We start from the raw sequence: 132,645 nt of genomic DNA, 5'->3' as shown, positions 1-132,645 counted from the left end.
ACATTTTCCTCCATTGTGGTTAAAAAAAGTGTGGCCTGAGCTGAGTGCACAGGGATCTTTGGGTGCAGGAAGATGGGTGCCTTGTCCTTAGGTGATGATGACTCCAGAGGGTGCCCCACAGCATCTATTCCACAGGTGACTTGGGTGTTACGGAGGTTAAGAATCATCATGCAGTTTTTAGAGTAGTAATATAGGGAAAATTGCAGAGATCATTTGCCCACTGTCACAGGAGGGATTCAGGATACTTCAGTGTTATTTAGTATTTGGGATTGCAAATGAAGAAAGTTTCAGATCCACTGTGAAAGATACAAAAGAGAATTTGGAATGTTTTCCTGGTAGATGTTGGGTTTGTTACCGAACCAAACTTGGGTCCCCTCGCTTGCGTGCAGTGAAGCCAATCTATTGACACCAGGTTGTGGTGAAGGAAAGTGCAGCATTTATTGTAGGCTGCCAAGCAAGGAGTCCAGGTAGCTTGTGCTTAAAGGGCCTGAACTCCCTGAAGGCTTTCTGGGAACTTTTTTTTTTTTAAGCCCTGAGGCGGGGCTGTGCCCTTTTATTTATTTATTTATTTATTTATTGTTTAATTTATTAAATTTATTTTATTTTTTGCTGTGTTGGGTCTTTGTTGCTGTGTGCGGGCTTTTCTCTGGTTGCGGCGAGCAGTGGCTACTCTTCATTGTGGCACGTGGGCTTCTCATTGCAGTGACTTCTCTTGTTGCAGAGCACGGGCTCTAGGTGCACAGGCGTCAGTAATTGTGGCTCCTGGGCTCAGTAGTTGTGGTTCACAGGCTCTAGAGCACAGGCTCAGTAGTTGTGGTGCACGGGCTTAGTTGCTCTGCAGCATGTGGGATCTTCCCGGACCAGGGCTCAAACCTGTGTCCCCTGTATTGGCAGGCAGATTCTTTTTTTTTTGTTAAATATTTATTTATTTATTTATTTGGTTGTGCTGGGTCTTTTATTGCAGCATGAGGGATCTAGTTCCCTGACCAGGGATTGAACCTGGATCCCCTGCATTGGGAGCACAGAGTCTTAACCTCTGGACCACCAGGGAAGTCCGAGGCAGGAGGATTCTTGACCACTGCGCCACCAGGGAAGCCCCAAAGACTTTTAAAGACAGGATGAGGGAGGGGCATTGTGGGGTGCGTGATCAGCTTGTGGACATTCTTCTGATGGCTTGGTGAGGTAACTGGGAGTCAACATCATCAAACTTCTGGTTCCAACCAGTCTGGGGTCTACGTCCTTATGGGCAGCAGACAGTTAACTTTCTTCACCTGGTGGGGGTTTCAGTATCTGCAAAACAGCTCAAAGGACAGGTCTCAGAATGTTACCTATAGTCCTTGAGGAGAAACTAAAGGTCCTTGATGTTGTTTAATGGCTAAAGTATTCTTATTTTGTCTTGTTTGACTGTTTTCCTTTCTTTCTGCATTTTCTCACTTCTATGATTAAATTTTTTCTTTGACTAAAGTTTTCTACAGACAAAAGGCAGGGAGAGAGAGCATCGAGGGGGGCTCTGTTCTGGGAAGTCCCCATAGGGTCCTTCTTGGTTACAGGTTCTCACGGGGGCATGTGCACCACTGGAAGCACCTTTCTTTTATATATAGCTTTATGAGATCCGTGTTTGGTCTGTGGCCACTGTGAATAAAAATGTGGTGTTTTGTGTCTGGTGGTTCCTTGGGTGTCTCATATGTATTTTGCCATCAGGCATGATTTATTAGAGTTTGGAATGTTTTCTGGTATTTTATAGCAGAATGAGTGAATATGGGTCATATGGAGACTGTGTTGGATTTATGAGATTTTGTAAGTTTACTTGAGCCCAGAAGGGAAATTATGAGTAGTAAGCTTCAAATGGCAGAACATGTTCATTAGAGAGATTCTGGTAGGTATGTATCTGTGGGCACGACTTGAGAAGGGCCATTAAGTTCTTTGATGTAGGAAAGATTGTTCCAAGAATCAGAGTACCAGCAACACCACAGTGATCTGCACTCCAGAGGCACGTCCTTGGGAAAATGTAGCTGCTACTTTCTTGCTCCCAGGCCAGTATTGGTTCTTCTACTGTCCTCTCCCTACCTGTCTCAACAAAACACACGCACGCACACACGGTATAGAGAACAGGGAGCCCTTATGCTTTGTTGGTGGGAATGTAATTGGTTCAGCTCTTAGTGAAAGCGATATGGAGTTTCCTATAAATTAAACAAAGAACAGGCACACAATTTGTGAAACCCACCTGTGACTAGATATCCAAAGGAAACAAAATCATTCCAGTGAAGGAAATATTTGCACTCCAATGAGCATTATTGCATTATTCCCAACAGTCTAGATGTAGAAAGAACCAAAATGTCTGTTGACAAATGAGTGTATATAGAAATTTATATCAGCCATAAATTATTATTATGACATTCTGGCATTACTGTTATTATTTCTGACATAATTTCGGTTGAAGAAGACACACATTTTTTATGGAAACTAGAAATGTCAAACTCATAGAACCATAGAGTATAAAGGTTGTTATGAGGACTTGGGTGGTAGGGCAGTTGGGGAGATGTTGGCCAAAGGTTACAAATAGTTCAGTTGTGAAGTGAATAAGTAAAGCATGGACATGTAATGTACAGTATGCTGACTGTAGTTAATACTGTGTTACTATATAGTTGGAATTTGCTGAGAGAGTAAAACTTAAATGTTCTCACCACGCAGACACACATGGGTAATTGTGAGTTGATGGAAGGGTAAATTACTTTATTGTGATAATTATTACACAGTGTATACATCTGTAAGATAATCACATTGTGTGCCTTACATGTACAGCACTGTTATTTATCACCTATACCTCAGTAAAGCTGCAAAAGAAAACTAAAGTGCTAGGTGTGCTGGGCTTGCCTGTTCTGAGTGGTGCTCAACCCAGGCTTCCCATTAGATCGCTGAGGCATTTTGTATATACATGTTTTGTACCCTCTGACCAGAGATTTCCCTTCATATAGTTGGTATGTGGTCCAACCTCAGTAGTATTTAAAGTGTCCGAGGTGATTCCATTCTGTATCCATCACTGAGCATCGTGACTCTGAGTCCCCCCGTTCCTGAGGGCTGAGATCTGGGCTGAGGGTGAGGGCTCTGCTCTGCGTGGGGCTGGATCAGGGCTGGTCTGTGACCTGCGGGGGATCGTCGGGTCCAGCTGAGGTGCCCGCTGCTGCTGGGTACGTGAGGGCCTCACCAGGAGGGGAGCGAGATCTGAAGAAAGTGTGGGGAAACTCCTGTGTTGGTCTCTGTGTGGGAGTTTACTGTCCTGAGCCCCTCCTGGGACAGTGGGCAGCGGACTGTCTGTTCCACATGGAGAGATCTTCCTTGTGTTTATGGTTGTGGTACAGGAATGGGGTCTTTTGATTCTAAGCATGTTTTCATCTTTCAAGATTGTCCTCTGAAGACTCATGTTGCCTGAGGAAGAAGCCCGGAAGAGGAGGGAGAGGAAAGAAAAGGAGTCAGGAATGGCTGTTTCTCAGGTAAAGTCATATTTTCATTTGATTCTCAGTCTGTTCTTTCTGAAATGCACTTCTTTGGACTCGCTAATCTTGTCTGACTCTGAAGTATCCTGGTTGACACTTGTACTTTCACAGTCATCAAGAGCCTTCCCGCAGTCCCTGTCAGCTCCACTTAGATTTCATTTCCCTATGACAGAGTGATCTGGACGAGGAGAGCCAATGCTTTCCACTGGGCATAGTCCTGATAGTCCTGGGCAGGATTGGAGATGTGGTGTCAGAGCTGTTGGGCAGCAGGAATTGTTCTGGGGTCCCATGTGGATGCAGTGTCCGCTCTCTATAAACCAGGATAAAGAAGCTGCATGTAGGAGGCTGGGAGGGAACCACAAGAGGGAGGAGATATGGGGATATATGTATATGTATAGCTGATTCACTTTGTTATAGAGCAGAAAGTAACACACCATTGTAAAGCAATTATGCTCCAATAAAGATGTTAGAAAAAAAAGCTGCACGTACAAGTCAGGTCTTAAAACGCACAATACGTGGTAAAATCTGGATATCAGACCAATTAGGAGAAATTTGTTCTGGCTTTTTCTAAGGCAATTGAAACTAAATGTAGCTGACTTCAAATTCTTAATAATAGGGAATGGAAACGGTCAGTTCAGAGACAGACGTCAGTGGTAGAATGTGTTTTAGTCCATCATCGAATTTAAACTGAAATCAGCCTAAATCTCTGACAGTTGGAAATTCTTTAAATCACTTTCACACCTCCATTCCTCAGAAATTGTCTTTTCATTCTTTGGATTGCATCCTTTGACACACAGTTTCTACCTTTGATGCAGGCAGTGTTCCAGCTTGATTCTTTTGTTAGTAGATATCTAGTTTCTTAGCACCATTTGTTATTGAGACTCTCCTTTCCCTGTTGTACAGTCTTGGCATCCATGTCAATACATTTTGCATATATACCAAGGAGTATTTCTGGTATTCTGATCTCCTCCATTGTTTTATGTATCTGCGTTTCTGACAGTACAGCATCATCTTGATTACTTTGTAATATGTTTTGGTTTTTTTTTTGCGGTACGCGGGCCGCTCACTATTGTGGCCTCTTCCGCTGCAGAGCACAGGCTCCGGATGCGCAGGCCCAGTGGCCATGGCTCACGGGCCCAGCTGCTCCGCGGCACGTGGGATCCTCCCAGACCGGGTCACGAACCCGTGTCCCCTGCATCGGCAGGCGGATTCCCAACCACTGCGCCACCAGGGAAGCCCTGTAATATGTTTTGAACTCTAAAAATGATGGCCTCCATCTTCTTTTCCAAGAGTATTTTGGCTCTTGGGGTCCCTTGAGATTCCCTATAAATTTTAGCATTGTTTTTTCTATGACTGCAAAAATTGCCATTGAAATTTTAATAGGGATTCTATTGCATTTATAGAACACTTTGGGTAATACTGTCATTTTAAGATTCATAAGTCTTCCAGTCCATGAGTACAGGGCACCTTTTATTTGTATCTCCATGGATCTCTTTTAGCAACGTTTAGCAGTGTTCAGTGTACGAGTCTTTTACCTCCTTAGCTAAATATTCTGTCCCTTTTGATGCTATAGTAAATAGCATTGTTTTCTAATAGTTTTTGATATTGTTCATTGGGCATAGAAATGCAACTGAATTTTCTGTGCTGATGTGTTTGTTTGTTTGTTATTTGTTTTTTTTGCCGTACGCGGGCCTCTCACCATTGTGGCCTCTCCCATTGTGGAGCACGGGCTCCAGACGCACAGGCTCAGCGGCGATGGCTGACGGGCCCAGCCGCTCCGCGGCATGTGGAATCCTCCTGGACCGGGGCACGAACCCGTGTCCCCTGCATCGGCAGGTGGACTCTCAACCACTGCGCCACGAGGGAAGCCCTGTGCTGATGTTTTTGTGCTGCAACTTCTGTAAAGTTTTCTTTTGAAGTAGTCATTTTTTTGTGGAATCTTTTTGTTTTGTATATATAAAACCTTGTCACCTGCAAAAAAACAATTTTAACTTCTTTTTCAATTTTCATATCTTTGATTTCTTTGTCTTGTCTGATGGCTCTAGCTAGGACGTTCAGTACTTTCTTGAACAGCAGTGTAGACATCTTTTCCCTTTGTAAAAATATTTTATTTTATTTTATTTTTTTGGCCATGCTGTGTGCCATACAGGATCTTAGTTCCCCTTCCAGAGATCGAACTCATGCCCCCTGCAGTGGAAGCATGGAGTATTAACCACTGGACCGCCAGGGAGGTCCTGCTTTTCCCTCTTTCGTTGTAAGCATTTAACATTGTAGACCTTTTATTTTAGGCCGTGCCATGCAGCACGTGGGATCTTAGTTCCCTGTCAAGGGATCGAACCCACACCCCCTACAATGGAAGCACAGTCTTAACCACCAAAGTGCCAGGGAAGTCCTTGACTTCTGTTTTAATACAGCTTTGACTGCATGTTATAAATTTTAGTATGTTGCGTTTTTATTCTCATTCAAATATTTTTAAAATTTCCTTGTGATTTCTTCTTTGACCCGTTGCTTCTTTAAGAATGGGCTGTTTAATTTCCTCATTTGGGGGATTTTCCTGTTTTCCTTCTGCTCTTTATTTCTAGTGTCTTTTCATTGTGGTTGGAGAAGATACTTTTTATGATCTCAACCTTCTTAAATTTGTTAAGATTTGTTTTGTGGCCTAAGGTGTGGTCTTTCCTGGAAAATGTTTCATGTGTGCTCTAGAAGGATGTGTTTTCTACTGTCATTGGGTGGAGTGTTCTGTACATGTCTTAGGTACAGTTCCTATATTGTTGTTTAAGGCCTCTGTTTCCTTACTGATCTTCTTTTTGTTTCTATCTGTAGGTAAAACTAGGGTGTTGAAGTCTCATACTGATACTGTGCTGCTGTCTACTTCTCTCTTTATTTCTATTAACGTTTACTTCATTTTGGGGGGAGCTCTAATGTTATACGTATTTATAATTTTTATATCTTCTTGGTGATTTGTACCTTATATCATTATATAATAGCTTTTGTTTCATGTCAGTTTTTGTCTTTATTTTGTATGGTATAATATAGTCACCTGTGCTCTCTTTAGGATGGATTATCTTTCTCCATCCTTTAACTTTTTGCCTGTCCATCTCCTCAGATTTGTGAACGTTAACTGTTCCAACTCTCTGACACATTTTCTCTGTTTTTCTCACTCTTGTTCTCTGTTTTTCCTGTTATTTCTTCTAGTTGCCTCTACTCAGGCACATCGTACCGTGGCAAAAGGCAGGAGACCTAGTCAGCCCCCTTCAGGGTAGTTACAGAGAAACGCATCAAGTGTTTTCTTTTGATTCTGGTGTATGGTGAAATGTTCTAGTTAACTCTGTTTTATATTTATTAATACCTTCATATGTCAATTTTAGTGGATAAAATTGTATTTATATTTTTGAATATAGGTATCTATTGAGATCAGAGTTCAAGTATCCTATGTTTTCATGTTAGTACCATTTACTATAGCTGATACATTTTCATTGTCCCAAAGATGCTGAAATTCACTCGAATAAAATTGATGATGAAAAAAATGATGCAAAAGTATGTCCAGAGACAACTCTCATTTCAGTTAGTTGTGTGTTTACATATTTATGCAAGAGTTTATGAATGTTCAAGTGCATGGTTTGATAAAGGACATCATGATTTTATTACTGCGTAAAATATCTTTTTCAGTTGAAATGATATCTTAAATATATTCCATGGCCTTGAATTTTTTCTGCACTCTCCTGTTGATGTTTTTTGTTTTCTCTTTCAATTTTTAAATGTTTTTTGGCCACACTGCTCGGCTTGCAGGGTATTAGTTCCATGATCAGGGATTGAACTTGGGTGCTCGGTAATTAAAGTGCAGAGTCCTAACCACTGGACTGCCAAGGAATTCCCTTAATGGTTTAAATAGTAATAATATTACTAACATTTTATGTACATTTTTGTGTGTGCCCACATCTGTAGTGACCTTTCAAGGTTTCTCCAGGAATTCTCTGTCAGTGTACTTTCACTGGTCTTTCTGTTACTAAATTTTCTGCTTCTTTAGCTTCAATTCCAGAGCCCAGCCACCTTAGTTCATATGCTTGCTCTGTCATTTCTTAGCTTCTTAACCCCAGTTGAGCTGCTCAGACTGTCGCTGACAGTTTTCTCCTCTGTAAGATGGGAACAGATCTTACTGTAAAGAGCTGTTAGGTTGATAACAAGCTCACATCTATAAAGCCTTTAGAGTAGTTTTTTGCATATAGGAAGTATTCAACCACTGTTAGTCATTGCTGTTGTCGTCGTCGTCATAATTTAAGATTTTGACCTTTTTTAAAGCCACTGTGGACTTAAGACATCACTCATTCTATAGCTCATCTAGATATTGAATATCACTCAGTATGTAAAACATAATATGTTATACTTCCGCATAGACAATCCATTCTTGAATTTTATTTGTATGTATTTCATATATTTTCCACAAAAATGAAAACTCCACATTAATTGGAAGACATCATAATCTCATGAAAAAGCATAAGAAATTAAAATTGGAGACTGATAATTTGCTCCAAATACCTTTACGTGGATTTGTCAGAAAACGTACTTCAACTGAATTCATCCTTACCCCTCTCTTCTTGTCATTTTGTGTGCAAGTAAGAACTCTCCTCAGGACCCCTTGGTGAAATGTATTTTCATTTCAGGAACAGTTGACATTCAAGGATATTGACATAGAATTCTCTCAGGAGGAGTGGGAATGCCTGGAACCCGCTCAGCAAGCCTTGTACAGGGACGTGATGTTGGAGACCTACAGGAACCTGCTCTCCCTAGGTGAGGATAACTTCCCTCTAGAAGTAGGGATCTTCCCTTGGCATCTTTGCATTTCCTTTGTGTGCCTCATTTGAGCTGGTTTTCCTTGACTGATACGAAATCCCTGTTGACTCCGATGTGAAACGCTTCATGACGTGGCATCAGGAGTATAAACCTACCTTTTGTTACGATGATCTGCGCACTTCATGATGCATCAGGGGTTGTTCCAGAGCTCATGTAGTTACGGCAAGCTTTTGATATACCCGCTTTCCTATTTTCTACCCATGGGCTTTTGATTATGGAGTTCTAGGAAAAGAACTCTGTTTCTGCATATTATACTGTTCCCTGTGTATTCAGAAGGAGGCAAGTAGTGGATGAATTTTTGAAATATTTTTCTAGACCCATTGATAATGTCCTCCATCCTCTGGTGAACAAAGAAGCAAGTTTCCGGAGAATCCACAGCTAATCATGTTTCTTTGTTCTTAACTGGAGGAATTTCTGTTTCTCATCTGAATATTTTACCCACTTTGTAGCAAGAGAAAGAGCCCTAGGCTGTAGATAGTGAGGTGAGTGCCTTTGGGGTTGTATCAAAGTTTGAATATAGGTCAGATCTCAGAAGGGCTGAGGGGAAGCCTCATTATTACAATAGTGTTTGAGAAACTCTGAACACTCCTGTTGGAGAGTTCTATGAGAATACCAATGTTTGTTTATTGTTATGAACTCTCAGAGGGAAGTTTTTCTTCTCCATAACCTATCACTCTTTCAACATGTAAAATGCATTCTTTCACCCTGCAGTGGTGCTGCAGCTCCTACAGAGACAAAGGCAAAGTCTTTATCATGATCTACAGCACTCTGTATCTGGCTCCCGTGAACTGGTTGTTGCTGGACTTTGAGGAGTGTGAGGCGGGCTGTTTTTCGTTTCTCTTTTAAATAGTACCACATTTTATTAGTGTCATTTATCGATGTCTGTGTGTTGTGTTGGCAGCAGGGGGAAAAACGGTCAGCTTTCTCATGCGTTGAATATGACGGTAAAATTTCCTCAGTGTGCTCCTGCTGGCTAAGGGTGGCCTGTGGTGAAAGTTGAAAGCCAGTTCCCATTCCTGGAACATGCCCAGCATGGGCTAGGAGGTGCTTTGTGGAGGGAGGAATCCATCCCCTCCCTGGCACTCGTATCTTGCCTAGGGATGTTCAGCAGAAGAGGTTGCCAGTCCGGGCTGGCAGCGGCCCTGAGCAGAGAAATGCCCACCAGGAGGGTCGAGACCAGGCCGTGAGTCTGGCAGGCTGGCAGTGAGTCCCTGCTGCCCAGTGATCCCAAAGCCTCCCGCTCAATTGAGTGCCAGTTGTCCGAAGCGAGCTGTTTTGTTGGGGCTTCTGGCCCCCTCATCTCTCCCTCAGGGCATGATTTTATTGGAAGCTCAGTTCTCAGTCCATGTAGATAAGAGCTGATGCCTCCAGACTCAATACCTGAACCTTTCCCAGTTCCGTCCACATTTGATGTTTTCAGGATACATAATCAGAAGATGGGAGACACTGGCTGCTCTCTTATTCCATCTGGCACCTCAGAACCTGCATGGAGCTGTCTCAGGCCCTGTCTGCTTAGTTAGATCCCTCAGCCATTTCTTGTGTTCTGCTTTTGCCACAAACTGCAGGATGTGTGCAACAGCCAGTTTGAATGGATCGTATGGAACTTTTACTTAGGAAAACTGTAAAGATAATGGACAGAGAGATCCTTTTTTTAATCCCTAATCTTTCATGAGGTGAATATGTGAATATTTCAGGGTTTTACTTTGGCATCTGTGGGTAAAGCTCATGGTTCCGTCTGAAGGTCCTATAGAATCTGACACACATATCTTGCATTTTTTCCACTCGTGTACTGCGCTACCTAGTTGGGAAATGTATACTCTTCCTGATTTTGTACTCCTCTAAGTTTGTACGATTGTGCCTCTATAGCTCTGTTTTAGAAATACATAGTCCAAGGCTCTGAAATTTTTCTAGTTTGTTTGCTGTGATAATCCACCCTTAGTTAATGGACAACTTCAGGTGGACTCTATGGAGTGGGTTTACTGGGTAACAGAAAATTCTTACAGAGAATGCTTTTCCTCATATCTTGTAACATTTTCCTGCTACACACAGAATCACCACTTCAGGCTATTTAGTGGGGAGTTCAGCATGTTCCAGGTTACCATCAGAGCCTGGCCGATTAGCCTTTCCACATTCTTTTTTCTGCTTTTGTGGAGTGACACGAAGGCATGTCTCAAGGGCACTGTGACAGTGTTTCGTATATGCTAATGACCATTCCCTTTCAGCCTCAGTTAAATGGTATAGGAATTTCTCCTAAGAAAAGTGTCCAAGTTCACGTCCCCATATTTGTGACACTGTTGAGTAATTGTTGTTGATGCCATATTTTTCGTTACCTGTGTGTGCACCATCGTTCATTCTGCGTCTACACCTAATTTTGAAGCATCTTAATGAGAGAGCTTATGAGGTGGAGCGACACCTCCAGTGATGAACCAGAAACCGTTTCCAGGAGGGATGCCTGAACAACATTTTTAATTACACAGCTCACGTCTTCTTGCATCTGCCTTGAAGTTTTCTTTTTAAACTCTTGGAATTTTCTGTGATATTTTGTAATTTATACTGCTTGTCTGGGTAGTCATGCTTAAGTGATGTTGTCTTAGTCTGTAGGTCTAGGTTCAAATCGTGTTTCTCTCACTACTTTCTGTGTCAGTCGGGATCATGTACAGAAAACTGTGAGTCTTCTGTCCTAATTTGAAAGATTGTGGTAAGTTTCTTCAAGCCATTTAAGGGAAATTATTACTGTTAGATGCCTTAGAAGAGTGCACGTTTTTAGTAAAGACTCAAAAGGTAATTTTGTATATCAAGATATATTAATAGTGTGTCATGTTTATTAACGTCCCTTTGCATTTGATATCGTATGCTTCTTTTGTTTTGCAGTTTGTCTCAGCGATGTCGTTTCTGACCGTAGTTAATAAATTTACTACTTGCTCGCTCTTTATTATGTATATTGTGGACCAATGAGCTGGATGTTTAAGGGCACTTCATAGGTTGGGAATTGCTCCATTAATTGGTTGTAAATATAAATGGAGAATATTTTATTCATAAATATCTAATTTTGATTTACGGATGATTGGCTTTTAGATGTTTTATGCTTTTTCATGGATACATAGTTTTATAGGAGGTACCGAGAAAAATATTTTGTTTTTTAAAAGGTTGTTTTATCAAATTCTTCATTTTCTCTATGCTATATTTGTTTCCCAATTCTATCTGCAACTCATTTAGATTATTCATTAATATGCTAGTTTTCTTTTTTCCTTTTATTTTGGCCATGCTGCACAGCTTGTGGGATCTTAGTTCCCTGACCAGGGATTGAACCTGGGCCCTCTGTAGTGAAAGTGCCGCGTCCTAACCACAGGTCCGCCAGGGAATTCCTGCTAGTTTTCTATTACTGACTGTTACAACATATTGTCTGCTATTTAGCACTTATTTATGAATAATAGGTATGCAGAATATACGCATAGTGTAATGTATTTTTCTCTTCAGCTATGACACAGCAGTATGTTTACTGTGAATTGGTGTGTGCTTATACATCATGGTGGAAATATATACTTTCTTTGATAGCTAACAGAAGTTATTCCTATGTGAGTATTTTTGGCATACGTTGTTTGAATGTACAGTACCCTAAAATTAATCACTTTTTCTTTAGTCACTTTCTTTTGTGTTCCTAAAAACTTGAAGATCTTTGTTGGAAAGTTAATAACTTTGGTATAAGTGTTAGTTTTGGTGTAAGATCAGGTATTTAACATGAAGCATTTATTTATGAATTAAAATGAATAGGCTACTTATGGTTCTTTTATCTTCTAGACATCTCTCCGACACACGTGATCAAGAAATTACAACTGAAATTAAACACTGGTAGAGGAGAGGTATTACAAACAGTGATGTTGGGAAGACATGAAAGGAATAAAGTGAAATGTTTTAACCTCAGGGAAATTCAGGAAAATATATCTGACTTTGAGTCTCAGCAGAGAGATGAGGTAAGAAATTACAAAGGAACTCCTATGTCCCATAATGAAAATCCTACTGATAAGAGAGATGGACTTGGTAGGAGTGTTGTAGGAATTAAGCCTATTGAAAATAGGCTTGCATCAAGCTTTCGGGATGAATTGCATATATTTAAAAGTGAACAAAAAATTGGTGAATTTAATCAAGCTGACAAGAATATCAACAGTAGTGCCTCATTTTCACCACCTCAGACAGTTTCTCCTGTTGTCCAAACAAACATTTCTGATACAAATGGGGATGATTTTGTGCATCCTTCAGTACTGACACAAGACCAGAGGGCACACAGGGAACAACCTTACAAATGTATTGAGTCTGGCAAAACCTTTCATCAGGTCTCAAACCGCACTCGACATCAGATCATCCATACAGAAGAAAAATTACATAATTGTGATGTATGTGGCAAAGATTTTAGTCGAAATTCAGACCTTGCAGTTCATCAGAGAAATCATACTGGAGAGAAATCTTACAAACATAACGTGTGTGGCAAAACCCTTGATCATGGCTCACACATCACTGGACATCAGGTAATCCATACAGAAGAGAGGTTTTATAAATGTGACATATGTGAAAAAGTCTTTAGTCAAAAATCATACCTTGCAGTTCATCAGAGAATTCATACTGTAGAGAAACCTTACAAATGTAATGTGTGTGATAAAGTGTTTAATCACAACTCGAATCGTAGAAGACATCAGTTAATCCATACAGGAGCAAAACCATATAAATGTGATGTATGTGGCAGAGTCTTTAATCGAAATTCAATCCTTGCACTTCATCAGAGAATTCATACTGGAGAGAAACCTTACAAATGTAACGAGTGTGGGAAGGTCTTTAGTCGAAAAGGAACCCTTGCAAGTCATCGGAGAATTCACACTGGAGAGAAACCTTACAAATGTAATGAGTGTGGTAAAACCTTTTATCACAGCTCAATCCTCACTCGACATCAGATAATCCATAAAGGAGTGAAATTATATAAATGTGATGTATGTGGCAAAGTTTATAGTCGAAATTCAAATCTTGCAGTTCATCAGAGAACTCATACTGGAGAGAAGCCTTACAGATGTAATGAGTGTGGCCAGGTCTTTAGTCAGAAAGCAGCACTTGCATGTCATCAGGCAATTCATACTGGAGAGGACCCTTACAAATGTAATGTGTGTGGCAAAATCTTTCATCATAGCTCGAACCTCAGGAAACATCAGGTAATTCATAAAGGAGGAAAATTATATAAATGTGATGTGTGTGGCAGAGTCTTTAGTGTAAGTTCGTACCTTGCAAAACATCATAAAATTCATTCTGGAGACAAGCCTTGCAAATGTAATGACTGTGGTAAGGTCTTTCGTAAAAAAGCAGTCCTTGCAGTTCATCAGAGAATTCATACTGGAGAGGAACCTTACAAATGTGATGAGTGTGGCAAAGTCTTTAGTAAAAAATCATCCCTTGCTAGCCATCAAGTAATTCATACCGGAGAGAAATGTTACAAATGTAATGAGTGTGGCAAAACCTTTCATCAGAGCTCAACCCTCACTCGACATCAGATGATCCATACAGGAGAGAAATTATATAAATGTGATGTATGTGGCAAAGTTTATAGTCGAAATTCAGACCTTGCAATTCATCAGAGAGATCATATTGGAGAGAAACCTTACATATGTAATGAGTGTGGCAAGACCTTTAATTACAGATCGAAACTCAGTAGACATCAGTTAATCCACACAGAAGAGAAGTTATATAAGTGTGATGTATGTGGCAGAGTCTTTAGTCAAAATTCATATCTTGCAAGACATCAGAGGATTCATACTGGAGAGAAACCTTACAAATGTAATGAGTGTGGCAAAAGCTTTAACGATAAGTCAGCCCTCAGGCGACATCATGTGATCCATACCGGAGCAAAACCATATAAATGTGATTTTTGTGGCAAAGGCTTTTGTCGTAATTCACACCTTGTAGGTCATAAGAGAATTCATACTCGAGAGAGACCTTATAAATGTAATGTCTGTGGCAGGATGTTTACTCAAAATTCACACCTCAGGATTCATCACAGGATTCATACTGGAGAGAAACCTTACAAATGTAATGAGTGTGGCAAAGTATTTAGTCAAAATCCAACCCTTGCAAAGCATCAGAGAATACATACTGGAAAAACAACCTTATAAATGTAATTAATGTGGTAAGGTCTTTTTTCAAAATTCACTGCTTGCAACTCATTGTAGAATACATGCTGTAGAGAAACCTTTCAAAAATATTGAGTGCTGAAAAGCCTTTACTGAGATTTCAACCCTCACTACACATTAGGTAATAAATACAGAGGGGAAACCATATTAATGTAATATAGGTGGGAAGGACTTCCTTGAAAATTGACACTTTAAGTTGTTGGGAGATTCATAGTGGTAGAAATCATGCAAATGTGTTCAGTGTGGCAAAGGCTTACCTATGATTGGATAATCCATGCTAGACAGAAACCATAGAAATGTAATGAATGTCTCAAAGTCTTTAGTCAGAATTCATACCTTAATATCCACCGAAGAATTTATACTGGAGAGAAATCTTTCAAATATAATGTGTGGCATATCCTTCAGTTTACTTTCAGTCCTACCTTACCATCAGGTAATCCATACTGGTGAGAGACTTTAAGTGAGGGTTTTAGCAGGTGTCCACATGTTGCGCTTCATTGGAAAAATCACGCTGGAAAGAATCAGATAAACATATTTAGTATGACCAGGCCTGTCGAGAAGAAATTCATTCACCAAAGAATTCATTCTGGAGACTACCTCACAAATGCCATGAATGGGAAAAACCTTTACTCAGGGCTCATGTCTCACCAGTCATCAGATAATCTATACTGGACAGGACATTCCAGATGTAATGAATGTGTCAAAGCTTTTGTGTTGTGCCTTAAACTGAGTGTTCACCAAATACTTCATACTTGAACATTCAGTGAGTATTGCAAGGTTTCAAGTTACTGCTCATTCATCACTAGATATCAAAATACTTATCCTGGAAGGAAACCACACAAATGTAATGTGTGTGGCAAGAAATGTAAAGGTTTTCATCAAGTATCAACACCTTTGGTGTAATGATATGGAAACTTTTTGAGCCCTTCTGACAACAGACTGTATCAGAGAATCCATACCAGAAACAAATGTCTTTAGTTCTTTGAGAGTAATCTGAGATATTGCATACAACAGAAGAATTACAAGTCACGTGTGGTAAAACGTATGACATGATGTGTATGACAAGAAAAAGGACATGTGTGGAAATGGCGCGTTATCTTCAGTGTATAAATATTTATTTATCTTTTCTTGAAAAGGCTATGTTGCTCTTAATGCCTTTGAACCTGAAGTTTGAAGTCTGTTCATTTTATGCCTTAACTACAGGACTTTCAGAATGGTCTCTGGGAAAGAGTCAATAAGATGAGGGGGCTGACTTCATTAACTATAGTTCATCCACATCCATGTCCCCTGGTAAGTGGGACCCGTTATTATCAAATTCAATAGCGTGTGAATTAGCATTAGTTGGGGGGTGGCAGTGAATAGTGTAAAACTGACATGACTAATCATGCTTGCTATGTTCAGGCCCTTCTGTAGGTAGGCCATTACAGGTTACAGCACAGAGTGGTCTGCCAGCTGGCCGTGAACAGAGCAGAAGGGACATTAAGGAACTGGGCTTTTCCCGGGAGGAGAGTGACAGGTTCCTAGGGGCTGATTATGTGGTAGAAACAGTACAAAGGAAAAGCTGATCACTTTTTGCAATGAATGGGAATAACTTGTATATATGTATGTTTAATGAAAAATTAGTTTTCTTCTTGGAACTTGAAAGAGAGCAGTTAGTGTGAGAGAAAAACAGTATGTGCACGTGTATGATTTACATTTGACTGTTGCCATTACATTTTGCTTTGGTTTAATTCTGAATCAATTAAAATAGGTGTTTTTTAATTAATAAAATCAATCGTTTTTCATAACCCTGGATGAATCATGTTTTTTCCACCAACACAGTTTTATTCCACCTTAATACTTTATAACAGAAGCTAGCATTGCATCCTTAGGCTCTCAGGGTTGAAAGAATCTGTAAAAATTTCTTTCCCTGATGGAATCAAACAACATACAATTTATGGATTATATATTCATAATTTGTATCTGATTTATTCTCTGCAAACTCTGCTCCAGAATATTTATGCGGCTATAGTGAAAATACCGTAGGAGTGCATTTCAGACTGTGCCTTCTATTAAAGAACAAAAATTGAACCAAGTAAATTGAAAGAACTAACTGGCTTTCATGAGTGATTTGTGAATCAGTGTGCATCCCATCTAGTATCAATAAATAAAGAGGGGCTCAAAGCGGCTGTACAAAATGCAAATCATTTGTAAATAGAAACCAGGCAGGATAAGAAAGATATTTCCAAAAGAAAAAAGTTTTTTTGGCAAGGTTACCTTTTGCTGGGGAAGGGATTGCAGAGGTCTTATCCTGTAGGTTACATCTGTAGTGTTCAGGAAATTCCAGAGTGATTGATTTAAGGTCACATTCCTGGGAGGGGTGAAACTGCAAGGAAGTCTTGGTTTGCTGTCCTGGGGGCAAGCGACTCCACACTGGGGCTGTTGTTTTTGAACATTCCCTAAAACCTGCTCCACATCCATGAGTATGCATTACATGAACGTAGTACTTCATATTCTTTCTTGTGTCCAAGGTAGACCTAAGGCATGCACCTTGAGTGACATGACGGGAAAATAACAAATATAGTACGCATATGCAAAATATTAGAAAACTTAAAAATCATAAATCTCTCTTTTGTGCTTGAATCACTCAGTGAAATAATTTGAAAATATCGATGTTCATGAGTTTTCTCTTAAAAATGAACAATGTACAACGGGAATTTTTTTGTTTGATAGATTAACTTGAAATTTCATACATTCACTCCCCAAGTATTTTTTGTTGTTGCTAATTGTAGTTGTAGCCATTCAGTGGAAAAAGGTGGGACCCCACTAAAGGTCATTTAGATTGATATTAACGTTGAAGTGTTACGAGAATGTGTGTTACATTATTCAGGTTTCTAGGGGGACAGGGGAGACTTCTAAGTTGTTCAAAAAATGATTTGAGACAACAGGGAACGGTCACTGGCTTGGTTTGTTAACGTGATCGCTGTTTGAGGCTTGTTGGAGGCTATGCATATGGATTGAACTACCAGTTTGCATCACAGGAGGGATCCATCAGGCCTCCTTATCGGCTTGCCCAGAGAAGCAGAATAGGAAGAGGTTGTGAGACTTAGAGCGTGTCAGTGATCAAGCATCAAAAACTGGAGTCAGACGCTTTAATGAAACACTGAATGTTTACTCCCGAAACTCCTGACTTCTTGGTTAGGATACACCATAGTTTTCTTTTCCTTTTTAAAAAAATGTATTTATTTGGCTGCGTTGGTCTTAGTTGCGGAGTGCGGGTTCTTCGTTGCTGCATGCGGGCTCAAGAGCCCGCAGGCTTATTTGCCCCACGGCATGTGGGATATTAGTTACCCAACAGGGATCGAACTCACATCCCCTGCATTGGAAGATGGATTCTTAAGCACTGGACCACCAGGAAAGTTCACCATACTTTTCTTCATGCTAATAATTCATTACAGTTTTCCCCCTGCAGCAGACGTATGTTCTGTTGTTCAATAGGGTTGTTGAAAAAGTTTGTAAAATAGTATTTAATAAATTGCCTGAGATATTTTTACCCTCGATTAATAAAAGTTAATGCGTGGAACTGTTGTTTAGATAATCTCAGCAATTTACCAGAAGAGCAGTTATCCAAAGGCTATGAAGATTTTGGTTATAATCATTGTATTAAGCAGTAGGTTACATGGTTTCTTTTCTTTTGGTTTTTTTGTTTGTTTTTGTTTTGTTTTTTTGGCAGCACCGCATGGCTTGTGGGATCTTAGTTCCCCGACCAGGGAATGAACCCAGGCGGTGGCAGTGGAAGCCCTGAGTCCTAACCACTGGACTGCCAGGGAATACCCTACATGGTTTATTTTCTACTGTAATATATATATTTTTTAAATACCCCTTTTCTTTAGCATTATTTTTTCCTTCCAGACATATTCCCCTTTTACACCAAGGGATGTATAAATCTGTGGGTTGTTTGGGGACTCTTGTGACATGAATATGCTCATAACGCAATGACATGTACAAAGTAGGAAACTATAAACATGATAGAAGTGTGTTCTTTTAGGGGCTCAGTTAAATGGAAGAACTGGAATGGTCAAATGGTGAAGCGAAAACTTTTACCTTGTGAGTTGGCTATGGTCAGGTGTTTGAAAATCAAGTTTGTGGAGTTGAATAAACAGTGAACTTGTTACCGAGTCCAAGCTTGCTCTGTTAGCCACACAACAGGCCAGTAAATCGGGAGACGAGGAAGGAGTTGAGTCAAGGAACAGCAGCTCTTTCGGAGAGATGGCAGACTAGTGTCTCAAGAAAACCTATCTTATCGGGGTTTGGATGCCAGTTTCTTTTATAGAAAAGAGAGGCAGAGGAGGTGGGGAAGTAAAGTAAAAAGGCCATAAGTCTTGCGAATATCTCCTGGAATGGCCAGCCTTGGGCAGGGCATGTGTTAATTTCTTCTTTCTTGCAGCCATTCACAGGTGGACAGGGTCAGGGTGCTTCCCTGAACAAAGGCACTTTGGTTTAACCTTCAGGCAGATGGGTAGGGTTCCCTGAGGTAGGCCGTTGTGTATAGACAGTATCCTTTTAGTGAGCAAAGGCAACAGGAAGCAAAGGTGAAACAGATCCAATATGGAGTCAGGATTGACTCTTCCCTGTTACAAACTGAATGAAATTTTAAGGGTGAATAACAAAGATCACAAGATTCCAGCTATAGTTTTTGACAAGGAGATAATCTCCATTGCCAGATATCTAGAAGCCATTGTGACACTTCTCAGTGATTGTTATTCACCTTCAGAGTCAGTGAATTCTGCAGAGAAAATAAGATTTGTGCTACTCACACCATGACAACTGACACCAGATATCTTCCAGGTAGAATTTTTTTTTTTTTTGCGGTACGTGGGACTCTCACAGCTGCGGCCTCTCCCGTTGCGGAGCACGATGCCTAGGCCCAGTGGCCATGGCCCACGGGTGCAGCCGCTCCGCGGCACGTGGGATCCTCCCGGACCAGGGCACGAACCCTTGTCCCCTGCATCGGCAGGCGGACTCCCAACCACTGCGCCACCAGGGAAGCCCTTCCAGGTAGAATTTGATCCTGACCAAAAATAAAATGTTTTCCTTGGATAAGTGATCTTAATTTTGATTTGTATTATCTTTTCTCTCACAGTTCAAGTAAGAGTCACTGTAATTAAGGCTTTATGCCCAAAAACTTACTGAATTTTCATGTCTGAAAAAAGCACTGACGTTTACTTTCTTTTCACAAATGAAGGATTTTAGGGCAAAGGCAGATTTAGACCCATTCAGTTCCATCCCAGCAAGTGACTGAATCAGGAATTGAATCCGTGTTGTCCAGCTTTAGAAACAAATCTTTTAACCAAGATGCTACACTAACAAGGCTAATTATTTCTATCCTTCAACTATTCAACATCTGTATTTAATTTTGCATCTCTTGCCTTTTTTTTTTTTTTTTTTGTGGTACGCAGGCCTCTCACTGTTGTGGCCTCTCCCGTCACAGAGCACAGGCTCCAGATGCACAGGCTCAGTGGCCATGGCACACGGGCCTAGCCGCTCCGCGGCATGTGGGATCCTCCCGGACCGGGGCACGAACCCGTGTCCCCTGCATCGGCAGGTGGACTCTCACCCACTGCACCACGAGGGAAGCCCTGTGCTGATGTTTTTATGCTCCAACTTCTGTAAAGTTTTCTTTTGAAGTAGTCGTTTTTTTGTGGAATCTTTTTGTTTTGTATATATAAAACCTTGTCACCTGCAAAAAAACAATTTTAACTTCTTTTTCAATTTTCATATCTTTGATTTCTTTGTCTCGTCTGATGGCTCTAGGTAGGACGTTCAGTACTTTCTTGAATAGCAGTGTAGACATCTTTTCCCTTTGTAAAAATATTTTATTTTATTTTATTTTTTTGGCCATGCTGTGTGCCATACAGGATCTTAGTTCCCCTTCCAGAGATCAAACTCATGCCCCCTGCAGTGGAAGCATGGAGTATTAACCACTGGACCGCCAGGGAGGTCCTGCTTTTCCCTCTTTCGTTGTAAGCATTTAACATTGTAGACCTTTTATTTTAGGCCGTGCCATGCAGCACGTGGGATCTTAGTTCCCTGTCAAGGGATCGAACCCACACCCCCTACAATGGAAGCACAGTCTTAACCACCAAAGTGCCAGGGAAGTCCTTGACTTCTGTTTTAATACAGCTTTGACTGCATGTTATAAATTTTAGTATGTTGCGTTTTTATTCTCATTCAAATATTTTTAAAATTTCCTTGTGATTTCTTCTTTGACCCGTTGCTTCTTTAAGAAAGGGCTGTTTAATTTCCTCATTTGGGGGATTTTCCTGTTTTCCTTCTGCTCTTTATTTCTAGTATCTTTTCATTGTGGTTGGAGAAGATACCTTTTATGATCTCAACCTTCTTAAATTTGTTAAGATTTGTGGCCTAAGGTGTGGTCTTTCCTGGAAAATGTTTCATGTGTGCTCTAGAAGGATGTGTTTTCTACTGTCATTGGGTGGAGTGTTCTGTACATGTCTTAGGTACAGTTCCTATATTGTTGTTTAAGGCCTCTGTTTCCTTACTGATCTTCTTTTTGTTTCTATCTGTAGGTAAAACTAGGGTGTTGAAGTCTCATACTGATACTGTGCTGCTGTCTACTTCTCTCTTTATTTCTATTAACGTTTACTTCATTTTGGGGGGAGCTCTAATGTTACATGTATTTATAATTTTTATATCTTCTTGGTGATTTGTACCTTATATCATTATATAATAGCTTTTGTTTCATGTCAGTTTTTGTCTTTATTTTGTATGGTATAATATAGTCACCTGTGCTCTCTTTAGGATGGATTATCTTTCTCCATCCTTTAACTTTTTGCCTGTCCATCTCCTCAGATTTGTGAACGTTAACTGTTCCAACTCTCTGACACATTTTCTCTGTTTTTCTCACTCTTGTTCTCTGTTTTTCCTGTTATTTCTTCTAGTTGCCTCTACTCAGGCACATCGTACCGTGGCAAAAGGCAGGAGACCTAGTCAGCCCCCTTCAGGGTAGTTACAGAGAAACGCATCAAGTGTTTTCTTTTGATTCTGGTGTATGGTGAAATGTTCTAGTTAACTCTGTTTTATATTTATTAATACCTTCATATGTCAATTTTAGTGGATAAAATTGTATTTATATTTTTGAGTATAGGTATCTATTGAGATCAGAGTTCAAGTATCCTATGTTTTCATGTTAGTACCATTTACTATAGCTGATACATTTTCATTGTCCCAAAGATGCTGAAATTCACTCGAATAAAATTGATGATGAAAAAAATGATGCAAAAATATGTCCAGAGACAACTCTCATTTCAGTTAGTTGTGTGTTTACATATTTATGCAAGAGTTTATGAATGTTCAAGTGCATGGTTTGATAAAGGACATCATGATTTTATTACTGCGTAAAATATCTTTTTCAGTTGAAATGATATCTTAAATATATTCCATGGCCTTGAATTTTTTCTGCACTCTCCTGTTAATGTTTTTTGTTTTCTCTTTCAATTTTTAAATGTTTTTTGGCCACACTGCTCAGCTTGCAGGGTATTAGTTCCATGACCAGGGATTGAAATTGGGTGCTCGGTAATTGAAGTGCAGAGTCCTAACCACTGGACTGCCAAGGAATTCCCTTAATGGTTTAAATAGTAATAATATTACTAACATTTTATGTACATTTTTGTGTGTGCCCACATCTGTAGTGACCTTTCAAGGTTTCTCCAGGAATTCTCTGTCAGTGTACTTTCACTGGTCTTTCTGTTACTAAATTTTCTGCTTCTTTAGCTTCAATTCCAGAGCCCAGCCACCTTAGTTCATATGCTTGCTCTGTCATTTCTTAGCTTCTTAACCCCAGTTGAGCTGCTCAGACTGTCGCTGACAGTTTTCTCCTCTGTAAGATGGGAACAGATCTTACTGTAAAGAGCTGTTAGGTTGATAACAAGCTCACATCTATAAAGCCTTTAGAGTAGTTTTTTGCATATAGGAAGTATTCAACCACTGTTAGTCATTGCCGTTGTCGTCGTCGTCATAATTTAAGATTTTGACTTTTTTTAAAGCCACTGTGGACTTAAGACATCACTCATTCTATAGCTCATCTAGATATTGAGTATCACTCAGTATGTAAAACATAATATGTTATACTTCCGCATAGACAATCCATTCTTGAATTTTATTTGTATGTATTTCATATATTTTCCACAAAAATGAAAACTCCACATTAATTGGAAGACATCATAATCTCATGAAAAAGCATAAGAAATTAAAATTGGAGACTGATAATTTGCTCCAAATACCTTTACGTGGATTTGTCAGAAAACGTACTTCAACTGAATTCATCCTTACCCCTCTCTTCTTGTCATTTTGTGTGCAAGTAAGAACTCTCCTCAGGACCCCTTGGTGAAATGTATTTTCATTTCAGGAACAGTTGACATTCAAGGATATTGACATAGAATTCTCTCAGGAGGAGTGGGAATGCCTGGAACCCGCTCAGCAAGCCTTGTACAGGGACGTGATGTTGGAGACCTACAGGAACCTGCTCTCCCTAGGTGAGGATAACTTCCCTCTAGAAGTAGGGATCTTCCCTTGGTATCTTTGCATTTCCTTTGTGTGCCTCATTTGAGCTGGTTTTCCTTGACTGATACGAAATCCCTGTTGACTCCGATGTGAAACGCTTCATGACGTGGCATCAGGAGTATAAACCTACCTTTTGTTACGATGATCTGCGCACTTCATGATGCATCAGGGGTTGTTCCAGAGCTCATGTAGTTACGGCAAGCTTTTGATATACCCGCTTTCCTATTTTCTACCCATGGGCTTTTGATTATGGAGTTCTAGGAAAAGAACTCTGTTTCTGCATATTATACTGTTCCCTGTGTATTCAGAAGGAGGCAAGTAGTGGATGAATTTTTGAAATAGTTTTCTAGACCCATTGGTAATGTCCTCCATCCTCTGGTGAACAAAGAAGCAAGTTTCCGGAGAATCCACAGCTAATCATGTTTCTTTGTTCTTAACTGGAGGAATTTCTGTTTCTCATCTGAATATTTTACCCACTTTGTAGCAAGAGAAAGAGCCCTAGGCTGTAGATAGTGAGGTGAGTGCCTTTGGGGTTGTATCAAAGTTTGAATATAGGTCAGATCTCAGAAGGGCTGAGGGGAAGCCTCATTATTACAATAGTGTTTGAGAAACTCTGAACACTCCTGTTGGAGAGTTCTATGAGAATACCAATGTTTGTTTATTATTATGAACTCTCAGAGGGAAGTTTTTCTTCTCCATAACTTATCACTCTTTCAACATGTAAAATGCATTCTTTCACCCTGCAGTGGTGCTGTAGCTCCTACAGAGACAAAGGCAAAGTCTTTATCATGATCTACAGCACTCTGTATCTGGCTCCCGTGAACTGGTTGTTGCTGGACTTTGAGGAGTGTGAGGCGGGCTGTTTTTCGTTTCTCTTTTAAATAGTACCACATTTTATTAGTGTCATTTATCGATGTCTGTGTGTTGTGCTGGCAGCAGGGGGAAAAACGGTCAGCTTTCTCATGCGTTGAATATGACGGTAAAATTTCCTCAGTGTGCTCCTGCTGGCTAAGGGTGGCCTGTGGTGAAAGTTGAAAGCCAGTTCCCATTCCTGGAACATGCCCAGCATGGGCTAGGAGGTGCTTTGTGGAGGGAGGAATCCATCCCCTCCCTGGCACTCGTATCTTGCCTAGGGATGTTCAGCAGAAGAGGTTGCCAGTCCGGGCTGGCAGCGGCCCTGAGCAGAGAAATGCCCACCAGGAGGGTCGAGACCAGGCCGTGAGTCTGGCAGGCTGGCAGTGAGTCCCTGTTGCCCAGTGATCCCAAAGCCTCCCGCTCAATTGAGTGCCAGTTGTCCGAAGCGAGCTGTTTTGTTGGGGTTTCTGGCCCCCTCATCTCTCCCTCAGGGCATGATTTTATTGGAAGCTCAGTTCTCAGTCCATGTAGATAAGAGCTGATGCCTCCAGACTCAATACCTGAACCTTTCCCAGTTCCGTCCACATTTGATGTTTTCAGGATACATAATCAGAAGATGGGAGACACTGGCTGCTCTCTTATTCCATCTGGCACCTCAGAACCTGCATGGAGCTGTCTCAGGCCCTGTCTGCTTATTTAGATCCCTCAGCCATTTCTTGTGTTCTGCTTTTGCCACAAACTGCAGGATGTGTGCAACAGCCAGTTTGAATGGATAGTATGGAACTTTTACTTAGGAAAACTGTAAAGATAATGGACAGAGAGATCCTTTTTTTAATCCCTAATCTTTCGTGAGGTGAATATGTGAATATTTCAGGGTTTTACTTTGGCATCTGTGGGTAAAGCTCATGGTTCCGTCTGAAGGTCCTATAGAATCTGACACACATATCTTGCATTTTTTCCACTCGTGTACTGCGCTACCTAGTTGGGAAATGTATACTCTTCCTGATTTTGTACTCCTCTAAGTTTGTACGATTGTGCCTCTATAGCTCTTTTTTTTTTTTTTTTTTTTTATGCGTTACGCGGGCCTCTCACTGTTGTGGCCTCTCCCGCTGCGGAGGACAGGCTCCGGACGCGCAGGCTCAGCGGCCATGGCTCACGGGCCCAGCCGCTCCGCGGCACGTGGGATCCTCCCAGACCGGGGCACGAACCCGTGTCCCCTGCATCGGCAGGCGGACTCTCAACCACTGCGCCACCAGGGAAGCCCTATAGCTCTGTTTTTGAAATACATAGTCCAAGGCTCTGAAATTTTTCTAGTTTGTTTGCTGTGATAATCCACCCTTAGTTAATGGACAACTTCTGGTGGACTCTATGGAGCGGGTTTACTGGGTAACAGAAAATTCTTACAGAGAATGCTTTTCCTCATATCTTGTAACATTTTCCTGCTACACACAGAATCACCACTTCAGGCTATTTAGTGGGGAGTTCAGCATGTTCCAGGTTACCATCAGAGCCTGGCCGATTAGCCTTTCCACATTCTTTTTTCTGCTTTTGTGGAGTGACACGAAGGCATGTCTCAAGGGCACTGTGACAGTGTTTCGTATATGCTAATGACCATTCCCTTTCAGCCTCAGTTAAATGGTATAGGAATTTCTCCTAAGAAAAGTGTCCAAGTTCACGTCCCCATATTTGTGACACTGTTGAGTAATTGTTGTTGATGCCATATTTTTCGTTACCTGTGTGTGCACCATCGTTCATTCTGCGTCTACACCTAATTTTGAAGCATCTTAATGAGAGAGCTTATGAGGTGGAGCGACACCTCCAGTGATGAACCAGAAACCGTTTCCAGGAGGGATGCCTGAACAACATTTTTAATTACACAGCTCACGTCTTCTTGCATCTGCCTTGAAGTTTTCTTTTTAAACTCTTGGAATTTTCTGTGATATTTTGTAATTTATACTGCTTGTCTGGGTAGTCATGCTTAAGTGATGTTGTCTTAGTCTGTAGGTCTAGGTTCAAATCGTGTTTCTCTCACTACTTTCTGTGTCAGTCGGGATCATGTACAGAAAACTGTGAGTCTTCTGTCCTAATTTGAAAGATTGTGGTAAGTTTCTTCAAGCCATTTAAGGGAAATTATTACTGTTAGATGCCTTAGAAGAGTGCACGTTTTTAGTAAAGACTCAAAAGGTAATTTTGTACATCAAGATATATTAATAGTGTGTCATGTTTATTAACGTCCCTTTGCATTTGATATCGTATGCTTCTTTTGTTTGTTTTGCAGTTTGTCTCAGTGATGTCGTTTCTGACCATAGTTAATAAATTTACTACTTGCTCACTCTGTATTATGTATATTGTGGGCCAATGAGCTGGATGTTTAAGGGCACTTCACAGGTTGGGAATTGCTCCATTAATTGGTTGTAAATATAAATGGAGAATATTTTATTCATAAATATCTAATTTTGATTTACGGATGATTGGTTTTTAGATGTTTTATGCTTTTTCATGGATACATAGTTTTATAGGAGGTACCGAGAAAAATATTTTGTTTTTTAAAAGGTTGTTTTATCAAATTCCTCATTTTCTCTATGCTATATTTGTTTCCCAATTCTATCTGCAACTCATTTAGATTATTCATTAATATGCTAGTTTTCTTTTTTCCTTTTATTTTGGCCATGCTGCACAGCTTGTGGGATTTTAGTTCCCTGACCAGGGATTGGACCTGGGCCCTCTGTAGTGAAAGTGTGGCATCCTAACCACAGGTCCGCCAGGGAATTTCTGCTAGTTTTGTGTTACTGACTGTTACAACATATTGTCTGCTATTTAGCACTTATTTATGAATAATAGGTATGCAGAATATACGCATAGTGTAATGTATTTTTCTCTTCAGCTATGAGACAGGAGTATGTTTACTGTGAATTGGTGTGTGCTTATACATCGTGGTGGAAATATACACTTTCTTTGATAGCTAACAGAAGTTATTCCTATGTGAGTATTTTTGGCATACGTTGTTTGAATGTACAGTACCCTAAAATTAATCACTTTTTCTTTAGTCACTTTCTTTTGTGTTCCTAAAAACTTGAAGATCTTTGTTGGAAAGTTAATAACTTTGGTATAAGTGTTAGTTTTGGTGTAAGATCAGGTATTTAACATGAAGCATTTATTTATGAATTAAAATGAATAGGCTACTTATGGTTCTTTTATCTTCTAGACATCTCTCCGACACACGTGATCAAGAAATTACAACTGAAATTAAACACTGGTAGAGGAGAGGTATTACAAACAGTGATGTTGGGAAGACATGAAAGGAATAAAGTGAAATGTTTTAACCTCAGGGAAATTCAGGAAAATATATCTGACTTTGAGTCTCAGCAGAGAGATGAGGTAAGAAATTACAAAGGAACTCCTATGTCCCATAATGAAAATCCTACTGATAAGAGAGATGGACTTGGTAGGAGTGTTGTAGGAATTAAGCCTATTGAAAATAGGCTTGCATCAAGCTTTCGGGATGAATTGCATATATTTAAAAGTGAACAAAAAATTGGTGAATTTAATCAAGCTGACAAGAATATCAACAGTAGTGCCTCATTTTCACCACCTCAGACAGTTACTCCTGTTGTCCAGACTAGCATTTCTGATACAAATGGGAATGATTTTGTGCATCCTTCAGTACTGACAGAAGACCAGAGGGCACACAGGGAACAACCTTACCAATGTATTGAGTCTGGCAAAACCTTTCATCAGGTCTCAAACCGCACTCGACATGAGATCATCCATACAGAAGAAAAATTACATAATTGTGATGTATGTGGCAAAGTTTTTAGTCAAAATTCAGACCTTGCCGTTCATCAGAGAATTCATATTGGAGAGAAGTCTTACAAACATAACGTGTGTGGCAAAACCCTTGATCATGGCTCACACATCACTGGACGTCAGATAATCCATACAGAAGAGAATTTTTATAAATGTGACATATGTGAAAAAGTCTTTAGTCACAAATCAAACCTTGCAGTTCATCAGAGAATTCATACTGCAGAGAAACCTTACAAATGTAATGTGTGTGATAAAGTGTTTAATCACAACTCGAATCGTAGAAGACATCAGTTAATCCATACAGGAGCAAAACCATATAAATGTGATGTATGTGGCAGAGCCTTTAATCGAAATTCAATCCTTGCACTTCATCAGAGAATTCATACTGGAGAGAAACGTTACAAATGTAACGAGTGTGGGAAGGTCTTTAGTCGAAAAGGAACCCTTGCAAGTCATCGGAGAATTCACACTGGAGAGAAACCTTACAAATGTAATGAGTGTGGTAAAACCTTTTATCACAGCTCAATCCTCACTCGACATCAGATAATCCATAAAGGAGTGAAATTATATAAATGTGATGTATGTGGCAAAGTTTATAGTCGAAATTCAAATCTTGCAGTTCATCAGAGAACTCATACTGGAGAGAAGCCGTACAGATGTAATGAGTGTGGCCAGGTCTTTAGTCAGAAAGCAGCGCTTGCATGTCATCAGGCAATTCATACTGGAGAGGACCCTTACAAATGTAATGTGTGTGGCAAAATCTTTCATCATAGCTCGAACCTCAGGAAACATCAGGTAATTCATAAAGGAGGAAAATTATATAAATGTGATGTGTGTGGCAGAGTCTTTAGTGTAAGTTCATACCTTACAAAACATCATAAAATTCATTCTGGAGATAAACCTTACAAATGTAATGACTGTGGTAAAGTCTTTATTAAAAAAGCAATCCTTGCAATTCATCAGAGAATTCATACTGGAGAGGAACCTTACAGATGTGATGAGTGTGGCAAAGTCTGTAGTCTAAAAGCATCCCTTGCAAAGCATCAGGTAATTCATACTCGAGAGAAACGTTACAAATGTAATGAGTGTGGCAAAACCTTTCATCGGAGCTCAACCCTCACTCGACATCAGATAATCCATAAAGGAGTGAAAGTATATAAATGTGATGTATGTGACAAAGTTTATAGTCGAAAATCAGTCCTTGCAATTCATCAGAGAGATCATATTGGAGAGAAACCTTACATATGTAATGAGTGTGGCAAGACCTTTAATTACAGATCGAAACTCAGTAGACATCAGTTAATCCATACAGAAGAGAAATTATATAAGTGTGATGTATGTGGCAGAGTCTTTAGTCAAAATTCATATCTTGCAAGACATCAGAGGATTCATACTGGAGAGAAACCTTACAAATGTAATGAGTGTGGCAAGGCATTTAGTCAAATTCCAACCCTTGGAAAGCATCAGAGAATACATACTGGAAAAAAAACCTTAGAAATGTAATTAGTGTGGTAAGGTCTTTAGTCAAAATTCACTGCTTGCAACTCATTGTAGAATACATGCTGTAGAGAAACCTTTCAAAAAAGTGCTGAGAAGCCTTTACTCAGATTTCAACCCTCACTACACATTAGGTAATAAATACAGAGGGGAAACCATATAAATGTAATATAGATGGGAAGGACTTCCTTGAAAATTGACACTTTAAGTTGTTGGGAGATTCATAGTGGTAGAAATCATGCAAATGTGTTCAGTGTGGCAAAGGCTTACCTATGATTGGATAATCCATGCTAGACAGAAACCATAGAAATGTAATGAATGTCTCAAAGTCTTTAGTCAGAATTCATACCTTAATATCCACCGAAGAATTTATACTGGAGAGAAATCTTTCAAATATAATGTGTGGCATATCCTTCAGTTTACTTTCAGTCCTACCTTACCATCAGGTAATCCATACTGGTGAGAGACTTTAAGTGAGGGTTTTAGCAGGTGTCCACATGTTACGCTTCATTGGAAAATCACGCTGGAAAGAATCAGATAAACGTTATTTAGTATGACCAGGCCTTTCGAGAAGAAATTCATTCACCAAAGAATTCATTCTGGAGACTACCTCACAAATGCCATGAATGGGAAAAACCTTTATTCAGGGCTCACGTCTCACCAGTCATCAGATAATCTATACTGGACAGGACATTCCAGATGTAATGAATGTGTCAAAGCTTTTGTGTTGTGCCTTAAACTGAGTGTTCACCAAATACTTCATACTTGAACATTCAGTGAGTATTGCAAGGTTTCAAGTTATTGCTCATTCATCACTAGATATCAAAATACTTATCCTGGAAGGAAACCACACAAATGTAATGTGTGTGGCAAGAAATGTAAAGGTTTTCATCAAGTATCAACACCTTTGGTGTAATGATATGGAAACATTTTGAGCCCTTCTGGCAACAGACTGTATTAGAGAATCCATACTAGAAACAAATGTCTTTAGTTCTTTGAGAGTAATCTGAGATATTGCATACAACAGAAGAATTACAAGTCACATATGGTAAAACGTATGACATGATGTGTATGACAGGAAGAAGGACATGTGTGGAAATGGCGCGTTATCTTCAGTGTATAAATATTTGTCTTTTCTTGAAAAGGCTATGTTGCTCTTAACGCCTTTGAACCTGAAGTTTGAAGTCTGTTCATTTTATGCCTTAAGTACAGGACTTTCAGAATGGTCTCTGGGAAAGAGTCAATAAGATGAGGGGGCTGACTTCATTAACTATAGTTCATCCACATCCATGTCCCCTGGTAAAAGTGGGACCCGTTATTATCAAATTCAGTAGCGTGTGAATTAGCATTAGTTGGGGGGTGGCAGTGAATAGTGTAAAACTGACATGACTAATCATGCTTGCTATGTTCAGGCCCTTCTGTAGGGAGGCCATTACAGGTTACAGCACAGAGTGGTCTGCCAGCTGGCCGTGAACAGAGCAGAAGGGACATTAAGGACTGGGCTTTTCCCGGGAGGAGAGTGACAGGTTCCTAGGGGCTGATTATGTGGTAGAAACAGTACAAAGGAAAAGCTGATCACTTTTTGCAATGAATGGGAATAACTGTTGTATATATGTATGTTTAATGAAAAATTAGTTTTCTTCTTGGAACTTGAAAGAGAGCAGTTAGCGTGAGAGAAAAACAGTATGTGCATGTGTATGATTTACATTTGACTGTTGCCGTTACATTTTGCTTTGGTTTAATTCTGAATCAATTAAAATAGGTGTTCTTTAATTAATAAAATCAATCGTTTTTCATAACCCTGGATGAATCATGTTTTGTCCACCAACACAGTTTTATTCCACCATAATACTTTATAACAGAAGCTAGCATTGCATCCTTAGGCTCTCAGGGTTGAAAGAATCTGTAAAAATTTCTTTCCCTGATGGAATCAAACAACATACAATTTATGGATTATATATTCATAATTTGTATCTGATTTATTCTCTGCAAACTCTGCTCCAGAATATTTATGCGGCTATAGTGAAAATACCGTAGGAGTGCATTTTAGACTGTGCCTTCTATTAACAAAAATTGAACCAAGTAAATTGAAAGAACTAACTGGCTTTCATGAGTGATTTGTGAATCAGTGTGCATCCCATCTAGTATCAATAAATAAAGAGGGGAAATAAATAAATAAATAAATAAATAAAGAGGGGCTCAAAGCGGCTGTACAAAATGCAAATCATTTGTAAATAGAAACCAGGCAGGATAAGAAAGATATTTCCAAAAGAAAAAAGTTTTTTTGGCAAGGTTACCTTTTGCTGGGGGAGGGATTGCAGAGGTCTTATCCTGTAGGTTACATCTGTAGTGTTCAGGAAATTCCAGAGTGATTGATTTAAGGTCACATTCCTGGGAGGGGTGAAACTGCAAGGAAGTCTTGTTTTGCTGTCCTGGGGGCAAGCGACTCCACACTGGGGCTGTTTTTTTTGAACATTCCCTAAAACCTGCTCCACATCCATGAGTATGCATTACATGAACGTAGTGCTTCATATTCTTTCTTGTGTCCAAGGTAGATGTAGGGCATGCACCTTGAGTGACATGACGGGAAAATAACAAATATAGTACGCATATGCAAAATATTAGAAAACTTAAAAATCATAAATCTCTCTTTTGTGCTTGAATCACTCAGTGAAATAATTTGAAAATATCGATGTTCATGAGTTTTCTCTTAAAAATGAACAATGTACAACGGGAATTTTTTTGTTTGGTAGATTAACTTGAAATTTCATACATTCACTCCCCAAATATTTTTTGTTGTTGCTAATTGTAGTTGTAGCCATTCAGTGGAAAAAGGTGGGACCCCACTAAAGGTCATTTAGATTGATATTAACGTTGAAGTGTTACGAGAATGTGTGTTACATTATTCAGGTTTCTAGGGGGACAGGGGAGACTTCTAAGTTGTTCAAAAAATGATTTGAGACAACAGGGAACGGTCACTGGCTTGGTTTGTTAACGTGATCGCTGTTTGAGGCTTGTTGGAGGCTATGCATATGGATTGAACTACCAGTTTGCATCACAGGAGGGATCCATCAGGCCTCCTTATCGGCTTGCCCAGAGAAGCAGAATAGGAAGAGGTTGTGAGACTTAGAGCGTGTCAGTGATCAAGCATCAAAAACTGGAGTCAGACGCTTTAATGAAACACTGAATGTTTACTCCCGAAACTCCTGACTTCTTGGTTAGGATACACCATAGTTTTCTTTTCCTTTTTAAAAAAATGTATTTATTTGGCTGCGTTGGTCTTAGTTGCGGAGTGCGGGTTCTTCGTTGCTGCATGCGGGCTCAAGAGCCCGCAGGCTTATTTGCCCCACGGCATGTGGGATATTAGTTACCCAACAGGGATCGAACTCACATCCCCTGCATTGGAAGATGGATTCTTAAGCACTGGACCACCAGGAAAGTTCACCATACTTTTCTTCATGCTAATAATTCATTACAGTTTTCCCCCTGCAGCAGATGTATGTTCTGTTGTTCAATAGCGTTGTTGAAAAAGTTTGTAAAATAGTATTTAATAAATTGCCTGAGATATTTTTACCCTCGATTAATAAAAGTTAATGCGTGGAACTGTTGTTTAGATAATCTCAGCAATTTACCAAAGAGCAGTTATCCAAAGGCTATGAAGATTTTGGTTATAATCATTGTATTAAGCAGTAGGTTACATGGTTTCTTTTCTTTTGGTTTTTTTGTTTGTTTTTGTTTTGTTTTTTTGGCAGCACCGCATGGCTTGTGGGATCTTAGTTCCCCGACCAGGGAATGAACCCAGGCGGTGGCAGTGGAAGCCCTGAGTCCTAACCACTGGACTGCCAGGGAATACCCTACATGGTTTATTTTCTACTGTAATATATATATTTTTTAAATACCCCTTTTCTTTAGCATTATTTTTTCCTTCCAGACATATTCCCCTTTTACACCAAGGGATGTATAAATCTGTGGGTTGTTTGGGGACTCTTGTGACATGAATATGCTCATAACGCAATGACATGTACAAAGTAGGAAACTATAAACATGATAGAAGTGTGTTCTTTTAGGGGCTCAGTTAAATGGAAGAACTGGAATGGCCAAATGGTGAAGTGAAATCTTTTACCTTGTGAGTTGGCTATGGTCAGGTGTTTGAAAATCAAGTTTGTGGAGTTGAATAAACAGTGAACTTGTTACCGAGTCCAAGCTTGCTCTGTTAGCCACACAACAGGCCAGTAAATCGGGAGACGAGGAAGGTGTTGAGTCAAGGAACAGCAACTCTTTCGGAGAGATGGCAGACTAGTGTCTCAAGAAAACCCATCTTATCGGGGTTTGGATGCCAGTTTCTTTTATAGAAAAGAGAGGCAGAGGAGGTGGGGAAGTAAAGTAAAAAGGCCATAAGTCTTGCGAATATCTCCTGGAATGGCCAGCCTTGGGCAGGGCATGTGTTAATTTCTTCTTTCTTGCAGCCATTCACAGGTGGACAGGGTCAGGGTGCTTCCCTGAACAAAGGCACTTTAGTTTAACCTTCAGGCAGATGGGTAGGGTTCCCTGAGGTAGGCCGTTGTGTATAGACAGTATCCTTTCAGTGAACAAAGGCAACAGGAAGCAAAGGTGAAACAGATCCAATATGGAGTCAGGATTGACTCTTCTCTGTTACAAACTGAATGAAATTTTAAGGGTGAATAAGAAAGATCACAAGATTCCAGCTATAGTTTTTGACAAGGAGACAATCTCCATTGCCAGATATCTAGAAGCCATTGTGACACTTCTCAGTGATTGTTATTCACCTTCAGAGTCAGTGAATTCTGCAGAGAAAATAAGATTTGTGCTACTCATACCATGACAACTGACACCAGATATCCTCCAGGTAGAATTTGATCCTGACCAAAAATAAAATGTTTTCCTTGGATAAGTGATCTTAATTTTGATTTGTATTATCTTTTCTCTCACAGTTCAAGTAAGAGTCACTGTAATTAAGGCTTTATGCCCAAAAACTTACTGAATTTTCATGTCTGAAAAAAGCACTGACGTTTACTTTCTTTTCACAAATGAAGGATTTTAGGGCAAAGGCAGATTTAGACCCATTCAGTTCCATCCCAGCAAGTGACTGAATCAGGAATTGAATCCGTGTTGTCCAGCTTTAGAAACAAATCTTTTAACCAAGATGCTACACTAACAAGGCTAATTATTTCTATCCTTCAACTATTCAACATCTGTATTTAATTTTGCATCTCTTGCCTTTTTTTTTTTTTTTTTTTTTGTGGTACGCGGGCCTCTCACTGTTGTGGCGTCTCCCGTCGCGGAGCACAGGCTCCGGACGCGCAGGCTCGGCGGCCATGGCACACGGGCCAAGCCGCTGTGCAGCATGTGGGATCTTCCCGGACCGGGGCACGAACCTGTGTCTCCTGCGTCGGCAGGCGGACTCTCAACCACTGCACCACCAGGGAAGGCCTGCCATTTTTAAATGACTTAACTTCATATGTAATTGTGGTTATGGTAACTTCCTATTATGTCATTACTTTTTTTTTTTTTTTTCCCCTCCTAAACTGAAGGTTTGTGGCAATCCTGTGTGGAGCAAGTCTTTGGCACCATATTTCCAACAACATTTGGTCACTTCGTGTGTGTCTGTCACATGTGGATAATTCTCAATGTTTCACACTTATATTTGTTATGTTGTCTGTGACTAGTAATCTTTTTTTTTTTTTTTTTTTTTTTTTTTTTGCGGTACACGGGCCTCTCACTGTTGTGGCCTCTCCCGTTGCGGAGCACAGGCTCCGGACGCGCAGGCTCAGCGGCCATGGCTCATGGGCCCAGCCGCTCCGCCGCATGTGTGATCTTCCCGGACTGGGGCACGAACCCGTGTCCCCTGCATCGGCAGGCGGACTCTCAACCACTGCGCCACCAGGGAAGCCCTGTGACTAGTAATCTTAATAATACTAAATTGTGGAATGAAATGCCTGCTGCTTGGGAAGGAGGCCGCCCCACTGGCAAAGGAGGAGCCAGCCTGTGGACGGGTCTTATTTGATCTCTTTCTTGGGACAGGTTGCTGGCGTCGCCACAGTTGTTCATGGTGCAGTTGACAGGGATGCAGGGAAGAATAACACGAGGGGCAGGTCCTCGTCTCAGTTGTATTTCTGGGCGAGCTGCTGAGTGAAGGCTCCATGAAGCCACCCCTCAGGTAAAGCAGCAAGTGCAGGGTGGACTCTGGATATCGTATTCTGAGAGAGTACGACCCTCCGCCAGCTCTTTGCCCACAAAAATCCAAGGCTGCTGGCCAGGTGGAACGCCCTCAGGGTCTTCACAGAGATGTGTATGTCTGCATCCACTTGGCTGCCTCTTTAAAGAGATTGCAGCAATAATGTATCTTTTATTTAACATTTTGTACTGCCATTGCACAATCTATAGTCTAAAGTAAAGTATAAACATGAATTCATAAGCACTGTGAATGTACAGAATTCATGTGACCGATTTAATTGCAGTATTTTCTTTATTGGGGTGCTCTGGAACCAAATTTCCAACATCTCCAAAATATGCCTGGGGTTTTGTTTCAGGAGATTAGTTTCTCCCCTAGAGAAATCCTTGTTTGACGTGGGAATGCTTTCCCAACTCACAAACCTGTTTCCCTTACAGACTCTGCCACTCAGACTGAAATAGGTAGTTACTCATGTGAGCCCTTCCTGCTGCCAGGATTTTCGTGTGGTGTATCGGTGTCAGTCGGGGAGGTCGACAGCCAGTCTCTGAGATATGTCTGTGATTCTGACATACCATCTCCTAGAACTTCATATTCAACATCAATTCAACTGTAGTACAACTACAGTGTACAGCTGGTGAGCTGAGAGTGTTTCTGAAAAACTTTGTTCCCACTTGCCAATCCTGTGAACAATTAAAAGTTTCTAATGGATGTCACCAGTGTATATTAGAGACGCTTCCTTTTCTATGACCCTTTTCTATGGCAGACTGGTGTTCTCATGGCAGAAACAGGAAATGCTGAAGTCTCATACTGGCTAGAATAGTGATGTTGAAAATATTTTCCATGGGTGCTTTTTCAAAAATTCATGCTTTCGTGGCAAATTATAAATGTTGACATATTCAGTTTTCATTTTCACTCAATTCAGAATACATTCGAATTTCCTCCTTTTCCTAAAATTACAGGTAGATAATTATTTTCCAAATATTTGATTTCCAGGAGAGTTTTCTGTTATTGATTTCTATTTTAATTCCATTGTGGTCATACAAACATTTGGTATAACTTGAATTCTTACAATTTATGAAGATGTGTTTGGTAGCCAGAAATATGGTTTGTCTTGCTGTTGCAGAATGTGCACTTCGAAGACTGTAAAATTCTCTCATTAGGTGGGTTATTCTTGAAAAACAAAAGAAAACAAAAACCCTCCGTTTTCTTCCTCCTGTGGAAGGAAAATTCAGACCTTCCTGCTGTGTGTTTCTTTCCTCTGTCTCCTTTATGCTGACACTACAACCACCCTTACACAGAGCACTTTTGACAAATTTTGGTCACCAGTGTGTGGGGATTTTCCCCACAACAAGCAAGTCCGTACAACCCCAGCTGGGTGTCCTGCAGTGCAACTCAGTTCTGTCTTCACAGAAATAACATGGAGACCCCACAAGACTTCCCCTCCAGCACATTTCATATGCTAGTCACGAGTTCAGGTTATCCACCTGTGCTTCTTATTAACCGGTTATGTATCACAGTTTCCGACAACTCTCTTTTTCAGTTCAATGAATTGGCTGGAGCACCTCACAAAACTCAGGAAAACACTTCCATTTACCAGTTTATTAGAGGATATGATAAAGGATACAGGTGAATAGCCACATGAAAAGATACATGCGTGAGTTCTGGGATGGACCCAAGTGCAGGACCTATCATTGTGTAGTTGGGGTGTGTCACCCTCCCAGCGTGGAGCTTTCTGAACCAGCTAGTGTTGGGATTTTATGGAGGCTTCCTCAAATAGGCCTGATCAATTATTACCTCCTTTTCTAGCCCTACTCCTCTCCTCTGAAAATATGGAGGGTAGGGTTGAAAATTCAAAGCTTCCAGTCATGGCTTGGTCCTTTTTTAAAATTGAAGTATAGTTGATCTACAATATTGTGTTAGTTTCTGTACATCAGCAATGAATTCAGTTATATATATAATTTTTCAGATTCTTTTTTCATTATCATTTATTACAAGATATTGAATATAATTCCCTTTGCTGTAATGTAGGACCTTGTTATTTTTCTATTTTATATATAGTAGTTTGTATCTGCTAATCCGAAACCCCTAATGTATTCTTCCTCCCCCTTTCCCCTTTGGTAACCATACGTTTATTTTGTATGTCTGAAGTCTGTTTCTGTTTTGTAAATAGGTTGATTTGTATAATTTTTTAGATTCCACATATAAGTGATATAATATTTGTCTTTCTCTTTCTGACTTCACTTAATCTGATAATCGCTAGGTACCATCCATGTTGCTGCAAATGGCAATATTTCATTTTTTTGTGGGTAATATTCCATTGTATATAAGTACCACATACTCTTTATCCATTCATTTGTTGATGAACAGGTTGCTTCCATGTCTTGGCTATTGTAAATAGTGCTGCTGTGAACATACAGTTGCATGTATCTTTTTGAATTATAGTTTTGTCTGGATATATGCCCAGGAGTGGGATTGCTGGGTCAGATGGTAACTCTGTTTTTAGTTTTTTAAGGAACCTCCATACTATTCTATATAGTGGCTGCACCAATTTACATTCACACCAACAGTCTGAGGGTTCCTTTTTTTTTTTTTTTTTTTTTTTGCGGTACGCGGGCCTCTCACTGTTGTGGCCTCTCCCACTGCGGAGCACAGGCTCCAAATGCGCAGGCTCAGCAGCCATGGCTCACCGGCCCAGCCGCTCCGCGGCATGTGGGATCCTCCCGGACTGGGGCACGAACCCGTGTCCCCTGCATCAGCAGGCGGACTCTCAACCACTGCGTCACCAGGGAAGCCCTGAGGGTTCCTTTTTATCTAATGTGGGCTTCAATGGCTGTTTTTATGTGGGAACATTCCTGTGTAGCCCACGTGAGTCTAATATTTTTGGTGTGAGGGCTGATTTTAGTATGGATGCCCGCCATGTCTTTTCTCACTGTGTGCTGGCTGTTATCCCCTTGATAGGGGATGTGATTGGAGTGGTGGTGACCAGAGGCTGCACTGGATGTTGAATGGGGCCTCCTCTTTGCTCTGTGGTTGTCACAGCCCTTTCGGGGGCTGGGTCTGCTCCCCAGTTGTTGGAGTAGAAGCTCCATACCCACTCTGAGCTTCAGCGTGAGGTTAGGTGGGACTGGAGCACTCCTGCTGGGAGAGGAGCCAATGAGTATTCCTCCGCAGGAGCTGCCCAGCAGAAAGTGCAGTCTGTGGAGTCCCCTGTCACTCCTGTGTGCTCAGAATTGTTGGCAATGCCCTCGCCCACGCCTCAGCTCCGGGAACGCAGGCAATTGGCCTGGATGTCCGTCAGGCGCTGTACTCACAAAGCCACAGGAGCAGATCTGCCTAAGTCAGGCTCCGGGACCCACCATAGTGGCGCACCTGGACCCGCCTTGGGAGCTATGGAATCAACCCACACCCCGGCCTCACCTCCGTGTGCGCTGCTAACATCAGACCTACCCCAGCCACTGGAGCCCCAGTAATACTCTTAGATATCCCGCAGGCGCAGAGTTTACAAAGCCACCAGCGGGTGCACATCCTCCAAAGTTGCAGCGTTCCCAGACCCGCTCAGATTTCAGCCCCGTGTGTGGGCAACCCGCTGACGTTAGGAGCTCCTAAGCTCGTGGAGGCGGAGCCCTGGGTGTTCCGGCCGCTGTCCATGCCCCGCCCCTCTCCTGTAGCGCTCCGCCCAGGCCCTGTCCCCGCCTCTTCACTCCGCACAGGCGCAGTTCCCAACTGGGGGCGGAAAGCGCCCAGCAGAGGTCACACTGCTGGGGTAAGTTTCTTTTTAACGGTCGCCCTGTACGTCCTCAGGATTTGCCCGTGACTTCTGAAATCCCCACACCCGCCCTTCCTCTCCAACTAAATCCAGGCGTAGCCGGTACAGTCCTTCCCTTTTGGCTTTGAAATGGCTCTGAGGCCGGTCCCTGCCCTTGGCTCCTTGGCTTTTCTGCCTTCTGTTCACATAGACACCGCCTTTTGCGACATATTCCTGCTTAAAACACTTTACGACCTTTCTCCCTTTCCCCCATGGAAAGTCCTTTTCCTCGAGTTGTATTCCAGACCCGCAGCCTCGCCGTCTCGGCCCCTGGAGGGCAGCGCCGGCTGCCCCGCTCCCGGACAGGCCGCGTCCTCTCCCCGGTCCTGGGATTCTGGAGAGCCCGCCCCTCTCCTGAGACCCCTCCCTCCCCGCCCCTCTGTCCTCGCGTCTCCTCAGGCCGGTCCTGCTTCGCAGGCCTCCCCTTCATAGTCAGCCCTTCCCCTCACCCCGCGAAGGGGGACTTGACCTGGGCCAGGCGTGTGACACCGGTGTTCTTCAGTCTCAGATTCTACCTCGCTGGAGAATGGCCTACAGAGCAGCATGGTATTGGGAGAAAGAGGACAATGGTCACAAGAGGAAGGAAGAGAGAGCAGGAAGGAAGCATAGCCACTTGGGGCGCCAAAGAGTGGGGAGGAAGGGAGTGTAAAGGGAATAAAACGGATGTGGTCGAGGGAGAGAGAAAGCAGAGATGGGGGAAGAAAGAGGCAGAAATATATGGAGATTTAGGACAGTAAGAAAGGTGGGGAGAAAGAGCAATAAGAGGGGGAACAAGTTGCAGAGTGGGCATCACAGGTGTGAAGGAAGAAATAGGAAGGGAGAAAAAGCAGTAGAGGGGGACAAAAAGAGAAAATAGGGAGCTAGACAAAAGGGAATGAAATGGGAGCACCTAGTATAGTGCAGGTAGAGGGGAAACTGGGTCCAGGTGGATGGTGGGTTGTTTGGACATGGATGATTAAGTTGTGATGTACGAGTTGTGGCTTTAGAATTGAATACATTTAAAATATGTTTAAACTATACAGATAGAGGATGAGAATTGCAAAGTATCTGTCTACAAAGCTTGTACATTTTGTAGTTATTTGTATCATAAGATAGCTTCTTTTTGCAATCCCTGTTCAGCCAGGGGGCAGTGACTTATCAGTCAGTTGTGGGTCACCCCGCTTCCCATTTCCTGACATAGGGTAGAGGATGGGGGAGAGAAGTGGGATTAGAAATGACTGACTTTGTATTGCATGGTGCCCTTTTAAAGGAAGATTAAAAGTGTTTTTTCTAATGCTTTTACTTTTTTCTTCCTCGTTTCTTTATACTTAATCCTTTTTGTAGTTTGGGATAGATCTTAGTACATTCAATTTCAACTTTTTATAAATAATTGTTAACTTCTGAAAAAAGCTGTGGTGGCTTCCTACAATCGACTCATGTCATTCTTTTCTAAATAGGCTATATTCCCAAAATTGTTTTAACTTTGAGACCAAATTCTTTAGATTAAAAAAAAAATTAGAAATTCTTTTCAGTTTGTTTCAGGTATATTTGAGGCCTGCATTTTACCTGAAAACTGGATTTGCCTCTTGATGGCTCTTGAGCCAAAAGACACAACAAAGTCAAAGTCTAGGAGAAGGAAGGATGTATTACTTACCCCATGTAAGGAGAACACCTAGGATCTTTCCCAAAGCAGTATTTCCTGGAACAGCAAAATTAGGGAAATTTTAAGTTAAGGGTGCATGCATATTCATAAAGGGGCTCGGTGGATATATGCAAATTAATCATGGGGCTTGAGCAGAGGAGAATTCAGCATAGAATTGGGGCAAAGCTTGACAGAGTCTGGGTCTAGTTGACTGAAGTCAGTAGGGTTAGCAAAGTTTAGCATTATCATTCTTTATGTTCCAGTTAGTCTGGTGGTTGAGTGCTTGAGGAGGTTTGGATCCTGCAAAACAGCTCAAGAATATGCTTCAGGTTAATCTTTACCTTCAAAACAGGACTGGGAGTCTTTACAACTGATTTTTTGTCTCTGATGTGGTTAAGTTATTTCCCTGGCCTGGCAATAGCTGTTTATTCTACATTCTATTGTTCCCTTAAAATCAGTAACTACTGAGGCCTGTTCTTTTGTAAGGGCAAGCATTGTGGCCAGGTGTAGATCACAGAATGGCTTAGGCTTAAAATGGCTTCTGTTCTGTCAAGGAAACTATGTCTGATTCTCTTTCTCCAGGGACCCTCTACCCTTTTGCCTACAAAATTCCCCCTTGAGAAATTTCACTCATTTTTGAGCGGTACAGGCCTGAAGGTCATTCTTCTGTAGTTGCTTCTTGCTGAGACTGGGCGTTGTAGTCTCCTTACTTAGAGGAGTGAAACTCTCGCTTCTAGAGCTAGAAAAGCTTTGGGGCCCACAGGAGTAGCATGTGAACCTTGCTTAAAAGTCATTATTCTAGCAGGTGTACGAGAGGCACAGCGAGAGAGACAGTTGACAGTGACCTTGTAAAACACACAGCCGGTTATCAAGAGTACCAGTAAGAGAAGCAGTGTCATTAGCAGAAACTTGAGCCAAGAGCCCCCTGGTATAACAGATATATGATTTGCAAATAATTTCTCCCATTCCATAGATTGTCTTTTTACTATGAGCGTGCTTTAATGCACAATAATTTGTAATTTTGATGTAGTCCAATTTTCTCTGTTTTTACTTTGCTACCCTACCTTTGCTTTTGTGGTCATATCTGTTCAATCATTGCTGAATCCATTGTGATGAAGGTCTTCCCCTATGTTTTCTTCTAGGAGTTATATACTTTTTTAAGTCTTACGTTTAGATTTTTGATCCATTTTGAGTTAGTTTTTGATTAGGGTGTGTGTCGCATAATGGTCCAATTACATTCTTTTGTATGTGGATATCCAGTTTTCTCAATACATTTTGTTCAGTAGACTACCCTTCCCCTATTGAGTGACCTTGACACTCTTGTGGAACATCATTTGACCATATATGGAAGAGTTTACTTCCAACGTTTTTATTCTATTGCACTGGCTGGCTGGCTGTCTTATGCAAGTTCCACATTGTTTTGATTAATTTAGGTTTGGGATAAGTTTTGAAATAAGGAAGTGTGAGACCTCCAACTTTGTTCTTTTCAAGCTTGTTTTTGCTATTCATGGTCTGTTGACATTTCATGTGTATCCATGTTTATTTATTTCTTCAAAAACGCTGTTGGGATTTTGCTGGGTATTGCTTTGGATCTGTTGATTGCTTTGGGTACTATCGTCATCTTAACAATATTTTCTTTCAGTGCATGAATTTGGGATATCTATGCATTTATTTTCGTCTTTTCTAATATTTTTCAGCAATGTTTTTAGTTTACAGTGTGCAAATCTTCCCCTTTGGCTAAGGGTATGCTTATGTATTTTATTCTTTTTGCTATTATAAATGGAATTGTTTTCTCAATTTCCTTCCTGATTGCTTATCATTAATAGAGAAAAACAATTGATTTTGCATGCGTTTTTTTTTTTTTTTTTTTTTTGCGGTACGCGGGGGCCTCTCACTGTTGTGGCCTCTCCCGTTGCAGAGCACAGGCTCCGGACGCGCAGGCTCAGCGGCCATGGCTCACGGGCCCAGCCGGTCCGTGGCATGTGGGATCTTCCCGGACCGGGGCACGAATCCACGTCCCCTGCATCGGCAGGCGGACTCTCAACCACTGCGCCACCAGGGAAGCCCCTGCATGCGGATTTTATACCTTGAAATTTTTCTGAATTCATTCGTTTGTTATATCAGGGTGTTTTTTGCGGAATCGAATGGATTTTCTACTATTAGATTATGCTGGCTCTAAGCAGAGATATTTCTGCTTCTCCTTTTCCTAATTACCCAATTTCCTAATTACCTTTTATTTATTTTCTTGCCTGTTTGTCTTGCTGGAACTTCCTGTTATGTGTTCTTTTTATTTATTTATTTTTTTGGTTGAGTTGGGTCTTTATTGCTGCGTGCGGGCTTTCTCTAGTTGCGGCGAGCGGGGGCTACTCTTCATTGCAGTGCGTGGGCTTCTCATTGTAGTGGCTTCTCTTGTTGCGGAGCATGGGCTCTAGGTGCGCAGGCTTCAGTAGTTGTGGCACGCGTGCTCTAGAGTGCAGGCTCAGTAGTTGTGGTGTACTGGCTTAGTTTAGTTGCTCCGTGGTATGTGGGATCTTCGAGACCAGGGCCTCGAACCCGTGTGCCCTGCATTGGTAGGCAGATTCTTAACCACTTCACTACCAGGGAAGTCCCCTATTATGTGTTTTATAGAAATAATGAGAGCAGGTGTCTTGTTTTGTTCCTGATCTTAGAGGAAAAGTTTTCAGGCTTTCACCGAGTGTGATGTCAGTTTCAGGCTTTTTATATATGTTCTTTTTTGTTCTGAGCTAGTTTTTTTTTTCTGTTTTTAGTTTATGATTGTTTTTATCATAAAGGCTTTTAACTAGTCTAATACTTTTCTGCATCAATTGAGATGACCATGTATTTTTTTCCTTTCATTCTTTTGATATAATTATAATGAAATATTTCCATATGTTGAACCATCCTTGCATGCGAAGAATATGTCCTCCTTGGTCATGTTGAATAATCCTTTTAATGTGCTGTCAAATTAGGTTTAATATTGCTTTATTGATAATTTTTGTATAAGTATTCATTAGAGATATTGTACTCTGGTTTTCTTGTAGTGTCTTTGTCTCGCTTTGGTATTAAAGTAATTCTGGCACTGTAGATTGAGTTTGGAAGTGTTCCCTCCTATTCAATTTTTTTGGTAGGGTTTGAGGAAGATTCGTCTCGTTTTAAAATATTTGGCAGAACTCTGCAGTGGAACTCTCTGGGTTCCCTTTATTTTTGATTAGTGATTTTCATGACTCAGTCTTGGTAGGTTGCGTATTTCTAGGAATTTATGCATTTCTTCTAGGTTATTCAACATTTTGGCCTATAACTCTTTGTAGTATTCTCTTCTAGTTCTTTTTATTTCTGTAGAGTCAGTTGTAATCAGTCCCCTCTTTCATTTCTGATTTTAGTTATTCAATCTCCAAGACCCCCTTCAATGAGGATTTTATTCACTTGCTTTAGCAGCAGTCATGGGTCGGTTGGGGTCTCAGACCGCTAGTCTTTTCCACACACTCAAACTCTGCCTGAAGAATTATTCTTCCTTCATGTATGGTATTGTCCTTGGACTGCTGCTCCAGACATGCCCACCTACCAGAGTCCTGATACATCTAACTATACAGAATCTGTCTCTCAGTCTGAAATAGAAAACACTTACAAACTGCTTCCTGCTGCCCAAACTGAGCTCAATATAATGATCAAAACAGCCGAAGCATATGTGTGAGGGAGGATGCCAGAGCCTGAGATATGGGGTAGTGTTCCTATGACCTCATCTCCTCAAAGAATTTCAGTCATCTTTTCACCTTTTTAAAAAAAATATTTATTTGGCTGTACCACGTCTTAGTTGCGGCATGCAGGATCTTTTTCTTGTGGCATGTGGGATCTAGTTCCCTGACCAGGGATTGAACCCAGGTCCCCTGCATTGGGAGTGCGGAGTCTTAACCACTGGACCACCAGGGAAGTCCCAATCGTCTTTTCAACTTGAGTGGCAGTGGCGGTTCACACTTGAGCACAGGAGCTGGGAATAGTTTTGAAAAACTTAAATTTCTTGAATCTATTAGGAATTTCTAGTGAGCATATCCAAAAGGGGAGAAATTCTTCCTTTTCCATTATTCCTGGTGGCAGACAGGGTATCATGTGGACAGAGGAGGAAATACTTAGGTCTGAGCCATGGAAGACCCACAGAGAAGCACATGTGTCTCAGTGGATTCCCTGCCTCCCTGAGAATTTCCTTTACCCCAAATCTAACGCTTTCTGAAATCTCTGAGGACCCCTGAAATACCACCATTTATGGGCAAAGAAATGGAATCACACAATCAAGGACTTTCAATTTTTAAATTTTTCAGTAAGTTCAATGAATTTTTAATTAGCACAAAAGAAAGACAGTGAGTCAATAATTGAGATTAGACAATATTTGCCCCATTTCTCCAAATCAATACAAATCAACTGTGAAGCCTAGATGAAATGGACATTTTCTACGAAAATATATTCTACCAGTATTGACTCCAGTAGAAATAGGAGTCTAAACAAATGAATATCCATAGAGGTAAGGGAGAGTTTTATGAGTCCCATACAAATAAAAGCACCAGGGTCAGATTAGCAGGTAGATTCTTCCATTCTTTTAGAGAACAGATAAGCCAATGCTATGTACTCAATTCAAGCCTTAAAGAGGAAGTACAATTTCCAAATAGTTTACATAAATCAAATAAAATGCTGATACTCAAATGTCCTAAAGTTTGTACCAAAAAGAATACTATGGAAAGATCTCACACCTGCGTACAGATGGCAATATTTAAAATAAAATATAGCAAAATAATAGATGACTGAATTTTATGTCTGGAATTCAAGCATGATTCAGTGTTAGGAAATCCGTTAATATAGTACATTGTAGTAGTGGGTATAAAGAGAAATCAGGGGATCTTACTCATAGTTACAAAAACATCTATTTGGAAGAATTGAACTTGTACGTATGTTAACTTAAACTCAACACTGGGAATTGATGCATTTTTTCTAACATGTCAAAATGAAGTGATTATCTTGCTCTTTGGGAAGCATTAGAGTTATTCCACTAAGGTTAGAAAACCACACTAAAAAAAGCATATGATCACCTGTTCATTCATTTCTCATGTGTTGGAGGTTTAGCCAGGGCGATTTAAAATGGCATGAGAATGGGAAAGAAAAATATAAAACTATGTTTGCAGATCATGCAATCATACATCTGGAAACACAAAGGAATTGATAGAAAATCTACAAAAGATAAGTCAGGAAGATCATATAAATATACAAAAACAGTAGCTTTCATAGGTGCAAAAAAGAATCATTTTACAAGTTATAGTGCAAGAAACTTTAATTAGAAAAGCATAACCAGAAATGAAATAAACTAATTGGGAGTAAATCTAACAAACTTTTTAAACCTATGTGAAGAAAACTATAAAACATTCCTGAAATATATGAAAGCGGATATAAACAAATGGAAAATCACATCACATTCCTGGGTAAAAAATTCAGTATTATAACAAGGTCAATTCTCCTTAAGCTAATTTATAAACTTAACCTGTTCCCGATATAGACTCTCAGTTTCTGAAGCTAGCAATGTTATCGAGAAAATCTTACAGAATAAAGAACAAGTAAGAATAGCCACAAAAGAGAAGCAAAAAAGAGTGGCTATCCGTAGGAGACCTGTTTATTCATGACTGGTAGATCAATGAAGTTAAAAATTCAGAAATATGCCAAAGTGCGTAACAAAAGTTAATAAGTAGCAAAACCTACAGTGGAGATACTAGTATTCGGGAAATGGAAATTCCTATCAGAATGACAAGAAATGGTTTTATTTGTCACATCCTATAGTCAGACAAAGGTCAAAGAGTAAAAAATAATTAAAATATGGTTGAATTATTTAATAAGGCTTGATTCTCAAGCACCTGAGTGCAGCCAACTCCTTGCTCACAGTCTCCAAAGGAGTCCCTCATACAATGACACATTTGGGGTTGAAAATTTTCCTCTGATTTTTTTTTCTGTGCTGCCTGTTTTGCGGGATCTCAGTTCCCCGACCAGAGACTGAAACCCGCCGGGCAGTGAAAGTCCAGAATCCTAACCATTAGGCCACAGGGAAATTCTGATATTTGATGCCTCCAAGTGAATGGGGAACACAAGAAAAAGTTATGCTCTGAAGGGAAGTAAGTATAAAATTGCACATTCCGCACAGGCACAATTTTGCATTTCCTGTCACACTCCAGTTTCCATCACCTACTCTAAAACTCAGGCTGTCGCTTAATTGAAATAAGAAGTTGTAACTGCTCTGCACCTAACCTGGGTCCAGAGGACACCAGACACGTTCAAAGGATCCGAAGCAGAGAAGCAGAGCCTCTCAGGAGAGAAGAGGAACAGACCAGAATCTCCGAGGAGCGGGTCCGAGGGCCAGACCCGGCGTCCGCAGGGCGGCACCACCAGAGACACTGCCTCCACCCTCCGGAGCGTCCGAGATGCGCCCCTAGGCGGCTCCGCCCCCTGGCCCGGTGGTGCGCATGCGCACGCGCAATTACCTAGGGACGCGGAAGCGGATCCTGCGGTCAGACTGGCGCCGGCGGGTGAGTGAGTCGGTTCTTTGGTTCGTAAGTGCGCTATGCGATCTCCGAGCCCCGCTTCTCCATACCTGGGTTTCGAGGGTGTCCCAGCAAATTAAAACCCCTGAAGGCGGTCGTCTCTCTCGCTCTGAGTCCGCCCCTTTCGCCTGTCGCGGCGTCGCCAGAAGACTCGGTTCGGGCCTGGGAGTCTGGGTCCGGTTCCGGTTAAAATCGTTCTGACGCAGGTACCGGCCCCAACTTTTTGCCTTCGGTCCGTAGAGACACTGACCTCCTGCAGCGACGTTTTCCTAGTCTGACTCCCTTTCTCAAACCTTTGTATGACTCCCGGCTCCCCTCCTTCTCCCACCGCCCCCCCGCCCCATTCCGTTTTGTTAAGTCCTCACTCAGGAGGTGGATCGCCCTTGACCTCCCTCCAGGGAGAGCAGAGACGGAATACAAAGGCAGAAGTATATGCAGTTAGTGAGGCATCAGAACGTTTGGGGAGAAAGAACGACAGGGATTGCAACAGAGATTTCAACAGAGCGAGGCCTAACAGTCTGTGAGAGGAAGAATAGAGAGGGAGGGAAACAAAATGATGCGTATGAACAGAGAGGAGGAAACACAGAAATGGACACAAAAGGAGAGGAGAGAAACAGAGGACCCAGGGAGACATATACAGGAAACAAAGCACGTGGTGGTGGAGAAAGCGGGAACCCAAACCCAGGTGAGTATTGAGTTGATTAAATATGGAATATTAAGTTGTGAAATACTAAGTGGTGTCTCTAAGCTAATCTATTTAACATTTTTTGACATGTTTAAATTATGCAGAAGAGAATGACGGTTGCAAAAGCAGGTGTTTGAGGCGTCTGCATTTTCTAATCATTGCTTCAGATGATAACTCCATTTGCAAGCCCCGTTCTTCCAGAGGGTGGATTCTTAGGTCAGTCAGTTCAGGGTCATTCTCTTCCCTTCTAAGAAATGGGGGGAAGTATTTGTGCCACCCACCACACAGTGCTTTTGTACTGTTGCCTTACTATGGCTCATGTCAATCTTTTTAAGATTTGATATATCCTCACACTTGTTTTAACTTTGATCTCAGAAGCGATTGGGTATGTTTTAAATGTCCAAATTATTTTCACTCTAAATTTCATTGTTCAGATTATGAGGTTTATACGCTTTCTACTGTATCCTGTATTGGAACTATTCTTTGATGTCCGTTAAATAACTTCACTATGCATGTGGTAAGGGTGTTGATCGTCTTTTAACACTCAAAACCTAGTTTAACCAGTTAGTTTAGTACTCAGTAGCTTCTTTCTTCCCTTAGGTGATCTGCTCAATTAGTGAGCGCTGAGTTTAAGTGTCCAACTAAGTAGATTATCCCCCCAAGTCCCCTTTGTCCTTTCTGTGCAGATGTTAACTGATGGGCTGGACTTGTTACTGACCTGGGTTCTTGGACTCTAATCAGTAGAAATCGATAACAGGCCAGACGAAGAATTCAGGCAAAGCTTTACTGGGACTCGTGCTGCAGCACAAGTGAGGGAGAACGAGAAACAGGTGCCCTTGCTCGCCCCCTGATGGGGGGTGGTGGTTTTGCTCTCAGCACCTCAGAAGTGGCGGTTGGGTTTTGGCCTTTTTGTTTCTTATTGTTTATAAGCTGTTTGCCCAAGCTGTGCATGTGTGCAGTTATTTTTAGTGCCTTATGGCTTCTTTGTATTCTGTGTTCAGGACACATCTGTCCAGGTGCAGGCACTGTAGTCAGGTTCCAGCCTTTTCTAGATTGATGTGAAACTTTGTTCCCACAGAACCCATGTGTGCATGATGAAGAGATTGTTAGGGCTCATGTCCACGGGTGACCCTCTTTCTTGTTTTTCTGGAGGAATAACTATCTGTAATTTCATATTTTTTGACTATAACGTTTTCTGGAAAAGAGGAATTAAACGTTTGAATTTGATTAAACCATGAAAGAGAAGCTTCTCTTGCTCAGGAATAGGAAAGGTAATCTGGAATTAGGACATTCAAACCCTTTCTACCTAAACCTATCCAGGCTGCCACTTCCACCTAGTTCTGTTCATTCAACTCAGACTTCTTCAGGGTAACTTGGTAAAATTACTCCCCCTCCGAGCCTCAGTGTACCCACCTGTGCCATGGAGAAGATAGAGGAGAGCAGTTTGCCTGGTTATAATTGAAATTTTAAACATAGTCCAGTCCTCCAGCAATTATGGAAAATGCTTAAAAAAGAGGCCAGGGGCATAGGCCCAGAGATGGAGGCATACCTTTTTCTCAGCTTATCTGTAGCAGGAGTAAATCATAAGTTTGATTGCATCATCTCTTGGCATTAAATCTTTTATGGTTTCCCATCACCCTCGGGACAGATGGTTCAATATCGCTCCAGCAGGGAGCTCTGGAGCTGGGGTGGCCCCTCCAGAGTTGCTCCCAGTTAACAAAAGGGGCAAGCTTCCACATCCTGTGTCAACCAGTCACTGGATGCTGGCTGCCTCCGGAAGAGAGCAGAAGCTGGAGGAGGCACTTTCCTTTGGATTAGTGCCAAATGGACAAAGGACGGAGCAGTTGCATCCAAGTGGGCCTTTTGGCAGCAGGGGGGGCTTCCTGAAGAAGTGGGTGACAAGCTCACTAATTGATCTTCGTGTAGGAGTTTATTGTCCCTGTATCCCTCGTGTTAACAGTTGGCAGCAAAGGACTGTCTTTCCCCCACGTTAAGGTTCTCCTTCTGGTAGCTTTGTGGCAGATGCCAGAAGTGGGGTATGTTGGTCGTAAGCATTAAACAGCATATTTCGCTCCCACAGAATCATCTTACCTGAAGACTCTAACAAGAAATTCAGAGGAGGAGGAAAGAAGAAGGAATGGAGCTCTCACAGGTAAAAGTCATATTCTTTGTTGATTTGTTCTCTCCTTCCTAAAATGACACAGTTTGGGCTTTAATCTTCTCTGTCTCTGAAATGTCCGATTTACTCACACACAGGGCCTTCCCTCAGTCTCCTCACCTCCCTGCAGATTCCATGTCACTGTGACCCAGTGACGGGGAACTTGGGCAGAGCCCCCTTTCAGGTGGTCATCCGTGAAAGGTTTTATACTCTGGCGTGGATCGGAGATGGGGAGTCGGCTCTGTGGTGTCAGTGACGTAGGGCGTGAGGATTGTTTAGTGCACCCTTCTGGGTGCCCCTTCATCTCCACGTAACCCAGGATGAAAGCGACTACATGTGTAAGTGATGTACTACAGTGCACGGATACCTGAGGAGGTCTGGGAAGGAAGACTGATATGGGGAAACGTGCTTTGTCGGATTTTATAAGTGCCTTTGAAATAAAAGGAGTGAATCAGTGTGTTTCTGGCTCTAAAATACGAACACTTTAAAATAGAATGGGAAGTTTCGAAACAGACGTAAGGAATGGGTAGGGTGTCATCTAACAATAGGGTTCTTTAAATTATTTACAAAACATTCATCTCACAGAGCCTGTAGTGTTCACATAGGGACTCTCATGCAGCAGGTGTTTTAGATAAAAATGGTTATAATTTAGCCAAGACATAAGAGCAGAACTTTCTGTCATCATAAAGGCTGGAGGCGAATTATAATTTTACTAGTTCTCGTTCAGTGTTATTTTTTTTGTATTAAACATCTCATGTATATATTTTCATGGTTCAGCTACACACAGCGATGCAGTTTAGAGACTAAGAAGTAAAATATCCCCTTCCCTGTCGCATCTTACACTGTCACTTACTGTCTCCATCAGAAACCACTGTTAATCCCCACTGCAAATCTTACAGAAATGCATTTATATATGGTAATGTGATTTTAGAAAGTACTCCTTAATAAAATTTTGTTATGGTATTTTATTCTACACATTTATTTTATTTATTTATTTTTTAAAAACATCTTTGTTAAAAAAAACCATCTTTGTTGGGGTATAATTGTTTTACAATGGTGTGTTAGTTTCTGCTTTATTATTCCGCACATTTAAATGTTTACATACCGTATATCTTAGACTTGTTTTCGTGTTAATACACTTGGAGTGGACTTTTTTTGTATCCTCATGGAGCATTTTCTTAATGAAGACACATTGGTCCTGTACAATTTTTACTGTGATAAAATAAAAGGTCATAGTGGCTGCTTCTGAGCATGCCGACTTTACTACAGATTTCTAAGAATTTCTCCAGAATCGGAAGCTTGAGCATGATTACTGGGTTAATGATGGTGTTCATAAGGAAGCACAGATACTACAGTTACTAAGTAGAATTTTAAATCAACTGTCTTAAATGTACTCAGAGACTTAAGGGAAACCATGGAGAACGAACTAAAGGAAAGTAGGAGAACATTGTGTCAAGAAACAGAAAACATCAATAAAGAGATAGAGTTAGAAATTCTAGAGCTGAAAAGTACCCAAACTGAAATTTGTCAACAGCAGATTCTAGAGCTCAAAAGTACCAACAGCAGATTGACAATCAGAATAAACAGTTAGTGAACTTGGGGCTTCCCTGGTGGCGCAGTGGTTAAGAATCCACCTGCCAGTGCAGGAGACACAGGTTTGAGTCCTGGTCTGGGAAGAGCCCACATACTGTGGAGCAGCTAAGCCCATGTGCCACAACTACTGAAGCCTGTGCGCCACAACTGCTGAAGCCCGCGGGCCTAGAGCCGGTGCTCCGCAGCAAGAGAAGCCACCGCAATGAGAAGCCCGTGCACCGCAACCAAGAGTAGCCCCCGCTCTCCACAACTAGAGAAAGCCTGCGCACAGCAACAAAGACCCAATGCAGCCGAAAATAAATAAAATAAATAAATTAAAAAAAAAAAACTAGTGAACTTGAACATAGGTTAATTGGACTTATCCACTGTAAACAGAAGAAAGGTGAACTCCTTTACCTCCTATACCTCAAGAACACCTGTACCTCAAGAACCGAAATACAAAGAATCTAATTATAAAATAGACAGAGGACTTTAATAGACCTTTCTTCATAGAAGATATAGAAGTAGTCAACAAGCAAATGAAAAGATGTTCAACGAAATTTGTAAAATGCAAAATCAAAACCACCATGAGATATCATCTTACACATGATAGGATGCCTATAATAAAACAGAAAAGAACAAGTTTTGGTAAAGATGTAGAGAAGTTAGAATCCTGATACATTGCTGGTAAAATGTTGTAGCCACTGTGGAAAACAAAACCATGTGACCTAGTGATCCCACTCCTAGATAAATACCAAAAAGAATTGAGAACACGTATTTAACACATACTTCTATGTGAAACTTCCAGCAGCACTATTAATATTAGAGAAAAGGTGGTTATAACCCAAATGTCCATCAAAGGATGAGTGAATAATCTGTGGTTTACTCATACATTGGAATATTACTCGGCCTTGAAAAGGAAAGCAGTACTGATACCTAACTATAGCATGGCTGAGCCAAAAAAATTATTCACAGTGAAAGAAACCAGACAAAAGGTCACATTTTATACCATTACAGTTACATGGAAATATCCCAAACAGGTACATCCATTGAGACATTGCATTACTGGTGTCCAGGGACTGAGGCAAATGGGGGAGAAAGAAGCAACTGCTTAATGGGTAAAGGATTTCCTTTGGGGATGATTGAAATATTTTTGAACAAGAAAGATGATGTTTGTTCAACATTATAAATGTACTAAGTGCCACTGAATGGTACTTTAAAAATGGCTGACTTTATGTTATATGCGTTTCACCTTGGTTACATAAAGAGAAGCGTAACTTGCTCAAAATTATCTTACATGGATCAGTCAGAACATTCACCCCAGACAAGTCAATCCTTAGGCGTGTCTGTTTCTGTAAGTTTGTGTCAAACTCAGAAATCTCTCCTGTCCACTTGGTGAAATGTGCTTTCCTTTCAGGGACTGTTTACATCCAAGGATGTGGCCATCGAATTCTCTCAGGAGGAGTGGGAATGCCTGGACCCTGCTCAGAGGGCCTTGTACAGGGACGTGATGCTGGAGACCTACAGGAACCTGCTCTCCCTGAGCGAGGATAACTTCTCTCTGAAAGTCGGTAACTATGGGAGCACCTAACATGCTTTTGGATATATTTCCAGAAGTGGTATTGCTGGGTGATATAGTAGTTCTATTTTTAGTTTTTTGAGGAACCTCCATACTGTTTTCCACAGTGGCTGTACCAATTTACATTCCCACCAACATCATAGGAGGGTTCCCTTTTCTCCACATCCTCACCAGCATTTGTTATTTGTGTTCTTTTTGATGATAGCCATTCTGACAGATGTGAGGTGATATCTCATTGTGTTTTTGCTTTGCATTTCCCTGGTGGTTAGCCATGTTGAGCATCTTTTCATGTGCTCATCGGCCATCTTCACTTCCTCTTTGGAAAAATGTCTACTCAGTTCTTATGCTCATTTTTTAATTGAGTTTTATGTTTTTCTGATGTTAAGTTGTATAAGCTGTTTATATATGTTAGATATTATCCCTTATTGGTCATATAACTTGCAAATATTTTGTCCCATTTAGTAGGTTGTCTTTTCATTTTGTTTATGGTTTCCTTTGGTATGCAAAAGCTTTTAAGTTTAATTAGGTCCCTTTGGTTATTTTTGCTTTTATTTCCATTACTTTAGGAGACAGATCCAAAAAAATACTGCTGCAGTTTTTCAAAGAGTGTTCTGCCTATGTTTTCCTCTAGGACTTTTATGGTTTATGGTTTTATATTTAGGTCTTTAATCCATTGTGTGTTTATTTTTGTATATGGTATTAGAGAATGTCCTAATTTCTTTATTTTACATATAGCTGTTCAGTTTGACCACCATTTATTGAAGAGACTGTCTTTTCTCCATTGTATATTCTTCCCTCCTTTGTCATAGTTTAATTGACCATAAGTGCGTGGGTTTATTTATGGGCTCTCTATCTTGTTCCATTGATTGGTGTGTCTGTTTTTTTGTCAGTGCCATACTGTTTTGATGATCTTATAGTATAGTGTGAAGTCAGGGAGCACAATTCCTCCATCACTGTCCTTTCTGAAAATTGTTTTGGCTATTTGGGGTCTTTTGTGTTTCCATAGAAATGTAAAAAATTTTTGTTCTAGTTCTGTGACAAATGCCATTTGTGCGTTGAATCTGTAGATTGTTTTTGGTAGTATGGTCATTTTAAAAATGATTCTTAATATTGATTCTTCCAACCCAAAAACATGGTATATCTTTCCATATGTTTGTGTCATCTTCAGTTTCTTTCATCTGTGTCTTATGGTTTTTGGAGTGCAGGTGTTTTACTTCCTTAGGTATGTTTCTTCCTAAATATTTATCTATTTATTTTTGATGTGATGGTAAATGGGATTGTTTCCTTAGTTTCTTTTTCTGATACTTTGTTGTTAGTGTATAGAAATGGAACAGATTTCTGTATTATTTCTGTATCCTACAACTTTACCAAATTCATTGATGAGCTCTAGTAGTTTTCTGGTGGCATCTTTAGGATTTTCTATATGTAGTATCATGTCATCTGCAAAGCTTGAGAGTTTTACTTCTTTCTTTCCAATTTCTGTTCCTTTTATTTCTTTTTCTTCTCTGATTGCTGTGGCTAGGACTTCCAAAAGTATGCTGAATAAAAGTGGCAAGAGTGGGCATCCTTGTATTGCTCCTGATCTTAGATGAAATTCTTTCAGCTTTTCACCATTGAGTATGATGCTAGTTGTGGGTTTGTTATATATGGCCTTTATTATGTTGAGGTATGTTCCCTCTGTGTCTGGTTTTTTGAGAGTTTTTATCATAAATGGATGTTGAATTGTATCAAAAGGTTTTCTAGCATCTGTTGAGATGATCATAAGGTTTTTATTCTTCAGTTTGTTAATTTGTATATCACATTGATTGATTTGCAGATATTGAGAAATCTTCGCATCCCTGTGATAAATTTCACTTGATTGTGGTGTATGATCCTTTTAATGTATCGCTGGATTCAGTTTGCTATTATTTTCTTGAGCATTTTGGCATGTATGGTCATCAGTGATATTGACCTGTAATTTTCTTTTTTCGTGATATCTTTTTCTGGTTGGTGTGAGGGTGATGCTGGCCTCATAGAATGAGTTTGCAAGGGTTTCTTCCTCTGCAATGTTTTGGAATCGTTTCTGAAGGATAGATGTTAACTTTTCTCTAAATGTTTTGTAGAATTCACCTGTGAAGCCATCTAATTCTGGACTTTTGTTCTTTGGGAGTTTTTTGTTTTCAATAGAAGTATAGTTGATTTATGAAGTTGTTCTTAGTTTCAGGCGTACAGCAGTGGGATTCAGTTATATATATATATATATATATATATATATATATATAATCTTTTTCAGATTCTTTTCTCTTATAGGTTATTATAAAATATTGAGTATAGTTCTTTTTGCTGTACAGTAGGTCCTTGTTGGTTATCTGTTTTATATAGAGTAGTGTGTACATGTTAATCCCAAACTCCTAATTTATCTCTCCCCTATCCCCTTTCCCCATTGGTAACCATAAGTTTGTTTTCTATGTCTGTAGGTCTATTTCTGTTTTGTAAATAAGTTCGTTCTTACCATTTTTTTTAATTTTTAGATTCCACATATAAGCAATATCATATGATAGTTATCTCTGTCTTACTTCACTTAGTGTGATAATTCTACGTCCATCCATGTTGCTACAGATGGCATTATTTTGTTCCCTTTTATTGCTGCATCATGTTCAATTGTGTATATGCACCACATCTTTATCCATTCATCTGGTGATGGACGTTTAGGTAGCTTCCATGTCTTGGCTATTGTATATAGTGCTACAGTGAACATTGGGGTGCATGTATCTTTTCTAACTTTGGGAGTTTTTAAATTACTGATTCAGTTTCATTACCGGTAACTGGACTGTTCATATTTTCTATTTCTTCCTGGTTCAGTCTTGGGAGATTTTATCTAAGAATTAGTCCATTTCTTCTAGGTTGTCCATTTCATTGGCATATAGTTGTCTGTAGTAGTCTCTTACGATTCTTTGTATGTCTGTGGTGTCATTTGTAACTTCTCCTTTTTCATTTCTGATTTTATTGATTTGTGCTCTCTCTCTTTTTTTCTTTGTGAGTCTGGTTAAAGGTTTATCAATTTTGTCTATGTTTTCAAAGAACTAGCTTTTAGTTTCATTGATCTTTTCTATTTTTTTTTTAGTGTCTGTTTCATTTATTTCTTCAAATACATTTTCAATCCCCTTTTCTCTTTTCCTTCTGGGATCCCTATTATGCAGATATTGGCATGCTTTATATTATCCCATAGGTCTCATATATTGCTTTCATTTTTTTTTCATTTGTCTTTCTGCTCTGCTGGTTGGATGATTTCCATTATTCTATCATCCAGGTCACTTATTCGTTCTTCTGCATTACTCATTTTGCTCTTTATTGCCTTTACCTCAGCTTTCATCTTGGCAAATGAATATTCTAATGTTACTTGGTTCCCCTGTATAGTTTCTAGTTACACTTTACAGTAATCTGCATTTGTGTCGATAGCCTTTCTTAATTCCTTTCGTATTTTTATTATCTTCTTTTTGAATTTGGAGCCTGTTCCACTGGAGAGGTTGGTTTCACTGTTCTTTCAGGGGAATTCTGTTGATCTTGGAATTGGGAGTGGTTCCTCTGATTCTTCATTTTACCTATATTTCTCTCACCCTATGATTGAAGGAGATAAGTTATCTATTACTACCATGATCTTGGAGGGCCGTTTTTCTGTGAGAGCATCCTTGTGTAGCCTGCACGAGTGTGATGTTTTTGGTGCAAGGGCTGATTTCAGTGTGCATGCCTGCCACGTCCTTCTTCAGTGTGTGCTGCTTATTATCCCCGTGATAGGTGGTGTGACTGGTGCTGTGGGGACCAGAGCCTGCACTGGATGTTGAGCAGGACCTCCTCTTTGCTCTGTATTTGCCTCAGCCCTCTTGGGGGCAGGATGCTCCCCAGTTGTTGGAGTAGAAGCTCCCGTATCTGTCTCTGAGCTTCAGGGTGAGGTAGGCCAGGCTGGAGTACTGCTGCTGGGAGAGGAGCCGCTGAGTATTCCTCCGCAGGAGCTGTCCACTGACGAGTATGCTCTGTGGTGCTGCCTGTCACCCGTTGTTCGGGTTCACAGAGTACACTCTTGTTGGCATTTCCCTCGGCCCCACCTCAGCCGTGTGAATGCCAGCAGGTGGCCCTGGTGACCTTCAGGCTCTGTGTTCATAAAGTCGCCAGCGAAGATCTGTAAGTGCAGATCCACTAAAGTCATGTGCCAGTACCACAGTAGTCGCCCTTCTGGACCCAGTGCGGGAGGTGCAGAAGTAGCCTAGACCTCAGCCCTGCCTCTCCATGCACGCACCCGCAAAGCCCAAAGCTGCTAACACTGGACCTGTTCCAGCCATGGGAGCACCCGTAACGCTCTTGGGTGTCCTGCAGACTCTGAGATTACAAAACTGGTGGGGCTGCAGCTGCAGAGTAAATCTGCAGATCGCATAGTTGCAGAGAGTGGGCTCAGATTTCAGTCCTGTTTCCTAAATCGCATGGCCCCTGGGGATCGGCTCTGATTTCAGCCTTGCCTCTCCACATGGGTAACACGCTGGTGCTTCTGTGCTCCGAGAGCTCATAGAGGTGGAGTTGCACCTGCTGTGAGCTTGCCAAGAGTTAGGCTGCTATGGCAGGGGCCCTTCCCCTCCCCTTCATATACCCGTTAACAATGGCACTTCTGTGGCAGGCCCTGGTTCCGTCTGTATACACCCCCAGTTGCGGCACGTACCACACTTCAGTCCCTTCAGTCTGTCTCCATGCAGCCAACTGCAGTCCACTCCCTGGGTCTGCCTTCTGAAGCTCAAGTTTCAGCACCCAGTCAGCTTGTGCACCAGCAGACATGCATCTTGGCCTGGGGAATGCAGTGAGGTGGCATGGATCGTCAGTGCTGGCTTTCTTCTGCCTGCCACGGGCTGGTTGGTGCACACCCCTCTGAGCCTCTGAAGCTCTCTGTCTGTCCCAGCTGATATCCCAGTCAGTCAAGGGGTTCCCAGGGTGAGGGAACATTTCCTCTTTCACATCTCCCTCCCAGGGTTGCAGGTGCTGTTCCGATTCCTTCTTTTCTTTTTTTCTTTCTTTTCATCCCACCTGGTTTACATGGTGATCTTTCTTGCAATTTTTTTGTTTTTTTGGCCAGTATGTGCAGCATGCGGGATCTTAGTTCCCTGACCAGGGCTAGAACCCGTGCCCCCTGCAGTAGGAGGGCAGAGTCTTAACCACTGGACTGCCAGGGAAGTCCCTTGTTTGCAATTTTGGTTGTCTGAGATCTTCTGCCAGCATTCATTAGCTATTCTGTGAGACTTGTTCCACATGTTGATGTGTTTTTGATGTGTTTGTGGTAGGAGGTGAGCTCCACGTCCTTCTATTCCATCATCTTGGTTCCTTCTCTTTTCTCTTGTTTTTTTTAGTCTCCATCTTATTTATTTCTGCTCTGATTTTTATTATTTCTTTTCTTCTACTAAGTTTTGTTTTTGTTTCTTTTTCTTTCTCTAGTTTCTTTAGGTATAAGTTTAGGTTCTTTGAGATTTTTCTTCTTTCCTGGGGTAAGCTTGTATTGCTATAAACTTCCCTCTTGGAACTGCTTTTACTGTGTCCCATAGGTTTTGGATCATCGTGTTTTTGTTCTCATTTCCCTCTAGGTATTTTTTATTTCCCTTTGATTTCTTCAGTGATCCATTGGTTGTTCAGTAGCCTCCATGTCTGCGTTGTTTGCAGTTTTTTTCGCTGCAGTTGATTTCTAGTCTGTGTTGTGGTTAGAAAAGATGCTTAATATGAAGCCAGTCTCTTTGAATTTACCAAGTCTTGTTTTTTGGACTGGCTTGTGATCTATCCATGGGGAATGTTCCATGCATACTTAAAAAGAGTGTCTATTCTGCTGCTTTTGGATGGAGTGCTCTTTCTATATCAGTTAAGTCCATTTAGTCTAACACGTTATTTAAGGCCTGTGCTTCCTGATTGATTTTCTGTCTGCATGATCTGTCCATTGATATAAATGGGGTGTTAAAGTCCTCTACTATTGTTACTGTCGATTTCTTCTTTTATGTCTGTTAATATTTGTCTTACATATTTAGGTACTCCTATGTTGGGTGCATATGTAATTGTTATATCTTCTAGGATTGATCCCTTGATCATTATGTCATGTCCTTTTTTGTCTCTTTTAACAGTCTTTATTTTAAAGTCTATTTTGTCTGATATAAGTATTGGGATTCTGGCTTTCTTTTGATTTCCATTTGTATGGAATACCTTTTTCCCTCCCCTCGCTTTCAGTCTCTGTGTTTCTCTAGATCTAAAGTGAGTCTCTTGTGGGTAGCGTATATACAGGTCTTGTTTTTGTATCCATTCATGCACTTTATCTCTTTTAGTTGGAGCATTTATTCCATTTACATTTGAGGTAATTATCAATATGTATATTCTTACTGCTGTTTTATTAATTATTTTGGATTTGTCTTTGTAGGCCATTTTTTCCCTTTCTTCTGTTCTCCTGCAATTTGATGACTATCTTTAGTGTTATATTTGGATTCCTTTTTCTTTTTTGTGTGTATTATCTATTATAGATTTTTGGTTTGCAATGACCATGAGGTTTTTGTGTAGCAGTCTCCATGTACGTGATTGTTTTAAGTTGCTGATCTCTTAATTTCAAATGCATTTTAACAACCCTGCATTTATACTCTACTCCTCATGATTACTGTTTTCGATACCATATATATATATTTTAAATTTATTTATTTTTATTTATTTACTTTTGGCTGCATTGGATCTTCGTTGCTGTCCGTGGGCTTTCTCTAGTTGCAGTGAGGGGGGGCTACTCTTCACTGCAGTGTGCGGGCTTCTCATTGTGGTGGCTTCTTTTGTTGCAGAGCACAGGCTCTAGGCGCATGGGCTTCAGTACTTGTGGCATGCAGGTTCATTAGTTGTGGCTCACGGGCTCTAGAGTGCAGGCTCAGTAGTTGTGGTGCACGGGCTTAGTTGCTCCACGGTATGTGGGATCTTCCCGGACCAGGGCTTGAACCTGTGTCCCCTGCATCTCCAGGTGGATTCTTAGCCACTGCGCCACCAGGGAAGTCCCTGATAGCATATTTTACATCTAATTGTTTTTTTGTGTATCCCTTAACTGCTTATTTTGGATATAGCTGATTTTACTACTTTTGTCTTTTTGCCTCCGTGCTAGCTTTGTGTGTGGATGATTTCCTACATTTACTGTATGTTTGCCTTTACTGGTGAGCTTTTTCATTTCATAATTTTCTTGTTTCTAGTTGTGGTCGATGCTGACGTTTTAAAAGTCTATTGTTATTTGTTTTGTTCAAGCCACTGATGCTTTCGTCTTGTAAATTTCATTGTTATAAATGACCTTCATTTTCTTTATTCAATCATTAGTTCCATATTTTTACGATATTCTTTTTTAAAATAATTTATTTATTTTATGTATTTTGTTTTTGGCTGTGTTGGGTCTTCATTGCTGCACGCGGGCTTTTCTCTGGTTGTGGCGAGCGGGCACTACTCTTCGTTGCAGTGCACTACTCTTCGTTGTGGTGCATGGACTTCTCGTCGCAGTGGCTTTCTTGTTGTGGACCATGGGCTCTAGGCGCATGCTTTAATAGTTGGCACACAGGCTCTGTAGTTGTGGCTTATAGGCTCTAGAGTGCAGGCTCAGTAGCTGTGGCACACGGGCTTAGTTGCTCCATGGCATGTGGGATCTTCCCAGACTGGGGCTCGAACTCGTGTCCCCTGCATTGGCAGGTAGATTCTTAATCACTGTGCCACCAGGGAAGCTCTATGGTATTCTTAGTGTTGTTTGTTTTATACCTACAATTTGGGGTTGTGGACTCATGAATAAATATCTTTTTTAATATTTTACAGGATTTCTTTCTTGAGAGTGTTTATGACTTAACATTTCTTTCCCCAAAAGCTGTATAACCTCTAGAAATTTTTGAAAAACTAGTCTGAGTTATTCCTCTTACTCTGTTTCATATTAGTTAGTACCTGCTATGAACACATACACCTTCTTTTAATAGACTATTTTTTTTAAGGAGTTTTAAGTTCACGGAAAAATTGAATGGAAGTTATAGAGCATTTCTGTGCATTTTCTACCCCAGACATGCAGGCCCTCCCCAGTGATCAATACCCGACTCGAGAGTGGTATGTTTGTTATCACTGATGAACCTGCACTGACACAAATTAACATGTCAAAGTCCATATTTATCTTAGAGTTCACTCTTGCTGTTGTATATTCTATAGGTTTAGACATATACTGACATGTTTGTAGCATAATAGTACCATAAAAGGTAATTTCATTATTTAAAAATACTCTGCTCTACCTATTCATCTCTCCCTCCTTCCCAAAGTGCAGTTGCTTGGTTATGTGGTAGTTTTCTGTTTAATCTTTTGAGAAACCCCCAGACTGTTTTCCAAAGCAGCTGCACCATTTGACGTTTCCACCAGGAGTGAGTGTATGAATTTTTCAGTTTCTCCACATCTTCACCAACACTTGTTATTGTCTCTTTGATTACAGCCGTTTAAGGGGTGTGGAGCGATATCTCATTCTGGTTTTGATTTGCATTTCCCTATTGAATAATTATGTTAAACATCTGTTTTTTGTGTGTTTATTGGATATTTTTCTATATTCTTTGGAGAAATATCTGCTCAGATCCTTTGTCCATTTTTAAATTGGGCTATTTGTCTTTCTATTGAGTGTAAAAAGTTCTTTATATCTTCTAAATATAAGTGCCTTGTCAGATACATATACATATATATATATATGGTTGGCAAGTATTTTTTATATTCTGTGTGTTTCCTGTTCACTTTTAGGGTGCAGAGGTTTAAAGGCTGCAGGAGATATTATTTATTTAGATTTTTTTTTGTATACTAGGTTTCTGTAGTATCCACAGTTAACAGTCCCAAAATGGATTTTCATGACTGGGAGGCCTTCAGGTTAGCCATATGAATTCCTGAGTCTTAACTTTCTGGGATGAAAGGTGCTTAGGCCCACTTGGGAGTGCTTTCGTTTCAACTAATATCAACCTTACCTGCAGCCTCTGAGAACTGTATTTGCAGAAATAATCATGTTGGTCACAACACCCACGCTGCTCTCCTTAGATCCCGCCATGGCTACTCTCTACTGGCCACATTCATCTTGGCTTTACATTTCCTGTTTACAAAAGTAATTTTCAACATATAATACCTATTTTGACCAAGATAAAAATGTTTCACTCCCAGAAAGCTTGGTCTAGGGGGCACAGTGTCACCTCATTTGACAGGAAAGCCACCTTCCATTGACTTAATCCTTTGGGAAGATGATAGTGTCTTAGTTGATCCTTTTCCTAATATCTGTCTAATAAAGTGGAGCTAAAGTGTATTTGTTTCTTTTTTGTCCATCCTGGCTTGTTACCAGGATGCATTTAGTAGGAAAATTCATGATGTGGATAATGCCAAAAAGTGAAAATTCAAAAATTAGATGTAGTTTGCTTTAAATACAGCACTGGTTATTGATATCTGCAATTAGCTTTTCTGTAAAAAACAAACAAAAATGCATCATTTATTATAAATACGTTTTTTGAATTCCTAGGGTATAGAAAATAGAAAGCAGCACATTAACAACTTTTTAAAAACTGTTTGATCCCCTTTGTCCATTTTTCCCAACTTCCCCACCTCACGCCTTAGTTAACTACAAATCTGTTCTGTGTCTTTAGGTTTTTGGTTTTTTTTTTAAGATTACACATGTAAGAGAAATCTTAAGGTATTTGTCTTTCTGCATGTCACTTCAGGTAGCATAATGCCCTTCGTGTTGTCACACATGGCAAGATTTCATTCTTTTTTTTTTTTTTTTGCGGTACGCGGTCCTCTCACTGTTGTGGCCTCTCCCATTGCGGAGCACAGGCTCCGGACGCGCAGGCTCAGCGGCCATGGCTCACGGGCCCAGCCGCTCCGCGGCATGTGGGATCTTCCCGGACTGGGGCACGAACCCGTGTCCCCTGCATCGGCAGGTGGACTCTCAACCACTGCGCCGCCAGGGAAGCCCAAGATTTCATTCTTTTTAATGGCTGAATAATATTACATTGTGTATAGATACACATCTCACAGTTTCTTTATCCATCTATTTTTTTACGGACACTTAGGTTGTTTACTCATCTGTTGTAAATAATGCTGCAGTGGGACTTCCTGGTGGTCCAGTGGTTAAGACTCAGTGCTCTCAATGCAGGTGACCTGGGTTCAATCCCTGGTCAGGGAACTAGATCCCTCATGCTGCAACTAAAGGAGCCCGCATGTTCACAACGAAAGATCCCACATGCCACAACGAAGGTCCTGCGTGCTGCAACTAAGACCTGGTGTAGCCAAATAAATATTTTTTTAAAACTGCTGCAGTGGGGCTTCCCTGGTGGCGCAGTAGTTGAGAGTCCGCCTGCCGATGCAGGGGACGTGGGCTCGTGCCCCGGTCCGGGAAGATCCCACATGCCGCAGAGCGGCTGGGCCCGTGAGCCATGGCCACTGAGCCTGCGCGTCCGGAGCCTGTGCTCCGCAACGGGAGAGGCCACAACAGTGAGAGGCCCGTGTACCGCAAAAAAAAAAAAAAAAAAAAAAAAATGCTGCAATGAACCGGGAGATGCATATATCTTTTTAAGATAGTGTTTTCATTTTCTTCATGTAAATACCCAGAAGTGGAATTGCTGGATATTATGTTAGTTCTGTTTTATTTATTTGAGGAACATCTGTATTGTTTTCCATGGTGTCTGCACCGATTTACATTCCCACTAACGGAGCACAAGAGTTCCCTTTTCTCCACATCCTTGCCAGCACTTGTTATTTCTTATCTTTTTTTTTTTTTTAAATAAAAGTCATTCTAAGAATTGTGAGGTGATATCTCATTGTGGTTTTAATTTTCATTCCCCTGATGATGAATGAAGTTCAGCGTCTTTTCATGTATTTGTTGGCCATCTGTATGATTTCTTTGGAAGAAAGTCTGTTTGGATCTTCTGCTTAATTTTTAATCAGAATTTTTGTTGTTTTTGTTGTTGAGTTGTGAGTTCTTTATACATTTTAGATATTAAGTCCCTTATCAAATATATGATTTGCAAATATTTTCTCCCAACCTTTAAGTTGCCTTTGCATTTTGTTGATAGATTCCATTGCTGTCCACAAACTTCTTAGATTGATGTAGACCTACTTGTTTATTTTTGTTTCTTTTGCTTTTACTTTTGATTTCAGATTCAAAAAATCATTGACAAGATATCAAGGAGCTTTCTTTGTTTTCTTCTAGAAGTTTTTTTTTCAGATATTACACTCAAGTATTTATTTCTGTTTTGAGTTAACTTATGCATATAGTGTAAGATAGTGGTCCAGTTTCATTCTTTTGTATGTGCCTTTCAGTTTTCTCAATACGAATTATTGATGACACTGTCCTTTCCCTCTTGCATATTCTTGGCTCCTTTGTTGTGAATTTATTGATTGCATATGCGTGGGTTTATTTCTGGGCTTTCTATTCTCTTCCATTGACTTATGTGTCTGTTTGTTTTGTTTGTTTGTTTGTATGGCGGTACGCGGGCCTCCCACCGCTGTGGCCTCTCCTGTCGCAGAGCACAGGCTCCGGACGCGCAGGCCCAGCAGCCATGGCTCACAGGACCAGCCGCTACGCAGCACGTGGGATCCTCCCGGACTGGGGCACGAACCCGCATCCCCCACATGGGCAGGTGGACTCCCAACCACTGCACCACCAGGGAAGCCCCTGTGTGTCTGTTTTAAGGCCAATAGCATGCTGTTTTAATTATGATACTTTGTAACATCATTTGAAATCAGGGAATGGGACGCCTTCACCTTTTTTATTCTTTCTGAAGATTGCTTTGGCTATTCGGTGTCTTTTTGGTTCCATACAAAGTTTAGGATTATTCGTTCTATTTCATGTGCATGTTTTTGCACGCAGAGTTTTTGGCTCATTTGTGTAACTTCCAGGTGGTGTGATTGCTGGATCATATTTAAGATTATGTTAGTTTTGTAAGAAACCACAGACTCTTCCAAAGTGGCTCTACCATTTGGCATTTTCATCAGTAATGAATGAAAGTTTTTGCTGCTCCACGTCATTTCTAATGTTTGGTGTTCTCCATATTTTGGATTTTGGCCATTGTCATAGGTGTTTCATGGTATCACATTTGTTTTAACACATCTTTTCCTCAATTAAATCTATGGCGTTTTATAAATAGAGAATTTTTCATATCTTCAGAACATACTTTTACAATTTAGTTATTGTCTTAGCCACAGAGATAACATTCAATTGACTTGCCATAGTTTTCTACAAGTAAGTTTTTAAAAAATATTTATTTATTTATTGGGCTGCACTGGGGCTTACTTGCAGCATGCTGGATCTTCATTGCTATGTGCAAGAGCTCCGTTGCAGCATGTGGGATCTTTTTACTTGTGGCATGCAGGCTCCTAGCTGCAGCATGGGTGGATCTAGCCCCTGACCTGGGATCGAACCTGGGCCCCCTGCACTGGGAGCACAGAGTCTTAACCACTGGATCACCAGGGAAGTCCCTATAAGTAAGTTTTGATTTCTATTTTAATTTCAATGTTTTGGGATTTTTGCTGCAAATAATTTATTCTAATAATTATTCTCCCTGTCTAGATTCTTCTTGCACATCATGGTATACTAATATTTAAATATCTCATTTTATTTAAGGAAATAGGTAATTTTTTTACACTCCATGGTTTCCTCATTATTATCGCTTCTAACACTTATTGTTTCCTAGAAATTTTTTTACATTCTTCGTACTACATATTTCTATGAAGCCTCTTTTTACCAGTCGTCTTTACAGTTTTATCAAAAGTCACCTGGTCCTTGTTGATATACATCCTATTATTGTCCTGTTCTTCAGGCTGTTAATAGGCTGCTTATGTTGTCAACCACATCTCTGCACATAGAACTCTGCCATGGGTCAACATGGCACTCGCAGAATTGTTTCTATGCTTAAACCCTGCTGTGAACAACACTTGTCCATACAAATCATTCTGTGCTCTGGGTCATTTAGTAATGCTCCTTCAGGGTACCGTTTTCTGTTGCTGTTTCTGAAGTCAGAATTCATTACTTTTGGGGACTTCCTCGGTGGTGCAGTAGTTAAGAATCCGCCTGCCAATGCAGGGGACATGGGTTCGATCCCTGGTCTGGGAAGATCCCACATGAGGCAGAGCAACTAAGCCCGTGCACCACAACTACTGAGCCTGCGCTCTAGAGCCCACGAGCCACAACTACTGAGCCCGTGTGCCACAACTACTGAAGCCCACACGCCTAGAGCCCGTGCTCTGCAACAAGAGAAGCCACCACAATGAGAAGCCCACACACTGCAATGAAGAGTAGCCCCCGCTTGCCGCAGCTAGAGAAAGCCCGCATGCAGCAACCAAGACCCAACACAGCCAAAAATAAATAAATAAATAAATCTATTTTTTAAAAAATTCATTACTTTTGGAGAAGTACATGTTATTTTCTATTGATTCATTATAAGAGTAAGTATTATCTATAGTAATAAATACAGTAAGAGCACTTCTCATCTGATGTCTCTTAGATATTTGGGATTATAATGTTAAAAGATCCAAAGATGTGATTTCAAATACTTTAAACAATTCCAGCAAAAGAGATTCTATTACTTTTATTAAAAAAAATCTTTTTAAGAAATTCTATTACTTTGTTATATCTATAACAAAGATATTTGCACTGAAAATTCATGCTAAAATTGATATTCTATTTTAAAAATATATAATGCAGTTCACAAGTTATTTTTACCAAATATAATCACATCCACAGAGTTTAAACGTTGGCAAAACCCTCCTGTTAGCTTTGTTTCCACCAGTCAACCTCTGTCGCCCCTGCCAAGAGATCATCATCCAGCAACCATGATCATCCTCCATTGCTGTACCCTTGAGAGGGTTTATTGCATCCACATGTGTTCACACAGAGTGAATTCATTCATTCTCCAGGTTTTGCTTTTAGGTCCCGCAAAGAACATTCTTGTACATATCTTCCGGAACAAATAATATATGCCTAGGAATGGAATTTGTGGGATACTCAGCTTGATCATGTTTAGAGCAAATATTGGAATAGATGTAAACCTACAGCCTTCCCATAACAGCACTCTGTGTCTTCCTAATATCTTCCACATTTCCTTCATACCAACAATAGAGTTTCCATAGAATGAGTCATGTTTATGCTTCTTGCTACAGTGGTTCTTCTTTTCCCGAGGTGAGGCTTTCATCTGCTGCAGTACAGTCCTCTTTCCATAGATTTGCAAGCACAAGCAGTGCTCCCACGTTGCCCACTACTTCACTCTTGCTTTGTTAAATCCCAGTCCTGGCCTTCCCTCAGATTTTTGTGGATCTAAGTGAACTCTATTGGTACTTCTTAGTACTGTGTCCATATTTAGCACTTGGGCTCCCCAGTTCCCATAAGACCCCACCCCTCCCCATACCCCACACACTGCATAAGCAAGGACCCCTACTTGCACACAGTACAGTTTGCTCAGATCAGCGACTCGGTCTGGTCACTGTGTACATCAACACGTGCTGGACGTGACTCCTATCATTATCTGGGAATGGTAGGACAGTCACAGTATAAGTGACACAACTCACTGCCCTTATCTTCCTAGAAACATTTCTAAGAAACTAGTATTTCCTGGGACCTCTTAAAGTCTGTACTGCCTGGATGGGCGGTGCTGCTTAATACATATGAACCTGTCAGTGTTATTCTGCACATCCAGGTTCAAACTTTGGCCTTTGAATTTCCTTTCTGAGTTAGGGATAGATGTGTAAGCATTTTGGGTCCTTTATTTTTATTTATTTAGGCTGCATTGGGTCTTAGTTTTGGCATGTGGGATCTTTGTTGCAGGATGTAGGCTCTTAGTTGTGGCACGCAGACTTCTCACTTGCGGCCTGCAGACTCTTAGTTGCAGCATGCGGGATCTCAGTTGCAGCATGTGCACTTCTCAGTTGTGGCATGCGTGCGGGATCTGGTTCCTCAACTGGGGATCGAACCTGGGTCCTCTCCATTGGGAGCATGACGTCTTACCCACTGGACCACCAGGGAAGTCTGAGCGTCCTTTATTTATTTATTTATTTTTTTTTTTTAAGGCCATGTCATGTGGCATGCAGGATTTTAGTTCCCTGACCAGGGATCGAACGCATGCCCCCTGCATTGGGAGCATGGAGCCTTAACCCCTGGACTGTCAGGGAAGTCCCAGGCCCTTTATTTTTCTATGAAAATGTGTGATAATTTAGCTCAAGAATAATTAATTAATGCTGTTATGGGGTTTGAAATATTGCATGGCATATAGTAAGGGCTGTAAAGTTACCTTTATTAATAACATATGTCATTTTCTTGGTCATATTTATTATGAGATTGACCTTGGCTTACATTATATTTTCGCTGTTGTCTTTTTGTAATTTTTTTCCATATGAATGTTCTCTCTGACTTTAGATAACAAATTTTCAAAGCATGGATTATATACTATATATACATATATTTTTGCCATATAACTATAATTAAGTGATAGTAGGTAGTTGAACTATGTACTGGCTGTTATAGAACTGCAGGCTTGACATCATGATTGAGATTTCAGACAGTTTTCCCTAATTCTTAAATTTCATACCTATGTGTGTTGACCTGAAGCTGTTATTTCAAAATTCAGTGCTTATCAAGATATTTTAAAATTTTTCCTATCGTATGTTCCTTCTGGAATGAAAATTCTTTTTTTTTTTTTTTGTCTTGGTGCTTACTCAAATCTTTTAGAATTCCAGAGAGTATTATTTTGTTTTTTTTTGTGGCACGCGGGCCTCCCACTGCTGTGGCCTCTCCCGTTGCGGAGCACAGGCTCCGGACGCGCAGGCTCAGCGGCCATGGCTCACGGGCCCAGCCGCTCCGCGGCATGTAGGATCTTCCCGGACCGGGGCACGATCCCGTGTCCCCTGCATCGGCAGGCGGACTCTCAACCACTGCGCCACCAGGGAAGCCCCAGAGACTGTTATTTTGTATAACGGTGGTTACTTACTAACTTACCTGCTAGATTTATCATGGTTCACAAAAATGTTTTATCAAGTATTGTTTTGATGTACAGATTCGTAAAAATATTTTTTCTTGCATTATATTCATGTTATTAAACATTATTATAAATTTAAGGATTAGGGAAGACAGTCTCAAATCTCCATTTTGATTTTATGCTTCCAGTTCTATAAGCCAGTACGTATCAATAGATAAGCTTTCTAATTATGGAGGATCATTTAATTATCCAGTTATCTGGCAAAAAATGTGTGTAGTACATTGTGTGTGCGCTTGAAATTTAATTATCTAAGATCAGAGAAAAGATTAATATGGGAAAATGTATAAAAAGAAAACTAAAAAAAACGATATCACAGTAGTGTTTGAAGACCATGCTTGAAGAATTTCTGTGTTCATTGTATTATTTTTTGTGTAATTATCTAATTCAACATAAAATATTTTCCAACTCTATATAATAGGAAGCCTTTCTGCTGGATTTGCAATCAAGGAGTTATCACCAAGAGAGGACATTTCTAAAGGAGAACTATGTCATCTAGTGACATTAGAAAGAAGTAAAAGTCACGGCATCAAGGATTTTGACCTCGAGGAAGTCTGTGCACGTGTGCAGGAATGTGAGAGTGAGTGGGGCTGTGATGCAAGAGATTATGAAGAAGTGCTTTTGACCCATAACAAAAATCTCACTCATGGAGAAGATCAAGATAATAAGTCCTTAATTAATTTTCCTCAGAGTGTTTCTGTACGAAGTAATGCACGTGAATACTTCACGCACGACAAGCCATCCATAAGAAGTTTGTTAACAACGAAAAATAACGTCAGCCTTGCTGGAAACAGAGATCTCCGGTGTTTGGAAAGCAGACCTGGAGTGAGGCTGCAGGCCCAGGCGGCTCAGCTGCGGAGATGTGCCGCTGAGGAGAAAGCGTATGCGTGCGGTCAAGGTGAGAAGCCAGTCAGCAGTGGTTCCTCGGTTTCACCACTTCACAGAGTTCCTCCTAGTGTGGAAAACACGTCGTCACCTGCACAGCACAGGAGAACACACACTCGAGAAAAACCTTACAGCTGTAATGACTGTGGGAAGGCTTTTAGCAAAAGCTCAAACCTCAGGAATCACAGGAGGATTCATTCTGGACAGAAACCTTACAGATGTAATGTGTGTGGCAAAGCCTTTAACCACCAGTCACACCTCACAACACATCAGAGAGTGCATACAGGAGAGAAACCTTACAAATGTCCTGAGTGTGGCAAAGCCTGTGCCGAGCATTCAAGCTTTAACAGGCACAAGAGAATCCATACCAGATAGAAATCGTACAGATGTCTCAAGTATGGCAAAGCGTTTACAGTGCGCTCATATCTTACTCAACATGAGACAGTCCATACTAGAGAGGAGCCACACAGATGTAATGAGTGTGGCAAGCATTTTACGCAGCGTTCAAACCTTTTGGCACACCAGAGGATTCATACAGGAGCAAAACCTTTTAAATGTAATAAATGTGATAAGGCTTTTATTGAACGGTCACAACCTTGGGGTCATGAGAGAACTCACACTGGAGAGCAGCTTTACAAATGTGATGAGTGTGGCAAAGCCCTTACAAGACATTCATATCTTACTCAACATAAAACAATCCACACTGGAGAAAAACCTTACAAATGTAATGAGTGTGGCAAAGCTTATACTCAATTTGCAAGCCTCACCAGGCATCTGAAAATACATACTGAAAACGAACGTAAGCCTCACACATGTGGCAATGCTATTATTCAAAACTCAAAAGTTTAGGGATCATCCGATTTCATAGTAGAAAGAAACTTTAAAAATAAAACGATTCAGACAAAATTTATGCATGTATTCAAGCCTTACTCAACATATGGGACTCTATCAGGGAGAAAGAACACATACAGATGGCCAGCAGGCGCATGAAAAGATGCTCAGAATCACTAATCATCAGGGAAGTGCAAATCAAAAGCTCGGTGAGGGCTTCCCTGGTGGCGCAGTGGTTGAGAGTCTGCCTGCCGATGCAAGGGACACGGGTTCGTGTCCCGGTCCGGGAGGATCTCACATGCCGCGGAGTGGCTGGGCCCGTGAGCCATGGCTGCTGAGCCTGCGTGTCCGGAGCCTGTGCTCCGCAACGGGAGAGGCCACAACAGTGAGAGGCCCGTGTACCGCAAAAAAAAAAAGCTCAACGAGATATCACCTCACACCTGTTTCCGATGGCTGTCATCAGACAATAACAAGCATTGGCAATGGTGTGGAGGAAAGGGAACCCTGTGCACTGTTGCTGGGATTGTAAATTGGTGCAACATTTATGGAAAACAGTATAGAAGCTCCTCAGAAATTAAAAAAAAAAAACAACAACAACGAAAACTAACCTGTTTTATGAGCCAAGTATTGCCCTTCTGGCTTTTTGCTGGAAGAAGCGGAAAACACTAATTTGAGAAGATACAGGCACTTGAATATTCATTGTAGCATTATTTCCAGTAGCCAAGACATGGAAGCAACCTAAGTGTGCATCAATAGATGAATGCTTAGAGGAGATACAGCGTGTGTGACACACACACACACACACACACACACACAGGAATATTACTCAGCCATAAAGAAATCCAGCCATTCGCAACAACATGGATGGATCTAGAGGATATTATGCTAAGTGAAATGTTAGACATAGAAAGACAAATATTGCGTTATCTACTTATATGTGGAATCTAAGAAAAAAAAACAAAAGAGAATGAGGACAGATTCACAGATACGAAGGACAAATGTGTGGTTGTTGCCAGAAGGAAGGGCGGTGGGGCGGTGGGTAAAATAGGTGAAGCGGATTAAGATGTACAAACCTCTGGGTATTTAGATAAGTCATGGGGACGTAATATCCAACGTTAGGAACATGTTAAAAAATATTGCAGTAACTGAGGACAGATGGCTACACATATCGTTGTTATCATTTCATAAAGTAAACGTTACCTCGTGTGTAGTACAGCCAAAACGAACAATGTTATAATCAATTTCAATAAAAAGAGAGAAACCGTATAAAACTAATGTACGTGATCTTTAATATTTACTCAATTGAATTTTTGTTACAAACACTAAACCTGCAGACATCAATAGGATAGGGACTGTTACAAAAACTCTATACACACATGCTTGACAACATACATGAAATGGTAAAAGCGGAACTGACCACAAATCACCCGTGTGAAACAGATCATTTGAATAAATACTTCGAATTACAGAGTGAATGTGTATTTTTGTCTGTATAGGAATTACTGCGATGTGAAATACAAGACTCTCGTTGGTTAGAATGAGCCATTTCATTCACACACCCTACAGAACAGCATTTCTGTTTCTGTTCACCATTGTGCTCAGATGCAGAGACTCATAAGGACAAGACCTGGGGTTTGAGGCTTGGAGGACTATGGCATGTGTTACTTTAGGTCACTAACCATTGCTTTAAAAAGAGCAATGTTTAAAAAAATTTTTTTTAATAAATTGCATTGTTCTTTATTTTTTGCTTAGGCATTTTATTTATTTGCCTTTTTAAAACCATCTTTCCCTCATCCCAGTTTTATAATTGTCATATATTAACTTTAAACTGTACAGCAGAATGGTTTTACATATGTTGTGAAATGATTGCCGAAACAAGTTTACTTAGCGTCCATCATCTCATATCGGTACGATGAAAAGAGAAAAGAAACAAAATTTTTTTTTCCTTTTTTTTTCCTTTTAAGGAGAACTGTATTGTTTAAAATACTTTATTCCACACTCATGTGGAATTCATGTGTGATGAATTACATTCAAATACCTTTGAGAAAAACTTGTTTACATCATAATATACCTAAATCAGTAATGAATGTCTAAGTGTAATTTCAGATTATACATTCATTTTGAGGGTAGACAGTTTTATTTTTAAAATTGTAATGTATCTTAGCTCTTTTCTCTGTTCTTTATCTCAGAAAGTTTTGTCAAATGTGGATAATAAAGCCTGTAAAACATGAAGTCACTGGGATTTATTTTTACCTAAAGTATTATGAAGTTTGCAGTATTTCTGCAAGGGCATTTTGTAGGGAAGTATATTCTCTTTAATATGAACTCTATAGAAAGTAAAACTAGATTATCAACTATCAAATAATTTCATTTCTATAGTCAGGAATTTTTATGGCAGTATCTGTCACTTAACATCTACTAGGTATGTTTTCTCACATCCTTACATGTGAAAGATTTCATGTGCAGGAAATGGTAATCATTTGAAATGTATTGTTTGGATAGGGTAAGTAGCGTATTTAAATATTTTCACATAAAAATGAGCAGAATGTCTTGGCATGGCACACATGAATAGAAGAAGATATGTCATCACATTTATAAAAGATCTAGCGACTAGGATAGACTTTAGGATCTTTATAAAGTAGATTACTTTGTATTATGTAATATTGCTAACTAGTCATCTTGGCAAGAAAGACATTTCAGCATGGAGTTGATAGTGGAATTTTTCAGCAAACAACACTACAGGAGAAACTAATTATAGGCAGAAGTCATGAATCCATTTTGTTCCTGGTGAGTTTTGTTTTAATAACAATTTCAAGGCAGCCAAATGGACATATTCACAAGAAAAGGACATTTCCTCAATCACAATAGATTTTGAAACGTCTCTGGTAATATTAAGAAACAGATGCAAATTATTAATGGTCAAAAATGTGAAAACACAACGATCTTGTTTGACCTGTGTATATATATTAAACCCTGCGCTAGAAAACTAAAGAGTATACATTTTTGAGCACAGATGGAACAACTAAAATATTCACCACTATCAAATTTAGGTAAAGAGATTTTATTCCAAAGGATAATGACAGTAGAGAGAGTGCTGCAACCACAAAATCTGAAGTCTCAACAACCAGACAGAAAAGAACTTTTCATTTATACTGAGGGCTAAACAAGTCTAGGAAAAAGATCCCGTATGCAGAATAAATGAGCAGGTGGCATGACGCACAGTTTGATCAGGGAACGTTTTACCCTTAAGTCACCTACTCTTGGGAGTGGATGGTCTGGCAACAGGCTTCTTCTGAATTACAGTGCTCAAGCGTGGTCCAAAATTCAGGGGCCTTGGGAGAGGAGAAAAACGTAAGTAAATGTTGCTTAAATCATGTTTACAAGCATTGTTCCGAGTGATCAATGAGGACAAACAATTCGGTCATCGTTGACAAGGCAAAGGGTGGGATTTTGGAGGGTCTGTGTCTGGATGGTTCCTAAGTAAACAAAGGGGCCAACGTAAGTCTCATTGAAACTAATGGGGAAAAGTGGTTCTTAGTAAGCTGTTAAAAGGGGAAAGGAATCCTTTTACCTTTGCTGTTTTCCAGAGTTACAGAATTAGACTGAAGTCCAATGTCACTATATAATGACACCAAGGAAAATTCAAAAGATAATGTGTGTTAATTTTGAAAATTTGAACATTAGACACTCAGTTTCTGAAGCTAGTGATGTTATCGAAAAATCTTACGGAATAAAGAACAAGTAAGAATAGCCACAAAAAAGAAGCCAAAAGAAAGTGGATATCCATAGGAGACATGTTTATTCATGACTGGTAGATCAATGAAGTTAAAAATTCAGAAATATGCCAAAGCGCACATGAAAAGTTAATAAGTAGCAAAACCTACAGTGGAGACATTAATATTCGGGAAATGGAAATTCCTATCACAATAAGAAAGGGTCTTATTCATCACATCCTATGGCAAGATAAATGTCAAAGGGTAAAAAATAAAATATGGTTGAAACACCATTATAAAGCAATTATACTCCAATAAAGATGTTAAAAAAAAAAAGACATGAAGAAGGAGGAAAAAAAATACGGTTGAATTATTCAGTAAGGCTTGGTTCTCAAGCACCTGACTGTGTAGCCAGTTACTTGCTCACGGCCTCCAACAGAGCCCCTCAGACAATGCCAGGTTTGGGGTTGAAAATTTTCCTCAGTGATTTTTGATGCCTCCAAGTGAATGGCGAACAGAAGTGAAAATTATGCTCTGCAGGGAAGTGAGTGCAAAATGGCACATTCCGCAAGGCACAATTTTGCCTTTCCTGTCACAGTCCAGTTTCTATCACCTACTGTAAAACTCAGGCTTTCGCTTAATAAGAACGTATTAACTGCCTGGGGTCTCAGAAGTTCCCGAATCAGGCCACGCCCACAACCTCGAGCCCCACCCCCTCCCCCGGTCCCAGAGCTCTCAGCGCCTCGCTGCTCAGAGGACCGTCGTCTTTGCTCGCAAAACGTTCTCAACTCTCCGCTTCTGTACCTAGCCTGGCTCCAAAGGACACCAGACCAGTTCAAAGGATCCAAAGTAGAGAAGCGGAACCTCTCCGTTGGGAAGAGGAACAGACCAGAATCTCCCATGTGCGGGTTCGAAGGCCACACCCGGCGTCCACAGGCTGCGCCCAGCCGTCAAACACCGCTTCCACCCACCGGAACGTCTTTTGACGCGCCCTTTAGGGGCCCCGCCCTCGAGCCGCCTCCTTGCGCACGCGCAGTGAGGTGCAGACGCAGAACGAGGGGCGCTCTCTCGCGAGTGAGTCTCGGTTTTTCGGTGAGAAACTAACGGCGCTCTGCAATCTTCAGGCCCTGCTTCTCCACACCTCGGTTTCGGGGGTCTCCCGGTAAGTTAAAACCCCCTGAACGCGGTCGTCGCTCTCGCTCTGAGTCCGCCCCTTTCACCTCTCGCGGCGTCGGCAGAAGACTGTTCGGTCCTGGGAGTGTGGGTCCGGTTCCGGTTTAAATCGCTCTGAGGCAGGTGCCGGCCCCAACTTCCTGCTTTCGGTCCGCAGAGACACTGACCTCCTGCAGCGACGTTTTCCTACTCTGACTCCCTTTCTCAAACCTTTGTGTGACTCCCGGCTCCCCTCCCCACCCCCACTCCTCAGTACTGTTGCCATCACCCCCTTTCTTTGATGGCTCATTGAGTCATGACAGTTGATGTATCCTCACACTTGTTTTACCTTTAATCTCAGAAGCGATTGGGTATGTTTTAAATGTCCAAATTACTTTCACTCTAAATTTCATTGTTCAGATTATGAGGTTTCTGCTGTATTGTGTACTGGAACTATTCTCTCATGTGTGGTAGATAACTTCACTATGCATGTGGTAAGGGTGTTGATCACCTAGTTTAACCAGTTAGTTTAGTACTCAGTAGCTTCTTTCTTCCCTTAGGTGATCTGCTCAATTAGTGAGCGCTGAGTTTAAGTGTCCAACTAAGTAGATTATCCCCCCAAGTCCCCTTTGTCCTTTCTGTGCAGATGTTAACTGATAGGCTGGACTTGTTACTGACCTGGGTTCTTGGACTCTAATCAGTAGAAATCGGTAACAGGCCAGACGAAGAATTCAGGCAAAGCTTTACTGGGACTCGTGCTGCAGCACAAGTGAGGGAGAACGAGAAACAGGTGCCCTTGCTCGCCCCCTGATGGGGGGTGGTGGTTTTGCTCTCAGCACCTCAGAAGTGGCGGTTGGGTTTTGGCCTTTTTGTTTCTTATTGTTTATAAGCTGTTTGCCCAAGCTGTGCATGTGTGCAGTTATTTTTAGTGCCTTATGGCTTCTTTGTATTCTGTGTTCAGGACACATCTGTCCAGGTGCAGGCACTGTAGTCAGGGGCCCCAGGTTCCAGCCTTTTCTAGATTGATGTGAAACTTTGTTCCCACAGAACCCATGTGTGCATGATGAAGAGATTGTTAGGGCTCATGTCCACGGGTGACCCTCTTTCTTGTTTTTCTGGAGGAATAACTATCTGTAATTTCATATTTTTTGACTATAACGTTTTCTGGAAAAGAGGAATTAAACGTTTGAATTTGATTAAACCATGAAAGAGAAGCTTCTCTTGCTCAGGAATAGGAAAGGTAATCTGGAATTAGGACATTCAAACCCTTTCTACCTAAACCTATCCAGGCTGCCACTTCTACCGAGTTCTGCTCACCTAACTCAGATTTCTTCAGGGTAACCTGGTAAAATTTCTCCCCCCCGAGCCTCAGTGTACCCACCTGTGACATGGAGAAGATAGAGGAGACCAGTTTGCCCAGTTATAACTGAAATTTTAAACATGTTCCAGTCTACCAACAATTATGAAAAAACACTTTAAAAAAGAGGCAGGGGCATAGGCCCAGAGATGGAGGCATACCTTTTTCTCAGCTTGTCTTTCTCTGTATCAGGGGTAAATCATAAGTTTGATTGTGTCATCTCTTGCCATTAAATCCTTTTATGGTTTCCCGTCACCCTCAGGACAAACTGTTCAATATCGCTCCAGCAGGGAGCTCTGGAGATGGGGTGGCCCCCCAGATTTGCTCCCAATTATTGTATCAGATCGTAACTCCATTCACAATCCCTGTTGATCCAGGGGGCAGAGACTTAGTCAATTCCAGGTCCTCCTCTTAGCTTTCAAAAACTGGGGGAAGAATTTCTGTCACCACATGGTGCTTTTTAAAATGGCTATTATTAACAGTACTATTTTCCTCTCCCCCTTTCTACTGTGGCTCATGCCATCCTTTTCTAAATTTGATGTATCCTCACACTTGTTTTAACTTAATCTCAGAACCCATTGGATATATTTTTTAAAATATTTATTTATTTGGCTGCGTCTGGTCTTAGTTGCAGCACGTGGGATCTTTAGTCGTGGTGTACAAACTCTTAGTTGCGGCATGTGGGATCTAGTTCGCTGACCAGGGATCGAACCCGGGCCCCCTGCATTGGGAGCACGGAGTGTTAGCCACTGGACCACCAGGGAGGTCCCTGGATGTTTTTTTTTTTTTTTTGCGGTACACGGGCCTCTCACTGTTGTGGCCTCTCCCGTCGCGGAGCACAGGCTCCGGATGCGCAGGCTCAGCGGCCATGGCTCACGGGCGCAGCCGCTCCACGGCATGTGGGGTCTTCCCGGACCGGGGCACGAACCCGTGTCCCCTGCATCGGCAGGCGGACTCTCAGCCACTGCGCCACCAGGGAAGCCCCCTGGATATTTTTTAAATTTCCAGATTGTTTTCCCTCTAAATTTTATTGTTTAGATTATGAGGTTTATATGCTTTTTATCCTAACTTGGAACTATTCTTTGATGTCTGGAAAATAACTTTACAGTATTTCACTATGTGTGTGGTTAAGGATGTTGATAATCTTTTAACATTCAAAACCTAGTTTAACTAGTTTAACATTCAGTAGCTGCTTTCTTCCCGTAAGTGATTTGCTAAATTAGTGAGCTCTGAGCTGAAGGCTCCAGCTAAGTAGATGCTCCCCTCTAATCCCCTTTGTCCTTTCTGTGCAGATGTTGAAGGATGGGCTGGATTTTTTGTTTGTTTTTAATTTTTTGGCCACACCACACGGCGTGTGGGATCTTAGTTCCCTGACCAGGGATAGAACCTGCACCCCCTGCAGTGGAAGCATGGGGTCTTAACTACTGGACCACCAGGGATGTCCCAGGATGGGCTGGATTGATGTGGAATTTCAGAGCCCATGTGTTCATGATGAAGAGACGGCTCAGAGTTCATCTCTACAAGTGACTCTCTTTCATGGTTTCCTGGAGTAATAACTATTTATAATTTTGTATTTTTTATTCTATTTTTTGGGGGAGTGGAGGAATTAAATGTTTGGGTTTGATTAAACCCCTGAAAGAGAAGCTTCTCTTGCCCAGGAATATGGAAGTTAATCTGGAATTAGGACAAACTCTTTGTATTTAAACTTATCCAGGCCACCACTTACACTCAGTTCTGCTCACTCAACTCAGACTTCTTCAGGGTAATTTGGTAAAATTACTTCCCCTCTGAGTCTCATGTGCCACCTGTAACATGGAGAAGATAGAGCAGACCAGGTTTTCAGAGTCTGAGCAAATGGGATCCCTGAAATGATTTTGAAAATTGGTCTTGTGTTTGCATTTGGCAGGTTTTTTGGATGTGTGCCCAGTTATCATTAGAATTTGAAACATGTCCCAGTCCTCCAACAATAATGAAATCCACTAAGAAAGAGGCAGGCGCATAAGCCCAGAGAAAGAGGCATGACTATCAGCTTCTTTCTCTATCTGTGAATCGTGGGGTAAATCTTTTTTCTTTTTTCTTTTTTTGAGACTTGTGATGGTTTCATAGTGTATGCAGATGTCAAATCACTGTTTAGTATATTTGAAACATGTACTGTACATCAATTATACTTCAAAAAAATAGAAAAAAGCTAATGTGACTTAAGAATACATTGATATAAATGCAACATTCGATATCAATATCATAAAAACAGATGGTTGCTTCTTCATCTCTTCAATAGAATATTCTGTTTTGGACTTTGGGCCAAATTTTAGGAAGAACCTTTGACAACGTAGGATGCCTATATGAGAAAGCAGAACCGGGCCAAAGGACCTGTGACAACTTTCTGAAGAACTGCTTGATTACAATCTTCACATAAACACTGGAGCACTGTAACTGGGTTCAAGAAACAATACTTATTGGCTTATGATGTTTGTCATAAAAAAATACACAGTATGTTTTACTGAAGGCAGAGGTTATCATGAAGAAAAGATTAGACCATGTGGGAATATGTAGTGTTGGATGTGTTGCTGTGTGTGTCCGCGCTAATCAGTATTGAGAGTATGAGTGGGCAGGTAATGCAGTCAAATGGAGGACAGTTCCTTCTCTGATTACACTGAGGGGGTAAGAAGGCTACTTGTTGAAGATAGAAAATACCTCATCAGTATGGACTTCCCTAGCTCCTTAGGTATTACTATATCCTCATATTTAATGACCTGGGTCCAGTCCCAGCTGGCATAAAATCCACTTTTGAAATAGTGCTCGAGGTTGCACCAGTGGATGTGTTGGGAGCCGCGTCCTTGTACCTTCTGGTGTACAGACAAATTTTAGCACTAGTCATCCAATAGGAAAGTAATAAAATGATATTCATAATAAAATAATATTGCTGTAAACACAATGACATCTACCAACTGGTGTATGCTTACTTCTTCTGCAGTTATACCTCTGCTCATTCAATCTCAACAACCTATTTCCAATAAGACATTGAAACACAGATATTTCTTTCTTAATAATTATGTTTTCATCGAGTGTTACATGATTAAGGATATCGTCTCGGGAGTTCCCTGGTGGTCCAGTGGCTAAGATCCCGCACTGCCAGTGCAGGGGGCCTGGGTTCAATCCCTGGTCAGGGAACTAGATCCCACATGCTGCAACTAAAGCTTTTGCATGCCGCAACTAAAAAGATCCCACGTGCCTCAACTAAGACCCGACGCAGCCAAATAAATGAATAAATACAATTTTGAAAAAAGGATATCGTCTTCCCACTCAAGCGCCTTGTTTCAAATGGCCTATAAGCAGACCCCACCGAATGATGAGGAGCTGGGTCAGTCAGTTACCATAAGGTGGGCTTTCAAATTATGTTCAGAAGAGATCTCAGGAGGTGGCTGCCAGCATGTGGAACCGAATGCAAGCTACCAGAGTGGAAAACATGTTCCCTGTTACACAGAGCTTACATTCTTTTAGGGAAAATAGATATGTGAATATTTTAAAACATACCTTGTTAAATGAAATAGCAGAAGCATGCGTAAACTGCAGAGGTGAATGATTCCTTCTGGGTGGGACTAAATGGGGCCGTTAGGGGAAGAGAAAGAATCAGGAGAGGCAGCTCTTACAGCCATTTCATCTTAGTTTATTTTTATTATCCAAGTTGGATTTAAATAGTTTATATTAATTCAACAGCTAATGAAGGAGAAGCAGCATCCCGAAATAAAGAAAGTAAGTGTATTGTCAGGGTGGAGAAGAGGATAGTAGCATCCTGCAATGTTGCTTGGATGCAGAGCGTGACGCAGAGAGTGAAAGAAGTGCAGGCAAAGCAGGGGTCCTGTCACCAGGGGACTCACGACATAGTCTCTCCTCAGGTGCTTGATTTGATCCTGTTGACACGAAGAGGTCATTGAGAGGCTGAAACAAGATACTAATAGGTCAGTGTTGCATCTTAAATAGTGAACTCTCATAAGTGTGTGGATTATGGGTTGAAGGAAGACGAAATCACAGGCAAGGGAAGCTTCGCAGATCTTTGAAATTATCTGAGTGACACGTGAGGATGCGTGTGTGGTAGAAAGCGTCATAGGAAAGGAAAGGATGAATTTGAAACCTATTGAGAAGGTAGAGTCTGTGTCGTTTGATGATTTACTAGATGTAGGTAAGAGGAAAGGATGGAGTAATTGAAGATGATACATTGTTCCCTGGAAGAATAGATACTGTGCCACTAAGTTGAAGAAACAAGTATGATTACAGGTTTTAGGGTAAATCTTAAGTTTAATTGTGTCATCTGTTGGCATTAAACCCTGTTAGGGTTTCCCATCGCCTTCAGGACAGAAATCTGAAGTCTTCAGTATAGCTTCAGCAGGGAGCTCTGGAGCTGGGGTGGCCCTTCGGAGTTGCTCCCAGTTGTGGGATGGGACAAGCATCCTACCCTGCATCAGCCAGTCAGTGGATGCTGGCTTCCTCGGGAGGAGCCAGGGGCTGGGACGAGGCACTTGCCTCTGGCTGAGGGCCAAGTGGACGAGGACGGCGCAGTTGCAGCGCAGTGGGCGTTCCAGCAGCAGCAGGGAGGGCTTCCTGAAGAAGTGGGTGACGGGCCCACCGACTGGGCTCCTTACAGGAGGTTACTTGTCTGCATCCCTCCTGTTGCTATGGCCCTTCTCTCCCCCGTATTAAGGTTCTCCCTGTGTGTATACTTGTGGCGCGGGGAGGGGGGGGTATGTTGATTCTAAGCATTTAAGAACGTGTTTTTGTCACACAGAATAATCCTACCTGAGAAAGAAGCTCAGAGGAAGAGGAAAGAAAGGAGAAGGAATGGCCCTTTCCCAGGTGAAAGTCATATTCTTTGTGGACTGTTCTCTCCTTCCTAAAATGACACGTTTTGGATGCACTGAGCTTCTTGGTCTCTGAAGGTTCCTGTCTAAAATATTTACTCACACACAGGGCCTTCCCTCAGTCTCCTGTCACCTCCCTGCAGATTCCATGTCACTGTGACCCAGTGAAAGGGGAACTTGGGCAGAGCCCCCTTTCAGGTGGTCATCGTGAAAGGTTTTATACTCTGGCGTGGATCGGAGATGGGGAGTCGGCTCTGTGGTGTCAGTGATGTAGAGCAGTGAGGATTGTTTAGTGCACCCTTCTGGGTGCCCCTTCATCTCCATCCACGTAACCCAGGATGAAAGCGACTACATGTGTAAGTGATGTACTACAGTGCACGGATACCTGAGGAGGTCTGGGAAGGAAGACTGATATGGGGAAACGTGCTTTGTCGGATTTTATAAGTGCCTTTGAAATAAAAGGAGTGAATCAGTGTTTTTCACTCTAAAATACCAGTATTGTAAAGTAGAATGGGAAGTTAAGAAACAGAAATAAATAATAGGGTGTTATCTAAGAATAAGGGTTTAAAAAATTATTCACAGCACGTTCATCTTACAGAGACCCTCCTGTTCATGTAGGGACTCTCATGCAGCATGTGTTTTATTTGTTTATTTATTTATTTAAAAAGATTTATTTATTTATTTATTTAGGCTGTGCCAGGTCTTCGTTCCAGCATGCGGGATCTTTGGTTGCAGCATGCGGGATCTTTTTTAGTTGCGGCATGCATGTGGGATCTAGTTCTCCAGCCAGGGATTGAACCTGGGTCCCCTGCATTGGGAGCGTGGAGTCTTACTACCCACTGAACCACCAGGGAAGTCCCAGCATGTGTTTTAGATAAAGATGGTTATAATTTAGCCAAGACATAGGAGCGCAAATTTCTGTCATCAGATAGACTGGAGCCAAATTATGATTCTACTGCTTGTTGTTCAGTGTTATATTTTTTTGTTTTAAACACTTCATAGGTACAGTTTTGTAATTCAGCTTCACACAGCGATGCAGTTTAGAGACTAAGAAATAGAATATCCCCTTCCCTGTCACATCTTAACACCATCACTTACTGTCTCCATCAGAAACCACTGTTCATTCTCAGTGCAGGTCTTACAGCAGTACATTTACATATGGAAATGTGGTTTTAGAAAATATTCTTTACGAAATATTTTGTTATGGTATTTTATTCTTCAAATTTTAATATCTACATACCATGTATCTTAGACTTGTTTTCATGAACAGACATAGAGATGACTTTCTTTTTTGTATCCTCAGTGGAGCATTCTCTTAATGAAGAAATGGGTCCTTTACAGTTTTTACTGTTATAAGAAAAGGCCGGGACTTCCCTGGTGGTCCAGTGGTTAAGAATCCACCTTCCAATGCAGGGGACGCAGGTTTGATCCCTGGTTGGGGAACTAAGATCCCATATGCCGTGGAGCAACGGAGACCCTGCACCACAACTACTGAGCCTGTGCACTCTAGAGCCCATCCGCCACAACTAGAGAGGCTGCATGCCACAACAGTTGTCCGTGTGCCGCAACTAAGACCTGATGCAGCCAAATAAGTAAATAAATTTATTATTATTAAAAAAAAAAGCCACAGTGGCTGCTTCTGAGCATGATCTGTAGTAAATCTTTACTACAGATTTCTAAGAATTTCTCCAGAATGGGAAGCTTGAGCATGATTACTGGGTTAATGATGGTGTTCATAAGGAAGCACAGATACTACAGTTACTAAACAGGATTTTAAATCAACTGTCTTAATTGTACTCAGAGACTTAAGGGGAACCATGGACAGAGAACTAAAAGAAAGTAGGAGAAAACTGTTTCAAGAAACAGAAAATATCAATAAAGACAATTAGAAATTCTAGAGCTGAAAAGTACCACAACTGAAATTGAGAATTCACTAAAGGATTTCAACAGCAGATTGACAATCAGAATAAAGAATCAGTGAACCTGAACATAGGTTAATTGGAATTATCCACTCTGAATAGAAGAATGGTGGTAAAAAGAAACATGAACAGAGACTAAGAAACTTTTGAGACATTCCCAAGAATACCAGTATACACATAATAGGAGTCCTAGAAGGAAAGGAAAAACAGGAAAGGGCAGAAATAATATCTGAAGAAATAAGAGCTGAAAAACCTCACAAATTTATTAAAAATGTGAACCTGCAAATCCAAGAAAGTCAACGAACTCCAAGTATGATAAATTCATAGAGAGCTTGGGCAAGACACCTAGTCAATTGTTAAAATACAAAAAAAGAATGTAGAGAGTAGCAAGACAGAAATGATTTCTCATGTACAAAGATGCTTCATAAAATTAACAGCCTCTTTCTCAGAAACTGTGGAGGCCAGGAAGGAATCTGATGATATATTTAAATTTCGAAAGATTAAAAAAAATTCATTATCAGGCAAACTGTGCTTTAAAATTGATAATGAAATTTAGAGACTCCTAGATAAACAAAAGCTGAGGAAGTTCACACTGACAGACTTATACTATATGAAACACTAAATGGAATTCTTGAGGCCAAAATGAAGGGCTACTAGCAGTACCTCAAAGGCACAGGAACAAATAAAGAACAGTGGTAATATAACTACATAGGTGTATATAAAAAGCAGTATTACTGTATTTTTTGGTTTATAACTCATTTTTTAACCTGAATTAAAAGGCAAATATGTAAACAATCATAAATCTGTTATTGAATGCAAAATGTATAAAGAAGTAATTTTTGACAATAACAATATAAAGGGAGACAGGATATATATATAAAATATATAATCTGCAGGGTGACCACTAAGAAAATAATTTTAACATATACAGAAATGTGAATATGAAGGGAATCAAAATGTTATGCATGTACAGACATACACAAAGAAGGAAACGAGGAATTACAAGACCGAGAAAATATTGGACATACAGAAAGCAAATAGCTAAATAGCAAAAGTAATTCCTCCCTTGTTTATTGGGTACTTTTAATATAAGTAGATCAAACTCTTCATTAAAAGTCAATGATTGCAAGAATTTTTATAAAATGATTCTACTGTATCTTTCTACAGAATGCTTGCTTTAAGATACTCAAATAGGTTGAAAGTGAAAGGATAGGAAAAAACATTGTGGAAATAGTTACCAATCTTAGCTACACTAATGTCAGATTAAATAAACTTTAAGTCATAAAATTGTTACCAAAGAAGTTCAAGAATATATACATATATATATATAAAATTATATATATGTATATATATATAAAATTATATATATGTATATACATATATATAAGGTACATGTAACGTATATTTATTTATATACATAAAAGAGTCAATTCATCAAGAAGATGAAACAACTGTAAACAATATATATATAAGTACAAATCCCCACATTTTTTGAAGCAAAATTTGAGGAGAGATAGACAGTTCAACTATAATAGTTGGAGACCTCAAAATACTCTCCTTTTAAACTTTTTTTTTTTGGCTGTGTTGGGTCTTCGTTGCTGCACGTGGGCTTTCTCTAGTTTTGGCGAGCAGGGGCTACTCTTCATTGCGGTGTACGGGCTTCTCATTGCGGTGGCTTCACTTGCTGCGAAGCATGGGCTCTAGGCACATGGGCTTCAGTAGTTGCAGCCTGCAGGCTCAGTAGCTGCAGCATACGGGCCCTAGGGCAGGTGGGCTTCAGTAGTTGTGGCATGCAGGCTCAGTAGTTGTGGCACACAGGCTCAGTAGTTGTGGCTCATGGGCTCTAGAGTGCAGGCTCAGTAGTTGTGGTTGCATGGGTTTAGTTGCTCCACGGCATGTGGGATCTTCCCAAACCAGGGATTGAACCCATGTCCCCTGCATTGGCAGGCAGATTCTTAACCACTGTACCACCAGGGAGTTCCCTCAATACTCTCCTTTTAATAACCAGACAGGAGCTCAATAAGGAAATAAAGGACTGAGCAAAACTGTAAACCAAGCAAACACTGTAGACCTAAGAGAAATATACAGAACACTCCGTATAACAAAAACAGTGTACTCAAAACTAGGAATAGAAGGGATTATCTTTGGTCTTAAAAAGGATATTTATTAAAATCTCACAGTTAACATCATACTCATTGTAAAAGATGGAAAGCTTTCCCATGTAATCAGGAAGAAGCAAGTGTGGGGACGTATTTTGGCACTATATGTCAACATTTTACTGAATATCTAGCCAGATAAATTAGACCCAAAAAAAGAAAGAAAGAAAAGTCAAAATTAAAAAAGAAGTCAAACTATATTCACAGAAAACATGCTCTTATATGTAAAAACATCTGAACAATCCTTAAAAAGACCATTAGTGATAATAAACAAATTCACTGAGGTTACAGAATACAGTATCAATATCCAATATTCAGTAGTATTTCTGTACACTAGCAATAAACATTGAAAGTAAGTGAAACAATTCCATTTACAAGACCATCAAAAAGAATAAGAATTTAACCAAGGAACTGGAAGATTTGTACAATGAAAACTAAAAGTATTGCTTAAAGAATTGAAGGAAAATTTAAATAAATGTCAAGATATCCTTTGTTGATTGTAAGAATTAGAGTAGTTAAGATGGCAGTACTCACCAAAGTGTTATAAGGATTGACAGCAATCCATGTCAAAATCCCAGCAGCCTTTTCTTTACAAGTGAGAACCTGACCCTTAAATTCATTTTGAATTAGTATGGACCCCAAATACCCAAAATAAGTGTGAAAAAGAGTAAAGTTGGAGGACTTACACTCCCAACATCAAACCTTACTGCAAACCATGGATAAACAAAACTGTGGTTCCAGCTTGAGAAGAATAATATAGATCAAAATGATAGACTAAGAGTCCACAAATAAACGCATATGTCTATAGCCTATTCCTTTTTCACACGGTGCCAGAAACATTCAAGCAAAAAAAGTTGTCTCTTAAAAAGTAGTCTCTCCAGTTGTACTGGGACAACTGAATATCCATGTGAAAGAGAATGAAATTGGACCTGTGCCTCTCACCATATAAATCAGTCAATTCAAAATGAATCAAAGACTAAGCATAACAGGTAAAACTATAATACCCTTAAGTGAAAGCATAGGGATAAATCTTCATGATGTGAACTGACAGTGGATTTTGTTTTTAGATAAGACACTGAAAGCAAAAGATAGACAAAATAGATAAGTTGAGCTTCACCAAAATTAATAATATTTGTACACTGAAGGACACTGTCACATAACTGAAAACATAATCTACCAAGTGGGAGGAAGTATTTCCAAATCACATATCTGGTGTCTATTATCTAGAATATATGAAGAACTCCTATATGTCAAGAACCAAAATACAAAGAACTTAATTATAAAATAAGCAAAGGACTTTAATAGACCTTTCTTCACAGAAGATAGAGAAGTAACCAAGAAGCAAACAGATGTTCAATGAAATTAGTCATTAATAAAATGCAAAATCAAAACTACCATGAGATATAATTTCACACCTGATATGATGACTATAATAAAACAGAATAACAAGTTTTGGTAAAGATGTAGAGAAGTTAGAATCCTGGTAAGTTGCTGGTAAAGTGGAAAACAGAACCATGTGACCTAGTGATTCCACTGCTAGATAAATACCAAAAAGAATTGAGAACAGATAATTCAAACATATACTTCTGCATGAATGTTCCAGCAGCATGGGACTTCCCTGGTGGCACAGTGGTTGAGAATCCGCCTGCCAGTGCAGGGGACACGGGTTCAAGCCCTGGTCCGGGAAGATCCCACATGCCGCGGAGCGACTAAGCCTGTGCGCCGCAACTACTGAGCCTGCGCTCTAGAGCCTGCGAGCCTGAGCTACTGAAGCCTGTGTGCCTAGGGCCTGTGCTCCACAACAAAGAGAAACGACCGCAATGAGAAGTCTGCGCACCGCAATGAAGAGTAGCCCCTGCTTGCCACAACTAAAGAAAGCCCGTGCCCAGCAACAAAGACCCAATGCAGCCAAAAATTAATTAATCAAAAAAAAGAAAAAGAAAGTTCCAGCAGCAGTGTTAGTAATAGACAAAAGGTGATTATAACCCAAATGTCCACCAAGGGATGAGTGAATAACCTGTGGTTTACTCATGCAGTGGAATATTACTCAGCCATGAAAAGGAATGTGGTACTGATACATAACTGTACTGAGCATGGCTGAGCCAAAAAAATTATTCACAGTGAAAGAAACTGTGTATAGCATTATCATGTTGGGTTTTTTTTTATAAATTGAAATCTCTTTTGAGGTGAACAGTATTTTCACTATGGAACAAGAGGAAGAGCCCTGATCTGTGGGAAGTGAAGTGAAAATACGGAAAAATACAGAGAGGTCAGGATGTATTACTGTTGTTATTTTTTTTGGCCTCACCATGCTGCTTGTGGGATCTTAGTTCCCCGACCAGGGGTTGAACCCAGGCCCTGGGCAGTGAAAGCACAGAGTCCTAACCACTGGACTGACAGGGAATTCCTGGTCAGAATATATTTAGATGTGAACTTAAATGAGAGCTCAGATGGGCACAGAGCAAGCTTCTTCATTATATATTCTTTGAGAAGTTCTCCTCAAATGGGAAAGAACCATGGGAAAATAAAAGTCCATTTCATATGAGTTCTCAAAGGAAATTTAACCCTGCACAAGCATCCTTATCACTGTGTTACTCAGATATATACAAGTTGAAACTCGCACTCTGCTATGGCACTCCAGCTCATTCAAAGGCAAAGCAGAGGCTTTATCATGACCTATAACACTCTACTATCTGGCCCCTCCTACCATTTTGATGTCTTGGTCTGAGAGGGATGGAAAGCCCTCTTTCCCCTTCATCTCTTGGTTTTCAGTTAATACATATCAGAGCTAAGTCCCCTATAGTTCTGACCCCAGGACCTATTTGGTTTCCTCCACATTTTATAGTTTTGGGAGAACTTCTCAGGGGATAGACAAGGTAGCTGGTCTTCCACTGTATCTGGGGTGCCATGAATCTTCTGGGGCTGTGTCAGGCCTTCTCTGCCTGTTCAGGCTCCTGAGCCACTTTTTCAGTTTGCCACATGTATGTAAAGAGGAATGGGGTGCACATTTTGAGGTTGTTACTCAGAAGTAATATAATGACTACAGACTGAGATCCTCTTTGATCCCAGCTGCTACATGGTAGTATATCTCAGTCTTTCAGGCGTTCACCCTACTACAGCCTGTGGGTAGAGCATACCACCCCTTCTCAAGAGGACCACAATTTGACCCTGTCATTTTTTTCTCATATCTTGTATTTTTCTCCCTCTTCCAGCTCTCTGCCTAGTACTGGAACATAGACCTTAGTCGTTCTGATTTCTTTCTCTCTTCTAAGATTTCGCCTCTGAAACTTTTTTTTTTAAATTATAATTAAAAAAAAATTATTTGGCTGTGTTGGGTTTTCGTTGCGGCGCGTGGACTTTCTCCAGTTGCAGCGAGCGGGGGCTACTGTTCGTTGCAGTGTGAGGGCTTCTCATTGTGGTGGCTTCTCTTGTTGTGGAGCACAGGCTCTAGGCATGTGGGCTTCAGTAGTTGCAGCAGCAGGCTCAGTAGTTGCAGCACGGGGGCTCAGTAGGTGCGGCACGTGGGCTCTAGGGTGTGGGGGCTTCAGTAGTTGTGGCACACGGGCTTAGTTGCTCCGCGGCATGTGGGATCTTCCTGGACCAGGGATCAAACCCATGTCCACTGCATTGTCAGGCAGATTCTTAACCACTGTGCCACCAGGGAAGTCCCTGAAACTTGTTTTTTAAACACACATTCCAGGGGTCTAAAGTTTCAATCTCTCTTTGCGCCTTTAGTTCATAGGCAGATTATGGTGGACACTTTGATGCAGGGGGTTTACTGTTTAAGAGAAGATTCTTGGAGCAAAACAGTGAACAATATGTTACAATATTATCTGCTCTACATGCAGAAATGTTTCTTGAAGCCACTGGATAGAGTGGTCAGCATGTCCAAGAAACTAAGGTAGAAAGTATCAGGAGACCCTGACCGATAAGAACCTCCAGTTGTCCTTCTAATTCTTGTGGAGTTTAACAATGCCTCTCTAGGGCAGGGTGACAATGTGGGTAGGAAACAATATGGTCATCAACTTTGAGGTGGCAATAAAAGGTGTAGGAACTTATCCTAAGGAGAACAGTGTCCAAGTTCACAACCTCATACCTGTGAGACTAATTAAACTACTGTTCATGCCACATTGTTAATCCTGTGTGTGCCATCCTTCATTCACTTTCAACAGATATGATTTTGACATGTTTTATTGAGGAAGCTTATAAATTTGAATGGTGCTGACATGTTTTCTTTTTAATTAAAAATTTTTTTAAAAATTTTATACAATTTTTAAAGGCTACGTTCCATTTACAGTTATTATAAAATATTGGCTATATTCCCCGTGTTGTACAACACATCCTTGAGCCTATCTTACACCCAACAGTTTGTCCCTCCCACTCTCCCACCTCTATATTGCCCCTCCCCTGCTGTAACCACTAGTTATGTCTCTGCATCTGCTGCTTTTTTGTTGTATTCAGTAATTTGTTATATTTTAAAATTCTACATATAAGTGATACCATACAGTATTTATCTTTCTCTGTCTGACTTACTTCACTTAGCATAATACCTTTCAAATACATCACGTTGCTGCACATGGCAAAATTTCATTCTTTTCTATGACTATTATTCCACTCTGTGTGTGTGTGTGTGTACAGCACATTTTTTTATCCATTTGTCTGTTGATGGACCCCGAGGCTGCTTCCATATCTTGGCAATTGTAAATAATGCTGCTATGAACATTGGGGTGCATGTGTTTTTTTGAATTACTGTTTTGGGGCTTTTTTGGATATATACCCAGGATTGGAATTGCTGGGTTATATGGTAATTGTAGCTTTAGTTTTAGGAGAAAACCTCCATACTGTTTTGCTAAGTGGCTGCGCGAATTTAAATTCCCACCAGCACTGTAGAAGGGTTCCCTTTTCTCCATATCCTTGCCAGCACTTTCTCTGTTCTTTTTGATGGTAGCCATTCTGACAGGTGTGAGGGGATATCATTTAGTTTGGATTTGCTTTTCCCTGATGGTTAGTGATGTTGAACATCTTTTCATGTACTTGTTAGCCATCTGCATTTCTACTTTAGAAAAACGACTGTTCAGTTCTTGTGCCCTTTTAAAAATCGGGTTGTATGTTTTTTTGATGTAATGTTGTATGAGCTGTTTAAATATGTTGAATATTAATCCCTTATCATTTATATCATTTGCAAATATTTTCTCCCATTTAGTATGTTGTCTTTTCCTTTTGTTGATGGTTTCCTTTGTTGTGCAAAAGCTTTTAAATTTAATTAGGTCCCATTTGTTTACTTTTGCTTTTATTTCCATTACTTTAGGAGATGAATCCCCCAAAATACTGCTGCAATTTGTCAGAGTGTTCTGCCTGTTTTCCTCTGGGAGTTTTACGGTATATGGTCTTATATTGAGGTCTTTAATCCATTTTGAGTTTATTTTTGTATATGGTTTTAGGGAATGTACTAATTTCATTCTTTTACATGTAGCTGTACAGTTTTCTGAGCACCACTTGTTTGAACAGACTGTCTTCTGCATTTTATATTCTTGCCTCCTTTGTGGTAGATTAATTGAACATGAGTACCTGGATTTTTTTATAGGCTCTCTCTCTTGTTCCACGGATCTATGTGTTTCGTTTTGCCAGTGCCATACTATTTCAATTACTGTAGCTTGTAGTATAGTCCCTAGGGAGCATGATTCCTCCATCTCTGTTCTTCTTTCTCAAGATTGTTTGGCTATTTGGGGTCCTTTGTGTTTCCATACAAATTAAAAAAATTTTTTTTCTAGTTCTGTGAAAAATGCCATTGGTGTTGTGATAGGGATTACATTGAATCTGTAGATTGCCTTAGGTAGTACGGTCATTTTAACAATATTGATTCTTCCAATCCAGGAACACAGTATTCTTTCCATCCTTTTGTGTCATCTTCAGTTTCTTTCATCTGTGTCTTGTAGTTTTCGGAGTACAGGTATTTTGCCTTCTTAGGTAGGTTTATTCCTAGGTTTTATTCTTTTTGATGTGATGGTAAATGGGATTGTTTTCTTAATTTTCTCATTCTAATACTTCATTGTTAGTTTATAGAAATGCAGCAGATTTCTGTATATTAATTATGTATCCTATAACTTTACGGAATTCATTGATGAGCTCCAGTAGTTTTCTGGTGGTGTCCTCAGGCTTTTCTATGTACAGTATCATGTCATCTGCAAAGAGTGATAGTTTTACTTCTTCCTTTCCAACTTGTATTCCTTCTATTTCTTTTTCTTCTCTGATTGTTGTGATAATTTATTCAAAATTATGTTGAATAAAAGTGGCCTCAGTGGGCATCCTCGTCTCATTCCTGATGTTAGAGGAAATGCTTTCAGCTTTTCACCATTGAATATGATGTTAGCTATGGGTTTGTTATATATGGCCTTTATTATGTTGAGGTATGTTCCCTCTGTGCCTGCTTTTTGGAGAGTTTTTGTTTTATCATAAATAGATGTTGAGTTTTATCAAAAGGTTTCCCAGCATCTATTGAGATGATCATAAGATTTTTATTCTTTTATGATCATTTTTTTAAAATTAATTTATTTATTTATGGCTGTGTTGGGTCTTCGTTTCTGTGCAAGGGCTTTCTCTAGTTGTGGCAAGTGGGGGCCGCTCTTCATTGCGGTGCACGGGCCTCTCACTATCGTGGCCTCTCTTGTTGCAGAGCAAGGCTCCAGACGTGCAGGCTCAGCAATTGTGGCTCACGGGCCTACTTGCTCCGCGGCATGTGGGATCTTCCCAGACCAGGGCTTGAACCCGTGTCCCCTGCATTGGCAGGCAGATTCTCAACCACTGCACCACCAGGGAAGCCCTATGATCAGTATTTTTTTAATTGAAGTATAGTTGATTTACAATGTTGTGTTAATTTCTGCTGTACAGCAGTGATTTAGTTATTTATATATATATATTCTTTTTTTAATGTACTTTTCCATTATGGTTTATCATAGGATATTGAATATAGTTCTTTGTACTATACAGTAGGACCTTGTTGTTTATCCAGTCTATATATAAAAGCTTACATATTCTAACCCCAACCTCCTACTCCACCCTTTCCCCAACCCCATCCCCCTTGGCAACCACTAGCCTGTTCTCTATATCTGTGATTCTGTTGCTGTTTCATAGATAGGTTCATTTGTGTCATATTTTAGATTCCATATATAAGTAATAACATATGGTATTTGTCTTTCTCTTTCTGACTTACTTCACTTAGTATGATAATCTCTGGTTGCATCCATGTTGCTGCAGACGGCATTATTTCGTTCCTTTTTATGGCTGAGTAGTATTCCATTGTATATATGTACCACAACTTCTTCATAAATTCTTCTGTTGATGGACACTTAGGTTGTTTCCATGTCTTGGCTATTGTGAATAGTACTATGGACATAGGGGTTCATGTGTCTTTTTGAAATATAGTTTTGTCTAGATATATGTCCAGGACTGGGATTGCTGGATCATATGGTAATTCTATTTTTAGTTTTCGGAGGAACCTCCATACTTTTTTCCACAGTAGCTGCACCAGCTTACATTACCACCAACAGTGTAGGGTTCCCTTTTTCCATACCCTCTCCAGCATTTGTTATTTGTAGAATTTTTAAGGATGGCCGTCCTGACTGGTATGAGGTGGTACCTCATTTTAGTTTTGATTTGCATTTCTCTAATAATGAGCGATGTTGAGGATCTTTTCATGTGCCTACTGGCCATTTTTTCTTTGAAGAAATGTCTATTTAGGTATTCTGCCCATTTTTCAACTGGGTTGTTTTTGTGTTGTTGAGTTGTATGAGCTGTTTGTATATTTGGAAACTAAGCTCTTGTCGATTGCATTGTTTGCAAATATTTTCTCCCATTCTGTAGGTTGCCTTTCCGTTTTATTGATGGTTTCCTTTGCTATGCAAAATCTTGTAAGTTTGATTAGGTCCCATTTGTTTCTTTTTGCTTTTATTTCTATTGCCTCGGGAGACCGACCTAAGAAAACATTGGTACAATTTATGTCAGGGAATGTTTTGTCTATGTTCTCTTTTAGGAGTTTTATGGTGTCATGTCTTATGTTTAAGTCCTTAAGCCATTTTGAGTTTATTTTTGTGTATGGTGAAAGGGTGTGTTCTAACTTCACTGATTTACATGTGGCTGTCCAACTTTCCCAACACTACTTGCTGAGGAGAACGTCTTTTTCCCACTGTATATTCTTGCCTCCTTTGTTGAAGATGAATTGACCATAGGCATGTGGGTTTATTTCTGGGCTCTCTCTTCTGTTCCATTGATACATATGTCTGTTTTTGTGCCAGTACCATTGCTGTTTGATTACTGTAGCTTTGTAGTATTGTCTGAAGTCTGTGATGATTATGCCTCCTGCTTTGTTCTTTTTCTTCAGGATTGCTTTGGCAATTCTGGTTTTTTTATGGTTCTACATTTATTTTGTTTGGGACTCTCTTTACTTCCTGTACCTGGATATCTGTTTCCTTTTTTTGGGTTTGGAAATTTTTCGGCCATAATTTCTTCAAATACATTTTCGATCCCCTTTTCTCTTTCTTACCCTCTGGAATCCCAGAGATGTACAGATTGGCACACTTTATTATATCCCACAGATCTCTTATATTGCTTTTATTTTATTTTTTCATTTGGTTTTCTGTCTGCTGTCATGATTGTGTGATTTCCATTATTCTATCCTTCAGGTCACTTATTCTTTCTAATGCATTATTCAATGGGCAGTTGATTGCTTTTAGCTCAGCTTTCGTATGTGCAAATGAGTTTTCTAGTTTTTATTGGTTCCTCTTAATAGTTTGTAGTTCCTTTTTACAGTACTCTGCATTTCTATTGAGAGCCTTTATTAATTCCTTCAGTATTTTCAGAATCTTCTTTTTGAAGTTGGTGTCTGTTAGACTGAAGAGATCTGTTTCATTGTTTGTTGTTTCAAGGGAATTCTCTTGGTCTTTTAACTGGGAGTGGTTCCTCTACTTTTTCATTTTAATTATATTTGTCTTACCCTGTGAGTTTAGGCGAAGCAACTGTCTACTGTGGTCTTCGAGGGCTATTTGTATGTGGGGGTTGTGTGGGCTTAATATATTTGGTGCAAGGGCTGTTTTTAGTATGGATGCCTGTCGCGTGTGTCATCAGTGTGTGCTGATCGTTATCTCCTTGATAGGAGATGTGCAGGTGAGGTGGCTGGTGTCGGGTCCTGGGGTTTTAGGCAGCGGTGGTGGCTCAGGTGCACCCCCTGAGCATGTAATGGTAACTGAGGTGGCTTGTGACCATTCCTGGAGTCCAGGTGGGTAGTGGTGGCAGCTCCTGACCACTTCTGGAGTCTGTGAGGGTGGCAGAGGCGGATCATGATGAGCCCTGGAGCCAGCACAGGTGGTGTCCTGTTCTCTGAGAGCAGGCACATGCACAGGGAAAAAGGGGATGATGGTGAGTCACCCCTTCCCTCGCACACCCCTCAAACAATGGTGCCTGGCCTCTAAGGCACCCCGGGCTTCCTCCACATACACCCTCAGTTGTGGTTGCACCAGAATCCAGTCTCCCTGCGCCGCCCCCCCCCACCCCCAGGCCTGTTTTCGCACAACCATCCCCAGTCCTCTTCCCAGGCCTGATCACCAGAGCCTGAGTTCCAGCTCCCAGGATGTGCATCTCAGGCTGGGAAGTGCAGGGCAGTGGCACTGACTATGTGCTTCTCCCTCCACTCTGGCTGCCTCAAACCATCTGCTGCGTTCTCCTCGGAGGCTCTGAAGCTCCCCTTCTGTCTCAGCAGATCTCCCTGCCAGTGAGGGGGCTTCCCAGGGTGCAGGAACCTTCCCTCTTTCACAGCTCCCTCCCAGGGGCACAGGTCCTGTCCTGTCCTGCTTTCTCACTTCCTTTTCTTTTTTTCCTACCCAGTTATGTGGAGATTTTCTTGCCCTTTCAGCAGTCTGAGTTGGTCTGCCAGCGTTCAGTAGATATTACGTGAGAATCGTTCCCCATGGAGATGTATTTTTCATGTATTTGTGGGAGAAGGTGAGCTTCACATCCTACTGCTCCACCATCTTGGTTGCTCCTTCTGGTTTTTATTTTTCAGTTTGTTAATGTGTTGTATCACATTGATTTGCAGATATTGAAAAATCCTTTCATCCTGGGATAAATTCCACTTGATCATGATGTATGATCTTTTTAATGTATTGTTGGATTCGGTTTGCTAGTATCTTGTTGGGCATTTTTGCATCTATGTTCATTGGTGATACTGGCCTGTAATTTTCTTTTTTTGTGATATCTTTGTCTGGTTTTGGTATCAGTGTGATGCTGGCCTCATTTTTTTTTTTTAATTGAAGTGTAGTTGATTTACAGTGTTCTGTTAATTTGTGCTGTATAGCAGAGTGGTTCGGTTATACATATATGTACATTTTATATTCTTTTCCATTAAGATTTATCACAGGATATTGCATACAGTTCCCTGTGCTATAATAGTAGGACCTTGTTGTTTATCCATTCTATATATAATAGTTTGCATCTGCTAAACCCAGACTCCCAGTCCATCCCTCCTGTGCCCCCTCTTCCCCTTGGAAACCATAAGTCTGTTCTCTATGTCTGTGAGTCTGTTTCACAGATAAGTTCATTTGTGTCATATCTTAGATTCCACCTATAAATGATGTCATATGGTATTTGCCTTTCTTTTTCTGACTTACTTCACTTAGTATGATAATCTTGAAGTCCATCCATGTTTCTGCAAATGGCAAAATTTCATTCTTTTTTATGGCAGAGTAATATTTCCTTGTATGCACATACTACAGTATCTTTATCCATTCATCTGCTGATGGACATTTAGGTTCCTTCTATGTCTTGGCTATTGTAAATAGTGCTGGTATGAACATTGCAGTGCATATGTGTTTTTGAATTATAAATTTCTCCAGATATGTGCCCAGGAGTGGTATTAAAGAATCATATGGTAACTCTATTTTTAGTTTTTTAAGGCACCTCCATACTGTTTTCCGTAGTGGCTGTACCAGTTTACATTTCCACCGACAGTTTAGGAAGGTTCCTTTTTCTCACACCCTCTTCAGAATTAATAGACTTTTTGATAATAGCCTTTCTGACCGGAATGGGGTGATAACTTCATTGTAGTTTTGATTTCCATTTGTCTAATAATTAGTGATGTCAAGCATTTTTTCATGTGCCTTTGGTCATCTGTATGTCTTCTCTGGTGAAATGTCTATTTAGATCTTCTGCCCATTTTTTAATTAAGATTTTGTGTTTGTTTTTTTGATACTGGGCTGTTTGTATATTTTGGTAATTAATCCATTGTGGGTAACATCTTTTGAAAATATTTTCTCCCATTCTGTAGGGTTGTCTTTTCGTTTTGTTTATGGTTTCCTTTGCTGTGCAAAAACTGTTAAGTTCAATTAGGTCCCCTTTGTTTTTATTTCCATTGGTCTAGGAGACAGATTCAAAAAGATACTGCTGTGATTTATGTCAGAGTGTTCTGCCTATGTTTTCCTCTAACAGTTTTATAGTATCTGGTCTTAACATTCAGGTCTTTAATCCATTTTTAGTTTATTTTTGTATATGGTGTTAGAGAATGTTCTAATTTCATTCTTTTACATGTAGCTGTCCAGGTTTCCCAGCACCATTTATTTTTTTTGTTTTATTTTGTTTTGTTTTGTTTTTGTGGTACGTGGGCCTCTCACTGTTGTGGCCTCTACCGTTGCAGAGCACAGGCTCTGGACGCGCAGGCCCAGCGGCCACGGCCCACGGGCCCAGTCGCTCCGCAGCATGTGGGATCTTCCTGGACCGGGGCATGAACCCGTGTCCCCTGCATTGGCAGGCAGACTCAACCACTGCGCCACCAGGGAAGCCCTCAGCACCATTTATTGAAGAGATTATCTTTTCTCCATTGTATATTCTTGCCTCCTTTGTGGTAGATTAATTGACCATAGGTATGTGGGTTTATTTCTGGGCTTTCTATCCTGTTCCATTGATCCATGTCTTTTTTTGTGTATGCCAGTACCATACTGTTTCAATTACTGTAGTTTGTAGTTTAGTCCTTAGGGAGCCTGATTCCTCCAGGTCTGTTCTTCTTTCTCATGATTGCTTTGGCTATTTGTCTTTTGTGTTTCCATACAAATTAAAAAAAATTTTTTTTCTAGTTCTGTGAAAAATGCAATTGGTAATTTGATACGTATTGCATTGAATCTGTAGATTGCTTTGGGTAGTATAGGCATTTTGGCAATATTGATTCTTCCAATCCAGGAACATGGTATATCTTTCCATCTCTTTCTGTCCTCTTCAGTTTTTTTCATCAGTGTCTTACAGTTTTCAGAATACAGTTCTTTTGCCTCCTTAGGCAGGTTTATTCCTAGGTATTTTACTCTTCTTGATGTGATGGTAAATGGGATTGTTTTCTTAATTTCTCTTTCTGATCTTTCATTTTTTGTGTATAGAAATGCAACGGACTTCTGTGTATTAATTTTGTATCCTGCAACTTTACTGAATTCAACTAGTAGTTTTCTAATGGTGTCTTTAGGCTTTTTTTTTTTTTTTTTTTTTTTTTTTTTTTTTTTTTTTTTTTTTTTTGTGGTATGCGGGCCTCTCACTGTTGTGGCCTCTCCCGTTGCGGAGCACAGGCTCCAGACGCGCAGGCCCAGCGGCCATGGCTCACGGGTCCAGCCACTCCGCGGCATGTGGGATCTTCCCGGACCGGGGCACGAACCCGCGCCCCCTGCATCGGCAGGCGGACTCTCAACCACTGCGCCACCAGGGAAGCCCTCTTTAGGCTTTTTTATGTATAGTATCATGTAATCTACAAACAGTGACACTTTTACTTCTTCCTTTCCATGGATTTCTTTTATGGCTAGGACTTCCAAAATTATGTTGAATAAAAATGGTGAGAATGGGCATCTTTGTGTTGTTCTTGATCTTAGAGGAAATGCTTTCAGCTTTCCATTGTTGACTGTAATGTTAGCTGTGGGTTTGTTACATATGACTTTTATCATGGTATGTTCCCTCTATGCCTGCTTTCTGTAGTTTTTTGTTTTTTTTTTTTGCGGTACGCAGGCCTCTCCCTGTTGTGGCCTCTCCCATTGCAGAGCACAGGTTCTGGACGTGCAGGCTCAGCGGCCATGGCTTATGGGCCCAGCTGCTCTGCGGCATGTGGGATCTTCCCGGACCGGGGCGCGAACCCGTGTCCCCTGCATCGGCAGGCGGACTCTCAACCACTGCACCACCAAGGAAGCCCTTCTGTAGAGTTTTTATCATAAATAGATGTTGAATTTTATTAAAAGGCTTTTTGGCATCTATTGAGATGATCATATGGTTTTTATTCTTCAATTTTTTAATGTAGTGTATCACGTTGATTTGCAGATACTGAAAAATCCCTGTACAACTGGGATAAATTCCACTTGATCATGGCGTATGAACCTTTTAATGTATTGTTGGAGTAGGTTTGCTAGTATTTTATTTTATTTTATTATTATTTTTTTTTTTGCGGTACACAGGCCTCTCACCATTGTGGTCTCTTCTGTTGTGGAGCTCAGGCTCCGGACGCGCAGGCTCAGCAGCCACGGCTCACGGGCCCAGCTGCTCCATGGCATGTGGGATATTCCCGGACTGGGGCACGAACCCGTGTCCCCTGCATCGGCAGGTGGACTGTCAACCACTGCGCCACCAGGGAAGCCCGGTTTGCTAGTATTTTGATGAGTATTTTTGCATCTATGTTCATCAATGTTATTGGCTTGTAATTTTCTTTTTTTGTGATATATTTGTCTAGTTTTGGTATCAGGGTGATGCTGGCCTCACAGAACGAGTTTGGAAGTGTTCCTTCCTCTGCAGCTTTTTGGAATAGTTTCAGAAGGATAGGTGTTACCTCTTCACTAGACGTTTTGTAGAATTCAGCTATGAAGCCACTGGTCCTGGACTTTTGTTCTTTGGGAGTTTTAAAATTACTGATTCAATTTCATTACTGGTAATTGAACCATTCATAGTTTGTATTTCTTCCTGGTTCAGTCCTGGGAGATGGTACTTTTCTAAGAATTTGTACATTTCTTCTAGGTTGTCCATTTTATTGGCAAGTAGTTTCTTATAATCTTTTGTATTATGGTGGTGTCTGTTGTAACTTCTTTTTCACTTCTGATTTTATTGATTTGGGACCTGTCCCTTTTATTTTTTCATGTTTCTCAGAAAAGGTTTATCAATTTTGTTTATCTTTTCAAAGAACCAGCTTTTAGTTTTATTGATTTTTTTTTTTTTGTCTCTTTCATTTATTTCTTCAAATACATTTTTGATCTCCTTTTCTCTGTTTTCTTCTGGGATCAGTATTCTGCATAGATTGGCATGCTTTATATTATCCCATAGGTATTGTATATTGCTTTCATTTTTTTTCTTTTGTTTTCTGCCTGCTGTTCTGAGTGGGTGATTTCCATTATTTTATCTTCCATATCACTAATTCATTCTGCATTATTCAGTTTGTGATTCATTGCCTTCAGCTCAGCTTTTGCCTCAGCAAATGAGTTTTCTAATTTTACTTGGCTCCTTTTTATAGTTTCTAGTTCTGTTTTATAGGAATCTGTATTTCTCTCAATAGCCTTTCATAATTCTTTCAATATTTTTATTACCTCCTTTTTGTACTTGGAGTCTATTAGACTGGAGAGTTCTGTTTCATTGTTCTTTCAGGGGAATTCTCATGATCTTTGATTTGGGAGTGGTTCCTTTGCTTCTTCATTTTACTTATATTTCTCTGACTCTATGATTTTAGGAGAATCAGTTATCTTCTGTGGTCTTGGAGGGCTGCTTCTGTGTGGGAGCTTCCCTGTGTAGCCTGTGTGAGTCTAATATTTTTGGTGCTAGAGCTGTTTTTAGTATGGATACTGTGCACGTCTCTCCTCACTGTGTGCTGTCCGTTATCCCCTTGATGTGGGTGTGACTGGTTTAGGGGTGACTGGAGCCTACGATGGGTATTGATTAGGCACTCCTTTTTGTTCTGTGGTTGTCACAGCCCTGTTGGGGCAGGGTCTGGTCCCCAGTTGTTGGAGTAGAATTGCACATCGGTTTCTGAGCTGCCATGTGAGGTAGGCAGGACTGGAGCACTCGCATTGGGAGAGGATCCTCTGAGTATTCCTCTGCAAGGGCTGTCCACCGGTGACTGCGTTGTGTGGTCGCCTGTCACCTGTCGTGTGGGCTCAGAGTAAAGTGTTGTCAGCACTGCTCTTGGCCCTGCCTCAACTGTGGGAATGCAGGCAGTAGGCCCTGTTGGCCCTCAGATTCTCTGTTCATGAAGCCACCAGCACAAATCAGCAGATACAGATATACTGAAGTCAGGTACCAGGATCACAGCGCAAGCTACGGAAGCTGCTGAGACCCTGGCCCTGCCTCTACGTGGGTGTACCCACAAAGCCCGCAGCTGCTGATGCCAGACGTGCGCCCGCCATGGGAGCCCCCGTAACCCACTTGGGTGTCCCACAGATGCTGAGTTTACAAGACCTGTGGGGCAGCAGTGGCAGAGTAAGCCCACAGATGGCACAGCTGTGGGGAGAGGGCTCTAACGTCGGCCCCACGTCCATGGGTGGGCAGCCCACACTTGCGTGCTCCGAGAGCTTGTAGAGGCAGAGCCGTGCCTGCTGTGAGCGTGCCAAGAGTGGGGCTGCTGTGATGGGCCACCCCTCCCTTCACGTGCCTGTTGGTGATGGCACTTCTCACGCAGGTCTGGGCTCTGTCTGGGTACACCCCTGGCTGCAGCCTGTGCCACACTCCAGCTGCCTCAGGCTGCTTCCATGCAGCCATCCCGTCCTCTCCCAGGGTCTGTCTGCCGAAGCTTGAGTTGCAGCACATAGGTGACACAGGCCTTCTGTGCTCCTCCGTCTGTCCTGCCTGCCGCAGGTTGCTTGTTGCCCTTTCTCCCCGGAGGCTCCCTTTCCGTCGTGGCTGATCTCCCACCAGTGAGGGGGGTTCCCAGGTTGAGGGAACCTTTCCTGTTTCACAGCTCTCTCCCCAGAGTTGAGGTCATGTCCCAATTCCTTCTCTGTTTTTTCCTTTGATCCTGCCCGGTTATGTAGTGGTCTTTCTGGCAATTTCAGTTGTCTGACACCTTCTGTCAGCATTCACTAGGTATTCTGTGAGAATTTTTCCTCATGTATTTGTGGGAGGAGGTGATCTCCACGTTCTTCTGTTCTGCCATCTCGATTCCTTCCACTTCCTATTATTTAGTCTGTTTTTGTTCTGATCTTTGTTATTTCTTTCCTTCTATAACTTTCGTTTTTGTTTGTTCTTCTTTCTCTAGTTCCTTTAGGTGTAAGGTTAGGTTGGGTGGTTAATTTGAAGTTTGTGTCGCCATACACTTCCCTCTTAGAAGTGCTTTTGCTGTCTGGATTGTCATGCCTTCTCTTTAGGCTGCTGTCTCCAGGTATCTTTTGTCTCCTCTTTGATTGTCTCAGTGGTCCACTGGTTACTCAGCAGCATATTGCTTAGCGTCCACACCTTTGTGTTTCTGCCGTTTTTCTTTCCTGTGGTGGATTTCTAGTCTCAGTGCTGTAGTGGGAAAAGATGCTTGATACGATTGTCGTCTTAAATTTACCAAGGCTTGATTTGTGGCCTGGCATGCAATCTGTCCATGGTGAATGTCCACGTGCCCTTGAAAAGAATGTGTATTCTGCTTTTGGATGGAATGCTATTTATTATTTTTAAAGTTTATTTTTCTTTCTTTATTTTGGTTGCACTGGTCTTAGTTGCAGCATGTGTGCTCCTTAGTTGAGGCATGCACGTGGGATCTAGTTACCTGACCAGGGATCGAACCTGAGTTCCGTGCATTGGAGGGTGGATTCTTAACCACTGCATCACCAGGGAAGTCCCCCTCTCTACATTTATATCAAGTCAGTTTAGTCTAATGTGTTATTAAGGCTTGTGTTTCCTTATTGATGTCTGGATGATCTGTCCATTGAGGTAAGTGGGGTGTTAAAGTTCTCTACTGTTATTTTATTACAGCTGAGTCCTACTTTTATGTCTGTTAATATTTGCCTTATATATTTAGGTGGTCCTATGTTGGGTGCACGTATATTTACAATTGTTATATCTTCTAGAATGATCCCTTGATCAATATGTAGTGTCCTTTATCTCTTATAACAGTCTTAATTTTTTTTGGGGGGGTGGGGTACACGGGCCTCTCACTGTTGTGGCCTCTCCTGTCGCAGAGCATAGGCTCCAGATGCACAGCCTCAGCGGCCATGGCTCACGGGCCCAGCCGCTCCGCGGCATGTGGGATCCTCCCGGACTGGAGTCTTAATTTTTTTTTAAAAATTATTTTTGGCTGCATTGGGTCTTCACTGCTGCACGTGGGCTTTCTCCAGCTGCAGTGAGCAGGGGCTACCCCTTCTTGCAGTGTGTGGGCCTCTCGTGGGTGGCCTCCCCTGTTGTGGAGCATGGGCTCCAGGCATGTGTGCTTCAGTAGTCGTGGTATGTGGGTTCAGTAGTAGTGGCTTATGGGCTCTAGAGTGCAGGCTCGGCAGCTGCAGCACATGGACTTAGTTGCTCCGCAGCATGTGGGACCCTCGAAGACCAGGGCTTGAACCCATATCCGCTGCATTGACAGGCGGATTCCGAACCACTGTGCCACCAGGGACGTCCCAGCAGTCTTAATTTTAAAGTATATTTTGTTTGCTGCTGTGGCTTTCTTTTGATTTCCATTTGTATGGAATACGTTTTTCCATCCCCTCACTTTCAGTTTCTGTGTTTTTAGTTCTAAATTGAGTTGCTTGTAGGTAGCATATATACACGTCTTGTTTTTATATCCATTCAGCCAGTTTATGTCTTTCAGTTGGAGTATTTAGTACTTTTATGTTTGAGGTAATTATTGATATGAATGTTCTGTCATTTTGTTAATTGTTTTGGATTTGTTTTTGTAGGTCTTTTTTTCCCTTTTGTGATTTGCTGACTATCTTTAGTGTTGTGTTTGGACTCCTTTTTCTCGTGTATATATCTGTTATAGCATTTTGGTTTGCAATTGCCATGAGGTTTTTATATAGCAGTCTATATATACGTGGTTAAGTTGCTGATCTCTTAATTTCAAATACATTTTATAAACCCTGCATTTGTACTCTCCTCCTCTCATGATTACTGTTTCTGATATCATATTTTACATCTAATTGTTTTGTGTATCCCTTAATTACTGTGGATATAGATGATTTTACTACTTTTGTCTTGTTACCTCCCTGCCCTGTTAGCTTTGTGTGTGCATGATTTCCTACCTTTATTGTACATTTGCCTTTACTGGTATACAAACTATCTTGTAGTATTTTTAGTTTCTAGATGGGGTAGATGCTGACATTTAAACTCTACTGTCACTTGTTTTGCTTTTAGAGCACTGATAACTTTCATCTTGCAAATTTCATTGTTACAACTGGCCTTCATTTTTCTTTATTCAGTCATCAGTTCTGTATTTTTTTTTTTTTTTTTTCAGTACGCGGGCCTCTCACTGCTATGGCCTCTCCTGTTGTGGAGCACAGGCTCCGGACATGCAGGCTCAGTGGCCATGGCTCACGGGCCCAGCCGCTCCGCAGCATGTGGGATCCTCCCAGAACCAGTGTCCCCTGCATCGGCAGGCGGACTCCCAACCAGTGCGCCACCAGGGAAGGCCAGTTCTGTATTTTTGATGATATTCTTAGTGTTCTTTGTTTTATATCTACAATTTGGGGTTTGGAATGAATATTTCTTTAACATTTTATAGGATTTCTGTTTTGAGTGTTTGCCTTTTTTTTTTTTTGATGTGGACCATTTTTAAAGTCTTTTATTGAATTTGTTACAGTATTGCTTCTGTTTCATGTTTTGGTTTTTTGGCCGCGAGGCATGTGGGATCTTAGCTCCCCAACCAGGGATCGAACCCACACCGCCTGCATTGGAAGGCGAAGTCTTAGCCACTGGGCTGCCAGGGAAGTCCCCGACTTAACATTTGTTTCCCTGAAAGCTGTATAACCTCTAGAAGTTTTTGAAAAGATAGTCTATTCCTTTTACTGTTTCATATTAGTTAGTACCTATTATGAACCCATACACCTTTGTTTTAATGGGCTATCTTTTTTAAAGGAGTTTTAGGTTCATGGAAGAATTAGGTGGAAGTTATAGAGATTTCCCATGTATTTTCCACCCCAGATATGCAGACCCTCCCTCATAATCAACACCTGACAGAAGAGTATGTTTGTTATCACTGAGGAACCTACATTGACATAAATTACCCCCTCAACGTCCACATTTATGTTAGAGTTCACTCTAGGTGTTATATATTTTGTAGGTTTGGGCAGATGTATACTGACATGTGTGTACCATAATAGTACCATAAAAAGTAATTCCATTATTTAAAAATCCTCTGTGCTCTACCTATTCATCTCTCCCTCCCTCCTAACTGCTGCAATGACAGATCTTGTTACTGGCTTCATACATCTGCCTTCTGCAGCATGTCATCTAGTTGGAATCAAACAGTTTATATAGTGTTTTCAGATTGTCTTCTTTGACTTAGTTATATCCATTTAATTTTCTCCATGACTTCTCATAGTTTGATAGCTCATTTCTTTTTAGTGGTGAATAATATTTCCCTTGCCTGGATGTACCACAGTTTATTACTCCATTCACCAACTGAAGGACATTTTGGCTCCTTCCAAGTTTAGATGATATGGATAATGCTGCTATAAATACTTATATGCAGGGAATTTATTTCTGCCTGTTTGTTTTTTGTTTTTGTGGCACGTAATAGTTCCTCATTCCTTTTGTGGCCTCGTAATAGTCCATGAACGAATACAACATTTTGTTTATCCATTTGTGAGTTGTTGGACATTTGGGTTGTTTCCACCTTTTGGCTATTGTGAACAATACTGCTAGAAACATTTTTGAACGTTTTTTGTGGACGTATATTTACATTTCCTTTTGCATAAAGCTAAAAGTGCAGTTGTTTGGTCATGTGGTAATTTTCTGTTTAATCTTTTGAGGAACTGCCAGTGTCTTCCAAAAGCGCTGCTGCACCATTTGACATTTCCACCAGGAGTGAGTGTATGAGGGTTCCAGTTTCTCTATATCCTCACCAACACTTGTTATCTGTCTCTTTGACTACAGCCATTGTAGGGGGTGTGGAGTTGTACCTCATCCTGGGTTTGACTTGCATTTTTCTATTGAAAAATTATGTTAAACATCTTCTCTGTATGTGCATATTGGCTATTTTTCTTTGTTCTTTGGAGAATGTCTGTTCAGGTCCTTTGCCCATCTTAAAATTGGGTTGTCTTTTTTTGTTGAGTATAAATAAGTTCTTTATATCTTCTAAATGCAAGTGTCTTGTCAGATATTTATGATTGGTGGGTATTTTTTTTTACTGTTTTGTAGGTTTCCTTTTCACTATTAGAGGGTAGAAGCTTAAAGGGTGCAGGAGATAATTGAGATTTTGTTTTTAAACTAGGTTCTTATAGCATCCACAGTAACAGTCCCAAAATGGATTTTCGTGACTGGGAGGCCTTTAGGTTAATTATAAGTATTCCTCAGTCTTAACTTTCTGGGCTTAAAGGTACTTAGGCCCACTTGGGGGTGCTTTTGTTTCTACCTGCAGCCTCTGAGAACTGTGTTTGCACAAATAATCATGTGGATCACAACACCCATGCTGCTCTCCTTAGACCACGCCCCCTCCACCCATGGCTACTGTTTTCTGACTACATTCATCTTGTTTTTACATTTCCTGTTTACAAAATTAATTGTCAATGTATAAGACATGTTTTGAGCAGATAAAGTTTCACTCCCAAAAACCTTGGTCTAGAAGACAGTGTTACCTCATTTGACAGGAAAACCACCTTCCATTAACTTAATCCTTTGGGAAGATGATAAGTGTATTGTTGATCCTTTTCCTAATAATATCTGACTAATAAAGTGGAGCTAAGTCTACTTGTTATTTTTTTGTCCATCCTGGCTTGTTACCAGGATTCATTTAGTAGGAAGAAGTCATGATGTGGATAATGACAAAAATTGAAAATTCAAAAATTAGATGTAGTTTACTTTAAATACAGCATGGCTTACTGATATGTCTAATTAGCTTTTCTGTAAAAAAAGACCCCCCCCCCCCAAAATCCCCCATTCATCATTCAGTCATAAGGTATTTGTCTTTCTGTCACTCACTTCAGGTAGCATAATGCCCTTCATGTTGTCACACATGGCAAGTTTTTTACACTATATATATTGAGACATGTCACAGTTTCTTTATTCATTTATATTCATTGATGGACACTTAGGTTGTTTACTATTGTAAATACTACAGTGAACAGGGGGATACATATATCTTTTTGAGATAGTGTTTTCATTTTCATCATATAAATACCCAGAAATGGAATTGCTGGATATTATGTTAGTTCTATTTATTTGAAGAACATCTGTACTGTTTTTCGTAGTGTTGGCACTAAGAGAACACAAGGATTCCCTTTTCTCCACATCCTTGCCAACACTTGCTTGTCGTACATTTATGTCTATGCTAAAGCCATTCTAAGAATTGGGAGGTGAGATCTCACTGTGGTTTTAATGTTCATTCTCCTGATGATGATGTTGAACATCTTTTCATGTATCTGTTGACCATCTGTATGATTTCTTTGGAAGAAAATCTATTCGGATCTTCTGCCCATTTTTTTTTTTAATCAGAATTTTTGTTGTTTTTGCTGTTGAGCTGTGAGATCTTTATGTAATTTAGATGTTAAGCCCCTTAAATATGATTTGTAAATATTTTCTCCCAACCCATACGTTGCCTTTGCATTTTGTTGATAGATTCCATTGCTGTCCACAAACTTCTTAGATTGATGTAGACCTACTTGTTTATTTTTGTTTCTTTTGCTTTTACTTTTCATTTCAGATTCAAAAAATCACTGACAAGATATCAAGGAGCTTACTATGCTTTCTTCTAGGAGTTTTTTTTTTCAGGTATTACATTCAAGTCTTTACTCTCTTTTGAGTTAATTTATGCATATGGTATAAGATAGTGGTCCAGTTTCATTCTTTTGTATGTGCCTTTCAGTTTTCTCAATACTAATTATTGATGACACTGTCCTTTCCCCCTTGTATATTTTTGGCTCCTCTGTTGTAAATTTATTGATTGCATATGTGTGGGTTTACTTCTGGGCTTTCTAGTCTCTTCCATTGACTTACGTCTGCTTTAAAGCCAGTAGCATTTTAGTTTCCATTCTTTGTAACATTGCTTGAAATCAGGGAATGTGATGCCTTCACCTTTTTTATTCTTTCTGAAGATTGCTTTGGCTATTCGGTTTCTGGTTCCATACAAATTTTAGGATTATTTGTTCTATTTCATGTGCATGTTTTTGCACGCAGAAAAGTTTTTGGCTCATTTGTGTAACTTCCAGGTAGTGCGATTGCTAGATCATATTTAAGACTGTAAGAAACTGCAAACTCCTCCAAACTAGCTGTACCATTTAGCATTCCCATCAGCAATGAATGAAAGTTTCTGCTGCTCTGCATCATTTCTAATTTTTAATATTTTCAGTGTTCTGTACTTTGGCCACTATCATAGGTGTTTAGTGGTATCACATTTGTTTTAACACGCATTTTCCTCAATTAAATTTTTCTTATTAAGTTTTAGTCACAGGTTACCATTCAATTGATTTGCTGTAGTTTTCTATAAGGAAGTTTTGATTTCTATTTTAATTTCAATTTTTTTTTGCTGCAAATAATTGTTTTGCTGGAAGTTTTACTTTCATTTTAGGTTCATAGGAGTTGCTGGCAAAATAACCACTCTTACACTCAGTTAAACAAGAATTCAGAGAGTTCATTGAATTAAAAGATTACAGTATACTAATTAAGAGTAGTATAACTAAGAAAGTATAGTAGAGACAGGTTTATTACATCATGGAATTGGGGAAGCACCTATATCCAGATCCAAGCAGCACTGGGAAGTCCCTTCAGCAGCAATCTGGAATCCCAGCTGGGAAGGCCCGGACGGTACATCCACCCCATGGGTGAGACTTGTTTGCTACTGGAAGGATTCCTGCTTTTAGCATCAGGCCACAGGCTGACGATAGTCAGCCTGCGTGCAAATTTGCAGCTCTGGTTATTGTCATAAATGCCTTGGTTTTAAGTCATAAGTCTTGGAGTGTTCTCTGATCCCTGGGGGCTGGCCAGGCCCTCAGGGTGCAAGAAGGCCCCAGACTTACGCCCTATCTTATCTAATGATTTACAAGGTGTGCTGCCTGCAGGGAGCTCAGCAGTTTGGCATGTAGCCAGCTTTTAGGGTCATTGCCCGGTCAGAGAGGCCTAGTGCTGCCTCTGAAACCTGAACAAGACTACTTTACTAGCTTCCCCAACATTAATTTATTCTAATAATTATTCTCTCTGTGTAGATTCTTCATGCACATCTTGGTATGCTGATATTTAAATAACTCATTTTATTTAAGGAAATGTAGGTAATTTTTTTATACTCCATGGTTTCCTCATTATTACTGCTTCTAACAATGTTTCTCAGAAATTTTCTTACGTTCCTTCAACTACATATTTCAATGAAGCCTCTTTTGTTCCCTGTCCTCTCTTTCAACTAAATTTCATCAAAAGTCACCTGGTCCTTGTGGATATACATCCTATTATCGTCCTGTTCTTCAGGCTATTAATTGGCTGCTTATGTTGTTGACCACATCTCTGCACATAGAACTCTGCCATGGATCAGCTGGGCAATGCCAGAACTGTTTCTATGGTTAAACCCTGCTGTGAACAACACTTGTCCATACAAGTCGTTCTTTCCCCTCTAGGCTGTTTAGTAATGCCCCTTAAGGTTACTATTTTCTGTTGCTGTTCCAGAAGTCAAAATTCATTACTTTTTGTTAAGTGCATATTAATTTCTATTGATAAGAGTAAGTATATCTTTAGTGATATACTTACAGTAAGAGCACTTCTCATCTGATGTCTGTTTTATGTTTGGGATTGGAATGTTAAAAGATCCAAAGATATGATTTCACATACTTTAAAAAATTCCTGCAAAAGAGATCTGTTACTTTTATATGACAAAGCTGTTTACACTAAAAAACTTCATGCTAAAATTGATATTCTGATTTAAAAATAAGTAGTTTAAAAGTTATTCTTACCAAATATAATCACATCCACAGAGGTTAAACCTTGGCAAAAGCCTCCTGCTAGCTTTGTTTCCACCAGTCAACCTCTGTCGCTCCTGCCAAGAGATCATCATCCAGCAACCATGATCATCCTCCATTGCTGTACCCTTGAGAGGGGTTTATTGCATCCACATGTGTTCACACAGAGTGAATTCATTCATTCTCCAGGTTTTGCTTTTAGGTCCCGCAAAGAACATTCTTGTACATATCTTCCGGAACAAATAATATATGCCTAGGAATGGAATTTGTGGGATACTCAGCTTGATCATGTTTAGAGCAAATATTGGAATAGATGTAAACCTACAGTCTTCCCATAACAGCACTCTCTGTCTTCCTAATATCTTCCACATTTCCTTCATACCAACAATATAGTTTCCATAGAATGAGTCATGTTTATGCTTCTTGCTACAGCGGTTCTTCTTTTCCCAAGGTGAGGCTTTCATCTGCTGCAGTACAGTCCTCTTCCCATAGATTTGCAAGCACAAGCTAGATTTGCAAGCACAAGTAGTGCTCCCACATTGCCCACTACTTCACTCTTGCTTTGTTAAATCCCAGTCCTGGCCTTCCCTCAGGATCTAAGTGAAGTCTATTGGTACTTCTTAGTACTGTGTCCATATTTAGCACTTGGCCTCCCCAGTTCCCATAAGACCCCACCCCTCCCCATACCCCACACACTGCATAAGCAAGGACCCCTACTTGCACACAGTACAGTTTGCTCAGATCAGCGACTCGGTCTGGTCACTGTGTACATCAACACGTGCTGGACGTGACTCCTATCATTATCTGGGAATGGTAGGACAGTGACGGGACAGTGTAAGTGACACAACTCACTGCCCGTATCTTCCTTGAAACATTTCTAAGATACATTTCCTTTAAATTTTCTTAAAATCTGTACTGCCTGAATGGACGATGCTGCTTAATACATATGAACATGTCATGTTACTCTGCACACCCAGGTTCAAACTGTCTCTTGAATTTGCTTTCTGTGTGAGTTAGATGTGTGTTTTTATATGAAATACTGTGATAATTTACCTCAAGAATAATTAAATAATTAATGCTGTTATAGGGGCTTGAAATATTGCATGGCAGATAGTGAGGACTGTAAAGTTACCTTTAGTTAACTAGATGTGTCATTTTTTGGTCATGGTTATTATGAAATTGACCTTGGCCTACACTATATTTTGGCTGTTGTCTTTTTCTAATTATTTTCCATACAGATGTTCTCTCTGACCTTAAGATGACAATTTTAAAGCATACATTATATACCACATATATATATATATTTTTGCCATACAAGTATACAATTAAATGACACTCCACAGTTAGGTAGTTGAACTGTGTAGAATCACAGGCATGACAATGACTGAAAATTTCAGACCGTTTTCCCTGATTCTTAAACTTTATACATACATTTACCTGAATCTGATATTTCAAAATTCAGTGCTTATCAGTGTTCCTTCTGAAATGAAATTTTTTTGTTGTTGTTGGTACCTACCGGAGAATCTTTTAGAATTCCAGAGACATTATTTTGTGTAAATGTGGTTATTTATTACCATACCTGCTTGATTTATCATGGGTTATGTAAATGCTTTATAACTTATTATTGTGATAAGGATTAGGGAAGACGGTCTCAAATCTCAATGATGATTTCATGCCTGGATTTTTATAACCCAGTACATAGGTAGACATTCTAACTATGGACTATCATTTAATTATCCAGATACATTGCAAAATATGTATGTAGTATGTAGTGTATGTTTGAAACTCTATTATCTAAGATCAGAGAAAACAGTAATATGGGAAAATATATAAAAAGAAAATTAAACTGTATATAACAGTGATGTCTGAATACCATGTTTGAGAAAACTGTTCATTGTATATGACTTTTTATGTACTTATCTAAGTCAGTATAAAATATTTATTTTCCAACTCCATTTAATAGGAAGCCTTTCTGCTGGATTTGCAATCAAGGAGTTATCACCAAGAGAGGACATTTCTAAAGGAGAACTATGTCATCTAGTGAGATTAGAAAGAAGTAAAAGTCACGGCATCAAGGATTTTGACCTCGAGGAAGTCTGTGCAGGTGTGCAGGAATGTGAGAGTGAGTGGGGCTGTGATGCAAGAGATTATGAAGAAGTGCTTTTGACCCATAACAAAAATCTCACTCACGGAGAAGATCAAGATAATAAGTCCTTAATTAATTTTCCTCAGAGTGTTTCTGTACGAAGTAATGCACGTGAATACTTCACGCACGACAAGCCATCCATAAGAAGTTTGTTAACAACGAAAAATAACGTCAGCCTTGCTGGAAACAGAGATCTCCGGTGTTTGGAAAGCAGACCTGGAGTGAGGCTGCAGGCCCAGGCGGCTCAGCTGCGGAGATGTGCCGCTGAGGAGAAAGCGTATGCGTGCGGTCAAGGTGAGAAGCCAGTCAGCAGTGGCTCCTCGGTTTCACCACTTCACAGAGTTCCTCCTAGTGTGGAAAACACGTCGTCACCTGCACAGCACAGGAGAACACACACTCGAGAAAAACCTTACAGCTGTAATGACTGTGGGAAGGCTTTTAGCAAAAGCTCAAACCTCAGGAATCACAGGAGGATTCATTCTGGACAGAAACCTTACAGATGTAATGTGTGTGGCAAAGCCTTTAACCACCAGTCACACCTCACAACACATCAGAGAGTGCATACAGGAGAGAAACCTTACAAATGTCCTGAGTGTGGCAAAGCCTGTGCCGAGCATTCAAGCTTTAACAGGCACAAGAGAATCCATACCAGATAGAAATCGTACAGATGTCTCAAGTATGGCAAAGCGTTTACAGTGCGCTCATATCTTACTCAACATGAGACAGTCCATACTAGAGAGGAGCCACACAGATGTAATGAGTGTGGCAAGCATTTTACGCAGCGTTCAAACCTTTTGGCACACCAGAGGATTCATACAGGAGCAAAACCTTTTAAATGTAATAAATGTGATAAGGCTTTTATTGAACGGTCACAACCTTGGGGTCATGAGAGAACTCACACTGGAGAGCAGCTTTACAAATGTGATGAGTGTGGCAAAGCCCTTACAAGACATTCATATCTTACTCAACATAAAACAATCCACACTGGAGAAAAACCTTACAAATGTAATATGTGTTGCAAATCTCATACTCAATTTGCAAGCCTCACCAGGCATCTCAAAATACATACTGAAAACAACATAAGCCTCACATAAGTGGCAATGCTTTGGTCCAAAGCTCAAGGTTTAGGGGTCACCAGAGATTTTATAATAAGAAAGAAACTTTAAAGCGATCCAGACAAAATTTGCGCACGTAGTCAAGCCTTACTTAACATGTGGGAGTCTATCAAGGAGAAAGAAGACATACAGATGGCCAGCAGACACATGAAAAGATGCTCACAGTCACGGATCATCAGGGAAGGGTAAATCAAAAGCTCAATGAGGGGGCTTCCCTAGTGGTGCAGTGGTTAAGAATCCGCCTGCCAATGCAGGGGACACAGGTTCGAGCCCTGGTCCGGGAAGATCCCACGTGCCATGAAGCAACTAAGCCTGTGTGCCACAACTACTGAGCCTGCGCTCTAGAGCTCGCGAACCACAACTACTGAGTCTACGAGCCACAACTACCGTGCTCTGCAACAAGAGAAGCTACCGCAATGAGAAGCCCACGTGCCGCCACAAAGAGTAGCCCCTGCTCTCAGCAGCTAGAGAAAACCTGTGTGCAGCAGCGAAGACCCAATGCAGCTAAATAAATAAAAATTTAAAAGTTATATTAAAAAAAGCTCAATGAGGTACCACCTCACACCTGTTTACAATGGCTGTCATCAGAAAGACAACAAGCATTGGCAACGGTGTGGAGAAAAGGGAACCCTGTCCACTATTGCTGGGATTGTAAATTGGTGCAACATTTATGGAAAACATTACTGAAGTTCCTAAAAAATTAAAACCGTCAGATGAACCAGGTATTGCACTTTGAAGTATTTACTGGCAGAAAAGAAAAACAGTAATTTGAGAAAATATAGGCATTTGAATATTCATTGTAGCATTATTTCCAGTAGCCAAGACAGAGAAGCAGCCTAAGTGTCCATCAATAGATGAATGCTTGGAGGAGATGTTGTATGTCCATTCCGCACAGTAGAATATAAGTCACCCTTAAGAAAAGGAGCCCAGCCATTTGCAATAACGTGGATAGATCTAGAGGATTTTATGCTAAGTGACAGAAGTCAGGCATAGAAAGACAAATACTGCACGATCTTTCTTATACGTGGACTCGAAGAAGCAAAAGCACAAGACAAGGAAAACAGATTCACAGATAAAGAACAAATGTGTGGTTGTCGCCAGAAGGAAGGGCGGTGCAGCGGCAGGTGAAATAGGTGAAGGGGATTAAGAGGCACAGACCTCTACGTAATAGGTAAGTCATGGGGATGTAATATCCAGCATAAGGAGCATGGTAGTAGCTGAGGAAAGATGGCTACACATATCATTGTGATGATTTCATAAAGTATGCACATGTTACCTCATATAGTACAGCCAATACTAACACTGTTGTATATCAATTATATTTCAATAAAGAGAGACTCCATCGTAGAGAGAAACCATACAAAACTTACGTGGAAGAGCCTGTAACTAGGGCTCACGTCTTACCTTATATCAGAGTATGTACATCTTTGAGAAACCAAGCAAATGTCATGTATAACTGCGTAGCAGGGTGATAATTAGTTGGAAATAATATATGTTAGTGCAGCTTCTATCAGAAATAATTTGTCCCTTCTTTGTTCACACAAAATACATCAAACCTTGTATGTTAAGGATAGAAGAAAAGGAAAGGAGAAGTTCTACCAAAACATGACTCCAGTCACACATGAGGATTTCATAAGTTTCATGAGATTCCTCTTGAGTCAGAGTCCTATATGGAGTCCTCATCACTCATAACACATTAGGCTGAAACAGAGAAATGAAACTTAAATAAATCCTACCATTTACTGAAGAAAAAGGAGGTACCCGGTGGTCTTTGGTCCACAGCAAATATGCAGTTCTGCTGAGCACATGTCCTCAGGTCCCTATTCCATCCGGCCAGGAATGGGAAATGGTCTTTTCTGGACTCTGTCTTTCCCCTAAGAATGGATAGCCAATATTTTGTGTTTTGTTGTTCTTCACTTAACCTACTAACGTCCAACAGAGTATTACAAACTATGCCTTCCTTGAGCAATAAGCACTTTTCCCCAGTACCTTCCCAGGACCTTTAGCCCATGTGCCACAACCACTGAAGCCCACATGCCTTAGAGCCCGTTCTCTGCAACGGGAGAAGCCACTGCAACGAGAAGCCTGCGCACCACAAAGAGGAGTGGCCCCTGCTCGCCACAACTAGAGAAAGCCTGCGTGCAGCAACAAGGACCCGATGCAGCCAAATAAATAAATAAATAAAATAAATTTATTAAAGAAAAAGACTACAACGAGATATCACCTCACACCCCTTAGAAGGGTTATCATCAAAAAGCCAAGAGATAACAAGTATTGAGCAGAATGTGGGAAAGAAAAAGGATCACTAGTGCACTGCTGGGAAGAATGAAAACTGTTGCAGCCACTATGGAAAACAGTATATAATTACCTCAAAATATTAAAGAAAAAAAAAACTATCAAATAATGCAGCAGTTCCACTGCTGGGTATATATCGGACAAGATAAAATCACTGTCTTACAAAGATACCTGCACTCCCATATTCATTATACCAGTATTCACTACAGCCAACTCATAGAAACAACCTAAAGTGTCCAAGAGATGAATGGATAAAAAAAAATCTAGTAAACATACACAATGCAGTATTATTCAGCCATAGAAGAGAAGGAAATTCTGTTATTTGTACCAACATGTATGGATGTTGAGACTATATGCTCAGTAAAATAAGTCAGACATAAAAAGTAATACTGATCTCACTTATATGTGGAATATACATATATAGAAGAAAAAAGACAAAAGCTAACAGAAGTAGAACAAAGTAGATTAGAGATAAATGAAACAGAATAAAAAGTACAGAAAACTACAACCCTACAATATGGTTGTTTGAAAAGGATGAAAACACTGACAAACACCTACATTTACTCACAAAGAGAACACTCAAACTACTGAAATCAGGAATGAAAGAGGGGACATCACAACCATTTACAAATGATTCTACAGAAATCAAAAAAATTCTAAGAGAATACTAAGAACTATTCTATACCTAAATGTTGGATAACCCAGAAGAAATGGATACTCTCCTAGAAAATATAACCTCTCAAGACTGACCCATGAATAAATAAAAAAATGTGAACAGACCTATTCCTATTAAGGAGATTGAAATCACTAATCGAAAACCATACAACAAAGAAAAGCCAGATAGCTTCACTGCAGAATTCTTCTCAACATTTAAAAACAATTAAGAGCAATCTTGCTTTCACTCTTCAAAACAACTGAAGGAAAGGGAACAGTTCTAAACTCCCTCTATGAGGCCAGAGTTACGCCAATAACAAAGCCAGACAAAGACACTACAAGAAAACCAGAGGCTACAATCTCTAATGAATAATGATGCAAAAATCATCAATAAAATAATAGTAAATGGAAACCAACAGCACATTAAAAGGATTGTATACTGTGACTAATAGGAATATATTTTTGAAATATAAGGATGGTTCAACATATGAAAATCTTTTGATGTAAAACAGCACATTAACAGAATGACGGGAAAAAAACTACATGATCATTTCTACTGAAAAGCATTTGACAAGCATTTCACGGTAAAAACACTCGGTAAACTAGAAATAAAAAAAATACTACCTCAGGCTTTCCTGGTGGCACAGTGGTTGAGAGTCCGCCTGCTGATGCAGGGGACACGGGTTCGTGCCCTGGTCTGGGAGGATTCCATATGCCGTGGAGCAGTTGGGCCCGTGAGCCATGGCCGCTGAGCCTGCACATCTGGAGCCTGTGCTCTGCAATGGGAGAGGCCACAACAGTGAGAGGCCTGTGTACCGCAAAAAAAAAAAAAAAAACTACCTCAACATAATAAAGGCCATATATTAACAGCCCACAGCTACCATCACACTTGATGGGGAATGACTTAAAGCTTTTCCTCTAAGATCAGGCACAAGAGAAGGATACCTACTTTCACTATTTCTAAAAACATTACTGAAAGTCCTAGCAAGGACACATAGGCAGGAATATAGATAGAAGGTATCCGAATAGAAAAGGGAAGAAGAATTTTTTCTGTTTACAACCTACATGATCTAATGTGTAGAAAAAACTGAAGATTCCACAAAAAAAAAATCCTGCTGGAACTAATGAATGAATTCAGAAAAATTAGAAAAATAAAATATGTAGGTATAACCTTATCCAAGGAGGAAAACATTTTTACACTATAACCTAAAAACACTGCTGAAAAATATTAGAAAAGATACCAGTAACTGCAAATATATCCCGAGTTCATGGGTTGGTAGGCAGTACTGTCAAGATGTCAATAATACCCAAAATGATCAACAGATTCAACACAATTCTTAGCAAAATCCCAACAGCATTTCTTGAAGAAATACATAAATCCATCCTAAGATTCATATGCAATCTGAAGACCCTCAAAGTACAAACAAGTTTGAAAATAACAAAGTTGGAGGTCACACAATTATTTCAAAATTATCACAAAGCTAAACTAATCAAAGTGGCACAGTACTGGCATGAAGACAGACCCGTGGAACAGAATAAAGATGTCAGAAATAAACTTGTGTATATGGTCAAATGATGTTCCACAGGGTGTCAGTACCACTCAGTGGGGGAAGGGCAGTCCACTGAACTATGCTGAGAGGAGACCAAGATGGTGGAGCAGAAGGATGTGGAGCTCCTCCTCTCCCACAGATACACCAAAAATACATCTCCATGTGGAACAAGTCTCACAGAACACTTACTGAAAGCTGGCAGAAGATCTCATACAACAAAAACTGCAAGAAAGCTCCCCACTTAACTGGTTAGGACAAAAGGGGGAAGAAAGGAGTCGGGATGGGACCTGCACCCCTGGGAAGGAGCTAGGAAGGAAGAAAGGTTCCCACACCCTGGGGAACTCCTCGACTGGCTGAGAGGTCCGCCAGGACAGGGAGGGGAGCTTTCGACGCCAGAGAGGAGAGTGCAGGAGCTGGCTTGTGGCCAGTAGGGTAGGGAGAGAGCAGCACAGCCAGTCCTTCCATGCTGCTGCACTTCCCAGCCCGAGATGTGTGCCTCCTGGTGTGCACAGCAACTGGGTGCTGAAACTCAGGCCTCGGCGACATACTCGGGGAGAGAACTCGGTTTTGCTGTGCAGAGACGGCCCAAAGGTCCTGGAGCGTGGTCTGGGCCACAGCTGGGGCTGCGTGCAGGACAGAGTGCAGGTCTGCAATAGGAGCCCACTATCAATGCACAAAGAGAGGGGCGTGGGCCTGCCATAGCAGCCTCGTTGTCAGGGTGCTCAGGGGGGCACAGCTCTGGCCGTCGCAGGCTTTGGGAGTGTGCATGGGTGGCAGGTTTGGGGAGCGCACACGTGTCACTGGAAGGGCGTCTGACCCGATTATTGGCACTCTGGCAGCAGGGCTGAGTTGGGGAATGGCACCAGCAGCAGTGGACTTTGTGGGCTCACACACGTGGAGTTGGGCTGAATCTGAGCCTATTACCAAGTGCTCCTGCAGTGGAGGTGGGTCTGGGGGCAGCACCAGCAACCGTGGACTCTGTTGGCGCACACACACCGGGTAGCAGGCGGTGTCACAGTCACACGTCCCAGTGGAGGGCTACTGGGGAGGAACACATCATAGCTCCTTTCCCAGCAGGGTGATCAAATCCTGCCTACCTCATGTCACAGCTTAGAATTGGACCTGGGGGCTTCTACCCCCACCAGTACTTCAACTACAGGGCTGTTACAACCACCGAGCAAAGAAGAGGCCCTGCCAAACATCCACTGCAGGCTCTGGTCACCGCAACAAACATACCACCTATCAAGAGGACAATGGGGGCTTCCCTCGTGGCGCGGTGGTTGAGAGTCCGCCTGCCGACGCAGGGGACACGGGTTTGTGCCCTGGTTCAGGAGGATCCCACATGCCGCGAAGCAGCTGGGCCCATGAGCGATGGCTGCTGAGCCTGTGCGTCCAGAGCCTGTGCTCTGCAACGGGAGAGGCCACAACAGTGAGAGGCCCGCGTACCACAAAAAAATAAAGAGGACAATGGCCAGCACACCCTGACGAAAGAGGTGGCAAGCGCCCATACCAAAAGAGCCCCTGCACCAAAAATTTTGGACTCACACACACAGCCTATTCAGGGATGCTCCCGCATAAAAGCAGCCCTTCAACAGTAGATAACTGTTGCTCCTAAATTCATAGAGAAATATAAATAAAATGAAAAAACAGAGGAATACTTCCAAGTAAAAGAACAAGATAAATCTCCTGAAACAACAAAAAAATTAAACAGACCTCTTCAGTCTATAAGCCCCAAGTTCACAAAGGAGGTAATAAAAATGCTGAAGGTATTAAGAAAGACTCTCAAATAGAAATGCAGATCACTGTAGCAAGGAACTAGAAAACATAAAGAGGAGCCAAACAAAACTAGAAAACTCAATCGCCGAGATAAAAACCGAACTAAAGGTAATGAATAAGTGATCTGGAAGACAGTGTAACAGAAATCACACAATGAGAAGAGCTGAGAGATCTACACCAAGACATATTAAAATGGCAAAAGTTAAAGAGAGGATTCTAAAGGCAGCAAGAGAAAAACAAAGTCAGTTACAAGGGAACCCCCATAAGGCTATCAGCTGACTTCTCTACAGAAACTCTTGCAGACCAGAAGATAGTGGCAAGATATATTCAAAGTCCTGAAAAGGATAAACCTGCAACCTAGAATATTCTACCCAGCAAGATGATCATTTAGAATAGAAGAGGTAAAGAATTTTTCAGACAAGCAAAAACTAAAAAAATACAGCAATCCTAAACCCACCCTAACAGAAATATTGAAAAGATCTCTAAATAGAAAAGAAGAATCTATAGGAAAGGGAAAAATCACAATACAAAAGGTAAATATATAAAAGGATTGAAAATCACATAAATGAGCCAATTCATGGATTAAAAAACAATCAAAAAAATTTTATGAAAGCAATTATAACTACAACAAACAGCAAAAGGATAAACATGAAGATGTAACATAGGACACCAAAATCACAAAATGTGAGGGTTAACATCCTTGAAAACCTGGGTAACCACAAATCAAAAATATACAAAAGAGTCACAAAAACCAAAAAGAAAGGAACTCAAGCATAATGCAAAAGAAAACTATCAAACCACAAAAGTAAAACCAAAAAGACAAAAGGAACACAGGAGAAATACAATATCAACTGGAAAACAAGGTTTAAAATGGCAGTAAGTACATACTTATCAAGAATTACTTCAAATGTCAATGGACTAAATTCTCCAGTCAAAAGACACATAGTGGCAGATCACAAAATAAAACAAGAACTGACAATATGCTGCCTATAAGAGACCCACTTTAGGGCAAATAACACATACAGATTGAAAGTGAGGGGATGGAAAAAGATAGTTCACACAAATGGAAATGACAAGAAAGTGGGGGTAGCAATACTCATATCAGACAAAATAAACTATAAAACAAAGGCCATAAAAAAAGACAAGGACCCTATACCATGATAAAAGGATCACTACAAGAAGAGGACATTACACTTATTAACGTATACGCACCCAATATAGGAGCACCTAAATACATAAAACAAATACAGATATAAAGGGAGGAATCGAAGGGAATACAATAATAATAAGATGCTTTAATACCCCACTAATATTAATGGACAGATCTTCCAGACAGAAAAACAATAAGGCAACAGAGATCCTAAATGACACAATAGAACAGTGAGGCTTAACTGATATCTACAGGATATTACATCCAAAAAACCCAGAATACACATTCTTTTTCAAGCGCAGATGGAATATTCTCTACAATACACCACATACAAGGACAAAAAATAAATCTCAACAAACTTAAACGGATAGAAATTATTTCAAGCATCTTTTCTGACCACAACAGCATGAAACTAGAAATTAATCACAGAAAAGGAAGTAAGAAAACGATTACATGCAGACTAAACATGCTACTAAAAAACCAATGCATCAATGATTAAAGCAAAGAGGAAATCAGAAAATATGTTGAGACAAATGACAATGAAAACACAACCATAAAAAAAAAATCTATGGAATGCAGCAAAAACAATCCTAAGAGGGAATTTCATAGTGATAGAGGCCTAATTCAAAAAAGAAAAATCTCAAACAACCTAAACTATCACCTAGAAGAATTAGAAAAAGAAGAACAAAACCTAGTCAGCAGAAGGAAGACAATAATAAAGATCAGAGAGGAAATAAAACATAGTGATAAAAAAATTGAGAAAAATTAATGAAAACAATTGCTGGTTTTTTGAATAGATAAAAATTGACAAACTTCTGACCAGCCTCATCAATAACAAGAGAGGACCCAAACAAACAAAAGAAGAAATGAAAGAGAAATAACACCTGATACCACAGAAATACAAAAATTCATGACAATTCTATGAAGTTATATGCCAACAAAATCAACAACCTAGGAAAAATATACAAATTTCTAGAAACATACAGCCTTCCAAAATTGAAGAAGAAACATAATTTGAACAGACTGATCACTAGAAATGAAATAGAATCTGTAATTTAAAAAAAAACAAAACAAGAGGGGCTTCCCTGGTGGCGCGGTGGTTGAGAGTCTGCCTGCCGATTCAGGGGACGTGGGTTCGTGTCCCAGTCCGGGAAGATCCCACATGCCGCAGAGCGGCTGGGCCCATGAGCCATGGCCGCTGAGCCTGTGCTCCGCAACGGGAGAGGCCACGACAGTGAGAGGCCCGCGTACCACAGAAAAAAATAAAAAAGTTGGGTAGAAGACCTAAATAGACATTTCTCTAAAGACATACAAATGGCCAATAGGCACATGAAAAGATGCTCAGAATCACTAATTACTAGAGAAATGCAAATCAAACCTACAATGAGGTACCACCTCACACTGGTCATAATGACCATCATTAAAAAGTCTATAAGTAACAAATGCTGGAGAGGGTGTGGAGAAAAGGGAACGCTCCTACACTGTTGATGGGAATGTAAGTTAATGCAGGCACTATGGAAAACAGTATGGAGGTTCCTTAAAAAACTAAAAATAGAGTTACCACATGATCCTGAAATCCCACCCCTGGGAATATATCTGGAAAAGATGAAAACTCTAATTCAAAAAGGATACATGCATGCCAATGTTCATAGCGATATTTACAACAGCCAAGACATGGAAGCAATGTACATGTCCACTGACAGATGAATGGATAGGGTGGAATATTACTCAGCCATAAAAAAGAATGAAATATTGCCATTTGCAGAAACATGGATGGACCTAGGGATTATCATACTAAATGAAGTAAGTCAGACAAAGAAAGACAAACATTATATGATATTACTTATATGTGGATCTAAAAAATGATACAAATGAACTTATTTACAAAACAGAAACAGACTCACAGATATAGAAAACAAACTTACCAAACAGGAAAGAGGGGGAAGGATAAATTAGGAGTATGAGATTAACAGATACACAAGGATGGTTCAACACATATATACTACTATATATAGAATAGATAAAAAACATATATATACTACTATATATAAAATAGATAAAAAACAAAGATTTACCATATAGTACAGGGAAGTATATTCAATATCTCATAAAAATCTATAATGGAAAATAACCTGAAAAAATGTGTGTGTGTGTGTGTATATGTATGTATCTGTATATATATAGATATAAAACTGAGTCACTTTGCTGTACGCCTGAAACTAACACAATATTGTAAATTAAGTATAATTCAATAAAATAAACAAGCAAATGAACAAATAATTTGTAGAGTGAATTAAAAAAATGTTGAGGAAACTGAATATCCATATGCAAAGAAGGACCATTATCTTACACAATATACAAAAATTAATGGAAAATTGATCAAAGACCTAAACATAAGACCTGAAAGTATAGAAGTCCTATAAGTAAATATAGGGAAAAACTTGTTGACACTAGATTCAGCAATGATTAATTGGACATAACACCAAGAGCACAGGCCACAAAGTAAAAACAGATAAACTGGACTACATCAAAATCCTAAACTTGTTCATCAAAGCACACTCAATCAAGTGAAAAGACACTATGAAATGGGAGAAAATATTTGCAAATTATATAACTGAGTATAGGTTAAAAATTGAGAATATATAAAGACCTCTAAAAGGGTCTGATCGCCAGTTCCAACACGGCAGGGGGCCTTTCCCCAATTCAATCTTCAACACTAATATCATAAAAAATACAGACCTGATGACTAAATAAACAAAAATCAAGACCATACATAATGCACAGAACTGTACAAAATGAAAGTAGCAGTGCCTTAAACAAAACGAACTATAGCTTATCATTGAAGGTATCACACCAATTCATAAGCTTTTATTAACATGCTTCAAAATTAGGTGTTGAGGTAAAATGAATAAAGGCACACACAGGTGACAAAATATGGAGCGTGAACAACAGTTTAGTCAACAGCCTCACAGCTATGAGGACGAGAACCTGGGCAATGTTATTCGTAGGAGAAATTCCTATACCATTTACTGAAGTTCATAAAGGATGGTCATTAGTATATGTAAGCAACATTGTCACAGTGCCCTTGAGACATGCTTCTGTGACACTCCTCAACCAGAATAAAAACCGGGAAAGACTTATCAGTCAGGCTCTCATACTTTCTATCTCACACTGTAGAACATGCTGTCCACTCCAGTAAGTAGCTTCAAGTGGTGATTTTGTATGCAGCTGGAGTATATTGCAACATATGAGGGAAAGTACTCTCCATAAAAGCTTTCTGTTGCCAAGTAAACCCACTCCATAGAGTCCACCAGAAGTTGTCCACTAACTAAAAGTGGATTATCACAGTAAAAAAAAACTGGACAAACTTTCAGACCCTAGGAATATCTATTTCAGAAGCAAGTTTTAGAGTCAAATCAAGCAAACTTAAAGAACATATGAAATCAGGAAGTGTCTACATTACCCAACTAGGAAGAGCACTCCAAGAGAGAAAAAACTAAGATACGGGGGTCAGATATGATAGGATCTTGAGATGGGACCATGTTCTCTACCCACAGACGCCAAACTAAGAGCCTGAAAAGGTTCACATATGCTTCTCTTGTAGGACTGGGGATCAAAGATTGGACGTCTGTCCATGGTCCTTACAGTTTTCCTAAGTAACAATTACGTAAGGTTCAGTCAACCTGGCCGCCACTCGCATCACTGAAGTATGCGGCAAAAGCAGGATGGAGGAAATGGCTGGGAAATCTAAGCAGACAGGGCTTCAGACAGCTCCACGTAGGTTATGAGGTCCAGACGGAATTGAACAGCCAGTGTTTACTATCTGTTGATTACATCTTCTCAGAACATCAAATTGGGATTAAACTGACATAGGTTCAAGGCTTGGACTCCGGAGGCATCAACTCTTGTCTCTATGGACTAAGAACTGAGCATCCAGTGGAATCAAGACCCGAAGGAGAGATGAAGGGACAAAAGACTCCTTTAAAACAGCCCACCTCACGCTTCTTAAAGTCAAGAAAGACTGAGTTCACAGAAGGCATATAACAAAGTGCTGTGGATCAAGATATAGACTGACTTTACCTTTGTTGCAGCTACAGCACCACTAGAAGGCGAGGGGGTAAATTTCACACGTTGAAGCACAGAGTGATAAGTTGCAGAGAAAAATTTCCTCCGAGAGTTCACAAGAAATAAACTTTTGTTTTCCCAGAGAACTCTCCCAACAATGGGAGTTTCCCAATGCCCTTCTGACATCTGACCTGTGTTCACACTTTTGCTACTTTCCCACTCATTAGGTTTTCTGATACTTTCATGTCACTCTTGACAGTCCAGGGCTCATTCTCTTGCTTCTAGATGGAGATAATATTCAGATCAGAAAGAGAAATTCCTGCTTATTAGAAGTACGAAATGTGAAGTGCTGTGGCTCTTCCAGAATCCCAGCTCTTTGTTCAGCTGGGTAGTAAAGACATTACAGGTGGGTCTGCAAAAACATTTCACAAATTCATCCACCGCCTCCTTTTGAACGCAGAGGGAACAGTGTAATACGCACACACCTAGCTCTCTTCCTAGAACTACTGAATCTAAAGCACAGGGGTAGAAAACACAGGAAATTGGGTATTTTAAAAGTTTCCCATTGCGCTTTATAAATACTCAAGCTCTGGAACAACCCCCGACGTATCATGAAACGGGCAGATCACCTGAAGAAAAGGATAGTTTAAACTACTGACACTGCACATCCTGAAGCATTTCATGTCCAAGTCAACAGGGATTTCAGATCAGTCAAGCAAAACAGGGGCTCCCAAGAGGCACACAGGAAAAATGCAAAGATATCCAAGAGCAGATCCCATCTTCTAGAGGGAGGGAAGTTATCCTCACCCACAGAGAGCAGGCTCCCGGAGGTCTCCTCCATCACGTCCCTGTACAAGGCCCTCTGAGCAGGGTCCAGGCGTTCCCACTCCTGAGTGAATTCTACGGCCACATCCTTGAAGGTCAACGGTGCCTGAAGTGAAAACACATTTCACCAAGGGGCCATGAGGAGAGTCCTTAATTTTATACAATGTGAGAAGGGGAGAGAGGTGTAACAATCAATCTGGTTGAAATATGTAAATGGCAAAGCTATGTAAAGGTATTTGGAGCAAATTATGTGTCTCTAATTTTAACATCTTATGTTTTATGTAAGAGAGTATGATATCTTCCAAACAATGTGGATTTTTTCATGTTTGTCGACAATACATGGAATGCACACAAATAAAACAACACCAGATTGTCTATACAGATATTATGTTCTACACACTGAGATATTCAATATCTAGATGAGCTACATTATGAGTGGTGTTTTCAGAGATGACAAAGTCCAGAGTGGATTTAAAGAAAGGTCAGAATCTTAAATTATGATCAATAACAACCGCAATGACTAAAAGGGTCTGAGTACTTCCTATATGATAAGCGGTACTCTAAATGTTACATGTATTAACTTGTTATCAACAGAATAGCTCATTAGAGAAAGATGTGTTCCCATCAGACAGAGGAGGAAACGGTCAGAGACACTCTGAGAAACTCGACTCAGGTCAACAGATAAGAAATGACACAGCAAACAGCTGAACTCAGGTGGCTGGGATCTGGAACTGAAGCTAAAGAGCGTCAAAGAATTGGAACTGTTACAATTCACAAATCTAAGGACACGTATAGGTTAAAAGGATGGAAGAAGATATTCTATCCTACAGAGAGTACAGGTGGCTACATATTATGAGACAAACTAAAAACAAAAACTGACACAAGGGACAAAGGATATTATATAATTAAAAATGGTCGATTCAATAAGATTCAACAATTATAAATACACACACACACACATCTAACATCAGAGCTCCCCAAAACGTGAAGTAAAAATTAACAGAAATGAAGAGAGAAATGGACAGCAGCACAGTAATAGTATGACATTATAAGACCCCAGTTTTATTTATGGATGGAACCATACAGAAGATCAATAAGGAAACAGAGAACGTCAATAACACTACAGACTGACTGGACGGAACATACACGTACACATCACAACCACCCAACAACAGCAGAAAAGACATTCTTCCCAACTATCCATGGAACATTCTCCATAACAGACCACATGTTGGGGCACAAACTAAATCTTAAATTTAAGAAGACTGAGGTCATAAAAGTATCTTATCTAACCACAATTAAATGAAAATACAAATAAGCAGATGGGGGAAAAAAAACACCAAAAACGTGGGGCAAAAAGCCAAAAACCAATGGGCCAAAGAAGAAATCACAAAGGAACTTTAAAGTATCTGGAAGAAAATAAAAATAAAACATACCAAAACTTATAAGATACAGTGAAAGCTACACTGAAAAATGCTTATAATAAAGATCTCAAATCAGAAATCTATTTTTACACCTAAAGGAAACAGAAAAAGAAGAAAAAAACTAAACCCAAATTTAGAAGAGGTAAATCAGAAAGATGAGACCACAGATAAATGAAATAGAAAATATATAAACTAACAAACCAAGAGTTGGTGTTTTGACAAAATTTACTTAGCTATACTATGAAAAAAACAAGATTCAAATAACTAATATAAAAGGGGAGAGATTGCAACTGATGTCACAGAAATTTTTTACGGGATTATAAGCGAGTACGATATACAATAATACGCCAAAAAATTACACAATATATAAGATAGAGGAAAATTCTCAGAAACATATAACCTACTAAGCCCTAATCACTGAGAAAAAGTCTGAACAGAAATATAACTGAAGAGATTCAAGCAGTAATCAAAAACTTCAAAGAAAAACCTAGGACCAGATGGCTTAACTGCAGAATTTTACCAAATATTTACGGAAGAATTACCTCATATCCTAATAAAGATCTTCTGAAGCGTTGAAGAAAGAAAACTGGCAAACCTGTTCTATGGAGCTGGCATAATTCTGATACTAAACTCAGAGAAAAACACAAGAAGGAAGGAAAACTACAAACTAATATCCCCGATGAATACTGATAAGAATATCATTAACAAAATACTAGCAAACCAAATTCACAGCAAATTAAAACAATTTTACATCATGACCAAGTGGAATTTATAAGGCAAGGATGATTCAACATACAGAAATCAATTAATGCAATGTACCACATTAACAGAATAAATCAACCCATGATCATCTCAACTGCAGAAAAAAGCATTTGACAAAATTCAACAACCTTTCAGGATAAAAACCTCAACAAACTAGGAACAGTAAACTATCTCAACATAAGAAATGCCATATATGAAAAGAACACAGTGATCAACACATGCTCAATGGTGAAAGAGTGAAAGCTTTCCCTCTCAGATCAGGAAGGAGTCAAGGATGCACACTCTCTGCGCTACTGTCCAAACAAGTACTGAAAGCCTTAGCCAGAGTAATTAGACCAAAAAAAAGAAAAAAAAATCAAAAAAGTACAACTATCTTTTTTAGTAGATGATGAGGTTTATAAAACTGTAAAGATTCCACAAGAAAACTGTTACATCAAAAAACAATTTTAGAAAAGTTGCAGGATATGACAACATGCAAAAATCAGTTGTACTTCTATACAAAATGCAAAGTCAAATGAAAATTAGAAAACAATCCTACTTCTATAGCATCAAAAAGAATTAAATACTTAGGAACAGATTAGCCAAGGAGGTAAAAGACTTGCACACTGAAAACTACTAAATGTTGCTAAAAGAAATCTAAGATGATACAAATAAATAGAAAGACATCCTATACTCATGGATTGGAAGACTTAAAATACCCAGAAAATCCTAAATGTTTTATAGATTCAGTGGAATCCCTATCAAAATTCCAATGGCAATTTTTGCAGAGATAGAAGAAAACATGGTAAAACTGATAGGGAATCTCAAGGGACCCCCAAATAGCCAAAATATTCTTGAAAAAGAAGATGGAGGCCACCCTTCTTTAGATTTCAAAACATAGTACAAACAAAGTAATCAAGAATGGTGTGGTATTGGGACTCATCTGGCGGTTCAGTGGTTAGGACTCACTCTCACTGCGGAGGGCCTGGGTTCCATCCCTGGTCGGGGAACTAAGATCCTACAAGCAGCGAGGCTTGACCAAAAAAAAAAAAAAAAAAGGTGTGGTATTGGCATAAACACAGATACTTAAACCAATGGAACAGATTAACTCAGAAATAATTCTTGGAATATATGTAAAGTGTATTTAAATATATATATATAGAATTTATTTATTTTTGGCTGTGTTGGGTCTTTGTTGTTGCACGCGGGCTTTCTCTAGGTATGGGAAGCAGGGGCTACTCTTCGTTGCGGTGCACGGACTTCTCTTGTTGCGGAGCACGGGCTCTAGGCACACGGACTCAGTAATTGTGACACACAGGCTCAGCAACTGTGGCTCGCAGGCTCTAGAGTGCAGGCCCATTAATTGTGGCGCACAGGCTTAGTTGCTCCGCAGCATGTGGGATCTTCCTGGACCAGGGCTCGAACCTGTGTCCCCTGTATTGGCAGGCGGATTCTTAACCACTGTGCCACCAGGGAAGTCCCTTAAAATGTATTGACAAGGGTACCAAGACTACAATAAGGGGAAAGGACAGTCTAACAAATGGTGCTGGGAAACCAGGTATCTACCAGCAAAAGAATGAAACTGACACCTTACGTGCATCAAACGCAGAAACTTCTTTGTGTCAGAGGAGGCAATCAACACAGTGAAAAGAAAACCTCTAAAGAACGGAGGTGATGCAAGTGATTTAAAGAATTTCTAAAATCAGTGATGGAATAAAACACCCTCTATCGCTGATGTTCCTGAACTTTCCATTCCATTCTCAATCATGAAGATTTTGAAGTCAGTGACTCACTCATTTAAATTCAACTACATTAGAAAAAGTCAGAGCAAATTTCTACTTACTGGTCTCTTTTCTAGCACCTACCAGGTATTGTGCATATTAATACCATCACTTCCATGTGCAGCTTCTTTATCCCGGTTTACAGAGAGCAGACAGTGCATCCCGATGGCGCCCTAAGAAATCCCTGCTGCCCAACAGCATTGACACCACGTCTCCAATCCATGGATGTGAAGCCCTGCCCAGCGGGGACTCCTCACAAGTTCCAGGTCACTGGGTCATGGGGAGATGGGATCTAAGTGGAGATGACAGGCCCTGAGGGAAAGACCCGGGTGAGTGTGAATGTACAGGTGTCAGGCAGGATACTTCAGAGTCAGAGATTAGCGAGTCCAAAGAAGGGCATTTCAGGAAAGACAGACAGAAGAAATAACTGAGAATATGACTTTACCTGAGAAACAGCCATTTCTGACTCCTTTTCTTTCCTCTCTCTCCTCTTCCAGGCTTCCTCCTCAAGCAATAGGAGTCTTTAGAGGTCTATCTTGAAAGTTGGAAACAGGCTGTTTAATGCTTGGAATCAACACACCCGCTTCCTGAGTCACCACCACACGCACAGGGAAGCCCTCAGCATGTGGAACAGACGGTCCTCTGCTACCCACTGTCCCAGGAGGGACTCAGGACAGTAACTCCCACACACAGACCAACACAGGAGTTTCCCACCCTTTCCTTCAGTTCAGGCTCCCCTCCTGGTGAGGCCCTCACGTACCCAGCAGCAGCGGGCACCTCAGCTGGACCCGACGATCCCCTGCAGGTCACAGACCAGCCCTGCTCCATCCCCAGGCAGAGCAGAGCCCTCACCCTCAGCCCAGATCTCAGCCCTCAGGAACAGGGGGACCCGGAGTCACGATGCTCAGTGACGGATCCGGATTAGAGTCATCTGGGGCACGTTAAATATTATTGAGGCTGGGCCTCACCGCAGCTATTTAAAGGGGAATCTTTGGTCAGGGGGCACAAAACATGTATATGCAAAATGCCTCACTGATCTAATGGGAAGCCTGGGTTGAGCACCACTCAGAGGAAAGCCCAACACACCTTCTTTTCCTTTTCCAGCTTAATCGAGGTGTAATTGATGAATAAAAATGGTGCACATATAAGGTGTACAATGTGATTATTTGACAGATGTATACACTGTGAAATAATTATCACAATCAAGTAATTTACACTTCCATCAACTCACAATTACCGTTTTGTGTCTGCGTAGTGAGAACACTTAAGTGATACTCCCTCAGCAAATTTCAAGTATATAGAAACACAGTATGGATAACTATAGTCAGCATGATGTATATTAGAGCCCCAGAACTTATTCATTTTATACCTACAAGTTTGTACCCTACGACCAACATCTCCCCATTTTCCCCACCACCCAGCTCCTGGTAACAAAACCACCTTTCTATTCTGTTTCTATGAGCTTGACATTTCTAGTTTCCACAAAGAATGTCTTTCTCTGTGAGGCTTATTTCACCTAGCATGTTGTCTAGGTTCATTTATTTTGTAGTAAGTGGCAAGCTCCTTCATTTTTCTGACTGAATAACGTTTGTGTGCGCGCACACACACACACACACACACACACACACACACTTTCCGTATCCGTCCTTTTGTCGACATCTTGCTTCTCTCCGCATCTTGGCCGTGGCGAATGATGCGGTAATGCTCACAGGAGTGCAGATATCTCCCTCAAAAGAGCAGTTTTGTTTCGTTAGCTGTCTAGCCGGAATAGCCTTTGATAGATGGTGTGCCTGTTCTTTTTTTAGTTTATTGAGGAACCTCCACATTGTTTTCCATGACAGTCGTACCATTTACATTCCCACCATCAGTGCACAAGGGTTCCCTGTTCTCTGTATTGTGCGTGCGTGTGTGTCTGCATGTTTTGAGACAGAAAGGGAGAGGATAATAGAGTAACCAGCACTGGCCTGGCAACAAGAAAGTCTCATACAGCTTCCCAGGGATGAGCCTCTGGACCGCAGATCACTGTGGTGTTCCTGCCCTCTGATTCTTGGAAAAATCTTTCCCTACATCACAGGACTTTGTCTCCTGTTAAGTTGTGCCCATAGACCCATACATAACAAGACCTCCCTAACGAAAACCTTCTGCCATTTGAAGCTCAGTACTCATAATTTCCCTTCTGGACTCAAACTTACAAATTCTCATGAGGTCCAACACACTCTCCATATACCCGATAATATCCCCCTCCTATCCTGCTATAAAATACCAGAAAACATTCCAACCTCTAATAACTGGTGCATTCATGCTGGAATAATACATATGAAGACACCTAAGGACCCTCTAGACCCAAGACACTATATTTTAATATAAAGCATTATTTTCTTTAATTAATTAATTTATTTTTGGCTGTGTTGGGTCTTCTTTGCTGCCCGCAGGCTTTCTCTGGTTGCAGAGAGCGGGGTTTTTTGTTTGTTTTTTGTGGTACGTGGGCCTCTCACTGTTGTGGCCTCTCCCGTTGCGGAGCACAGGATTCAGACACGCAGTCTCAGCAGCCATGGCTCACGGGCCCAGCCGCTCCGCGGCATGTGGGATCTTCCCGGACCAGGGCATGAACCCGTGTCCCCCTGCATCGGCAGGCGGACTCTCAACCACTGCGCCACCAGGGAAGCCCTGGGGGCTACTCTTTACTGCGATGCACAGGCTTCTCATTGCGGTGGCTTCTCTTGTTGTGGAGCACGGGCTCTAGGTGCGCGGGCTTCAGTAGTTG

At 40.5% G+C, this 132,645-nt stretch overlaps 4 protein-coding genes across 4 annotated transcripts; all 4 read left to right on the top strand.

The window, feature by feature from the left end:
- Positions 1 to 11,607: 11,607 nt before the first annotated feature.
- On the top strand, positions 11,608 to 14,633 carry LOC136140481 (zinc finger protein 841-like). The gene is given in 4 exon segments (XM_065898613.1): positions 11,608 to 11,621; positions 12,631 to 13,244; positions 13,305 to 14,479; positions 14,481 to 14,633. Coding segments are annotated over 4 exon segments (1,956 nt in total).
- A 12,695-nt stretch (positions 14,634 to 27,328) lies between these two features.
- Positions 27,329 to 50,161, top strand: LOC136140945 (zinc finger protein 83-like). Its single transcript, XM_065899082.1, has 7 exons — positions 27,329 to 27,664; positions 27,833 to 28,523; positions 28,608 to 28,748; positions 28,914 to 29,232; positions 46,386 to 46,443; positions 47,136 to 47,403; positions 50,064 to 50,161. The coding sequence occupies exons 1-7, from the start codon at positions 27,329 to 27,331 to the stop codon at positions 50,159 to 50,161; spliced, it is 1,911 nt and encodes a 636-aa protein (XP_065755154.1).
- A 79-nt stretch (positions 50,162 to 50,240) lies between these two features.
- Positions 50,241 to 71,168, top strand: LOC136140944 (zinc finger protein 677-like). The gene is given in 4 exon segments (XM_065899081.1): positions 50,241 to 50,255; positions 53,251 to 53,400; positions 55,428 to 55,432; positions 69,860 to 71,168. Coding segments are annotated over 4 exon segments (1,479 nt in total).
- A 3,252-nt stretch (positions 71,169 to 74,420) lies between these two features.
- LOC136140943 (zinc finger protein 677-like) lies at positions 74,421 to 118,775 on the top strand. The gene is given in 6 exon segments (XM_065899080.1): positions 74,421 to 74,501; positions 75,862 to 76,025; positions 95,396 to 95,574; positions 112,323 to 113,579; positions 113,582 to 113,805; positions 118,632 to 118,775. Coding segments are annotated over 6 exon segments (2,049 nt in total).
- The last annotated feature ends 13,870 nt before the right edge of the window (positions 118,776 to 132,645 follow it).

The sequence above is a fragment of the Phocoena phocoena genome, chromosome 20 (assembly GCF_963924675.1).
Source record: "Phocoena phocoena chromosome 20, mPhoPho1.1, whole genome shotgun sequence".
NCBI classification, from domain to species: domain Eukaryota; kingdom Metazoa; phylum Chordata; class Mammalia; order Artiodactyla; family Phocoenidae; genus Phocoena; species Phocoena phocoena.
The sequence above is the reverse complement of the archived record's forward strand: the minus strand, read 5'-3'. Positions and strand labels throughout refer to the sequence as shown.

What these genes read in the sequence shown, in the direction of transcription:
- LOC136140945 (XM_065899082.1), top strand. Translation starts at nt 27,329, where the DNA reads ATGTCCCATAATGAAAATCCTACTGATAAGAGAGATGGACTTGGTAGG. An exon ending in CTGGCAAAACCTTTCATCAG is followed by an intron (nt 27,665 to 27,832) that starts GTCTCAAACCGC and finishes ACCCTTGATCAT; the next exon opens with GGCTCACACATCACTGGACG. An exon ending in TGATGAGTGTGGCAAAGTCT is followed by an intron (nt 28,749 to 28,913) that starts GTAGTCTAAAAG and finishes TATGTGACAAAG; the next exon opens with TTTATAGTCGAAAATCAGTC.